This window comes from Columba livia, chromosome 4 (assembly GCF_036013475.1).
Source record: "Columba livia isolate bColLiv1 breed racing homer chromosome 4, bColLiv1.pat.W.v2, whole genome shotgun sequence".
Taxonomy (NCBI): Eukaryota; Metazoa; Chordata; class Aves; order Columbiformes; family Columbidae; genus Columba; species Columba livia.
Window position 1 is genome coordinate 19,700,757 of NC_088605.1, and position 143,035 is coordinate 19,843,791.

Here is a 143,035-nt window from a genome sequence, read left to right on the forward strand (position 1 = left end):
AAATGTGCCTGAGAAACAGCTTTTGGAGAGAACAGATCAGCAGAGACACAGCACGTTCCTCTCGAAATCCCAGTGCAGTGGTGTGTTCCTACTTGGGATGCCTAGAGAGAGGCTAATAACGCACACACCTCTGCTGCTGTTGTTCATTTTGCACAAGATCAACCTCCCCAAGCCAGCAGTAGGTGTGAGATGGGAGCCTAAGGTTTGCAGCCCTTTGAGAACATGTAACAGGAAAGGTAGCACCCAGCTGAAACCACTATATTCTTTCTATTCACATTAGGTTAAAATAAAGCAGTGATAATTTTGCTACAGCTGACTCAGCCTGGATTTGAATCCAGGATCTAAAGGCAAATTAAATTTCGTGATCCATGTTAAGAAAGCAATTCAGCTTCTGAACTGGATCAGCTTTGATGCCACACTAAAGAATTTAGTTGAAATGTGGTATGATGAAAGACGCCTGTTCAGCAGCAGAAATAATTATCACACCAATCTTAATTAGATCATGAACTTGACTTTAGGATCCCCAAAGGAGTATTGAAAGCTTGGTCCAGTTACACTGAGCTTGGTCCAGAACACTGAAGCTTATCCATCAAGATAAATATATTACTAGTTCTTTGATACGACAGATGCTTGATGAGTGACAGAGCAAATGCCTTTTTAACTACAATTTTTAAAAAGAATTATTAAACTGCACTAAAGTGTATGCTGTTATCTTCGAGGGAAAAAATATAATACATGAAAAACAATTATTACAGAGCACATAGAACACAATTTTTCAAGCACTGGTTTCAGAATTAAAAACATTTGAACAAAGGCTCTCTCTGTGGAATCGCTTTGTAACCAATTCAAGCCTTTAAATAGCTATTGTTCAAAAAAACTGTCAGCTACCGAAATTGTTTTTCCTTCAGATTCCAAATCCTGTCAGGCCAGGTTGATTAAAATGTTGCATTAAAAAAAGGCAAAAAAGGCAATCTAATAACCTCTTATAAAAGTGAAAACAGCAACTCAGTTTTTAAAGCATCACAAACAAAAGGCTATACCCATCTATCATTCACATATGGATTCATGTAATGATTCTTCAATTAGAATTATTATCTATACAGCAGCTGAAGACTGAGAACTGCTGATACACTGCAGATGAGAACATTTGCTAGTCTCTGGGCTCTAGCCTTTTTTAAAAAATGATGATCGCACAATATAGATTGCTCAGTTTATATGTGTATTAAGCTGCAATGCCAGCATTTACATTTGCAACATTACAATTTTGCTTTCTTAGGCTCAAGAGAATTTGCTGCATCTGGTAGATTTTATTCGCTTTGTATCTTAGGCAATCGTTATGAACAAAGTGCGAATAGGCCGTATTATTGCTCAAACAGTCCTTCGTTTTGTTCATGATCTCAGATGCTACAAAAGAAGTAAACGAAGAGTAGGCCTGTGAGATGGGTCATTCAGCCTCAGTTTGCTTACACTACATTATCCCAGTGCCGCGTTTATAAGGCTCATCCATCTGCTACTTCATTTGTTCCACCTATACAGATCCAGATAGCATAAGATGCAACATCAGAGGGAAAGAAAAGCATCTCACAGAACAGTTACAGGCACCATAGGGGAGGAAAGTCACTTTGGTGATTCAGACTGTGGCGATTTGAGGGGTCCCTGCCTACTCATGCAACCTGCCCTGTTGCCAAAGGTTACTGTTTTCAGTAAGCAAGCATCTGCTGAATATACGTTCTGCAGAAAGAGAATGGGAAATAGGCAGGCTCTACAGCCACTGCTCCTCATCCTTGCAATGCTCAAACGCCCCAGTTTCAGTATCTGTTAATACCCTGTATGAATTGCAGTAGCTGCCAAGCAGACGGATCACTTTGCTCCCTCCGCTGCAGGGCAGTAACTCGGAGCCGCAGACTAGGCAGCAAGAGCTGTAACCCCTTAAACTGCTCCTTCTGAATCCTCAGCTCTTCTGGAACATTGCAAGTGCTTGCCCACTCCTGTTTCACGGCTGGGAACACGTGCTGTGCCCCAGCAGATGACAGAGACAGGCAGCTGCATGAACAGTAGCTGTGACACTGCCTTACTAAATGGGCATCTCTTCTTGGTGTTTCTGCTAAGGCTTCCTGCTGTATGAACCCAAGTATGTTCTGAAGCCCAGGCAACCTTCCGAGGTCTTCCACCAGCAATGTGGATGCTGGAGACATCAAGGTGGCTCTTGCAGATTTTTGAGATCTGTTAGTGACATGTGCCTACACAGAGGTTAGGAACAGGGTGGCACAGTTAGTTAAGAAGCTTCTTACTTCACCGTACAATCTTACAAAGATCTTCAGAGAAGGCAAATACATATCAATATCTCTGTTTTACTCTGCACAGTTTGACAAACCTATGCCCACACTATTACCATCTTTCACAGTACTACTTTTAGTGGGTCAGACCTGCTGTAGCCATGAAATCTCCCCATATCTGTTACACAAAGGAAATGAAAACTCTGCTCATGGGTGTATGTTCCGACATTATTTTACTACTTTATTACACATATAAGTTAATAGAGAATAAGTGGTTTATACATTTCCTTGAAAAATACTTTTTGACATCTACTGAATCTCCTGTTTCAAATATGCTGTAAATAACCAAGTCTTCTCTAATTACTTAAAAGTATATTACCATTTGAATTACTTAAAATTTAATTATATTTACAGTGACATTATATAATGCTTCTGTCTCTAAAAAGTAAATATTAATTCTGAAGACATTTATAGGGACAAAGCAAGTAAACAAAACTGCGAACTGGTACAACAGCTTACCCAAGTAATGTAACATGAATATTTAGTTTGAGAGTTTATACATCATGGTGGGGCACATTTCTCAAAATATTAAGAATTTCTTGACTTTGGGTGACATCACTAAGATTTGTGAAGAATTTTAATGACAGCCAACATTTCTTTTTAATTAAAGCCATCATCTTAAATTGTTTTTTTTAAATTAAAAAAGTCTTAAAAGGTTGAAATCAAAACAAGCCATTTAATTATTTCCCCGGATACTTGTATATATAATTTTCAGCTTTGATTTTAGAAGGGAAATACTTCAAAGGGGGGAAAAACACCACCTGAGAAAGCAGGTCAGTCTACAGTAGAAATGAGTGAATTATTTGCAGCAGACAATTTATTACGAGAACATAAAAGGCAGAGGTTTCTTCCTCTCAGAGAAGGCAAATGCTGTTTTCTTTATTCAGTTTCAGGATATTATTCATTAAATGCTTATTTCAGTTGCTACCACGCACCTCCCTAAACTCTCATAACAATAGTTCTAACGTTCGCATTCTGTGACTAGTCATCTAAATCAATCATTTATACTCATTCAGGCACAGAACAGCAATATTTTAAAAAACCAAACAAACAGGAAGAAAGATATCACTAAGGCCTTGTGGTTTTTTCACTGCCTGCTCCAATATACTGAAGACTGAGGCAGTGAGCTGCACAGTTTTGGCTCCCAGGCTTGTGGAAATACTTTACTGACAGGAAACACTGAGGTATAGCATGCTCTCAATTAAAAAAAAAGAGAGTGGGGTGAGGCAAAAAAAAAAGAGAGAGAGGGATAAAAAAGAAAATAAAATAAATTTACATCTTCTTGGAGCCACAAGGACTCAGTGGCCAAGTTACATTACATTTCTCCTAGGATGTGTTTGTACAGCAAATAACAACCGTGACTGCAGGCTGGGGAGCCATTCCTACACAAGCTGTAATCCATCTCGCCTCTGACTGGAGCAATAACAACAGAGAAGCAGCAGTTCAATTCAAACTTAAGATACAACAGACCTCACTATGTGAGAACAGCTCCATGATGATTAGCATATTATTAACTCCTGCACATTAACATCACCTCTTGTATCAACGCATTTGAACACGCTGGATAGACAGCAATGCTTTCCAAAGCACCACTGTTTTGATTAAGCAGTTTAAAGGGGGCTCTGAAGGACACGTCTCAGATCCCACCAAAGTGGCTAGAATATTTCCTGACATTTAGAACTCATTACTTGTGGTGTCCCAAGTACTACTGTACCACAGACAAAGAAAATGCCGTTGAACATTAAACTCGCTTTGAACACTAAACGACATAAAAACTACATACCATGTAGTAATTGCATTTAAGAACAACTAAAAGTTTTGCTACTTAGAGCCCTGTCACTCCAGTGATACAGAACCTTTGCTTAAGGAACAGTCTCCAAATCTATTGTTTGCTTAATCAATTCAAATCAGCAACTCCACACAAGCCACAGAAGCAACAGTGAAAATGGCAAGAGACACTTCAGAAATGGAAGTCTATACATTTTAACAACAATGGACTAAAAATGCCAAAATACTCTCAGGTCACACTGGCTCTTGAAACCTCTGCATTAATCCCACAAGGCAATCCTCCTTTCCCGTGTCTGACCTGATCGCCCTATCAAAGAAAAGATGGAATGGAAAACACAAAATAAAAGAGGAAAAAAAAAAAAAAAGAGACGACTGTACCTCTCTGCTCCACAACCATTTGCTTTCATTATCAAAATTCCTCTGGGTTACTGAACTATGCAAATGTTTTAAAGAGCTGAGTACTGAGAGGATATGAGGTATTCTAGGTTTTCCTTTGTCACTGAGGGCTGCTTTGTTCTAGGCAGTTCTTGAGAGGTGAGTATACCTAAAAAACACTACTACTCCAACTGCATCATTTCCTAATGCAGTTTTAACATTGTCTTTAGTAAGGGCTATCCCAACACTTACACAAATCTTCAACAATAGAAGTGGCAAGTATGGTGGTGAGAAACAAGGCAGATTTTGAGAGCAGCAAAACATTTCTTGCTGGATGGTCTATACCTGGGAAGGAATTCAATCACTGCCATAAAAAATCTTATTAATCAAAAACATGTGAATAAGCATTCTGCGATTTGCTGAACACTGATCCAAACAGTCACCCACAGACTGAAAGGCCAGCTCAAGGTCTTTATGAATGTAAAGCTTTACCTTGGCAGATATTAAGAACACTTTTGTGCTGCAAAACTTGTATCTGGCCCTCTGCCTTGGAAAGAATCTCACCTACTTTCTTTAAAGCTGAATTTCACCCAACTTTCTTTTGTCATTGTTTTCAGATCGGGAATAAATTTTCTGCACTGCAGATTCACAATGCTAAACCAATACAAACCTGACATATTTCAAACAAAAGCATATCTTCCTGTGTTGCTAAATCTGTATCTTCTAGTCTTCAAGTTGTTCTGTGCCTGTATTAGAATTACTTATTTCATTTACACTTTTTTCTTTCTTTGCTTCTTTTCCAAAAGTCTTCAAACATTTGTCGAGTCTTTTTAGGAATACATCTACATCTTGCTTTTTGATTCCAATTGCTGAGGCAGCGTTGAGGTAAGCACAGGGATAGTCATTTGCGTGTGACATAAAGCCTTTAAAAGTGTAGTTATTCACTGTCTGTACAGACCCACAGGGAACAACCCTGAAACAAACAAACAAAGTTGTGATTCGGTTAAAGGTGCCTTAGATATTTTATGTGACACTCTGTGACGAACACATTTACACTAGTTCCTACATAGTTTAGCATCTGCTAACTCTAAACAAAGTACCATAAGCAGGCTTAGGACAGGCATTCTCCAAGCTAGTGCCCAAGCATCACTATGAGCGACAGTAACAGCAGATCCTGAATTAGCTCAAGTTTGTTTGCATACATGTATGTCCCTTCCCCTCTTCAGTTAAATGATTAAGGCTTTCACTGCTGGTATTTATGAACTCCCCAGTGTGGACGGAAAAGACATCTGCCACAAACTTCCCTATTCCGTAACAAGCCCTAACTATGTGACCTGCTCGGTCTCTGACCTGGGTCAGCTCACCCCTCCTTAGGCAACCTGGTGACCCCAGTCTCCCCGGGACATTTAGAATCTGTTGAAAGGCTGGGTCAAACAGTGTATATGCTATAAAAGAATGTGAGTAACATAAAAAAAGGAAAAAACTGGAACCTTTCTATCAGGCAAAGAATTGGGCAGTTTTAACTTCAAAAACTTAGCCTCTTAAAACATTTCAGCCAAAGATGGCTGAAATTGCAAGACAAGCCAAGGTTAGGACAGGCAAATTAAAAAGAGCATTTAACTACAGTACATATAGATTTACTGTCATGCATCTGTGCAGGAAGTGGAATAATCCAAGCTAATGAAGCATACCTTCTGATGTGGAAACATTCAGCTCTGCCATGAAAAAAATGACATTAAGTCTATGGCAGAAGTTAGCATGGCAGAAGTAATATTCAGATTAAGGAACCCTGCCAACACAAATTTTGAATCATTCTCTTCTTCTAAAAGGTTTAAACAAAAAACATTTAAAATTATTTGGCTTGCATTTCCATGTAGCAGTGTCTCTAAGAATAAATTCAGCTCAGACTGGCCCAGGTTGTAGATTTGGGGGTTTTTTTTAAATGCAATTAGTTCTGTAAAGCAGGATTTTCTTCCATATGACAAAAAGCTATATAGGGTATTAAAAGCTTATTCCCCTGACATCCAGCACAACCATATTTGTGCTGCAATAAACAAAACAAAGATCTTCCCTAAGTAGCTTACAATGTAACTATAAGATCAGACAACAGCTGGAAACTAAATGAAACCAAGGGGTACTAGGGAATAATGACACTAAATTAAATGGGCATGGATTATCTATTTAGCCTACTGAAGCGGCCTCATTGCGAACTCAGGCAGGTAGACATTATTAGCAGATAGCAGTGATGAAGAAGGGTGTATTGCTCTCTGACTTGTTATTGTCAGACTATAACCCATAATCCTCAGACAACTGGTACGAAACAAATATTACAAGATTTCATAAAATGTATACCCAAATTTTTCAAATTCACAGCATCCTCACCTTGCTCCAGAAACTTGTCTTGTGAAAAGCATAGATCCAAGCTGGGTAACAGCAGCATCATTATTTTCATCTAGATTCTTCAGTGACATGGCTAAAGTAACAAAAGGTCAGGTTAAAACTACTACAAAGCTTCTTTTTCTCCAACAAAGAACCACAGGGGACAAGCTGTTTTCCAACAACAAAAATGTACCCAAGTATCGGTGTTCAGATACAAAGAAAAAAAGAAATACAAATACTACATTTCATAATTTTTAACTTTTCCACAAGATTAATTTCCATAGATTAATTCTGCAGTTAGACAGGCAGACTTTGCACAAACAGGCAATATTACCTTGGTGTTCAGGAGAATTTTTGGTTAGAACAAATATCTTGAATAGGAATTCCATAACCTCTTTTACAGCACTACAAAAGCATGGATAAAAAAATTATACCCTAATTTGTTTTAAAATCTACTTATTCATAAAGTATTAATACATGCTAACATCTTCTGCCTGCCTGGATTACAATGAGTATCGGACAGGAACAATTTTGCAAAAACATAAAAGGCTCAGGTGGCTACTCAATAGTCTCATATCAGCCTAAGAACAATTTAATGGAGTGTAGTGGACAATGTTTAATATATAGAAGCTGTATGCGAAAGTGCACGGTATATAAGATTTTTTTTTTTAATAGATAAAAACCAACAATTACCTAAGGAAATGGGATTATGTGGTGTTTCTAGCAGTCTCTCACTGTGGTTATCTGCCAGCTTCTTCAGCTCACTTGAAAGATAGGAAAACATCTCCTGGAAAAAAAGAGACAATATTTTTGTTATTAGCTATCAAACAGAGAAAATAGTACCTATTTCACAAAATGGTTAAGTCTCCATTATAACCCACAGGTGCCCAGCTGATCCTCTTTTCATGTGTACCAAGTAAGTAGACCAGGCAATTCCCTGAAATCATTCTATAAAGGAACAGCTCCATTTATTGAACACCGTTTTTCCCCCTCAAGCTGGTACAAAGCTCTCTGTCTGGTCTAATAAACGTGCTTGGGATGTCAGTCATTCTCTCTGTGGCCCTGAAACCTAAGGAGAAGAGATCTTGAAGAGATTCCCAGCGCACAGCAGGTCTCACCCACCTCCCCCCATCCAGGCCCCTGAGCCACAGAAAATGAACCATTACCATTGCAGATGGCCACGTTATGTCATATTGCTCCTTACTTTTGTTTTCTCTCTATTCATATAATACATTTCAGACTAAAAGTAGTGTGTTTTGTTACCAGGTATCACACAACTGCAATTACCGCTAGTGCAGACTTCTTTTTCTGCACGAGAATGGCAATGCCGTGGCTTAAGGAGCAGGCTGTGGGTACACATTTAGTTTCACACAGTATCTACTCTCCCGAATCCTCAGCTCTGTTGTGAGGCCAGTCCTCATCCTGGGACTGAGCCCTCCTGTTCAAGCCTACCAAAAGAATGGAGATACCTGAATTTCTGCCATCGCTTGGATTGCACCTTTATTGTAAAAATGTCATAAAACTCGGATTCATAAGTGTTTTGGCTCAGATACAAGTCACACTGCACACAAAAGGTTGCTTCTCTTACTTCATATACATTTTATTCCCTCTCTCTTCCCCAGTAGTAATCTATGATAATTGCTCATGGTCTTCCTCAGTTAAATATCTTCACAGATTGGCTCAAACCACCTATGGACAGAGAATAAACGCTATTCTTTTTATGGTATCCTTTGGCTTCTTCTCCATCCTTCTCAATGCTTAGCCTCTCATAAAAACTAGCAAAAATATACAAATACTGGGTAGTCTTTTTAAAACATACTGAACACCAGATTTTTTTTATTTCTGGCCATAAAGGTTGTGCTGCTCTTCTGCTTCAATGCAACTGCCTGTTTAAGCATCCTCATCAATTTCTGGACCTGACAAGTGATTTTTCGCTCTTTAAATAGAATTGCCTCTTCTGTTTGCAGACCAGTATCCTGTTCTAATCTGCACATTCTGACAGATACAAATTATAACTTGTCATCAAAATTCTGTTTTTAAGCAGAACCTCCCAAAGGTCTTACAAAACCAAACGAGCTTCGTGCCAGCTGAGTTAGAAGAATGTTACAGCGGCTTTTCCTGAGCCACTGCAGGGAACCCAGCTTCACTTCATGAGTGACCAAATGAGCACAGCTCCTGACCTGGTTTTCCTCCTACCATAAAATGAATCCAGACGGAGAGGAAAAAGTATTACTGTTACTGTCTAAATGATTATGCTATTGATCAAGTATCAACAAGAGCATAATGCGACTGTAATTCTCGGAACAACAATAAAAATTTCAAGAGGCATCTATGGTTAATTATCAGAACCTGAAATTTGTGAGAAAACACTCTTATTTTTCAGAGGCATTTGCAAATCAAATTATTTTATGGGTTCAATTTACCAGAGTTTATTTACAGTTCATGCACAGAAGTTGAAAAACATTTATGTTTCAAATGTTCAGACACTTTTGCCTTCCTTCTGGTCCCTCACTGAATATAAACACATTACTCACTTGTTATTTGCTTTCCACAATAAGCATCGCCAATGTGTTAGTCATTTCATTAGTAGTTGTTGGTTTTTTTAAATCCAAATCATAAATTAATTTGTGCTCCCTCTGCTGGCTATTTACTTCTACAACTGAAGCAAAGTATTACAGAAATACACATAAATTGTGTTTACTATGGAGATATTACTGGTTAAATTAGGACTGAGAAAAACCTGTACTGGAACAGGAACATATTCCAAATGAATTCTTTTTTGTGTGTTGTACCTAGGGAATTCTCTATCGCACTTCTTGCAGTATTTATTACTGAAAGGACTGCAAGTTGGTGTAACCAGTTAGCCACTGTATAAATGTTTTACATTAAATCAAGTATTGAGGTTAGTAGATGAGCATTTATGTACATAGGAATTTGTTTAAAAAGGGACAATAGAAAGATGGCAAAAAAAAAAAAAATCTAAGTATGTATTTTCATCAGATTGACTGAAGCTACCTGAACCCAAATTCAAAACTTACTTTTTATGAACAATACTATTTTGCATCTTTTCAAAGGGAGCCCTCCAGATATATTATAGTTTGAGAAGTTCAGCAGTTTGTTGCAAGACAGATTAATGGCCTTTCCAAAGAAAAAAGAAAAAAAAAAGCAATATTTTGTGAGGTCAAATCTATAACCAACCCCTATCACAAAATATTTGTTACGTGGAAAAATTATAAGCAGCCTAAGCAATTATATACAAATGAGCTCTTACATAATCGATTTTCTGTAGCAGGCACTCCAGTGAAGCCATTAGGCTAAAGTTGCATTGAACAACACAAGTAATACTAAATGTCAGTTAAGTTTCATTATTTCATTCACTCTTTCCCCTTAGAAACTTATCACAAAACCTCATCAGGCTAGTGAAATGAATGCCAAACTATGTGAAATTGTCTTGCACTTCTTCTTGTCTTTCTAGCACCTGAAACAATAAAATACTTCAAAAAATACAAAGAACAAGTCAACAATGGAACACGCATCAAATGTGCTAAACGACTCAGTTAGCTGGACAATATGGGGGTACTAAATATGCCATTAGTCCCACAGCAGGTGACAGAGAGACAACTGATTAAGACCAGAAAACTTTTTGTGCATGGCTGAAACTATCGCAGCTGGTTCTAACCAGCCAGCTTGCTCACACTCCCAGCCTGGAACACTCTGCCTTCCTCCCTGTGCCACTCTCATCTGGAGAGATGAGCTGTCCTCAGAGAAGAGCCATACAGCTGTTTATGGTGCTGAAGAACACAGTGCAGAAGAGCAATTCTATAACCTCTCTGCACTAGATACAGACTGCCAGCGCTCATGTGCTGTACCTGAGACTGATCTGGTCCCACCTTTAAAAACAAGAACAAATGTAAGAAAGAAACTGTGCATGTACATGTGTGATACCTACATATGCCATCTACCCTTGTAGATAGCTTCTCCCGCACTGCAAGATCGAGAATGTTGTTCTGAATTTATAATATAATGACAAGTTTTAAAAATATAAAACTAATTATGAAACTTTAAAATCCCCATATCAGGTAAAAGTAATCTAACGTAAAGTGCCCAGTAAGTCTTGCCTATCTGCTATCGTAACACTAATGCTGACAATCACCACACTCACGTATTTTCGAAAGGTCTTTTTTAACAACTCTGATCAACACACGTTCTCTTCAGCGCTTGCAAGACCCGGCGATCGGGCTCCTTGTGGGCCACGCCGCTCCAATACAAGCTTTAAGTACGTACGGCCTCTTTGAAGCTTCCATTCATACCTGGCACTTGTTCAACCACACATCACCATTTAAGATAATAATTTAATTCAGTTAAATTACCTTGCCTCCAGCCACCCTAAAATTTGAATATGGCTCCACATATTTCACACAAGGAAAATCCTGCAATATTACCACATATTTGGCAAACTACAGCGTAGCAAACTGACTAGACAAAAAAAGAGTAACGGAAGTCTGTCTTCTTGTAAGAATACTTGATTTTTTATATGTTTAAATTCCAGCATTAAGTAGCTTTTCTCTTATTCTTAAATGCAATCACAAAAAGAGCAGCAATATAAACTCACACTGAACTGTACAAATAATTTATTCCTATCAGAATAATTACATCAATGGTAAATCATAAAATGTAAACCCAGGATTTTATTGAATTGTGAAAACCAAACAATTTCCTCCCACTTAGTGTGACTTTAAGTATTTTAGATACATACTTTATAAGGACATAAAAATTACTCCAGTTTATCACTCTTAGAAAGTATACAGACAGAGGATACAGATAGAAAAAGCTCCATCATGTCCCAAGTAGCACAAAAATACATTTCAGAAAATCAGAATTATCTTTATTGTTAGATTGTTAAGGAAAGTCTAACAAGAAAATCCATAACTGCTGAAAACAAAATGAAGCCATCTCCTCTTCAGTAATACCTGCATAATAATTAGTTAAATGGATTAAATGCATCACATTAGAAAATAGTTGACAGGTATCAAACCTGATATGTAAGGTCCTGAATGTAAAGCCTGAATGTAAGGTCCTTGCTCTCCATCGCTTCTGAGGTGACAACTGAAGTCTACAGTATATGCTACTGTACTCTGCAATCACTATATTCGCTACACGTGGCCTGGTTCAGACGCACAAATACATACATGAAAGTAGAGTTTTAGACCTTGCAATGCACAATATGGGACACAACATAACGTGTCTAGAGGAAACCAAAGGAGCCACTACTAAAACTTAATCTTTACATAATATTATGAGTTATTTAAAAGCAAAGACTAACAAATTTGACCAAGGGTCAGTTGCCATTATCTGCATTACAAAATAACCCGGAATCCCCTATTGAGATCAGAAAAACACTGTGCTAAACCTTACATAAACACAGAAAACGGAATACTGAACATTTAGAACAAGTGAGCAAGCATTACTGTTGGTGGTCTTCTTCCATCCTTTCTCTGGAAACATCAAGGCTAAATATGACTATTGAAAATGTTCCTTATTGAGCTTGCATATGTGCAAACTTTTATTCAGACATTTGGACAGCAAGTGTGTGTTACTCCCTTGCTCTTCTGTTCTCAGATCCATTGAACCATTTTATTCCTTCATATTATAACATGTAATAACATATAATCTCATGCTCTTGGACAACTGCACACTCCATGACTGCCAGCTCGTCAGAAAATACCATTCTACGTACGTGCTCCTCTCCCTCATATAATCTTTTCCCTTCCTATATTAAACAGCTCATCCGTGTAAAAGAAAAACTGGGCAGATTATTTCTTTCCTTGGTTGCGTGAGATTAATCTCTTCTCAGTAATATTCTGGTCTTTCTGGCTTGAGCTCAAATAACCTGAAGTAACACTCATCTGAATTAGGATAAGGTAAAAAGAAAAAAAACCCACAACTTGGAAGTCTTTTTACAGCTGACTTTTTGTGTGAGTAGGTGTAGCTGCACCGATATAGAAAGGAGTACTCAATGTCAAGCTATAAATAGCTCCTGCTGGGAGCCTAATAGCCTCTGCCTCTGCTTTCACAAAGCACAGGCAATAAACTGTCACTATTACATTTTTACAATTTGGGAACAAACAGATTTAAGTAAAAAAAGGTTTATATTTCTACAGCAAATCCAATAAAAGAAACATATTTATGCCATATAAAAAGCTGTGTTTATAGAGTATACTTCCATTTGAAACAAAAATACCTGAAATTGTAAAAATATAATGCTTTATTCACTTTAGAATTCTACTTCCAAGAAAATTACATGATTCAAAGCATACAGTTACTCATGAAGACTATTTATGAACAAACTATTATTTATGATTCGGAGAATATTTATACTGCCCATTACATTTCTGCTATCTGTGTAAATCTAATATGAAAATCAGCTTTGTAGAAGACATGATAAATTCACTTGAGATTCTTTTGGAGATGAAAGTGAAGGGGGGAAAAAAATGACAATTTGCTATTAGTGAAGACACAAACCATACATGGCAATACATACAACAGTCCAGAATAAAATGTTAGAAAGTGTATTGCAACAGTGGCAGAAGTGGTAACTGCTTTCAGTGTTTCACAAACCATGTTTTCACTTCGGTTGCACACATCACCTCTTAGTCTCTGTAAGGCCACAAAGCTGGCTTGGTTTTCTATAGTCTCGCTATTCCTACAGGATCTCAATTCCAGTACAAAATTTCTGGATGCCTTTACGAGCAGCTAGAAACAAGCCACAGCATTCAGTGCTATTGCCCTGCCAGGTAATCAGGGGCATCAGCAAGCTGTCAGCAGAGAACAATTGAAACACGGTTTCTAAATAAAATAATGAAACAGATCATGCATGATTTAAAATTATTAACAGTACTTAATTCAAAGCATTTCCTTAACTAAAACGCTTTACAAAAAGAACTCTGTGTGTTCATATATACAGATAATCAGGCCTGTAGTATGTCCAGAATTAAGGACAACTCCAGAGGTACAGGTTCCGGCCCTAGACCACTTGAATGTCTGTGCAATGCAGTTATACCCAACCTAAAACACAGCCTGTGAGAAGCAGAGAAGAAACCTAGCTCTCTACCTAGCTGAATACCTTGAATGTCAGTATTTTTCTATTTTTGTTGCCATGCACAGTATTTATAACCTAACCAGAAGCTGTGATTCTCCAGAGAATGTGGTACACAAACACTTAATTAAACACTATCATAATACAAAGGCACCATAGGGCCAAATGAAGAAGAGCAGAAACCCATGGGTTACCTCTGAGCATCTGATCTCATGCTTTGGTCCTGGAAGCAGTGTGATCACAGTAACGCAAAGTGCTTCCCAGATTAGGCTTTTATGGGCAAAATTCTGTTGTGCTAGGCACACTTTGGAATAGATATGAATAAAGTACAAGATAGTACAGGACCTCAGTTCAGCCTTCTGGTTTGGAAAACAACATGGAAATCAAGCTTACTCATGAGCACCCTTTGGCCAAGAAGTAATTATATCATATGGCCTTTCCACAATCAGAGCTGTGAGCTCCGAAGAACTTAAGCAGCTTTCTAGACAGAAACTGGATTTACTACACAAAGCAGTTTTGCAACAAGAACGTTAACAGCTGACTTCAAGAAAGTGCTGCTTGCCAAAAGGCTTACCTTTCTCTCTTTCAGTAACTGTTTGTAGCCGCTGGTACCTAGAGACAGAAGCGTAATGAGGACATCTAAAGAAGGAGACGCAGATGCTCTTCCTGAAAAGCACAATATACAGATTAAATCGGCAAAAATAAATTTTATGTGAAAGAAAGCTGATAATCAAGTTTTCTACAGTTATTTCATATGGATGCAATCAGTCCATGAACTAGTTACCTGGATACATTTTGCTGATCTCCTGAATGAAGGACTCATTGAAGCCAGCAATGATGGCACCACCTACTGGAACCATAAAATTTTTGTCCAAGCTCTGAACAAAAGCATCTATTCTGCCTACTCGAGCACCCTTTATCAAAAAGAAACAAAGAAAAATACACAGCTTATATTAGGAAAAAGGAAACACATGATAGCATCATAATTACACAGCAATGTAACTGAAATAAATTCCTGAAACTCTCTCAAATATTGTATGTGCTAAAAAATTAAAAATCACAGTGTTAGCTCTTCTCAGCATTGCTCACTATTATTACCATTGTCTGCCTAAATAGTACCTTTCAAATTCCTATTTTGCTATGATTTAAAATACTGACTTTAGTTCCTGCAAGTCTAAGTGTAGCTTATTTTCAACAAGCAAAATCAAAAACCCTTGCAATTGAATTGGAATTATACAGTTAAAACTGTACAACCCAAAAGGTTTCACAGATTCTCACAGTAAAGGGCTACAGGTTAATGCTTCATTAGAAAAGAAGCTTTTACTTGATACGTGTGTAAATTTGCATTAAAACAACTGGGCTGTGACAGCACTCCTTCTTACAAGTCTGCCTGCAACAATCAAAATCCAGATAACTTCTTGTACTAGCGTTCCCTACTTCCCAGGAAACCAAATGTCCTCATATTAATAGCTAGCTACTCAGATATTCTTAAAGGATAAAAATGTGGATTCTGCAGTACATCTTCAATTTGAGCTACATGCTACTGTGAACTGTACAATTCAAAAGTATGCAGCATAACAGAACCTGAAAAGTATATTAAAGAATGTACAAATTAAAGTGTATGAAAATACACACGTATTAAAGTACTATACACTAAAACCAAGAAACAGAAATAGAGTAAATAGCTATGTCAAAAAGAGTTTAAAAAGCAGATCCACCTGCAGCTGTTATTTCCATGTTTTAATAGCTTAGTGCATGGGAGATGGGAAGAAGGACTCCAAGTTTGTCAGCTTTTTGATGGAAAGATGAATGTCAGCAGCTATCATTTGATTTAATTGGCAGGAGGCCACCAAAGGAAAAAGCATGACAAATGAAATGGTCTCAAAAGCTCTTTCCTGTGACACTCTTCCAAGTTCTGTTCACACTGTGCTCAGCGTGTACATATTCCTGTGTTCATTAATAACTACTTCCTCACAGACAGTACATTTTCTATCACGGAAAATACATTTCTGTAAATAAATGTAAACCAAAACAGAGCTCAAATGTATACATTTGCATAACCAAATGAAAAAAAAACCACCACACAACAAACAAACCTCAACAACCAAGAAGCCAAGAAAAAGCCACAGAAAGTAACACAGTAACAGTTCTATTTGTAGCTTTGTAGTCTGAAAGATACATTTCATGCAGTAAAATTGAGCAATTCCACAGCCCCCTTCATGTCAGAATTCCACTAAATTTGTGCAAGTTAAATACAATAAACATGTATCACGTACATTACAAATAAAGCATAAGCCATTTTCTATTTCATGTATCACTTCAAGTTTTGTCAAATTCCTTCAGTCTCTCAAGATTTAGAAATGCCAACATGACGTTCCTGCCATGTATCAAGCTGGTCTGTGCCCAGTTAACAACACAGTGACTTCTCAATTAGAAAAAATATATGACCAGCATAATAGCTCAGGATCCCTTGGATCCTGTTAAAAAATATCCCTCTGTTCTTTTGATATGGGCAACAGAGAGAAAAGAGAAATATTGAAGAAACAGTGCATGTACATTGCAATGAGCAAAAATGAAAGAATTTTAAGTTTCATGGCTGATCTTGGATATTAAGCAACCTCCTTTTCAAATTAAACAGGAACAGAAGTTAAACCTTTTCAAACACAACACTGAACCCAGTTTCATCAGCTGTTCTCAATGACAACAATATTTTAATAGTAGCAACATCTACAAAATGTTGCTGTAGAATCTTGTACCTTCAACTGAAAATCTGTAACTCACACTCTGTTGAAGGCTTAATCCCTATTCGAGTATGATCCATTATTTTATTTTTAGTTAATAAGTTTATGAAATATTTTAAAAAAGCTTTTTAAGGACATTTTTCCATCACGAAAAACACTTGAACATAAAGCAAAACCTAAATAAATTTTGTTTGACTAAATAAAAAGCACATAATAGAAGTATTTCCCCCTGCTCCGCTTTCTCAGAAATACATCCAAATATCAGACACGCACAGGATTACTCTCAAAGCTGTGAAACATCCGACAAAATTTCCTATTGCCATCTACAATCAGAGAGTTACTTATACTTGTTAAAAAAATGATTTGAAATACACAGCTCCTACCTGCTGGATAAGATGCATACATTTTGAAGACTGAACTCCATAAGCATTGTTGACAATATGGGGAATGTCATAATTAGCACAAATCACAGCCAGTTCCTCCAGTCTATGAGCATAAAATTGTAATTTAGAGAAGCATTGATAACTGTAACTCATGTTACAAATTAGACCATTAAAAGACTGAAAGGTCCACAAGGAGGCCAGAGTGAGAAAAGAAACGTTTTTTATTAGTACCTCAAGGTGTTACTTGTCACCTTAAGCTATAAAGGTTGAGAAGAAAATTCTGTTAGCTTTTCCATATATGACAAATTGTCGACCTGGGCTGAATTTTTTTATGCTTCTCTGAAAGTTTTGTCAGGAACACAGTAAACAGATCCAAAACCATTCTGCTTCAGATATAAGCATTTCTATACTACTTTAATGATAACTAACAGAGCTTCAGCTATTCACACTCTTGTTTTCTTCTAATATTCAACCTGAAAATGGCCTAATGGAAGTTACAAGATGCACACTGGGAATCAAAAGCATCATGTTCACATGGTTCTGTTCATTTCAAAGAACTAATATTTCATTCAACCCTTTGGCTAAAATCCCATTTGCATATTTCAGATAAACTGATTAAAAAAAAGATATTCTTCAAAGGAATGGAGAGCCCTAAAACGTCTGCACGTGGAAACCAATAAATTAAAACTCTGTTTAACTGTTTACTCAGAAATAAAGACAAATCTTCCCTTGCCTTTAGAAATCCCTGAAATCACAGTGAATTCAGCTTGGATTGATTTCTCAGTCAAACTAGGATTTATGTGGCTGCACAGGTCATTTTGGGTAAGGGCCTTCAACAGTTTAAACACACATGTACTTAGTATCCTCTTTTGAACCACCCTAATAATGCTCTATTTTTCAAAAAAAGCTCTTGTTTTCCCTCAAACATGTGAATATATTTCAGAAATAAAATCTATTTGAACAAACAAGGTAATAAACAATAATGTAAAGTGATAATAAAGGTAATAATATTTTTAAAAATTAGGAAACTCTAAATCTTCAATGCATTTTTACTCTATGTCCTTCTGTACAGCCTCTCACTGTAATTTACTGACATTCACATAAAACATGACAGAGTATGAAAACATTTTCCAAGAGGTGACATTCCATTGCATTCTATTACATTGCCTAGTGTCGGTTTGTAATGCAAAATTCAGTTGCAAACCTCAGATTAAATTTTCTAAGCCTCAGTCCTTTGGAAAACATCATCACTGTATTATCCCTAAAAAAAAATCACAAGTATGTAACGATTAGGAAACACAAATAGTATAATGTACGTATTGATCTCCTAGAGTCAAGATATTCAGCAGGAGCTGCATGTCCAATAATTTTTCACGTTTATCAACATCCTGAATCCCGAACTATGTAACACTAACAGAATACTTCAGGAAATATAACACTACATGTGGCAAAGCTTTTGCCCTCTGATCTGCTGATCTTAATCAGATTCATTCCTCACCTTCCACAGAGACTCAAAGGAAAACAGTTCCCCTCTTACAGTTTTCTTTTTAAGTGCAGGTGGAGAATTTCACCAAACTGGAAACATAAGAGGGTGCACTGTTACATACGTTTGGCTTTCTTGCCTCCTGAGGCTTAAAGGAGCAATAATCTAGCTCCTACAAGGACTGCGAACAGAAAAGTCTCTTTCCCTAAAAATATTCTGTTGAACAATTAGATCCATATTGCAATACAAGATGGGAGTGCTACAGCTTGAAAACAATATGTAATTATGCAAGGGAAGCAAACAATTATGCACAACACATGTCTGCTTCCAAGACTTAGAATGAACCATTAAAAGAGCTGCTGGTCATATTAGGAAAATAAAGCAGTTTGGCTACTACTCAAGTTCTTAAAATTCACAAGTGGAACTTAAAGAAATCTTTTCTAGGTCTTTCTTTTTTTCTTTCTCTCTTGCTTGTGAAAGTTCATAAAAAAGAAAGCTTTGCACTTTCTTGTAACATTAATGACAATAACAAGATACAGAGTTCTGCTAAGTACATAAACTAACTGAAAAAGGCACTTTTTTTTCCTTTAGTTCTCTTAAAGACAGTAGGTTTAGAGACAACTCACAGCCACACATTGTCTGGGAACTGATGTGTCTCTGAAAGACAGTTGTGAATTACTGCCATAAAGTTAAATAGTACTTCAAAGGAAAGCTATAGGTACACAGGCATAACATTCTTACCTGACCTTTTAACAATCCTAAGCCACTTAAAATTTTAAACCACCACCACCACAACTAAACAAAGTCCTATAAATGCAAGACATTTAAAAAGGTACACTCCAGAAATGCTGCATGGGATTTTCCTTCCTGGAGGAAGATGAATGTTACAGCCTTCAATAGCTGACAGTATCCTTTAAATAGAAAGCACGTTCAAATCCTCCTATATCTGTGGTATATCATAACACAGTGCCACTACCTAATAATTCATCTCTTAGTTGCAGAGAACAAAACAATCGCATGTCAAAAAGAGGAGACAGATAAGGAAAAGATTCATTTACCCAAGCTATAAAATTGACTATTCTATTTTGATGACTGTGATTTAAGTTAGCCAATAAATCTGCAAGTCAACTTCAAGCAATGTTCATAGTATTCTGACAGAATTATATTGTTTTAACTTCTGCCTAGCAACTGAGTTAACCCATGATAAATATTGGGATTTTTTTGAAGGTAGGAAAAGAGAGCAAAACACATCTTTACCTGCCATGTTTCAGGGTCAATAATGTTGCTTTCCTACACTTGCAAATACCCAACTAAATTTTCCAGATAAAGTAATTTACAAAAGAGCATGCACTGCAGAGGAACTCTAAACATAAGTCTCTGCAGTTTTGTGATAGATTAAAAACAATTGAAGTGGAACAACTGAGACACTACATTTAAAACAACGTAAAAAAAAGACATCCTACTAATATCTCATAGTTCAGCATACTACATACAAGTCCATAAAAATATACCTGTTCAAATGCAAAATCTAACAAATTTGCTTCTTGATACTTATTTTTGTAAGAAAATAGAGGAGGCAGGTTTTGTGAGCAACAATAGCGCTCATTTGGACAAATAACTCAATATACCAAGTACTGTAGCCACCTCAACTCCAAGATGTCATTTTCAAATTGAGAAGTTTTTCAAATATTTCATAACCAGACTACACGTTGAAATAATGCCTCAGATACTCTATTTCCCATCCAGAACCGTAATGTTCATCTCAGCTTCAGCTAGTGCTTGAATGACATCTTCGTAGCAACTACGGAAGTTATGTATATGGACACATAATATTAGGAAAGAAGGCAGTGTATTTTAAGCTTCTTTTAATGGTGATTTAACAGCTGGAAATTATAAGAAGCAGCATCATGCAATCAGGCAGCAAATGTTCAAACCAAGAGAAGTTACAGCAGTGCAAATCATATGTTATAGTTGTATAGCACATCTGCCCTAGATGGTTACAAGAGTTTCCTTATTTCACTATATCTTAATTAGCCCTATAAACATCAGTATAATACAGGAAACAGTAACTCAAGCAAAGAGTTTAAATTTAGCTGTAGCTTTTTTTTTTAAAACTCCATTAACAGCTTAAGAAAATTCATCATTGGCTAGGGGAGAAGAGGAGAAAGGCAACAGTAATATCAAAATGTCGCATTAGCTATGGAACTACATTTTCTGGACTACGGTTCTATGAAAATCTACTTTTACTACTTCCATGAAATTATAAGAAAGCCACTACCAATACGACATTCATTTCATCACAAGAGATCATAATTAACCTCAGTTATACAACAGAAGGAAAACCTTCTGCATTATTCTCACTTTAAGGTACTTTTCTGAAAGTGGAACATTGTTTCAACCTGCCATTTTCCTTAAGCAAGTGGATCAATGTATCTTTACTAATTGTTGGCACTAATAAAGCAATTTTAGGAAGATGGACATTCAAAACATGGAGGTTTTGTTTGATTTGGTTTGCTGTTTCCCCCACTTTTGGGTTCCGTTTCCACCCCACTGGCTTTTTTAGGGAGAAATAACACACTTCTTACAAAGACGACTTACCTATCAGGTACCCTTGGAGCAAAGCAAGATGTTGTAGAATGCACACAAAGAACACTTTCAGCACCAAGAGCCTTGATTTTAGCCTCTACTGCTTCGATGTCTGTCCGTAGCTCATGGCCTTCTAATACGTTTTCTATCACCACAGGCTCAAAACCTGCCAAAAAAAAAAAGCAAGACCTGAATGTATATCATCAAATCTTTAAATGTGGGTTTTTAGCTCCAGTATAAATCTGAAAAATCTTCTGCTTCCGCTGTTTTTACCAGATTCTTTCAGACTTGGATTAAGAACATAGATACATAAGCTGTTTCTTTGTACAATGCCCATATAGCTAAAAACTACAATAATATTCTTGTTAAATATAGGACTCCAGACAAAAGGTTATCTTACATTCTTTGCATGCAACAGCAATCGGCTTGCAGATTGTTTTAGAAACAGAATAACCTTTGCCCTCCCAATTTAAAAGTCTTTGACTGGCATTCTTGTAAACATCAGCATACTAAAACAGCCTCTCTACAAAGGATGCCATTAGATGTAGCAAAGCAATAATGATATTTATTAATTGGTTTTCATCATAACGTTCTGCCTTATTCAACCTATAAAATTCCAAATTACTTCTTAAAAGATAAAAATGTCCATGTTTGATCTCATTTTGAAACAGAACTTTAACTTGGATTTCATGATATGGCATTTCCCAGTTCTTTTATTTCATTAAGTTTCTAGTTTGAGTTCGCATTTAAGATGTACAGCAACTGAAACTCATACGGTTGTTTCTCAAGGATCCATATAAGAAACATCCAAAAAGAGGAAACAGTCCCCTTCTTGTGAATGCTGGAATGTTTCCAGTTTTGGAATTGGCTGCTCAGGATGGACCAAGAGGGTCCATCAGAGAGCTACCAAGGTGGTTACAGTACAGCAGCACCAAGCCATCTGAAAGGGAATTACAAAGGCAAGGATATAGTAAGAGGCAACAGCAACAAATTTTGGCTTGAGAGGTTCAGAACAAACAGCAAGAAAAATTTATTTTTCATTCAGAGGATAGCACAGCGCTGGAACACAGAGGCTGTGGAATCTCCATCCTCAAAGGTTTTCGAAATCCAGCTAGACAAAGACATGTGTGACTTAATCTAGCACATAAAGAGTTTTCTTTCTTAAAAAAGGAAGCCTGTCATGGTAGCTGCTCAAATTTCTAGCTTATAAATTATTAAATAAATAATTCAGGTTTTGTTTACAGAATAAAACACTGGAAGCCATATATTCCCTTCCCCAAACAGGTGTGGCATGGAAGCACCATCATGTGAGCTGAAACAACCACTACTTTCTTAAAAACCACGTACGTTCAGTTTTACTGAATGAAAGTAAAGGAGGAGGGGGAAAGGGAAAGAGTGACTTTCAAAGCAGTGTAACATGGCAGCAGCAATGTGAATTTTTCCTTCAAGGCTCAACACTGTGCCTTAACACTGACATGTAAGGCTCAAACTCTGCACAAGAACTTGGACTAGAATGATTTATTGACATTGTTAGTCCTAGTCTGGTTTTCAATTAGTGACCCAGAGACTGCACTTACTATATAGTTGATAGATACCAAACACCTGCTTCCCTCTTATTTTCAGCTGATAATTCTTTTAATTAATTATGTGATAGTTATTGTAACTAATAAAAAAAATAACAAATCAATTACATTTCCTCACAACCTTCTCCATGATAAATGTAATTTCCTAGCTTGATGTGCTAAATTGAGCCTAATATTCCGAAAACACTCCCATTTTTCTTATATACGTGTTCTATTTGTTATCTGATTCCTTTTAAACATCTCTGTACCTTACCTGGACAGAATCCAGTCTCTGCTTCCAATTGTTTGGTCATTTTTATCTAATGAGTCTTTTATGCAAAAAATAATTGTGTCCTAGGAACTAGGACCAGAATCTATGCCACCACCTGCAGGTATGTGCACTGAGCTGGAAAATTATGGTCTCCCTTACTTGCCCTTTCCTTGATCCCATGCATCTGCTGCAGGAGGGGACAGCTTCTGTGCAGAGATAGATTTCTATCCTTACCTTACCTACAGTGGGGTAAACAAGGAATTCCATTTGAGAGAAATCAAGGTTTGAACTAAGGCACAAAACTCATTTCCTGAGTGAGCTGGGTGACAGTGTGAGATTAAAAACAAACAGGGCTGCTAACACTTCTCATGTTCTAGAAATAACGTGCAAATCAGACAGCTTGTCACCTTCTGATCACAATTCCTAGGACACATGCTTTTTGCATAAATCTAAGAGAAAGGTCTGAACCATGAGCCTTGATTTTATGTAATTCTCAGGACAGCAAATTAGGAATCTAACTCCAAGAGTGAACCGTAACTTCCTCAGTACTGTGTTCTCTACTTACAACTTTATACACCTCTGTACCTCAGCATGTCCCTACATTTTACAAGACATTAAGACAACAACTCACACATGTTAGAAATCAGGAGTATAGAAATAAAGCACTTAGAGCTACTATGCATTAGGCCTTTTTGGATCTTACTGCAAACATACGAAGTGATCCTGCCAGACGAAGTTTTATATCTTTGGAAGAACACACTGCAGTAAGTCAGCTCCTTCTTACCTGCAGTTATCATTGACTTAAAGCAAGATTTCTGGTCTATACGTGGCCAGATAATGTATTTTGCCTTTGGTCTCTTGTGCCGCAATGTTAAAAAACACAGAGTTAGACTCATGCCAGTTGCCATAGGAACCACAAAGCAATTGGTCACTGTCCGGACACCTGCACATAAAAAGTAAGTCAGAAATTAAGATGAAGAACCCATGACACACCCCAACAAATCGGAGATATTTTTGGATTTACACCTACCAGCCAGCTTTATAATATCCAGAACTACTGAATTAGTAAGTTTGTTCAAAAGGCTGGATCCTGCAGCTTTAGGCTGGACTGCAGAAATGTCACCTGACCTTCCAATTCCATGGATCAACCTAGACAAAAAGGTTGAAAACATACATCTATTTTTTTTCACATCTCAAACCAATAATTCTTGCTAACCGAAGAGAAATCAATTTGATAAACAATTGTGGAAAATGCTGTACCCAATGCAATATCAATTAATGCCATAATGATTTCCATTATAACAAACTACATATATTCATATGAAACTGTCTTCTTTTTTTTTTTTAACAGTAGATTCACAGTGTTCCAGCACCTAAGTAAAAACTTTGAGAAGACCCATAGTAGCAATACCTTTAGCATCTGGCAGGCTTCCTTTTAAACACACCTCAGCACTTCTTAATGCCTGTTGAATCAGCATTATAAATGCTGACAGGTTCTGACACACAATTCCAAGGAAAACAAAACTCAGTTGTCTATAGTGTAGCATATCAAAGGCATAGCGGTATTATACAGATACTTCCCTGACAAATGCTTCATCTCCATAAGGCAAAGAAATAATACATACTGTGACAAAACATCCCAAAAGACAGTAAGGTTAATGTATCACTTTGCCCACCTTCTACATTTTCACTTCATCTACCTCATTCTACTATTCAGTATTATGTATCGTGCAATACCATCTCTCTCTGCATCCAGTTTATAAATTACGTTGATAAACTGTGTTTATAAATGTTGGGTGTTACTTAACACCTTTCACAAGTGGAGGATCCTGAAACTGTTTATAAAATGTAAGCTTACAGAACCAACCTTACCCATGGCTGAAATGCAGCAGCTGCTCAAGTAAACTAGTAACTATAGATATCTATTTATGCCTCTGTTTTTGTTTTACAAATAGAATAAAATGCTGTCTGATGAGTGTATGGAATTCAGAGCTTCTTAGAGCATAATTTTACAGCTTAAACTTTTTTCCCCATTTCAAGACATAGGTTGGAATCAACAGTAGCTTGATAGTTAATATAAACTTGCACATAATCCTTACTCCATCAAAAATATTTTCTTCCCTCATTCCTGCTGCCATGTTCTTAATAGCTTTCTCATACTACTACTTTTTCTTTTCTGCATACTCCCTTCCTAAGGAGCTATCCTCTCTAAGGTTGCACCTAAGAATTTATTAAGCTGAAAGGAAATACAGGTTGAGAACCATATCCTGCTACCTCCATCACTCCCAAAGATACCTGTAAAACTTACTACAGAGATAAGTGGAGCAGAGGATGCCTCTGTACCTTTTCTTGCTGTTTCTAACACTCACAGGTGAAGGTGAGATGCCAGGTAATAGAGCTATATCAACAGCAGCTGAACACCAGCCCGGAAGCTGGGCATGCTTCCTCCAGTGCTGTCAGAAAGCAATACTGCCTCGGAGCCTCTCCCCGCTGTCACCCCCACCTCCCTCACCATACATAATCTAGACTAGAAAACAGCACAGAAAACAAGAAAAGCCAAATGAATGTATTACTGGCTTTCTTCATTAATTTTTCATGGTAGAGTAGGGCTTATGAAAGCCATTAAGCCTAAGTAATTCAACTTCCATATGGTATAGCTCACTAAATTTCTGCTCTCTAATCTTTTGTGCTAATCTTTCAAGGACAAACATTTGAAGAAATTTCACTTTGTTTCATTCCTGATAGATAAAACATCATAGTTAGGTACTCAGCACAGAACTCTACACACACACACACAAAAAAGTATATTAGTAAAGAAACTAATGCAGAACCTCTAAAACGATAGCATCCAACATACCCATCAGGTGTCAGAAGAGCTACAAGCTCTTTTTGTGATTATAAATCTCCTTAATTCATATAAAATCTATGACAGATGGACTAGATTTTCATGTGTGTATCAACTAATCATATTATGAAGATATTAATGAATATAGCAAAATACAAATAGTTGTTCATAAGGAATGTTCAATACTTTACAACTACAATATGCAGTAATTTTTAATAATATACAGATAAAAAACTGGACAGTGTTATATCCCAGGCAAGTAATGTGCGGAATGTTTTAAAACAGGAAGACCTCTGCCTCCCCTGCATGCAGTCAACTCAACATCTTCAGCTTCTATCAGTTCAGCACACAAGACATAACCCTCACAAACCTTTTTGTTTAATTCAAGACTTTCCAATGAGTTATTAATGAAAATTCAACACAGAAACTTGTATCAATACAATATCACACTACATTGTTTTCCTCAAATGTTATCAAGGTCTCAGATAACAAGTCACAACGAAATATGCCATTTGAAAGCATTAATAATAAATCCGAATAATTCAAATCGCCAATAATTTGTACCTGTAATGCCTTCGGGCAACGAGTCCTGATGCCACTCTTCCTTCCCTCTCACCCACACCACAGTTGCCCAGAAAGTTATTGCTGTCCATTATAGCAAGTTCATGAAGAAACAGTTCAATGGTGCTTTCATCCCATCCATGTTCAGGACATTTTCCCTTAACAATAATAATATGAAGGTAACTACCAAACTTGGAAATTAAAAATGAATATAACTTCAAGCAACTGTTTGATTAATGTTACCCTTCCTTCCCACATTGAACAGCAGCTTGTATTTTCATTATGCCATTTTATATTATCTAGTATTATTAACCTGTATTCTAAGAAATGTTAAATAACATTTTTCCATATATTAAGTGCAATTACATTAGCATATCCTGATATTAAAATAGTCAAGGTATTTTTCACTTTCAGGTGTTCTTTAAGGTACACACAAAACCACTGCAGCACATAGATGTTAATTACTCCCTAGAAGACTATAGATTATTTGATGCATTCTCTGAATAAGAATCTACTACTATAGGAATTCAACAGAGATAACCAATGAAAGGGAGATAATTGGGTATTATAGAACAAAAAAATCTTAATTATGAGCAGAAAGAGAAATATAGTTTCATTTGTAACATGTTCCTATCTGTATATTTTCCTTCACAGACATGATCTAATAGGTAAAGAAACCACTTACAGAATATAATGTGTTAAAACCTGCAACCAGAGACATGCTCTTTCTTGTGCTCTTTACTGCGTTAAGAACCGCACTCAGTCTTTGCAAACTGCAGAAAAGCGCCTCAGAGGAAAGGAACCCACAAACCCATGAGCAACACTGCAGCGGCTCAGAAGTCCAGAGGCTTTTTTAACATGTCCAAATAACAGTAAAACAATTGCAGTAAAAAGTAATTCATTTCTGAAGAGTGGTATGAAAGTTATGTTTGAAACAGTGGATGATGTGACTAAGGATGTTCAAGAACTGAAACACTGATAATGATTCCTGTACAGTGGAGACAAATACATTGTTTTGGCAGCACATAAGTACCGTTTTTTACCTCATATAACAATATGTTAGTATCTTATTGCTGTGAAAAACTTCTTTAACTGTTTGCTGGGCCTTTCTCAGCAAACACACCACAATCCCTTTTTGCCCCGACGATGGCCGCTCATTCCGGGGCTCCATAAAGGCTCTGCCAGTACGGCAAAGCCAGCCGGGCTGTTCCGAGCCACCCCACCCGGGCCGTGCCCCTCACCTCGCAGGTGAAGGCGGCCGGAAGACCAGGGCGGGAGCTGCCGGGGCAGCACGGGCGGGGCTCCGCGGGGCCCGCCAGGCCGCGCCAGAGCTGGGCGGAGCGCAGGTGGGGCCGGCTCGCTCGCGGGATCCCAGGCCGGGCCCGCGGGCAGCTCAGCGCCACCTCCCCCGCTGCAGGCCCGGCGGGGCGGCCCCGTTACCTGCTCCAGCAGCGCCCGGAGGCGCAGCTCGTGCGCGCGGCGGCCCTGCGCCCCCTGGCGGACGTAGGCCGCCGTCACCAGCCGCTCGCTGGAACCGAAGTTCTCCGCGTTCATGGCCGAGGAGCGGTAGCACGGGCAGGGGCACCGGCTCCCGGCAGCAGTGGTTCCAGCCGCCGTTCCCCGCTCGGCACCGTGTTGGATGCAGAGCCGCCGAGCGAGCCCCCCGCTACTCGGTCAGTTCGCGCCGGAGACGGACAGGGGGCGCCGCTGCGCATGCGCGAGGGCGTCCGCCCCGCCCGCCGCCGCGCTGGGGGACTGCCCCTGCGGGGCGATCTGCGCCCGGCGCAGCCAACGGGAGACTGCGGTCCCCGGGTGGAGCGCTGGGCCGCCCCCTGTTAGAGGGGCATTGGCTGCCCCGGGCCCATGCCTACCTTTGCCCGGAGCCACCGGTTTCCGCACTCGGGGCCTGCCCTCCGCAGCCAGCATGGGCTCCCGCCGCGGCATTCCCCCGTGAGGGGGGGAAGCCCGCCAGAAACCAGGCTGCTTGTCTGTGAAGAACGCGTTCTTGCGCTGCTTCCTACCCCGTCCGAAGTTTAGCATGAGGCTGCTGAGGACAGCCACGGAACTCCCCGTGAGGTTCTTGTCAGGGCAACAGGCTGTGTCCCTCACAACGTTTCTGTGAGCAAAGGTGTCTGTGTGACTGTCTGCAGCAAATACCGGCAACCTGCTCACTTGGTGCAACTGCAGCCCGGCCTACCTGCCAGCGCTGTGGAGACAATGCACAGTTGCATTACAGGTACAGAGATATGCTACTAGCAGAGATCTAATCTGTTGTCATTTCATGTTATTTGGGAAAATACAGTTACGCCAGTAGGAAATCTGGGACAGGCATTGAAACTTTGCTGAGGCCTGCCAGTGAAACCTCAGCAAGCAGAAACTTACCTGGAGCACAGGAGCAACTTTGGGCACTTGGGCGCCTGCTCCCTCTGTGTCCTTTGTGCTCAGGCAGCCATAGGCGCTGGCAGCGCCATTTGTCTTCCGAAAAGTTGAAAGAAGTGCATTAAGTACACAATGTGTTTGTTCCAATGTTTAGTTTGAACCAGCCTGTACCTGGCCAACTGAATTTGTTTATGAAGTCTTATCTGATTCTTCCGTTTTACTGTTTTAAGCTCAGGTGGCTGATGAACATGTGAAAAGTACATAGTGACCGTCCTGCTTCCGTAGCCCGATTAGGATCTTTCAGGCATTCTGACAGAGTAATCTTACACGCTCATTTGAATTATTGGCTCAGACTCTAATTAACACAGTTGCTTAGTCCTTTGGGACAGAAAATAACTTTGCAAGTAGGATTGTCCTGCTTCTTAGTCCCCGTAGACCTGTTGTATCTGGACTGTTATGATGTGGCATGTTGCATTTTGCTTTAGAAATACTGAGTAGTTATTGATCTCGTTCTTTATTTTGAAGTATCACAAGAGGGCGCTCCCCTAAAGCTGTAAGTGCACGATTGTGCGTGTATTCCCCTTTCTTTCTGTTGTTTTTTTTTTTTTCCCACTCCTTTGTTTCAGCATAGTGCTCAGACATATATTATAAACAGATGACCAAGTATGCTCTATGGATTGGAAGGACAGAGACAAAGGTGCTAGCATGAGTAAAATGACCCAATTTATTTGCATGATTTGTTAGTAATTTTAATCCAGGTGGCTGATTGAGAGTATTAGCTACTCAGAAGTAAAATTAATAGTTTGTTAATAACTATGATGGTGATGTGTATTTTGTTTAATTATGAACTGTCTTAGTGTTTGAACTCTGCACTACCGAAAATTGAGGAAATATAAAGACTTTGTTAGATCGAGAGCTGTAAGCAAGCTACAGAATTCTCACTTCAGTAGAAGGGGAAAACTAACAGTTAACTGCCTTTAGACATACACTAGCATTTGTTGATGAACCCCTAAACCAGAAGAAATAACTAGTTAATTACTTCTTGTTTAGTTTATTCAAAAGAACTTTCAAACTTTTTAGAAACCCATGGATGAACTGCTTGACAGAGCGTTACTGAAACAGCCACAACTCATAACTAATGTAGCTGAAGGAAGATGCAGTCTTCCTTAATGATCTGCTGGGCAAAATGTCAGACTTCTCCTATTTTAGTCTGATCTTTTTGTTTACTTCACACAGGAATTAACATCGGTATAATTTTCTGTGCAGAAAATTGCATCCAGTTGCTGTAACCTTCATATATTTGTTAACTAGGCATAAAATAGTTATTCATCTGGAATTGACTGGATCTGTTCACTTTTAATTGAAAGGAATAGAATCAGAAATGCAAGCGTGAACAAATATCAAATATTGCAGATATTAATAGTTACATAAGTAAATGACACTCAACTTAGTTCCAAAGTCCAGTGCCTGACGGGTAACCCAAGACAAAACAAACATTTCAGTAAGCTCTCATTTTGTTGGTAACCAAGGAAAGTAATTTTCTTTCTGTGATCCAGGTAATGTACAGAATGAGTCCTCATATCATGAATAATTGTGAGAATAATGAATAATAAACATGTGCGATTACTTTTTTAGCTGAGACCCGATTTGCTTTCAGTATAATCCAGAATACCAGTCTATACAAATACTTAAAGCATGTATCTTTCTCTCATATTTCACCAAAATCGCTGAGTGCTGCACTGAGGAAAACCCCTCTTCTGCAGGGAGGTGTGGAAGAAGGTGCCCACGCTGGTAGCTGGTGCAGCGTGTTGGGGCTGTCATTGTATTTTCTTTCTTCCATTTAGTAATGTAACGATGGTTGTGGGGACATGGAAATCATGACAATATATTAATATTGTTTTCACTTATATTGTTTTTAGGCTTCCCTTTGGAAATGAGCATGATGGTGTAGAACAATGTCTTTCAAAGTACGTGGAGGGAGAGCAGCTCGCTAGTGGGAAGTGGTGGTCAGGAGACAAGCCAGTTCCAGACACAGATACAAAGCAGCTTTCAGGGATGTTTTCGTTAAACGACTAGCAGTTAAAATAGCGCAGGTATGGAGGCCTGTAGCTGTGACTTCCCGCAGGAACGCTGAGCCGATCATGCCATTCTTTGGCGGTCTCACACCGCCTGCAGACAGACAGACAGACAGACAGACAGACAGCAGCTGACGGCAGTGGCGGGCGCTGCCCAGCAGCACTCCCCTCCCCCGGCTGACCCACCGCAGCCGCTCCACGGTACCAACTGCAATTCCCCGACTACCGTTTTGCCGTGAGGTATGAGCTCTTTACAAATTGATGTTCCGGCCCCGTGACTGGCCGCTAGCCCGGAGGAGACTCCGGAGACCTGACCGTCCGACGCCGGTTGCCGCCCCCGCGCAGAAGCCGCTTTGAAGTTTGCCCGCCCAGCAGGGGCCGCGGCCCCTTTAAGGCAGGTAGCAAAGGGCGGGGTGCCGGTGCGCGCGTGCGCAGGGCCGTGACAGGGGGCGCGACCGCGGAACTGGCGCTAGCGGCTGGGAGCGCTATGGGCTGCGTCGGAGGGGCCTGAGCTTGCCCGGCCCGGCGGCGCCTCTCCCCGCGCTCAGCCCGCGGCCGCCCATGGCCGAGCCGGGTGCCGAGGAGCCCGATGAGCGGCTGCTGCTCCTCGCGGAGCCGGCGCCACAGGGAGGGCCGCCCTGGCGGGGGCCGCAAGCGGTGAAAGCCGCCCCCGGCGGGGCTGTGAGGCTGTGTGGGGAGCTCGAGGAGGAGGAGGGTGAGGAGGACTCGGGGCCCGAGGGAGATGGAGAGGACGAGCCTCTCCTGCAGGCGTCGGGCCGCGGCCGCCGAGCGGGCGCCGCCTGGGACAAGGAGCCCCGCGCCGCCGCAGGTACGGGCCGGGGCCGCCGCCTCCCGCCGGGCTCGGCCGAGCGCAGATGGAGCTGCAGGCCGTGCGCAGCGCGGCTCGGGGCAGGGCCGCTCGGGTGACTGGGGTGAGAGGGGACCCCTGCCCTGGTCTGCCAGCGGGGCTGTAGCAGTGCCTGTGGGGACTGAATGAGTTACGCGTGATGTGCCGTTCGCGGGGCCGCCTTGAGGTGTCCCTGGCTCGTGGGGAGCTTGTGCTATGGACAGGCGCAGCATCAGCGAGGGCGGAGGTGCGCGGCTCCTGCTCGGCCAGCGGGCTCGCTGACTAATAGTCTTTGAAGGGAAAGTGCTGTGAATGGCTCGAAATTCAAATGTTTTCTCTTTTTGTGCAGAACTGCACGAACTCATTTACATCTTTATGAGTGTCTCCACTGTTAGTCCTTGTTCTCTGTCTTCTGTTTGTTGGGCTTTGCTTTCCTTATTTCTTTATCTTTTTTTGAAACTTTTGACTTCGTATATTTTACAGGCTGTTCTGTGGTGGGACTGGCTGCTGCTGCTTCCTGAACATTTGGTGAACTCTGTCAAGTTTTCTATTTGTCTTGCCTATTCCAGCAGTTTCTTGCTTGTGATCCTTTCCATCCTGTAAAAAAATTTTACTGTGTTTCTTCATCCAATAATCTGTTCGCTTCTTTGTACTATCGCATGTATTAAGACCTTTAGATGTGGTCTCTTCTGTCATTTTTTTTTTGTTTTCTTAAAAATTAATCTGCTTTCCATGTTTTGAAATCCAGTATTGAAGAGAGAAAGAAAATGTGATGTGAAAATTCAGAAATGCAAGAACTAGGTTCTGAATTTGAAAAGAAGTGTAAGCATGGCCATAATATAATTCTAAACATAAGAGCAGGATGATAAACTATGTAATACCTATTGCTTATTTTTTTCTTTAGACTTTCAAACTTTCTGATTCTGTGGAACTTTGTAGATAGATGTATATCTAGGAGAGGTTTGCTGATGGAAATCTGTGGAGTTCCATCACTTAATAGTGTTTGCTGTTGTAATTATAGCATAGGATTTCTTGCCAGAGACTGGTAAAAATTTTTCATTTTGCAACAAAACCCCCATCAATTTGCAAAAAAGTTATGCTAGTAATTTCTTTTAGCAGCCACAGAACTTTTGCTCTTGTACTATGTTTAAGGATAAGCAAAAAAAATCTTATGTTTTAACCAATGATCCTGAGTGTAGACCAGACCTGTAATGAGAACATGCTATTAAAATGTTAGTGTTTTCCTGTCTTGTTCCCACAAGAGTTAAGATGTGTTAATATGACAGTGCTTCTCGCAAAACATAGTAGTTAATGTTTCAGAGTGGAGATTAGAGCTGTGGGTCTTGGACTACTGGGGCAAATAGGGTGGTGAATGCAGAGTTCCTGGGATCTGCTCCAGGAGCGTGTAAGAAAATCTCAGAACTCTGATTGCAGCATCTCATCTCTTGCTCTTTTTTCCTTCTTCTTACCTTTTCTGTATGTCTAACACTTGAAGCTACAGGATTGTTTCACATGTCAGGTAGAACAAACATGTAATAGATGTTATTCGTGCATGTTATTGCAACATGGAGAGTGTTTTCATAATGGATTTAAAGTCAGCATATGAGACTGTATAGAAAACATGGAATCAGTTCAAGGGACTACCTTTAATTATGTTAATGTTAAAATAGTTTAAAGCTAGTTTAGTATTGAAGGAGTTCATACATGTTACTCATGCAAAGTGTGTTTAACTTATATCATATTAACTTGATGGAAGAGTGGGTTGAGGTGTAGAGGTGGATGACAGCATTTGTATCTTCTTTGGTGTGTCCTCATCATTCAAGTATAGCAGCTTCACAGCCTTAGGCCTTGTCCAAATTAATTTGAGAAAAGTTATTGAGCTTGATAGTCGGACTGTATGTCTAAACCGTGGTCTCCTAAGTGGAAGTCTAATAAGAAGAGTATTTTTCAAGAGTGGCTGCAAGAAAAAATCCTCGATTAGTAATACTTGTGAGTTTAGAGATTGTACTGGGAGTAAGTTGTGACCATAACGTGCTTTCACAGTAGAAAACTTGACTAAAATAATTTTTGAAGAAACCAACTTGGAAAACCCTGCCACACTGAGCAAATGCTAGCTTCAATTAAAATGGCTTATTTTCATATGGAGAGTGTTAATAAACGAAAAGGAAACTTCTTAAAACTGCCAGTTTCCTTGTTTTCAGCCTGTATGTTTTTGTGTGGCCACATCACTGTGGTAACAGAAGGCTTTGTAGTAGCACAGTGGCAATAATGGATAAATCATAAGTTTTAAAAAACTCCTTGAGCATACAGCATAATGTGGGGTTTTAAAAATTTTTTTTTTTAATTTGATTTTTAATCAAATATATTTTTCCTGCAGTTATCTGTTATGTTAGAAAGGACATGATAGAAGAATTTCCTCAAGACAGCGAGACTTCTTACATTTTAGATTCTGGAATGAATGCACAGAAGTTAAAAACTGACCACTGAGAAAGTTGTCTTCTGCATAGACAGCTTAAATCCCTATAATAGAAAGTTCATCTGTAGGTCCTTTTCACCTCAAATATTAATGTGCAGAGCAACCTACTACGGATGCTTCATTTTTTTTGCTACCAGTATGGTGCACAACCCTGATTCTGCTTTCACTGACAAAATATCTGGTAGTCGCAACTCAGCTGTATGATGGGATGTTTCTCATGTAGAGATAGTTGAGGCTTGAATATGGAACAAGAAGCACTGATTCAAAGTGATTTTTTTTTTTCCATAAAAATAAGTGTATTGTGAGTTTTTGGTTTAGTTCCCTAACGAGGTATTTTGTGATGGAGAGATCTTAGAACCCTTTCCTTCTCTCTTGGTGGCTGACTTTATGAAATACAATTTATTGATTGTCCTTCATAGTCCCAATAAAAGTCTTAAAATTAAACTGTAGTTTACTGCAGAAGGATTGGCCGAGTAGTCTTACAGATATTGGTTCCATGAGTTGTAGTTGCTGGCCTTTAATAATGAGCTGTTATTAGTTTTAAGGCTTTTCTTCCTGTTGCCAACTTATACTAAGGTTTTCCTATGTTTTATGCTTTTTAGTTGTTCTTGTTTGGAAGCCATTTTATTTGTAAGTGGTTCATGCAAGCAAGTGCTAATATTCTAAAAAACTTTGAAGGATATTCTGTGCCACAAAAAGGTGTTCCAAAACACCAAGAGTGTTTTTTAGTGTTTATTTTTTTTTATTTGCCTGTCCACAAACTATTTAGGAATATCTCTTCTGAATGGATTCTGTGTCAGTTGTAATTCCAGAAGAATATATACATTTTATCTTACGTTTCTTCAGGTGCTGAAATGGGAACAAGGCAACTTTATCTGTGAATGTTTAATTTAGAATAATGTAGCTGTTTCTTAATACAGAAGTGAGCTCTAATGTACCAACCCATTAAAATGCACTCAGTAGGAACGTGGAATAATCCTAGCCTTAAAAGTAAGGTACACAAATCTACAGTTTCAAAACTTGCAAAGAAATAGTTTGAAAAAGTTTAAAGAGTAGTGGAAGTATTGAATTCTTGCAACTTCTTTTCTAGTTATCTGTCTAAAATATTTGCTTTTGTCATAGAGTTTGCATAAAAGTCTGCATAGAGCTGATCTTTTGTTTGGTATGTAAAGAAATTCAGCAAGTAGTGGATAGTGTTTCAATGTTGGAGTGGAGATGACATGCAGTACTGCACTGGGTTTTTGGTGCCACTGGTTGCTGCTGCGTGTAACGGGTTGTGAATGACATGGTTGAGTCTTGGCAGATAATTAACATGTTAGGGAGGCTGTTAAATGAATGGTGCTATACCATTCTAACAGTGGGCAATGGACAGTTTACTTGCAGGTAGATTTCTCTACAAAAGGACACAAATCTTAATAAAAATTATATGTAAAACCTTTAGCATTTTTTTTTTACAGATACAGTTCTGAAGATTTTTTTTCTTATAGACTTCTTTATGTAAATAAAAATAATTTTTAAATCCTTGAAAAGTGCGAACACTTTGCGGTGGTAGTTTCAAATTAGTCATTACAGATCAGGCTCATTTACTTTATACAAAAGGTTGATTTGACATGGTTAAATCAGTGGGAAAACTTGCACTGCTTTAATGGACCAGATTTTTCAGCCTGCTGTTGAATGAGCATTAGCAGGGAAGGCTGTTTAGCTGTTCAGCATGTTTACTTATGTTGTTAATTTGTAGTACAAATCACACTTAGGATTGCTTGTTTTCTTATTTTTCAGGACATACAGGACATACTGCTGATATGAATACATTTTTAGATGATCCAGAATTTGCAGAAATTATTCTGAGAGCAGAACAAGCTATAGAGTGTGGAGTTTTTCCAGAAAGAATCTCTCAAGGATCCAGTGGAAGTTATTTTGCCAAGGATCCAAAAGGGGTGAGCATGTTACTGCAAAGTCAGAGGCACTATCAGCAATGAGTTCAAAGTGGAAATTTAAAAATTCTATTTAAGTGGAAATTCATTTAAATAAGTTGTTTAATATTTAATGGTACGCCAAAATCTGTGTTGGAAAAATCAACACAAGTAATATTTAGGTTTCTAATTGTGTCTTGCAGCATAAGCTAAGCACAAAGTAACTATTATTTCTCTGTTGCAGTTTTAACATGTTTTGAATGATCTGCACCAAAGAAATATGGAGAAAATTAAAGGGCCTCTTTAACATCTGAAAATAATTCAAGAATTCCATTATGCAGGGTCTAACATTTTGTTCTTTGTATGTTTTAATTGATTTTGACGTAACTGAGCTTTTGATTTGGGTACTGTTTAGGTTTCTTTAGCCAAACCTCCTATAGTCTTATCTATTTTCATGTTAGAGAGCCTTTTATTTAGGTCATGTCTCCTGCCTTCTCTGTGGTTGGTAGATGAGCAAGAAAAGTGATATAAACAACTCTGCCTTTTTAGTTGTACTTGTCTGCTGACTCTTAACTTGAAGATTTGGTGTCCTCTCGCTTAGTGTTAAATGGTAACTTGGACAGTGATAATCAAAGAGCTGTCCTAAGGTTACTTTGAGAGAGAAAAGTAACAGTTGCCTGAATATCTTGCTTGAAAAGTAACATTTGGTTAGCATTAGTCAGTAAGAGAAAAATGTTTAAGGTACTTCCACATTGTTTTATTTAAGTCACAAATACGTTGTCTACTCATCGACTTATTCCAAAAAAGAAGACTCCTAACCCCCACACCTATGTTAATTAGTTGTATATCTGATTTTATTTAAGCTCAATTATAAGTCTTCTGCTCTTATGTAGATGTAGGTATTCATTAATCCTGAAGATCCTACTTGTGTTGGATGTGGAAGTTGTAACACTTTAAGTGCCTTGGTTTTCAGATCATACTCAACCCTAAAATGGTTGTTTCCCATTCATTTAGGAAGTTGTGAGGGGTTTTTTAGCTTTATTTGTCATTATTATTGGTCATTGAGGAATATATTTCTGTTTTACCACTTAATTTTCATAGAGGTTTAGTTTGTTTCGATGACATTTTTCTGGTCATAGTTTTTTACACTTGATTAAATGAGTCATTTTTAGAATAGTTACATGACTTACTACAAATAAATATAGGAATTTACAAATTTATTTTTAAGATAGAAAGTGGCAGAACCACTTCTTCGAAATCTTCTAAGAACTGCATATTGTAGGTTATACTCTTGTGTTCCAGGAACATTTGTTAGTATTGACTCCCTTCATTCTGCTGTTAATAGGAAAACCTGTTGAAAGTTTCAGCACACTTTTAAAACTGCGGGTCACTTCCTTACTTCAGTAGTTTACTACTTTGTAGGTTTTCAGCTTGTATGCTTATATATACATATTCCAACTTTATACTGTTTTTAAAGAGGTATTTTAAATTAGGATTGTGTCTTATTTAAAATGCAACAGGGAAAAAAAATCTGAGTAAGTAACCAAATACTGGTTTAAATCAATAATTTTTCCAAAATTCAGTGCATGACATGTCTAAAGAGTTTTCTACAGTGTTATGCTAAAATGCTTTAAAACTGGTTAAGTGGGTTTTTTTTGGTGTTTTTCTTAATGATATACAATTGAGATTTTATTTTTAGAAAGTTAGTTAGTAGAGAAATTACATAATTCATAATACTTGGCGATTTCCATATGTGTAAATCTGATTTGTCTGAAGACTTTCCAGACTGATTTTGCAGTTTTCTGGTTACCAGCAGTTGCCTGAGAGACTTGTTGTGCCGTGAGGCTAATGAGAGAGCACTTACACATAATTTCTGTAACCATAGTATTTTGGACAGAGTACCTTATTTCCTTGTTTCTTATGTGGTGATTTTCTTGCTGGTTTCATTTCTTTTTTTGCTGTGGAGTGTTGTTGTTGGTTTTGTTCCTAGTAGTGACTTGGCCTCATTCTTCATGCAGGTCATTGATTTGAATGTAAGTATTTAGGAGAAACGAAGACTAAAAAAAACACCAATATTTTATTGCAAAATGTGAAAGTATTTGCTAACACGGGACTGTGCAAATACTGGGTTCCTAGCTAACTTTCAGTTTTGCTTTTAGTTTTTGCACTAAATTCAGGGCTTATCTAAATTTGTTATCCATATGAAAGGTCTGATAAAACTTCATTTTGTCAGTAGTGCAACTCCCATTTATGAAATGGATTTCTAATCCTGTTTGACAGAGTGTTGCATCCTTGTGCTTCAGACCAGTTTTGTGACTTGCTTTCTCCTGTTCTTCTTGAGTAACCTCCTCTTATGCTGGGAAAGAGCTTATTAAAGACACGCTGAGCCTTCTTACTGGTCAGCTTCTCAAGTGTTTACCCACACTAATACAAAGTTACAGGTAAAATAATCTGTTTCTGTTAGGTCATCTCATTAGCTGATTTGGGTCTATCAGAAGTATAAGACTAAAATTGCCTGATTGAAATTAACTTTTTGCATTTATTGACATAATTGTATACTGATATGAAGCAGTTCAATACTTAAACAGCACTAACTGCTGAAGTGTTGAATATTTCTATATTGCTCATTGTGTAACCAATAAAATAAAAGACATAATGTCTGTTACAAACTGGTTTGCAACATGTTTTTGACGATTCAGCTATTGGCTAACTGGTAATGCTAATGAAATCAATCTAGAAATTAATTTTGACTTGCAAAATTAAGACTGGCCTTGGTAGGCTGTGTACATATTGAACTTTCTGGTTCTACTCTGGTCCTCAACAGCAGCGGCTCTGTGACATTTAGTAAGGCTCTCACTTCAGTGAAACCTTGGAAACCATATCTAGATTTTATAATATAGCACAATACGGTCCTGGCAAGAAATTGAACGAGCTCTGTTCCTTTTTAAAATGGGCACTTTATAGGAAGTATTATCCAAAGAGCGATTCGGAAAAGAGATAATTAATGGCTTGGTATATGCAGCCAAATACAGCACTGTGTTTCTGGGAAATGAAAAGCTGCTAGCTTTGTTTTGAGCAGGTAGATACCTGTGATTCAACAGGGAAAAAATTGAATAACTTTTTAACAATTCTAACTCTTAACATTAGAATTTTGACTAAACTAGTATACCAAGTAAATTCTGTTTCCAAAGTGTTGTGATTAAAAGAAGTATTCAAAGAACCTTGTGGCCTTTCACGTTTTATAGACTATTTATTGAGAGTGTGGCCTGTTGTGTAGGTCTAAATTGAATTGTCTGTGCAGTTGCATGGAACTTGCTCATGGTTTTGAATGTAACCTTAGAATCACAGATAACAGCATAACAAAAACAAGATAATTTTTGTCAGTTTGTTTCCTGCCCCTGTTGATAAGAAATTTTTTTAATAAGATGAATGCAAGTAATGATATTTTGTAAATTATTTCTCCTGGTGGTTGAGGGGAATGAATCAAAGTAGATGGACAAGACCAGTGGTGCTACTAATGCCTGGTGGCTTGTGTAATCTATTTACAAACTGAATGAAATAAGTTCTCTGTAGTTAGTTTGTCTTGGATAAGGCATGATTGTCATGGACAGTCTTGGACTAGTTAGATTTTCTTGGACAAAGTGGGTGAAAATTCTCTAGAATCTAGAGCAACTAGTCAGGTCCTCTCCCTAATGTGGCTGGATTAGGAGTCACTGCAGCAGAGTGCTGGTCTCTGGTGGCCAGCAAACTTCTTCTGACTGAAGAGTGGGAATCAGCTATGAGTGCTGATGCAGCAACAGGCAGTGTTTAGCTTAGTGAGATATTCACGGTTTTGGATGATATTCAGGAGAGTACTAATATATGAAAACATTCCTTAAACAGTTCTTCAATATTTATTAGATAAGGATTTTATTTGCTTACCATGTGAGCAGGAATGAAGATGCAGCATTTCTGCAGCGTTCAAGTTGAGCTAGAGAAGAGTCATTACATGGACTTTATGCACTGGGCTGAAGTTTATCACAGACAATTAGAAGGTTATATATTTTAGTATGGTAATAAACTTGTGGTTTGAGGTTAACAATTATAGAATCACAGGTAGGAGGCACCTTGAGAAATTACCTGTTGAACGCCTGTGTTGTGGAGCAGGTTTGCAGTTCATTGTGCCCTATTTTCTCTTATACTAAACAATCCTTTTTCATGGAGTCTTTCATTATTCACATTTTTTTGGGTGTTCTCATAGTTTTTTCAGCCTTCTCCAGTTTGACAGATTTCTTGAAGCATAGTGTCCAAAACTGGACACAGTACTCTGGGTAATTTTAAACTTCACTACATGTCTCCAGTGTCAATGGTGGCTGATAGTGTGAACCAGTGTCAGCTCTGAGTTGAGGAATCTACGGCAGTGGTAAACGACACCACACTTTGGAATTGCAAAGCCGAGAACGTTTAGATCCATTCTAACGTAAAGCAGTAAATAAAATACATATAAGAGAGAAAAGGTAACATGTTGATTCTGTGTGTTTGTCACTTTTCTGGAACTATTATGTCTCTGAAATATCTTGTCAATGAGTTATTTGGTGGGCTGAAAATTATTTTTAACTACTTTTAAACCTCCATTTTGTAAAAACTTAGGATATAGGAAAGTGTATATTCTAAAATATGGTCCTTTAATTTTGATAACTAGTAAATGTTTTGATTTTCTCGTATTAAAGGCTTATTTGGAATTTGTACTACTTCTATACAAGCAGTTCATGATGAATTTATTTTGAATACCATTTTGTTAGTTTTATTTCATAATCTAAAAAAAGCAACTGTAAAATGAATTGTACAATATCTAAGCAAAGTGTTCAAATAACTTCTTTTCAAAATAATTTTAACATTTTGCAATTAAAAGCATTCATACTTTAATTTTATGTTATCGTAGAAAATTATCGGAGTGTTCAAACCAAAATCTGAAGAGCCTTATGGACATCTAAATCCAAAATGGACCAAATATTTTCACAAAGTTTGTTGTCCTTGCTGCTTTGGCAGAGGCTGCCTCGTTCCAAATCAGGGATACCTCTCTGAAGCTGGTGCCTATCTCGTGGATGACAAGCTGGGGCTGGGAGTTGTACCTAAAACTAAGGTAAAAGTTAAAATACATAAATTATTAAATGCAAAAAAATATATAATGATAGATTTGTCAGTCTCTGGATTGTAGTTGTGGATACATCCTTCTATATCATGCATTATCCCAAGTAATTTATAAACTACTGCAAGTTGAAAGGCACTGTGGTTTGGTGTAGGAATCCTGACTGTTATTTTTGTTTAAACGAAAAGTTTGTGATCTGAATTGAATCTTTTCTTTGGAAACACTTAAGTTTTTTTGCATTTTCTAACACTTTTCTGCCTTATATTCTGGTGAGATGCATCAACATTGCAAAAAGCAGCATATAAAGATTCCCACTTACAAGTCTATTACCACTTTTTTGTTTGAGATACATAAAATAGCAAATATTCGCCTTTGCATATAAAATTTGCCTGTTGGAAATGTCTGGTGTTTCCTTTTTGCTTTTTTGACAACTAAGCATGAAATTTACTGTGAATTTATAATTGAATTAATAAGGAATTATAAGCTGTGTTTTTAACTTTCATATTTTAAGGTTGTCTGGCTTGTCAGTGAGACTTTTAATTACAGTGCAATAGATCGTGCAAAGTCAAGAGGAAAAAAATACGCTTTAGAGAAAGTGCCAAAAGTTGCTAAAAAATTTAATCGAATTGGACTACCTCCTAAGGTAAGATGAAAAATAAGTAATTTGTGTGCTTCTTGATTGTTAAACAAAAGTTTGAATTAAAAAAAAAAGTAACTTCAACAGTAGAATCTTGTTGCATCTCTGAGTGACTGAAGTTTGATACATATGACTGGTTTTATGCAAAATCTATCCGCTCTGTTACATCATTCCTTCATTTGAACTACTTTAATAATCTTGCCACTTCTTGTATCAGTCTTCAGTGTAGCTTCCTGCTAGAGGAGTAATGTTAAAATGTGGAATGTCTCCTTTTTATTTTCTGCACTGCTCAGTACATTTCCCTTCAGTGTCATGTTTTTATATTTTCTAACTGTTTCTCCCCTGCAATTTATCTAGTTAGCTCATTTTTCTTAAATATTCTTTTCTTCCTTCTCTTGTTGGTATTATTCTTTTATGTATCCTATTGCTGTGTTCATTCTACCTTCCTTTCATCCTGTGTGCAGTCCTCCACTGACTAAAACCTCAAGTGTTTCTTGCCTAATGAGCCTTACTGTATCCCCAAAATATCACCATGGCAATAGGAATGGAAGGGAAACCACTTAGTAATCTTCTAGTGTCTTACTTCCTGTGTTCTGAACTTTAAAAGTATAGAATCAGTATTTCTGCTGTTGTAAAGATTAGTTGTGTGACCTGCCCAAGTGCATTTACCAAATGCAGTTTCTTGCTGTTGCAGGTTGGCTCCTTCCAGCTGTTTGTTGAAGGATATAAGGAAGCTGACTACTGGCTCAGGAAGTTTGAAACTGATCCTTTACCTGAGAACACAAGGAAAGAATTTCAATCACAGTTTGAAAGATTGGTTATCTTGGATTATGTCATCAGAAATACAGGTTCGTGTCTCTTGGTATCTGTCTACTTTTGTGAAGCAGGAATGGTAAGCAATGTTGGTGGAAAGCTGCTGCTAAGGACTTTTAATGCATATTTCAGATGCTTTTCTAACAATTGAAGGCCAGAATATTGCATTTTAAACTTTAAAAAAATCTACTTTGGATTCAAACTTTAAATATTGCAATATGACAAAATCCAAACAACGCTTTTTCAGCTGTTCATATTTTTAGGCAGTGTAAGAATTCAAGAACAAATCCTTTCATTATGCTTTAGTTCTGTCAGTAGGCTATTAACTGTCTGTTTCCCCTGTTTGGGATAAGGGATGGTGAGGCTGCAGGAACTATAAGAAAACCCTTGACTGCTGTTTCTTTTATGTGAGGCTGGAGCCATAACAGCACAGTTTTGCATCAGTGCAAAATAGTTCATATCCACTGTGACTAGGCACTGCAGTACAGCTGTGATGGATATCTCTCAGTTCTCCTGCATTTCTGTTTCTTTCACTCAGAAGCCATGTAAGTGATTTATCTCACTGTGTAAGTGATTTATTTCCTTCAAGAATCCAAAGGCGGTTTTATATTTAAAATATTTCTTTTGCTGCTTTTGTCGGAGTTGGACATCTTTAAGTTTCTTCAGATATACCAGCGCTAGTTCATTTTCCTTTTATTTCACTTATTAGAAAGGAATTAAGCTGAAAATAAGTCACTCTAACCTGTGACTTTTTAGGAGAAAACTAAAAGATGAAAATTTCATACAAATGTAACACTTTCTACCTGCTGCTGTGGTCTGTCAGCCTTGCCAAATAGATCCCAGTGTTTCCAAACAATTAATGTGTCTTGTGACACTCTTAACGTGGTAAGGAAAATGCTCAAAATGTAAAATCTCATTACATGGATGATTTTACCTTCATCTAAGATATGTAATCATGATAGAACATGAAAATCTTCTGATGATTGTTTAACTAAACTTAAGGGAACACCTTAAGATGATAGAAGCACCTACAAATCCATGTAATCTTCCTATATCTGGAAGACCTTGTCCAAACCCTCAGCATCTCCATTTTGTCTGAATGGTGCAGACATTTTCAGCTTCTGATTTTCTCTCCCCTCACCACCTTTGAGGCATCTGTTTTCTTCATGTAATCAAACATCCAACTATCTATAGATTTGGAGGGCCTCTCCTTTTTTCCCATCAGCATTAAAACAAGCTTAAAATTAAGTCATTGTGGCTGCTGCTGCTGTGACAGTCTTTTCCCCAGGAAAAGTACAAGTACAGCTAATTTTTCTGCATAAAATTCATGAAAGTGTTTTCTCTTGGCTTTCTTGATATTTTACTGTATATTCAGCCAGTACATACCTAAAGCAGCACTACATACCTAAGAACACTTTGGTAAATTTTTGATCTTTCCAGTAAATCAGTTGCCTCAAACATTTCAGTAATGCTAAAACGTGTATATTGTGACTGGAAAAGAAAAATTTAACAGTTTCCCCTGACTCCTTTGGCAAATTCTCAATTTACAATATTAGTCATTGCATATCACTTTAGATTATGATTTCTTTTTAAATGACGTGTTGTGACATGCATTTTCCTGTTTAAAGACAGAGGTAATGATAACTGGTTAGTCAGGTATGAAAAACAAGATGATGGACTTGATCTGTCAGATAAGGTAAGAAAACTGCACTCTGAAACTTATGTTCTTTAAATTGTTTAGTTTTACAGCTTGGTCTTGCAGGGGGATTAAGTGCATGGCTTTAATCCTGGTGCATGGTTGCAAGAAATGTGGTAACTGCAAATTATTCTAGGCGAAACGAATGGAAAATCTGTTTGAATTAGACTAGTCTGGATAGGACAGTACTAGAAATTATTGTTGTTCTGCATTTTTTCTGTACTAGCTTGGGCTGTAATAATGATTAAACTGCCCATTGTTGCTCAAGCACATTTCTTCAGCTGTTTAGGTGCTCTGCTGATCTTGTATTTGGGGTAAGAGCTCCTTTTTAATGGTGGCAGAGTAAGAATTCTATGTGCTAGAGTTTATTTGGATACTCCTTTATATTGTTTGATTTTAAGCAGTGAAGTTAAAAGTATGTTATTTAGTGTTTTTAATGTATTTCACTATTTTTTTGTAAGTACATATATATCACTTATTTTTGAAATATTCCTTCTTTAGGATAGCCAGTGGACTATAACTAAAGAATCTACTATTAAAATTGCTGCAATTGACAATGGTTTAGCATTTCCTTTTAAGCATCCTGATGAGTGGAGGGCATGTAAGTATTGCATTCTTCAATCCTCTTCGTTTTGGGAGAGTAGCTTCTAAATAAGTATTTTTTATTTGGGTTGCAGTAAGAAACCATCACTGTAGTTATATATTGAATTTTTAAATAACATACACTTCTTCAGAAAGTTAACAACAAATGCCATTTTTACAGTGGCATATGTGACTTAGGCCTTGTTCATTTTTCTTTTATCCTTATACCTTTAAGCAGTTTTAATACATGCATATTCACAAACATATTACTGTGTGCAAACAGACTGATGGTGGAATTGGAAAAACTCAGCAACATGTTTCTCATGTGTGTTTTCATCAGGACTGTAGTCGAAAATTACTTGAGTGCAAGGATATGCAAGTTGTCTCTAATGGCCAAATTTCTATTTTAAAACAAAGGGTACTGCTGTAGGTGAAGAGGCAGAGAAGTTACATGTTATTTTCACTTGTTCTCAGTTTCTGCAACTGATACTGTTTGGTGTCATTGAACTTACAATATTTCTTGAGAAAGCTGTTTAATAGCAATTATGTGAAAAGTTAAGAATGTTTTTCTCAGCGTTCTTAGAAGGTGGCATTTTAATAAACTAAAAATTTCATTAAAGAATAGTAGCTACTTGTTTTGTTAATTTTGCAGTATTAGTCAAACATGAAAGATTTCTGTTTGATTGTGGGCATTATTTTACTCCAAAGGAAATTGCATTACTAAACTAGGAAAGGCCTCTACTATTGCTTACAGTATTTAATGTGTGTGTATATACATATATATATATATATATATATATATACCTTTTTTACTTATTGCTTCAACTAAATATTTACTACTTAAAATATATTTTCACTGTTTGGAAAAAAAAAAAAAAATCATCTAAATAGCTGTAAAGCTGCTTTTCTAACTGTAGCCAGAAGAGGTACATGAGGTAATAATGTTGTGAAGAATGGTGTGTTTCTGAGAACTTTCAGTAGGCAGCAGAGTGCTGTGTCAGTGGTAAGAACTTGAGAATTTAAATTTGCCTGTTGTTAATCAGTAAATGTTCTGTTTTTCTGCATTAGATCCCTTTCACTGGGCTTGGCTGCCTCAAGCAAAGGTTCCTTTCTCTCAGGAGACCAGAGACTTAGTTCTTCCTCGCGTTTCTGATATGAACTTCGTACAGGATCTTTGTGAAGATCTTTATGAACTATTTAAGGTCAATGAAGGGCTTCTTTGAATTTAGCATTGCTGAAATATTAATAGCTGATAGCCATAATGAAACAGTTAGATTATTTTTCTTTTTATGAATTTAACTTCTGTATATTATTATACTGTGCTATTCTAGCTTTAACAATTAGGTGGTAGAAAGGGTTTGTATAATTAAGAGGAAACTGTGTCAGTAATGTGGCTAATTGATAATAATCAGCTCATCTGAAAACATAACTACATTTTATATCTGTTTCACATAATCAGTTAAAACTAGTTAATTTTTCTAGCACAATTTCATGTAAAAACTCAATTTACCATACCTGCATGGTATGTATCCACTTAAGATAAACTGTAGCAACCTGAAGAAATAATGTATTTAATGTAACTTCAAGTACCTGCATACTTTTCATATACTTGATTTTACATACCTATATCGTGTGAAGTTGGTGATGAAATCTTATTCCTGTTTAAAGTAAGTCAAACTTCTTCTAAAGATACTAAAACTGTGCTACAATAGACATGTGAAGGAGTATCCTAAACATTCAATAAATATTGTCAGATGTTCAAGTAGAATAATCCAAATGATCAGGATGGAAAGAAATGGAGAGTTCAAACTTTTAGTGAAAATGCAGCTGTAATGTCAAAACTAGATGCTGGAACACATCTGCAATAATTGCATCTTTGACTCAGTTGTATTCAAAGTGACTCTGGGTTTTCTCTGAAACCCAGTGGAAGCTGAAGTGTTTAATAACTCTGAAGGAGAAAGTATTCTTTTGCTAGAGTAAAGGTGAGAGGCAGAGTGGTTTAACATCATGTGATGGGATTAATTTTACCTACCACTGCCCTAAAGTGGTATCCACTGGTGTATTTTACTTTTTACTTATCCTTTGTTTTAGCATATGTAACTTGCTGCAATAAGTCAGCCTTTTTGTGGGTTATACTATGACACCAGTGAGGCTGCACCTTGAATCTCGTGTTCAGTTTTTGGCCCCTCACTGCAGGAAAGACATTTTGGTGCTGGAGCAAATTCAGAGAAGGACCATGAAGCTGTTGAGGGATCTGGAGCACAAGTCTGAGGACAGCTGAGGGAACTTGGGGCTGTTTAGCCTGGAGAAAAGGAGGATGAGGGAAGTCCTTATCACTCTCTACAACTACCTGAAAGGAGGTTGTAGCGAGGAGGGTGTTGGTCTCTTCTCCCAAGTAGCAAGTGATAGGACAAGAGGAAATGGTCTCAAGTTGCACCAGGAGAGATTCAGATTGGATATTAGGAAAAATTTCTTCCGGGAAAAGCTTGTCAGGCATTGGCACAGGCTGCCCAGGGCAGTGGTTGAGTCACCATCCCTGGAGGTGTTTAAAAGACACATAGGTGTGGTGCTTGGGGACAAGGTTTAGTGGTGAACTTGGCAGTGCTAGGTTAGTGGTTGGACTTGATGATCTTAAAGGTCTTTTCCAAACAGAATTATTCTATGATTCTATTTGAAGCGTCCAAAAATTATTATAATATATGTAAATATGTGTTATGGAATTGAAGAATTTGTTTACTAAATATATAGCTAAAAATAAATGGGTCATTTCCTATAGTAACTGTTTGTTTTCTTTACTAAAGACTGATAAAGGATTTGACAAGGCTACTTTTGAAAACCAAATGTCTGTAATGAGGGGGCAGGTAAGACTGCTTTTTGATTTTTTTGTTTGTTTGTTTTTAAATATATTTAATTTGTCATCACTTCTCAGCTGCTTTTTTAGAGCTACAAAAGCTGACTCCTGTTGAATTGAAAGACTTGAAGGTATTTTCATCTGAGAAAACTTAAATGTCTTTCTAGAATTTGTTCTTATTTGCATATAGATGAGACAGCAGAAAGTCTGTACTGATTTTTTTAAATTTTTATTTTTATAGAAGAATATTTTATTAAATAATGTAATTGAGTTTTATTGGTTTTGTGGGAGATAGGGCAGGACTTAACTGTATACTCTTAGAAGGTATTTTAAAAACAAAACAACAGAGAAGGGTCATAAATTTGGATGGAAAAATTTGGGTAATTATGTTATTAAAATAAATATGGCTTTATTTTGGGGTGCTAACTTGATTGAAATACCTCTCACAAGAAAGCAATATTAGGTAATAAAATTTCTTCATCCTAGCAAATGTCAGAACCATACTTGGAACCAATCCAGCTGTTGTTGGATTAGAAATTTGATGATAATTAAGTTTTTTGTTTTTGGTTTTTTTTTTTTTGACACTGAAACAAGAGATGAGAAGAGTTTCTACATATTTCTGTTTTAAAATGTAAGACTGGTGTGATACACTGGAAAAGAAGCTTTAGCTAAGAAAAAAAATTAGTTCGTTATAGGCATAGAATAGTGATTTGTGAAAACGCAAGGAAATTGGACTAGATAAATTAATAGTCCTGTTTACCCTGAAATTATTGAAACTGACTTCTGTGTTCATAAATTCAACATGGATTGTTTAAAGCCAGATACTCAAAATTCCTTGAGTGGCTTAACGCAACCTTTCTCTGTAGAGTTTCCTGTATCCAGAATTACCTTGCCCAAGAGTGCAGCTCTGCTTAGTCAAACGTGATCCCAGTTCGCATTAGCGATGTGTGATGGCTACAAGCCAGCAAACCTTACTTATCCAATTGAATTATAGGAGTTATTTCTGAGAAGTTCATGCAGTCAGTGGAAAGCCACTTCTGAAGTATTCATGCATCTCAAACCATGTTAAGTATTGGTTTTTTTTTTGCGATGAGATAGTTGGCTACAGGAAATCTGTTATTTAACAAAAAACTTAAGGGAAAATCCTGATCCGCATAATTGACAGAGATCTAACTAAGATTGTAGAAATTATTTTCCTACCATAAAGGCTGCATCTGGAACCTTTTCACACCCTTTCACTGAGGTGGATTTCAGCAGAGGTTTTTGGTGTGTCTGTTGCGTTGTTTTTAAGGTTTATTAATTCATTATCATTATTATTATTATAATCAACATGTTGTTGTTGTTCTTTAACTGTCTAGCGATACAGGAGTGTGTTTCGCTGCATGAGATGTCAGGCTTTCCAGCATGGAGTTAGAGAAGAAATGCAGATAATGAGTTCTTTATTCTTGGATGTGATTTGAAATATGTCAGCAAATTGTGCCTTTTAGCACTGATTTTAGACTTGCTTTTGGTGTAAAACCAAAGCATGTTACAAGGGCATTATAGGAAAGTTATATAACTAGAACACATGATAATGGATTCATTCAGTTAAGAAGAATTTGCAGGATAGCCAAAATGTCTGTAAATACATCCTTAAAAATGAAGACTTTAAGAATTAGAAAATGAAGAATCGAGTTGAGAAATAGGCTGAAGAGAAATATATCTTGCATGTAAGGAGTGAGATCTTGAAATCTAAGGTACCAAAAGTAGTGAGAAGCACACTTTTGTGAAATGAGGGCAGGCAGGAAATATTGGGAAGGGTTTCAAACCCAAGATAAAAAGTTATTTGAAGAACATAGAGAATAAGCAACCAGGTAACAGAGATCTAAAAGGATTGCCTTAGAAAAGGTGAATGTCAGGTGGAGTTGCCAGAAGGGCCAGGTTGTGGTAAATGATGCAAAAGACTTTATCTGTCAGCGTTCTTCAGCCATGAAAGTGCAGAATGAGCAGGGAATTGGTAAGTCACACAAGGAAGAAAGGCACAAGGGCACTGTGCAGGAGGAAAAAAGGTCTGATATTAAGGATAATGCAAATATGTTACCAGAACAAGGCTGAATACTTGCCTTAGGTCTCAGCAGGATAACATTGAACAAGGAGTGAATTATCAGGGCAGTTAATAAGCAGTGAGGCTTTGGAAGGAAGATAACAGATTCCTGGGAGCTGAAGGTTGAATTGGCTTTGGTGTGGGTTAATAGTAGGGCTTCGTATCTTCTGTTACAAAAATAACTTTTAGCAAAACTCCTGGTAGATCTTATGTTAAATACATGGTGATTGCTTTATTGCGGGTTCTTTCATTAAAGGTGCGATGCTTTCAAGAGATGTGGTAAATTGAAAATGCTCTTAGATTTTTGTCTCTAACACTTTCTGAAAATTTGGAGAGAATTGCATGAAATATTCAAGAAAATAATAAAAGGGTAGTAAGATAGCAGTAGGATATCATAATGATACCAAGTAAGTAAAATATTTCCACTTGCAGTAGAGTACCTTTTAAAGATAATTTACTTGACAGCACAGTCCTCTACAGAATTTATTCAAGTGTGGCATCTAAATTTATAAGCCTGTTAGCCACAGTTTCATTAACTTTCCCTGCTTTTACTGTTTTAGATACTAAACCTTACTCAGGCATTAAAGGATGAAAAAAGTCCCATTCAGCTTGTCCAGATGCCACGTGTGATTGTGGAGCGAAGCAGCACTGGAAGTCAGGGCCGAATTGTTCATCTGAGCAATGCGTTCACTCAGACCTTTCACAGCAGGAAGCCTTTCTTTTCCTCCTGGTAGCAGCAAAAATGAGTGGGAAGAGTAAGTTTTTCTTAACTTGGGAAAGCTGCTTCTGTGTAAGGGCCCTGCAATAACGTACTTCTGCTGTATACCGAGAGCTCTGACTGCCGACACCTCAGAACTCAGAATTCTAAAGACTTAAGAGATGTATTTTGAATGTAATAGAAGTTTACAATTTTTGTGTCAAAATTGTGCATTCTTACGTCAGGGAATGAGAAGAACTTGTCCATATTGTATTTTTATAGCCTAGATTAATGTATTCTGAATAAGGGAAGATGCGCAGTTTGCTGAGAAACTACTTTTGAATACAACAGGAATTTTTTTAATATAAATGTGAGAACCTATACACTATCAATTTCTTTTCATATGGTCTTTAAAAAAAAATGTGCAGAATGTTATCTTTCATTGTGAACATGCTTGTCCTTGGAATTTCTTCCTGATAATTTTAAGCTGTTTATGGACTTTCTTAGGCTAGTTACTTGAAAAGTTATGCACTAAAAAAAAAATCAATTAAACTTAAAAAAAAAAATCAATCTGTCCTTGACAAACAAGAAGGGGAGACAGGATAAAGTGCTCCAAGTAGGTTTGGGTTTTTTTGCACGTGGGGACCAAAAATAGTTAAATAGTTGAATTACAGTAAAATTCAACCTGAATAAGTACACGCAGTTCCTACTGTGACAAAATAAGCTGAGTGTACATCTCAGAGGTTGAAATTTCACCCGTAGCTTTAGAACTTGTGTATTTGAGCACATGTATGAAAAATTGTGATATTTCTTTATAGATCCATCACGGATGAAAGTTGCACCCTGTTGTTACAGGTTTGTTTTGCCATATGTGTAAGTGTGTTCTGCACTACTGACGACAGGAGCACTGATGTGTTCATCACAAAGCCAGTCTGCCTTCTAAATTTCTGTCTCAACACAGCATTATTTTTAGACCAGAAAAAAAAGACGGTAATATGTAGAGCACAGAGACTTGTTAGCGTGCCCTTGGTGGTGTCCTGCTCATCTACCACTCACATTTATGTTTAAGTTACATGGTTTAAGACTTGATGGTTATGTTCCTAGATCTGTGGCTTATGCAACATGGTAACTATTTTTCTTTAGTAATTTTCTGGACAGTTAAGACTGGGAGTGGGAGAAAAATTGCTGCTTTTATGAAACTTTCAGTATTTTGGACATTGCTGTATTTTGTAATTCTAAGCAATACTGTTGAACTCAAAAATAATAAAATGCTTGTATTTTGTATAATTTTGAGTGGATGTAGATGTTAATGTAGCATGTCAGCATTTCACGTGATTAACTGAAATGTTTAAGCCTTAAATGTAAAACTGGTTGTATGATGGGGTTTAAAATAAGATTGAAATCCTTTATAAAATTTCCTTAATTGTTTTTACCCAAACAGTTTCTTAAAAAAATTAAAGATGGCGTTTATGTACCAGACATGCCTACTAAAGAAAATAAATGACATCGTTTAAACTGCACGGGTCTCGTGTGTTCTGCAGTAACGAGACCGCACTTTGGGGTCGTTTCACCCGTGTCGCTGCACCCGCTCCCTCCTCCCGTGGCGGTGGGGCCGCCGCACCGCTGGGGGGCGCCGCCTGCCCCAGTGCTGCCTTACCCTGCAGGCGGCGGCGCTGCCCGGCGGGGAGCGAGGGCTGCCGGGAAGGCGGCGGAAACATGGCGGCCGGGGGCGCGGAGGGCGCGGGCTGGCCGGCCCTGCTCGGCGCGGTGCCCGGGGCTCCCTGCTGCCCGCACGGTGAGCAGGGGCCGCTCGGGCGGGGTGGGATGCGGGTCTGACTGGAGTGGCCGCAGCTCCCGGGAGTGCGGTCGGACACTCCCCTGAGCGTCCCTGCCGCTCGGCCCGGCCGCTGTGCTGCACAGCAGTTGCTGTTGGTGCTTCATCCTGGAAGCCCGACGCTTGCAGCGGGGGCATTAAAGCACGTCTGCTCATGTCCCGTCTGTCGACGTATAATTGCGCTCGTCCTTTAGGTCCCGCTCTCCTGTTCGTAAAGACCAGCCAAGGAAAAGAGGAGGGAAGGAGGTTTTATGCTTGTTCGGCTTGTAGGGATAGAAAAGATTGTAATTTCTTCCAGTGGGAAGATGAGAAGGTAAGAGAGCGCTGCCTAAGACTATGGTAAATACCGGGAATTTCTTTCTCTATTTAACAAAACAAGCGTATATTTTGTTTTGGAAATCTGTGGCAATTACTGTTTTGTAAACTTTGTTTAGCATTTGTATTTAGCAGAGCACTTATTTCTGTCAGGAGAACGTGCTTCAAATGTAACTTTCAAGGAAGGCTGTGTATGTTTTGAGCAAAAGTGGCATTTGTTGCTGTATTGCCAAAACACGTAGGTATTCAAGTTGTTAAGTTTGCCAGTACTATGCAATGTTGAAGAACATAAAATGGTTCTGATTCTTATCTCAAGATGTCATCGTGTTCCGTTATCAAAACAGAAAATCGGGTGGGTATAGGCAAGCAATGAGACATACAAATAGCGAGATGGTGAGGAGCGGCATGATGCTCATGTTGTTACGCAGCATGCTTCTGTGCTGCAGTCATGCCTGTTCTTCTGAAACAATCCAAATAATGGGATAATTTTTCTATGTGGAGTAAAGCATGAGACCTTTGCAGCCTTTTTGTTTAATATTGAGGTTTAGTGTACAATACAGAATGATATCTGTTCATTTTGTAACTTTTTGTATACATAAATTTTACAGGTGTCAGAAACTAGGCTTGCAGCACGTGAAGAATATAATAGAAATCATCAGCCTTCTTTTACACACAGACAGAATGTGGAAAGGTATTGTTATGTATATTTTCTTCTAGTAAAAAATCAAATAATGCAAGTTTAGGTACTCTGAGTGTAGAGAGCGTATTTCAGGATTCTTTAAAACATGAAGACATGCCACATGGATTTGGAAAAATATAAACTGGTTGACTGCGATGGGAAAATAGCATGAAGCGTTTAATGAGAACATAGTGTTTTCAACCTAGAAACTGTATCCTTTTTTTTTTTGCATGTATATATAGTTGTTCTTATGTTAGTGATTATAACGTGCTAACAACTGGTTAGTAGCAGTTTCAGTTCAAAAAAATCATTCCTGACTTAATTGTGTGAAAGTAACAGGCTTAACATTGTGAAAAGAAGCAAAAGCAATACAGTTACAAGTTTTGTATATAAACATACAGGACTCCTGACTGGTAGTTGATGTGGAGTCTTCACGCAGTAATCCAGTTATTTTATGGGGACTCTCAGTATATTTGGCCAGCATATTATGTGCTTGCTTGCAGGGGAGGCTTTTTCAAAGTTTTTTCTGTGTTGTTTGTGTTCAAAGGTACAAGAATTTTGTTCAGTTGCCATTATCAAAGAGGAGGTTTTGCCAGGAATGCCAGCAATTGCTATTGCCAGCAGAATGGGAAAAACACTCAGATCACCAGTTCCTGTGTGATATCTCCACTGCTCAGTTAAAAAGTCCCAGTCAACTTTTGTATCCATTGGAGAATAAAAAAACAAACGCACAGTATTTATTTACAGACAGAAGTTGCCAGTTCCTACTGGATCTTATTATTGATTTAGGATTCAGACGAGTGCTCTCTGTTGGAACACCCAGGTAAATCAGTGAGAATTGTTACTCTTTCAAATCATGTTTCTGTCTTAAGACTGTGTGGCTTACTAATATTTTAAAAATCAAGGATTCTCCCGTAGTAAGAGGTTAACTATGCTTTAATTGGTTGGGATTACCCAGGCATCTACTGAGGTCTTGCTTTGAGCTTGTAAGATACAGACGACTGTAGCTGTACTGCAACTAATACACACACACACATGCACATAGACATTTAGTCTTGCTTTGTTCCTTACAGAAATGACAATGAGTTTCTTTGCTTATGTTTGGGGTCTTGTTTTGTTCATGGAGCCTGGTAGGCTCTACTGACCTTTCATCTTTTAAGACAACCATATTTTTCTAACTTAGAATAATTAGACACATGGAATGATCTAATTTCAAATTACTTCATTTTCTCTATCTGTTTGGTTTTAGGTTTAGTAAAGTACCAGGCATTCTTGTCTTGCAAGATAATTTCTGAAGCCAATGAATTTCTTAAATTTCTTTGCTCCAATTATAATTCAGGCTTCATGAACTGATCCAGTCGTCCGCATCACAAGAAGAAGATTTCAGGGTTAGAAGCCTTCTGCTAGATATTGATTTTAGGTAGGTTTCAATAAATATTTTTCAGTCTGAAGAGTACGTACAAAGATTTGTGTTCTTACTGCTTTAAAAGATAAATTGGTGGATGTTTCTCCTTTCCCATCTCTGCATCTGTTCTTGCACACATAGACAAATGACATCCAGTTTATGAGAGAAGTAATTACACTTAATAATTCCCAGTATTGGTATGTGTTGTCAGTAATCAGAACACAAAGATGTTGTTTTTTCTTAAGGCCTTATTTTCACTGTTAATGCCTCTTAGGGAAGGCAAGAAGTTGCTTATACTTCTCTACCACTTAAAACTTATTTTACAGGTATTCACAGTTTTACACAGAAGATGAATTCTGCCACTACAACATGTTTAATCATTATTTTTTTGGTGGAGAGGTAAGGCCAAGTATTTCTTGAGTGCTTTCTAAAGAAGTACACGTTGTTGATGCAGAATTTTGTGAGAAAGTCATGGCTAGTCTAGTAGAAAACAACTATCCTGAGATTAAAATGGTCAACAGTAGTGGAAATCAAAGAGCAACAGTGCCTCTTCAGTAATTCTTTCCCACTTGATTCAAAGATAAAATTGCCTATTAAATTTGTGCTAACTAATGTTACTTAAACACCTCAAATGTCACTTTTATTAAAATGAAAATTTTATATCAGTTGTCACCTTATATGTGAGTATTTATTAGCCCTATTCTTCAGTTTCTACAACAGATTTGTTTTATTTATTTCCCAGCCTTTACAAGTGCAGTGGATGCCATGGGACGTGTTCACGGGTACTTGAGGTGGGAGGGGAGAGGATGTTTTCTTGCTTGATTCCAGTCAAGCAAGGTCATAAAATGTTGTCATAAAATGAGGTTGAATTAGTGTCATGGTTAAAAAAATGCCGAATTTCTTGTTTCTTTTTAAATGTCACATTAGGAAACCTGCATCTGCAGTAGGACATCTCTCATAGCTTTGTACAGAGAATCACAGTGTAATTCAATCTTAAACATTAGTTTCAAACATTTATCCCAGTAGTATATTCACTCTTCCCCTGCCACTATTAGTAAGTACCTGCTGATTTGCATAAACACGTTTATTGTAATACCTTTCATAGGCTAGAAAAAATCTGAAAATTATTTACATTCTAAAGCCTAATTTTGAATGGGATCTTGAAAATACAAAAGAATTGCTAGAATGAAATAGGAGGCTGGTCTGAAATATTTACTCCTCAATTTTTTGTGTCCATTAGTGTATTCAAGTTTGGTAGTGTTCTTCTCCGGGTGTGAAAAGGTGACACCTCTAGTGGCACTGTATTGCAGTGTACTCAGGGACTGAATTGCAGCACTTTGAATGCATATTAGTGTTAAAAATCTGGGCTTGGAATGCCATAGAATCTAAGTAATAGATGAGAGAACACTGCACGATGGCAACAACTCCATAACTTTTCACATTTCCTTTAATAATACAGTGCGGGTTGAATTGCCAAAATTTAAACATAATCTATTTTTATAACCAGTATGGGTTGAACCAGTTTTCAGTGAACAGAAATTTTTCCCGTTACTTTGATAATGCTTTACAGAATGAAATCAAAGGGCATAAATAAAATGTATTCTGAGCCTTAACTTTGCTTTCTTGGAATGAATAACATATTTTTTCCAAATTAAATTTAGTACCCTTAGGAAGAAGACTATTTTAGGAAGCTCAAACTGCATCTGCCATGAAAACATTGTTTCTGACTGAACAGGGCATTTGTTTTCAGTGCTTCAAATCTACTTACATGCTTTGTTTTGTTTTTAAATGCTGTACAAGACAAAATTCACCTCCACAAGAGGAAAAACTTTCATGTTCAAAGCTAGAACTTCCAAAACAATCATTTTATTACCAAATACAATATGTTTTTTAAACTTCTTGAATGTATATTTCTGGAAATTAACCTCTGTTTCTTACAGGCTGCACATGAAACTTGTAGGAAATTCTTACATCAAGACAATGGTGAAAGACTCATTATGGTAACTGATCCCCCATTTGGAGGTTTAGTGGAAGCACTGGCTTCTAGTTTTAAAAAGCTGATGGCAATGTGGAAGGAGACAGAAAAAGAAGGTGCGTATTACAGCCAGATAGGTGGGTTCAGCCGTAACATCACTGTAAGAAAAAGTACCTATTTAAAAATCTGTGATTCTTGCTACTCAGGTGGATGTGGACACATTCATGTTATAATTTCTAAAGATGAGCTACCATGTATCTAATATACTCTCCTGATACTTTTAGGTTAACTATACTAAATTTTCTACATCTCTCTTAAAAATTATTACAGATTGTTTAAAAATCTGCGTTGCAATTAAAATGATCTTTAAAGGCAGGGAAGAACTATCAAACCAGTACCATTTCTTACCAAGGTAGGCAGGTGACAAGAATTGTTAGTTAAGTGGAGCTTACAGCTCCACATATATGGAATATACCAAGACTTTTTGTCACCTAAAGGAACTAGTTCTTATCCCCAGAATGACATACATATGTATGTTCATATATTTACTGTACATTCTCTCATGCTTCATGTGCCTTATTTTTGTTTAATGTCAATCTGAGTCTTTTAATTACTAGGTCCTAACAACCAAGAGATGCCAGTGTTCTGGATATTTCCATACTTCTTTGAGTCTCGTATCCTGGAATTTTTCCCAAGCTTCAGTATGATGGATTACCAGGTATAACTGGACACAGTGAATCTGCTAAATTTCAGTCATGTGCAACGTGAAGAGGAATACGAATGCAAGCAGATACAGCTTCTGTAGATGGGCCGACTGCACTGAAGGCGCTGCAAACCCTGTGGTGCTCATAATGTGAAGCCCGGATTCTGTATTTGTAGTAGTCATACCTTTGACAACTTTGTCACACTCCTACAGTTTATGTACCTTTAACTCACCTGTCCATTAGCTCATTTCTTCTGCCAGGTTTTCAGTGTGATAAAATTTGTACTGATTTTGACAGGTGCATATTGCAGAGGTGACAGGTAACTCAAAGAAGGGTGTTTCATTTTTCCCAGATGTTGAAATGGCAGTAGCTTAGTGGGTAATGCGCCCAGCTCTGGCCAAAAAAAGAAAAGAAAAAAAGATCTTTCATCTCCAAAACTGCTGGAACCAGAGTAGAATTACAGCAATGGACATTTTTTTGGAATTATGTAGTAAATGAAGTTGTCAGTGATAAAGCACTAATCAGCTTCTCCAATATTGTATCCATTCTGTAAGTTATTTAAGAACATGAGAACACGTTCATCAGTGACTTTTAAGAGACCAATCATGTGTATTCATGATGTTTAAGCTTTATTTTCCCAAAAAACAGTTTTGCATGATGCTTGACATGGATGTTCCAGACAACATATTTGTGTCTTGTAGAATGGAAAGTTGTGGAAGAAAATTGGAAGCTCATGCTAGGCCAGACTCTGCATTGCTGCTGGTGTTCAGACATGAGAATGTGTGTGACACGTCTCTGAGGGCAGTGCCAGAAAAAGCAGTGCTAATTGCATTTGCTATGTTGTGGTTATTCTGAGATAGGTTGAGGTGCATGTGAGCTCTGGTACCACCAGACAGACCAAACAGTATAGTTCTAGTTCTTTAATGGGTTTCTGATACTATGGTTGCACAAATTCAAAAATAAATGAGATAGAATATTTGCTGTTGAATTTGTGATCTAATTTGGGACTAGAGTCTTTTATATGAAAAAGAAAATTTCATAAGGTACATATAAAGATAATAATTACGTCAGTAGTCCTGCCTTTGCTTAGCATTCAGTTTAAGACTCTTTCTATGTTTTTCTAGGTAGACTATGATAATCATGCACTTTATAAACATGGCAAAACAGGTCGTAGACAGTCCCCTGTTCGTATCTTCACGAACATCGCCCCAAGCATGATTGTGCTTCCTGTGGAAGAGGGTTACAGGTAAGATGTGTTAATGCTCAAGCGACTGAAAGAGTGTGATGGTTCTTATTAGAGCATGAAGTCTCTAAAGGACTTTGGGATGGTGCTGTTCAGTATTGTCATGCCTAATGTTTGTATGCAAGGCTCAAGAACACATTTCTCTGTCTCGTTCTAAGGTTGGTGTTCTATAAACAGTGTGTAGGAGAGCTGAACACCTAACAAAAGGTTTATGTTTTTCGGTGTGGAATGATGAGATTCCTCAGCTAGTCCATAGGAAATGTGTATGCATATGAGAGACAGGTTTACAGCTATCCCTGATAATCTGTTTGGTTGAGCCATTAATAAAATAAACACCAAGAAAAGCATCAAGGACAAATAAATGGATTTGATTTACTGCTGACAGCGTAGCTAATTTGAATTCAACCACCTGAATTTTACTATTTGGATGTACTTTGTCTAAATGATGATGAGGCTTGGGGCCTAAGTGGTGATTTTATGCATAAAAACCATTATCTTTTAATATAGCAAAGTGATTTTGCAATCCTTTTATTAATTATTTTGCTTGTATAAGATTCATTTATGTTGCTTCTTGAGCACGTAGTGGACAAATGTATTTATCATTTTTTTCCAGGTTTTGTGCTATTTGTCAGCGGTATGTTAGTTCTGGTAATCAACACTGTGAGATTTGCAATTCATGTACATCAAAAGTAAGTATTTTGACTTCTTTCTGGATAGAAGTTTTAACAGTACTCAAATAATAACTTCTGTAATTCTTGCTCTGGTAAAAAGCTATTCTGATATTAATTTCCTTGGGAAACCTCAGACAGTTCCGTTTTGTCCACTTATTATTAACTTCACAGGACATAATTAATAACCCACTGAGTATTAATTTCTGTTTCCCCAATGCCTTTGTGTTGGAAAGAGGACAGGAAAAGTTTGCTGCTTGCCACTGACACCGTACTGTGTTCAGTGTCTGTTGACACATTTCTTCTTATATGTTGGAAGCTGTAGAACTTGCCAGCTTCAATATACAGCCATTTTCTGTGGTTGTCACAGGTTCTCAGGACTGTTGTTTTTAAGTTACAGTCCTTCCTACAGAGCACCGGTTTCTGTAAGTACAGGGGACTATACATCAGTAGTTCATTTTTAAGATAAAATCAGTGATTTTTTAAAACAATCAAAGAAACAATGCATTTGTTCACCTTTTATAGGACGGCAGACGATGGAAACATTGTGTTCTTTGCAAAAAATGTGTAAAACCCTGTAAGTACTGAAAAACACTTTTCTAAATAAAAGTACACGTGTGGTTTAAGCTGTAGTCCAAAGAAACTGAGATGACAAACCAGAAGAGAAAATATTCTGTAAAAGAAATAAAATGTAATAATTCAGAAGACGTATAGTAAAGGGAAAACCTCAATTTCACATGAGTTGCCATTCGATAACTTAGGTATATTTGCAGTGTGTGGAAGCTGGTAAATTCTTGTCAAGGTGTCCTAAATCCCATTTATATTTGTTACGGGAAAACTTAAATGTTTTGATTTGTCATATAAGTATTTCCTGATTTTGTAAACTTTTTCATTAGAATTTTATAAACAAGTAGGCTATTACTAAAATATTTGTGAGGACATGATCAAATTGTTTCATACACAAATGCATTTGTATTTATAGCTGTTGTTTAAATAGCTGAAGCGCTCATTTTTGCTGCCATTACAGAAATCACGATTTTTAAGTCAATTTTAACATATGGACTATTTTTCATGTTAAAATCACATACAGGACAATAGTTCTAATGTCAGAATAATTCAGCTATATTGAAATAGTTGCACAGTATATCCAATGAAGGACGTGCCTAGCTGCCTCATGAAATGTGGTAAGGGACCAGAAACTGATTACATCCATCTCTGTAAAACTAAAGCAAAATTAAAAGCTTGGTAATATAGCCTTTATTTAAAGCTTAGTTTCAGAATGATCATTTTAAACCTTTTCAAGATTATAAATCATGTTACTTACTTTGCAGCTTGGTTTCACTGTAACGTTTGCAACTGCTGTGCCCTCCAAACCCACACTTGTGAGAAGGCTGACGCGGGCTGTTTCGTCTGTGGCAAGGCTGGTCACAAACGCAGTGCCTGTCCCAGCCTCTCCCGTGCCAGAACAGCTTGCCAGTAAGTGTGATGTTGCACTAATATAATCAAAGATAGCATTCAGGTGAGATTAGATCTTGTGTCACGGAAAAGATTTAGAAAGAGGAGGTTTTGGGCTTTGGGTGCCGATGTCAGCTTTCACTCTTGTCCACGTGCTGGATAGCTGGGCAGTGCACACCAAAGGAGAATCTGATGAACACCAGGCAGGTCACCCCATCTGGCTCGCAGTTCCTTAGCTGTGGATTTTCTTTCAAAACTGATTTATATGGATCCCAGACATGGTGAATGGTGTAACTCTGGGGTAACTCTTTCAAGAAGATTCAAAATTAAAGTAACTAAACATTTTTATCCCCTTTGGATTCCTCATGAAAGGGCAGAGAAAGGAGACACTATACTTTTTATTGTTTCCTGTCTCGTTTGCTTTTTTGTGGCATTATTTTCTTTTTTCCTTCTGATGCTTCAGGTGCTCTCTGTAGTACGTTCCAAATCTCTACCATGTAAGGTCTGTATCCATGAGGGTCACATTAAGTACTTTTATTCCACCATGATTCTGATTCTGTAACATACGCAAGCACATACTTGTGTGTATCAAAAGTAAAAACAGAATGTGTGTGATAGTCTTCAGATGGAACTGAGAAGAGGAATGAGGCTTTGCTAAGAGATGATCCAGCAGCTGGCTCAGTCTTTCCAGTTTGGGGTAGTTGGCCCACACTTCTGTAACTTCCTCTCCAGATTGTGTGGATTAGTTTACAGTTCTTTAATTGAATGGCTGTAGCAGTGGAAACGCAAATCTTCCCTCCCAAAATACGTACCTCTGTTGCATAGCGAGGGTCAGATAGTTCACCTCTTGGGTCAGCATCAAGAGAGTCGCCTGCTGGATGGTGGAGGACTACAGGTGTGGTGTTCCTTCATGTGCTGCTGGGACGTTAATCTGAGTTCTAGTTATGGACTATTGGGTGCTAAAAGGTAGCAGTATTTCATTTTGCATTTATAGTTTTAAAAATTTCCTCCCTTAAATATTTGTTGTGTTTTTTTTTTTTTCCTTTGCTTAAAAATGTCAAAAGGATACTAAAATTAATGAAACCTCATCTGTTTCTTCTGTCAAGTATATTTTGTACTGGAATGGTTCAGTTCTTTCAGACTATCGTTTATTTTGTTAATTTATTGCAGAAGATAACTTAGGGGTTTCTTGTAATAAAAACATCTATATGTTTTATTTTTTAAAATTATTCAATACATCCTTTGTCATAGACAAAACAATCTACTTGCTAGTTATATTTAAGTCCTGTATTATTTGCAGGAGTCTCTGTGATGTTAAAGTTTATGTACTTTCTAAGCCTTTTTTGTTATATATTCATGCAGTATATATTGAGCACAAAAGTCTGTGTGTGCTTTTCATACTTGATGAGTGGCATTTCTTAAGTTTTCTGCATCTGTTTAAAAGTAAATGCTGAATAAGTACATAAATGAAAAATTATGGCAACAGATTTGACAAACAGTTTCAGGAAGATTAAGTGTCCGAACACTGTAAGATGGAATGTTGCTTGTACTTTTTGTGACAGTACTTTTGAGTTTGTCTGCTTACATGGGCAGATTATTTAAAATACCAGTAAATGTAGAAGTATGTTCTCCATTTTGTTGTAATCTGTGTGTTCCTTTTTTTTTTACTTTACAGAGCTGACAAAAAGCAAAGGCAGAAAATTCTAAAGAGGGTGAAGATGGGGATTTGTAAAAGCTCAGCTATGAAGCATGCCATATTCTTCAGGAAGAAAGTGAAGAATAAGAAAAAAAAGACATGATTTTGCTTGCTTGGTACACAGTGAATTTTTTATGGCCAGCCTTTGATTCCATTTTCTAAAAAAAATGTTAAAAATAACATCCAAAATAAAACCTGATTGATTTAAATGTGACCATTCTTTTATTATACATCATTAGTGGCACAGGAAAAAGCTAAGTAAACCACACCCTTACCATGTATTTGTGTGATGTAGCCATCTTTTGTGTTTAGGATTAGCCATTGGGCTAATTTAACGTGAGTCTGAAGTTAAGGCAGGAGTTATGGTAGGTACTGGGGCACTTGCGGTGAGGGAGCGTGGGTGATGGGCAAGCACAGCTTCTCAGGAATCCAGGCTCCGTGAGTTCCAGTTGCAGTATGGGTTTGGGTTTTTTGAATTTTCTCTCCAAATGGAAGAAACCCTAAGAACAGAAAGATGCTTCAGAACCTTAGTAAGAGGAAAAGGGTGAACTTCTAAGTACATTTAAATTTATTTTTAAACTACTTGTTTGAGTTAAACCATCATTAGTTTTATGGTTTTGGACTGGCACTGGTGGCAGAGGTGGGTTACATTGTACAAACGGGAACTGAGCATTGATGCAGCGTATTCTTGGGTGCGAGCCTGAGAAAATGGCAGGTTGGTGTTGCGCAGGAGGGGCTGACCCAGCTGTGTTGTGACACCAGGTCCCCGCAGCACCGCTGCAGGCGGGCCAGCCCGGGCCCGGCCGCCACCTCTCCCAGCGCCGTGCGGGGCGAGGGCAGCGAGCTGACCCCGCCGGGGGGAGCCGTGACCGGCTTAAGAGGCACCGGGCAGGCGGGGCGCTGGCCCGGCCTCCCCGCGCTGCCGCCCCGCTCCCCTCCGGGCCCAATCCGCGCCGCGGCGGGAAGCGCCGCCTCCGGAAGCCGGGAGCGGAGGGCGGGAGGCCGGCAGCCGGCGGCGCGGTGGAGGCCCACGGGGGCGAAGGGGGCTCGGCAGCCGCTGGTAGGAGTGCCGGCGCCCGGCCGGAGCGCCCCGCCGCCATGCCCGCGTTCCGGCAGGTGGGGGAGAAGCAGCTGCCGCAGGAGGTGGTGTTCATGGCCTGGTCCCCCAAGAGGGACCTCATCGCCCTGGCCAACCGGGCGGGGGAGGTGAGTGAGTGCGGGGCGGCGCGGGTGACAGGGCGGGCTCTGAGCGGGAGGCGGGAAAACGCCACCTCTCGTGTGCAGTCGCTGGGGTGCCTTTGCTGTTGTCTGTGGCAGAATGCTTGTAAGCTAAGCCAAGCACTTAGGAATAATAGCAGGTTTTTTTAATCAAGTGTATCAATACGTACTGCCCTTCCCTTTTTGCTTTCTAATTTCCAGACAAACCACTGATGATACTCTCAGTGCCCGCATCTGGGGGATGTTAAAGCACACGAAGTTTCCTGTTTAAATTAATCTATTTTCAGGTATTTTTTGCCTGGAACTGCTGTTTGCGATCATGCGTGTAGACAGACTTGTGCTTGCAGTTTGTCTGCTGGAGAGCTGTGGGTAACCCTGCTGGTTACAGCCTGTGGGCTTATACAAGGCACAGCTTATTTCTGTGTTTCTATATACTAAACAGCATCCTGTCCTCTAAAGTGACATAGAAGTGAGTCACCTACTAGAGGAGCAGGTGATAAATATGTAAGATGCAAGAGTTATTACAAATGGTAAAAAAGTGTATCTTGAACTGCTTTACAAACTGCTGTTGATGGGAGAATGTGGTTTATTTTTCTGTCTTTAACATGTCTGCTTTGTAGGTTTTACTTCATCGGCTTGCAAACTTTCAACGGGTGTGGAGTTTGCCTCCAAACGAAAATACCGGAAAAGAAGTGACTGCTCTTGCTTGGAGACCAGATGGCAAAAGTACTGTCAATTATATAACGGTGCAATAAAAATCCCATTGGAAAACAGTGAAAGTTGTGGTGATAATACTGTGAACGATATATATCTGTGAAAGAAATTTTAAAGTAAGCTGTGTTTGAAGTGAAGGGTAGCTTAATTTTATGTAGGGTTATTCAAAGCAATGGAGTTAGTGACACTGTTGAAAGCAATTGCAAGAAAGGTTTGCAAGGTGACTTTATACCTTCAAAAGCAGTACTTTCAACATAGCAAAAATTCCAGTTCCTAAGTGCAATGTTTTTATTTGAATGACAGAATTTATTGTGGGAGTACAGAGGCTGTCTGATCAGGGTTGGCTGAAGAGCTTAGCTTATTTAGCGTAGGCTGAACTTCAGAGGCTAAAATTGCTCTAATAATATACCAGAGAAGGAAAAAGACCAAAACAACCTTTTTCTTATCAGCAGAAATAATGTTGAAATTAGCAGCTTAATAAGCCTAATGTGGAAATTAGGGGTTTTTTTTGACTCATTAGAGGCTGGAGAATGGTGACAATCTTCTGCCTTGAGATGTGGGTAAAAAATACCTACATATTATGATAGGAAGAGTTTAAGAAACTTCTTTTTAGGCTCATTGCCTGTGATTACAAGGAAGCAAGCATGGGAGCCTTGGCTTGCCATATGCTTTTGTGGTTAATAAAGTTCAGAAGAAGGTGATGGGAAAATTGCTCTGCAAGTCTTAAATTGTATTTTGTTGTAACAAAACCCTAACCTTCCTGGTGTGCACTCTTTCTATGTAATTTTGGCCTCAAAACTGCAAAAACTGAAGTCTCTGCTTTATAAGAGCTGTTGTTGGAAGTGTTAGAAATGTGTTCAGTTCAACGTGTAGATAAATAATTGTGGAATCATGCCTTTGACTTAAATTTATCACCTAAAATATGATAGGAGTTCAAACCGTAATTTTATTGAGGAGGTTTCATATGATACTTTGGAAGGACTATAAATAGACAAAAAGAAAATTCTATGCAGTAGTTGGCTTTGAAGACACATTATTTTCTAATTCAGTATAAAGTAACTGCAAAGTTTTGCATGTTGGCTGTTCATATGTTTTACTCATCTTTCTCTAGTTTTGGCTTTTGGCCTTAATGATACGAAGCGGATTATTCTATGTGATGTAGAAAAACCTGAAAGCTTGCACTCCTTCTCCGTGGACTCCTCTATTACTTACATGCACTGGATGGAAGTAACTGAGGAAAGCAGGTGAGTCTGAAAAACTCTAGAAGTAAATTATGGGTTATGTAGTGCCACCTTACTAATAATTTATACTTAGGTTGTTACAAGCAGTCATATAAAATAATATGATATTACATAGCTATGTCTTTTTTGTTACCACTTGGCTAAAATTTTCCATTTGGTTAGAACAGACACTTTTCATATGCTTGTTGTTAACGTTCATGCCTCAGACTTGTGATTCTTTACATTATACATAAAAATTTCAGTGTGATCTTGAGCACCCACCTCTTAAGAGCTGCTTAATCTAGTGTTATCTTGTACAACCTGGCTACTGATCCAGTTTATTTCAATATCAATTAGTTTATTAAAATCTATTTATAATAATGGTATTATATTTGTCTATTTTGTTGGTCAGAATAAGTATTATATTTAAATCCTTCTTCACCTGTGCTTTCAAGATCTTTAGTTTGGTGCTTATGTCTTTCACGATGTGCCTTTGGTGTTACATCCAGACCCACTGGTAATTTTCTTGCTTCAGGAAGTCAGATTGCCCCTAGTGACCATGAGCCCTGTGGCGTTAGACAATTCTCAGCAGCACTTGTGAGCTGGGGGACATCGTGGTCCCTGTTTCTGTGGTCTTATAAAAAACTCTGTTATGCACCTTATTACAGTGCAAGACAATAATTAAAAAAAGGAGGTGGTGTCAGCCTGACTTGGGGTTTTCATCCCCACCTCCAGGAAACACCAATCTTAAAACAGCAAGAAGATAAGTGCATCTGAAATCCCTCTAGCATTCTGTTCCTGATGCGGATAGACTTATCTCCTCTTATGGGGAATCTGATCCTTCTGGCATGTTAAAGATGTGGTATTAGGTGTTGCACTTTCGTCTTCCTCTAATATCTCTTTATAGTGAAGTTTTTTTGAAGTGTGGGTAGGTTGTACTGCAGGGTTGTACAGGGTTTAAACAGAAAGCCGCAGTCAGTTACTGCATTACAGGTGATGAGGGGTTTGGTGGCAAAGTACTGAGCCAGCAGATACAAACTTTATATTCTCTTTTGGTGGAATTTGAAGACATTGTCAATTTTGTTTTATTAATTTGTTAAATTATTAAAGGTCCCATAAGGGATTATCCTCTGATACTTGTAACTCTTTAATATGTGTGACATATTGACTATATGCTGTAACTTTGAAGTTAAAAAGAGATTCTCCCCCATTTCTACAGCTTGGGTGGTAAAGACAGTCGTTTCTTTTTCAGTGTTCTCACTTCCTTTTACAATGCTGAGGATGAATCAAATCTCCTTTTGCCTAAATTACCGGCACTACCAAAAAAGTAAGCATTATACTAGTAAGCTTTGGGAGGTACAATGTGTCATTGTTTTGGTTATTTGTCTTTAATGTTCTGCAGATGCTCATTGTTGAGAATAATAATTTTGTTTTCAGTTACAGTACCACTGCAAAAATTTTCAGGTAAGAAATGGTCATCTTATGTCTCTCTTTTTATTTTTATTTTGTTTTCTGGTATTGAGACAAGCTACATAAATCTCAATCATGTGTTTTGTATTTCAGTGAAGAAAAGTCAGATGAGATTATGAAACTTCTGGGTGATGTAAGGTAAATTCTGTATGTGGGGTTTTGTGGCTTTTTTTCTTAAGCTATAAAATAATGGATAAGTGGGTTTACTTTTAAGTTATTCATAACCTATTTTTAAGGGTCCTGGAGATAGGATACAGAATGTCTCTTCTTTCCGTGTACAAAGATAAAATTCAAAAAATATATTTTAAAAAAAGTCTCCATCAGTTTGCACCTTTATCAGCAGCTGCTTTTTGTGCCGTATCTTCTTTTCCTTAGAAGATGATTTCTTGGGGTGAATTTGAAGGCTATATGTTATATGTGGTACTTAAGCTTATCCAAGTGAATATATTTTTGCTTTGTTTTTAAATTTCTTGGATCGTAGACAGTAGTACAGTATTTCTTACTGTTCAGTGATTCTTTAGAGGATCTTTAGAAAAAGGATGGAATTCAATTTTAAGAATTATATTTGTATGCATTAGAATTTGTTTCAGTGTGCTCATCAACACATATTCTTTTATTTTTATAGGCTTAATGCTCTTGTCCTTGGTGGCAGCTCAGGATTTATTGAGATTTATGCTTATGGAATGTTCAAGATTGCTACAGTAACCGGGGTACATTCCGTTCCTTTCCATGTTTTTTCTTCATAATATACCAAACTACAGCTGAATTGAATGAAAAATATATATGTATGCTTACACATAAGTGAAACTGGGTTACTGCAGTTTAAAGAGTGGAATAGTTCTTTCACTTCATTGGGTTGTGTGGTTATTGCTGGAGAGACATTCTTGCTCTGGCGATTTTAACATTTTGTTTCAAATGAAACAAAGTTCAACACTAATCCACAGTAAAGAGGTTCTTTTTGTTCCTGAACAACAGCTGAATATTCCACTTCATTTTTACATGTTGTTGAATGCAGCTTTCTTTGTATGTGAATGTGTTAGAGCATTAAATACATCTTAGGGGAAATGCAATATTTAATCAACTTTTAAACTGGAATTTTTCAGGTGGCAGGTTCTTGTCGTGGACTATGTTTGTCTAGTGATTTGAAATCACTATCGGTTATTACAGAGATACGAGACTCTTCAGACAGTGAAGCAGAGATAACATACTTTCAGGTAAGTAAAGTAATTTTAAAATGTTATTTAAAACTGCTTTTTAAATTACTTTCTGGTAGCTTTCTTGCTTTCCCATTATTTGCATAAGGACCACAGTCTGTTTCCAGCCTTTCTGAAATTCACTCCAATTTAACTTCTGGATTTATGACGTTAACATGCAGTTTCACTGATGAGATTGATGATGATGATGATGATCTGAAGCATTCTTTTAAAATATTACTTTAAATATGACATTCATTTATTCAGTTAAAGTTACACTTATTCAGATTTTCTTTATTCTGAACACAACGGCATAGGAGTGATGCTGTTGATTATGCAGTCTGTCCAGAACAGTCATCCTTAAAACTGTTACTGTTACAACTCCCAAATGAGGAAATTTATCAGGCATTTTTATAGATGTATTAAAAACATGTATTGCCCTTATGAATTACATGTATTACCCTCTTAAAATCAACTTTAAGGAAATGAGAAATTACAGTTTTTCTGTGAGTCCTTCTCATCGGTCTTTTCTTCTGTGTAGTCTAAAATTTCTTAAAAGACAAATCATCTGTGAACTGTTGCTTGTTTCATTTGTTACAGCTGGACACTAGTCTATTATCAAGTTACTTACCTGAGGTAACTCGGATGGCCCGGAAGTTTACTCACATTTCAACTCTGTTACAGGTACAGTTGTGTTATGAAGTCTTTTTAATATAGCTTCTATATTCTTAACACAAGTAAAAATCATGTTTTCTAGTAGGAAGCTTAAGTCGGTTTTAAGTCAATGTAGAGCTCTAACTTGGAATTTGATACTGAAGATTTTATAGAAAATTTATGATGTCTCCCCTTTGTATTGTAACATCCAGTTCTTGCATGTGTTTTGAAGGGTGGAAAAAGGGAGTAACATGAAAGTGTGTGTCTGTGTTACAGTATATAAAGTTGTCATTGACGTGCATGTGTGAAGCGTGGGAAGAAATATTGATGCAGATGGACTCACGTCTAACAAAGTTTGTACAGGTACTGCGATCTTAACCATTCTTTTGGAAAAACTTTTTTTGCCGTAGTTCTGTTGTTCACGTTAACATGCTGCATATCTTAATGTTGTTTAAGCATAGTGCCTCCAGATAACAATCTCTAAGTTCAGAGGCAGCCTGGAACCTATTGTGTGTCAAGTGCTCTGACGCTAAAGATATCTGAGCACAATCAAGCACGACTGTATTGTGATACTTCTTTATTTTATTTATTCTAAGTTATTCACAAGTGATCGTTTTCAGCTTGCACAGCTATTGATCGGTGTCTTTCTATTTAAGGTTGTGCTTTTTGTACTTCAGTCGTTGATAATCTGAATACTGCAAATGTTAAGTAACGGCCCCCCAGCACTTACACCTAGTTCAATAGAGCCTATGTAACAGCCATGATAACATACTCTTGGATTTCTTTAAATTTTGGGTTCACTGGCTGTGGCTGGAAGTCAAACTAATAAAATAATTTATTTACTTTTTTAAAATGGATTATTGGTGATGGAAAACTGCTTATAATTTTTACTGGGTAATACAACTGAAAATAACTTAAAATACCAGAAAATTTCCAGTGGCCACTAGTCTGATTTCAACATTCAAGTATATGGGTGGGTTTTCTGATCTATTTTAATTGAAGTGTTCATAAGATTATTTGGTAGCCTGGATTTAATGTCTTATCGATCTATTTCAATCATTTTGACTGACAGGAAAAGAATACAACCACTTCTGTTCAGGATGAGTTTATGCAGCTGTTGTTATGGGGCAAAGCAAGGTAGTTACAGTCGTTTTATCTGAGCATGTATTTGCATTTGATATTGAAATACAAAATTAATGCATATTTGGTTCTCTCCCCCACCCCTCTTCAGTCTGGAACTTCAGGCATTACTAATGAACCAACTGACAGTAAAGGTATATTAATACTTTTTAACATATTAAAATAATGTATTTCAATATATTTTAATCACTGTCCTGTTAAGTTAATGGAACATCATTATATGCTTGTATTTCGTTTGTAACAGGGTTTAAAAAAACTTGGTCAGTCCATAGAATCTTCCTATTCCAGTATACAGAAGTTGGTCATTAGTCATTTGCAGAGGTAGGTCACACAATGTCCAATGAATTATAGATAAAATGGCTAAAAGGCAGAATGCTGTATTGGTGGTTCTTTGTATGTACATGTGCTGGTGCAGAGACTGCAATCGTGGCAAAATGTACTCATTTATTTTTGGGTAATGGAGAACTTTTGAAGCATTTTGAACGATCTCTGTGACACATCACCTGTGTATTATTGTGTGATGTGTTTATAGGATATATGTAAAATATTCACACCAGCTTTGTGTGGTGGTTAAAATCATTAGGACAGTATGTGCTTTTCTGTGAAGTGATAGTCTTATATGCCAGGCCACCTTATAAAGCTCTCCACTTTGCACATTAAATGATAAAAATGGAGCATGCAAGGAAGCAGTGAATATCCAAAGGTTGACTAAACAATTATATTTCTCTGCTCTGCCTTCCTAGTGGCTCTGAGGCACTATTATACCACTTGAGTGAATTGAAAGGAATGGCTTTATGGAAACAAAAGTACGAGTCTCTGGGATTAGATGCATCTGGAATTGAAGGTACAGTAGTGTCTGTGCTACTTAACCACTCTGATTTCACTTTTGAAAACTTAATAATGGTTGGCTCTTTTTGCAGATGCTATTACTGCTGTTGGTTCTTTCATCCTGAAAGCAAATGAGCTGCTTCAGTAAGTATAAAGTCCAGAGGATGTATAAGATGCCTTTTGAGTCTTGTGTCCTAGGGGAAGCATGTGGCTGAGAACTGAGTAGGTTGGGAGAGTGAGGCTGCTCTGCTGGCAGTGAGCTTTACCTTGTCTCACTGCATCTCATAGACTCACACCCCAAGAACAGTCTTACTTGGGAGGTTGCACTGGGCATTTTTTAAAAAATTGATAGTGCTTGCAGGCCTTTCTTTAGTGAAGATGGGACTTAAGCCTGGAGCAGCTTGTGACATTTAGATCTGGTAATTTATTTTCTTTTTTCCTGCTCAGAGTTATCGACAGTAGTATGAAAAACTTCAAAGCATTTTTTCGATGGCTGTATGTTGGTAAGTGTGATAATATAGTAAGCATCTGCTATCTGTTTTGTGTTGTAAGCATTGGAAGTGTCGGCAAGTAATTAAGCCAATATTAGTTATAATAATTTATTTATTTCTGTAATAGAAAATTTCTGGGCATTTAAAAGGTTGCAGTTGATGTTAGAAGAATAATTATAATATTAAACACATAGATCATAAATTTGATAGTTCTCAATTGAACTTTGTGTGTGTACAGGGGGTATTGTGTATACTTATCCTGTAATGTAATGCAAACTGTTGTCTGCTTCATGAGCAATTTCCTCATCTTGACTTGGAGAAATTAAAGCCCTTTCTTTAGTTTACACCAAATTTACTTTTTTTTACGCTGTCACTTGCTTCCCCTGTGGAGACCTGCTTAGCTGTAAGGTCACCCACAGACGTAAACAGTCCCTGAATGCCTGAATGCACTTGTAGCTGGTAGCTGCAATTGTAGCAATTGCAATTGTAGCTGGTAGCTGCAGGTAAAATGTTAGAGGGATGTGCAGAACACTATTTTACCCTACTTGTTTTTATAAAGCGTTTATTAATAGGTTTATAATTTTTAATTGGTCTTTTTAGAATTACAAGTAGTCTTACCAGATACTGTAATAGCACCATAAATCCAGTTTTAGCACTAACTAGCAGGAATATAGTAAATTTAATTCTAAAAATTGGAGAAAGCAAAACTGTCAGAGTTCTCTGTCATAACATGAGAACTTGATTTAAATGTTTGCTGTGTTTACTTGTGTTGAAACTAAACAGAGAACTGCTTATCTAAGCCTCACTGATCTAAAATTACTTCTGTGCAATTCTCTGGGCATGACAGTATTTGTGTATTTTATATACATCCATTTTATTGCTCTTTGTATGTACAAGAATAAATTCTTATGAACTCTTTATAATAACCTTATCTCTGTCTTGTAGAGGGTATGATGCAATATTGGAAAATATTAAAGATAAAAATTCTCCAGGATTTGTATTGTAAGCTAGTGGATGCAAGTGAGGCTTAATTTCAGTCTCAATTCATATTCTTCCTTCCAGACTCTCTTGCTTCTGACAAATTACTTTCCTATTTTATCAACAGTGTCTTATTGCGTAGACATTGAAAATTAAGAATATTAGGAAAACATATTAATATTGATGCAGTAAAAAATATTATTTTTCCCTCAGCCATGTTGAGGATGTCAGAAGATCATGTGCTTCCAGAGCTGAACAAGGTAATAGTAACATTTTCTAATAAATTGTGGTATATTTGGTATTCTGCTTGACTTAGAGGGCAAGATTAAAGGTTTATTTTTGTTCCAAAACTTAAAGGGTAGCGTCTGTGTCATTCCTGTCAGAAAGTTGGTGCCTGCAGATACAGACTAATATGCTGTCTCGCATGAATTACTTTTTCAGTTTCTTTGTCAATACTACTCTTTTTAGCAAACTGTATGTGAATGCCAGACCTCTGTGTATAGCAGCTATTTAGATGCCCTAAATTACTAAGTTAAGAGGAGTGGGTTTTTAACATCTTTGCCACTGCCCCACTAGAGGAGATGATCTCCAGAGATCCCTTCCAACCCCAGCCATTCCGTGATTCTGTGAATACACCTGCATCAGGTTTACTGACACCGTCACGCTGGGTGAACCAGTTCCTGCGGTCCAGTGCAGAGGTATCTTCCAGAGGGCAATAGATTAGCTTGGTGGAATGGACAGACAGGCATCTCCTGAAGTTCAACAAGGATGAATATGAGGTTCGGTCCTGGGCAGAGTAACCCCCTGCAGTGGCCCCACAGGGCCCCAGCTGCCAGGGAGCAGCTCTGTGAGATGGACTTTGTGGTACTGGTGGATGCAGACTGGGCAGGAGCACAACTAGGAGGTCGAGGGAGATAGTTACAAAACAGGTGTTCTATCCTCTTTGAAATGTATTTCTTATCCTTTTCTTTTCTCACTTATTTTCTTTTTTTTTCTTTTAGATGACTCAAAAAGATATCACGTTTGTTGCTGATTTTCTAACTGAACACTTCAATGAGGTAAGTTATATTGGTTTGCCAAATACAGCATCTGACTGTATTTTTGCTGCCAAGAATTTAATCAGAAAAATCCTGCAATAAAATAATTCAATCATCTTTTTCTCATTAACTTTGGGTTTAAATAATGGTTTTGTTTCTGTTATTTTTTCAGGCACCAGAACTTTACAATCGTAAAGGAAAATACTTCAATGTGGAGAGAGTTGGCCAGGTAAAGAACTAGGGAGTAAGTGGGAAAAGAGTAAATGATGAAATCCTCAGATGGAGAAGCTTTTAAAGCTGTGCCCACTTTTCTTCTCTGTCCCTTTTGCTCTGTGTTCCACATTCCAGTAATGGTAGATGACAGTATTTTAATCATTTTACACTATTATTATGAAAAAGAGCGTTTGAAAATATAGTTTTTTCTTACAGATGTTGTATTTTTAAGAAAAGGATGGTACTTCTTCACAGCTAGCAACAGTAATGTAAAACTGAAATGTGTTTGTCTTTATGCCATTAATCACTGGATTTCAAAACATTTATGCACTAAACTTGATATAAAAATCAGTTTATTATGGAAACATCACTATGTGATCTTAGTAGTTGATTTTTCTTATTGTTTCAAGAAGGGGTAGAATATTTAGTTTTAAGAGTAGGGAGTTAAATTAAAAATAAATGTGTAACAGACTCGTACGGGGCAGTATTGGAGGTCAGTTCTAATGTCCCTTATTCTTAAAATGCAGTCTTACAAAGACCTATTTCTTTTCTAGTACTTGAAAGATGAAGATGATGACCTTGTGTCACCACCTAATACAGAGGGAAACCAGTGGTTTAACTTTCTTAAAAATAGTACTCATCTTAAAGGTAACATGTGCTTTAGTAAAAAGTAAAAGTGAACTAGAGATATACATAGACTGTAACAAATGTAGAAGAGTAATCTGTGTTTTTTCCTGCTTATGTGTTATTTTCATAGTGTTAGTCATGGGTCTCCATCTGAGTAGAATAAAATAAATGGGCCTTGTTATTTTTCACAGTTTTATGTAGCTGCTTACCCAATCAACTACCATTTTCTGGGTATTAGGAGTTTCCTATCTTTTAGGTACCAGTCTCAGAAGTGTTGGCTTGGAAGAAATCCCAAGAGACATCTGTTTTAGGAGATATTAATTCCAGTTGGAGGAAGTAATGTTTACACTCAGGTCATACCTGGGGGAAGTGTCCTAACTTGTTCTCTTTGACTGTAGTCTGAGACTATTTTGTTAGTTAGTGGTGAAAAAGAAGAAAGGTATTCTAACAAGGTGATAGTGAAAATGGTTCTTGTTTAACTTTAAGGATCATAGACTGTAAAACTGCCACTGTGTAAGCTGTCTTTAATAGAGTTTGCTATGTAGGCTGCCTTTTTCTGCTTATTTAATACAATAAAAAGGGGGGAAATTGAAACATTTTTGTTTGGCAAAGTCATATTTAGAAAATGTATTTTTAAACATACTTTGAAAATATTTTTGATACTTTATATGTGTAGACTGCTTGACTGGTCATTTCTGTTACTACCCAAGATTTGTGATTGTAGACATGGATTGTAACTGGTTTTGTTAGTATTAATTTGGCAAATATTTAGATGTTTGTCTCACTCTCAGAACTATGAGGTTTATAGGACAAGTGTCATTGACACTTCTGTCATTGACACTTTCTACTCTTTGGTGTTTTATATTACTTTGTTGTTTGGTTGATATCAGTTTTCTGGCTAAACATTGGAAAAGAAACAGGTTATGTACTTAAAATAAGTAGCGAGATTTATCTCAGAGCCTGTATGTCGTCTTGCAAAGTATTTAATAAGAACCAATCAGTCCTATTGAAGCCAAATCATAGCTACTACAAAAAGTACGTAAATTGTTGCAAAGATATTAAACAAGATATTTTATGACACCTGTGTTCGTAGCTCTTGGGTAAATGCAATTCAGTCTTTTTGCAGTTTTGAATGGACTGTGAAGAAAAGCTGAAGAAGGGGCAGGCAGACCTCCATTTCTCATTCATTTATCTCTTTTTGTATTGTAATGCAGTTAGTTGCTTGAATTAGAATTTATAATCAGGGAATAATTTAGTCAGTCACCTAATCCAAGCAAAGCAGGGCTAATTTTGAAGCCAGGCTGGGTTGCTTCAAGGCTTTGTGCAGTTGAGTCCTCTACGCCTGCAAGGGTAGAGACCCTGCAACCCCTCTGGGCACCCTGATGGAGTCACTAACCAGCCCTTTTTTCTTTATATCTGATTGGAATTTCCCTTGCTGGAGCTTGTGACTCTTACATCTTCTCTCTCTGTGTGCGGCTTTGAAAATTATGTTTTCCTTAGGCACATGAAGAGACCAACAGGTTCCTCCTTGTTAGCCCTCGCTTCTCTAGGCTGAATGAACCCAGCCCCCTCAGCTTCTCATAAAGCACATCTTGCCCTGTGATCATCCTACTGACCCTCCACTGGCCCCATTCCAAGTTGTCACTGTCGCAGCAGTGTACTAAACTTTCTTTTAAAGAGATACAAGCATTTTTAAAATTTAACTTTATCTGTTTGCAGAAAGTCCACTTCTGTTTCCCTACTATCCTGAGAAGTCACTACATTTTGTCAAAAGGCAAATGGAAGGGGTCATTGATCAGTGTTTACAAAAGCCAGCGGTAAGTTTCATTATTTAAGTGGTAACTTTCTTTTAGGGGTAGCAGTCAACTGGAAATAGTGGTCATGCTTAGTAAGGCCTGAAGTCTTAATCTTTTGCCTTTGAGTGCCCACAACTTAGGTGGCAGCAGGTAGTGAAGCTTCACCAGTGCCAGGATGTCTCAAGCCTTTGAGCATAATGGGGGATTTTTTGTTTTCTGTCTTCTGTTCCCACATTATTGGGATGTATTCTTAAGATTAATTAGCTGGATGTGCTAGGTACCTGTGTTAGTCAGCAATATGTTAGTGTATACATTAAGGAGAAACATGAAACAAGCGTATCAAGTGGCACTAGTGTTTGCATGAGGGATGTTTATTCCAGCAGAAACATTGGTGGATTTTTCTTTTAGATGTACTCAGGTGTGTTTGTTTGTTTGTTTTTTGTCTTAAAAAGCTGTATAATATTGAATAACTTTCTGCATTTTTTGATTATATTTGTTAGGATGTCATTGGGAAGTCAGTGCATCAAGCAGTCTGCATGTCTCTTTACAAAACTTCTCAAAGGTATTGCTTTACATTATTTCTAAAGCTCAATTGTACAAAATTTCAGTAGCATTTTATAAACTGGCTTGTTTTTTCCTTTTCAGTGAAGATTCCACACCTCAATTATTTAAACTACCATTTCTGTAAGTATGCTGCTGTTTCTTGTTCTGTGTTACTTACCAGTTATTAAAATATGAACTAATTTTTTATTTCCTTCTCCCGCCTTACAGGTGGAATGACAAAACATCCAATATACATTATGTTCTCTTCACCATATTAGAAAATTCTGTTTCTAAAATACACATTCTGAGGAGACATACTGATACTTCCAGGTAAGACAGAAAGAGAGAAGTGGTTTGTGAGCTTCCGCACATGCGTAGAGAGACAATTACAATTTTAATCTTTTTGTAAAAAGAAGGAAGGAGCAGCATGAAAACAAGGTTTTTTGGATACTAGAGAAAATTAGGAGGCATGGCAGGAAAAAACAGCAGGAGTTTGTGTTGATTCAGAAATTGATTCACAGACCCATGATGATTTTAGGCTTAATAAAAAAAAATCAGGCTCCCTTAGTTTTTCTCCTCCCAGAATTAACTTGTTTGTGCAAACTTGTGAAAAATTACAGGGAATCATGCTTTCAGCATTGCTTTGTCTTACTGTAAATATTCATGATTAATCCTTTGCAGCCTGTAACTTAATATTCTAAGGAAAAATGGGAGGTGGATGAAGGTGCAACAAATAGACTACACCTCTTTAGGGTGTAGTTTTTCGTACCTACAGGAGTTTGTGTGTCCAAGATGCAGTTTGTCACTGCCTAGTTGTGCTGATGCAACTGTGTAGGATGCATTCTGTCAGTGGGAGCACTGAAATGTCCTGCGTTTAGTAAACAACAAAAACTCCTCCTCTATGTAAAATACTGATTTTTATAATCTCTGTAAATTAATTTGAGGAGATAAGGAACTGCGATAGGGGTGGAAATTTTTAAAGCAGTTTTACTGCTGAAGAAAACAGATGGTGAATCCATCCTTTGTGTTTCCAGTTGAGAGCTGCTGATGACAAAATTACAGCCTTGTGGTGTATTTTCCATCCTATTTCCTCCCACATTGATAAAACAGTCTAAACTTGTTTTCTGTAGATTTGAGTAGCAAGTAACGTAACGGACCTGAGACTAGGACAATTGAGTTCAGCAAAGAAGAACTGCATCCCACAAGCCAGATCCAGTTTCCCGTTTGATTCCATTAGTCATGTTTTGCTGAGCGACAGAAGAAATCGAAAGGTTCCCATCCATCAGTTACATCACTTTGGGAAGTAGCTGTGTATTGTCTTACACTCAGACAGGCTTACACCATCTCTCACTGCAGTTGCTGTTGGAGATTTTGGATTCTCTGTGAATGGAAAATAAGTTAGTCACTGAGCTAATGAACACTGTTCTTCTAGGTCTGTCAGTAATGGAATTCTTGCAGTAGATTTTGGAAACTTCTTGAACAACAGTATAAGTGAGAGCTCAGACTCCAGGTCAGTATATTTGATTTTTCTTCTAGAATTGCAGATTGCTAAACTGAAGACCATGTTTTCTACTGTTTATTTTACATTAAGCTAACTTCTCAGGTATTATAGTTTGGCTTTTAACCTGCAAGTTATTACTGCAGTCGCTGGACCAGTTTGTAGTCCCTGGGTGAGTCAGGCTGTAAGAAATGGCACAGGTGAATGAAGCTGCAGGACTGTGGGAGTCCTACTTTGCACTTCATCTCAAAGTCAAGTAAATTTAGTTTTCTAGATGAAAACTAGAGCTGTAGAACATGTTCAAGAAATGAAGCTACTTGGAAACAGCTCTTGCTTGTATCTGTAATGTTCTTTAAGATGGAGTGAGACTTGATACACCTGAATGAAGGCATGTTAGAAGGCACGGCAGACTAAGCTCATCCTTTTCATGTAGAAAGGCCAGATGGGGTTGCCCTCATTACCTTCAGTTGTGTTTCTATATTTTCTTTGGTGTTTGTGTGTTTACTGTTTCTTTCATTTCACTTGAAAAGGGGAAAAAAAAAATCCTTTTTTTTTTTTTAATGTGTGTATGGTTTGCTTTTTTTCTTTTGCCCTTAAGAATCATTTTTCCTGCATGATACAGGAGGCTGCTGTGGTTATGGCTGTCTTTCAGTGTCTTAGCTGCATGGTTCACTTTTTTTTTATCATTTACAGTAAAACTCACTGTTAACTACCGAATAGTTTTTAATATGAATGCTATGCAATGTGAAAATATTTTAGTTTTGTATTCATTTTTATTCCTTGATGTTTTCTAAATTCTTTTCTTACAGGTGCTACAGTTGTTTAGATGCACACTTCTATGATGATGAAACCGTAACTGTAGTCCTGAAGGAGAGTGTGGAACAAGAGGGGAAGGAGAGAGTCTTGGCTCAGCTGCCTTTATCTTCAGTGTACACAGATGAAGACCAAGACAGGGAATTTATCTGGGATTCTACTAAAAGGTGCTGAAAAACTTTGAGCAAGTCTGAGAATGCAGAACTGAAAGGCAGATTAAGCAAATGTTCTAATTGTGTACAGTTACTCATGCTTTGTGTGCGTAAATATTTTAAAGACGAAAACTCTTTTTGTGCCAGTAAGAGTGGGGTAAGGAGATGGAAGCTTCCTGAACAGTTTGTTTTGTGTTTTTTTGAGGGCTGGGTCAGGATTGGGTTTGGTTTTTTTGAGACTGAATACTATTTGTGTACATGAAATGAGATGAAATGAAGTGAAATGAAATGGGAGGACCAATTGAAGACATCCTGTAGAATCAGAAATCTTTTCTTCAGAGAATGCTAACTTTGCTGCTCAGAATAGTTGAATTTAGGATGCTTTCAGCATATTTTCTCATATACCTCTGCCTTGTAATAAGGATACGTAGATATTTCTTCATTTTCACCCTGGCAGTCACACTTAGAACTATTGTCAGGTTAGCCTTGAAACATCAGAATTGATGCCTCTCTGTGTTGGCACAGAGAGAGGAGAGCATCGGGGGAAGTGAACACACACACACAAATTGCCAATGTAGTTCAGGCAGTGAATCTAATCTTTTAGTTGTTGTGCCTCACCTGCTTTTTCTTTTTTCTCCCTGTGCCTTTCTAGTGGATTGCTTAAGATACATTTTTACCTCAAAATAAAGAGCCATGCTGAACCGCAAATATTTTTTTTGTGCCACAAAGAGATTGTGTCTTGAAAAATGAACAGTTCAAGTTCAGACTAATCCTGGCCACTGTAATAGGCTGGGAGTTCCTTCGTAGAATCCCTGTGAGTGGGAGTGAACTCAAGTGATACATCTTTGAAAGGTCATGGAGGCCAAACATCTCTGTAAGTGGAGGCATCACCTCCAGAACTTTGTTCAGAAACTCCTCTTGTTGCAGAAGAGAGGTTTGAAGGATGGCCATCCTCATCCTCCTGCTGTAGCTGTTACTTAGGGGAAGATCAGGCTTTACAACCTCCTCCTCACTTGCTGTGATATTTTACCTCAGTTGAAACATGCTGTGTCTCCACATTTGGATCCCCCGCTCCAGAGTATCTGCAGCGATGTTCTGATGGTTTCAAATGCTTGTCTGCTTGTTGCATATCATATAATAAAACGTAGACATAAAAAAACTAGACTGACTGAGGTTTTTCTTAGTACTGGCATTGTTTCTTATGTACTGTCTTTGTGCTTTTCTTCTTACCATTTGCAGGCTGGATGAGCAAAGTGATGAGATACCCACACGTACTGTTTTCTTGGAGAATCAGTGGAGAGTGCTGGAGAATATGAAAGCTCAGTATGTTTCTGTAAATGGCATTAGAAAAGTTTCCTGTGTGGTAAGTACAGTGTCTGTGAACAAGCCTGTAAACTACTAAAGAAAACATGGTATGACTGGTGAGAGTGATAACCCATTTTCGCTAATTTAGTGAGATTTATCAAAACTTTTTTTTTAACAAATATATTATTGTCTCAAAATCTGTTATAAGTGTGTCAGGATACAGTCATACCTCTCTCAAAACACAACATGGAAAAACTTTAACAGAAGTTAATAGATCTTGCTTTACTTTTCAGCCTGCAGAGCAATTAAAAAGTTGCTAATTTCCTTGAGAGCTCCATTTCAAAGATAAAGGCTATTTTCAGAGCTGTTAGCTAACATTTACAATTATATTGGTGCTTTTATTTATTTATTCATTAATAATGTTTCCATATCTCTTACTGTCTCTGTAGCTAAGTTCAAATCTCCGTCATGTGAGGGTGTTTGAGATGGATGTAGAGGATGATGGGGAAGTTGAGGAAGAAGAGGAAGAAGAAACAACTCAGATTGCAGCTGGGGAACCTGATGAGCAAAATCAGTCCGCCGACAACCAGGACAATGTGTGTGGTGCATCTGCTGAAGAACTACTTGATGAAACTGAAGAACAGGAAGCAAGTCTGGATCCTTGACATAGGCTTTTATGCTGGTAAAGGGACAAGACTGTCATCTAACTTCAGGCTGCTGAGATGATGTATACTGTACCTATTCAGGCAGCTGTAGTAGGGTGTTGTGTGTCAGAATTCTGTATTGCTTCTCAGCAAAGACTGTATGTGTTCTAGATCACGTTTATTTGACCCTTTTTTGTCTGACACATGGTTTGGTATGAACTACACTTCCTTGAGAGCTTTTCCATTTGCATTTTTTTATAGGCGAGGAGAAGAAGAAATACCAACTGATGTTTTGTAGCTGACCTGTTCAGTCTTGAATGCTGTTATTAAGAAAAAATGAACTTGTATGTGAAAACAAACTCAGGACTGAATTCTTTTCTTCTCAGATTTCATGTTCTAGTAATGGGTACAAAAGCTTCCTGCAGAGTTGAAATGTCAGTGTATATGACCAACAACAAGCTTGCAGGTCAGCGTAAGACTGGTTAGACAACAAAACTGAGCAGCTGTTACTTGAATACATGCTTTTTAAAAGTCTGACATCTATCCTCAGTAATACATTATTTCCATCTGTGCAGTTCTTTAGTCCCCAGTGCAACATTTGTGTATGTGTTTTGTCAAATGTTTCCATGTCTCAGCCTTCCTAGTTTCTGTGAGATTGTTCCTGAAGGTCTGTCTTCTCCATCTGGTATTTTTGTAATGAAAAGTTACAACAGAGAGTATATTTTTTTATTTTGATGTCATATTGTATGTCGTGCATAGGCTTCAGCATAATCATGTTCTTGCTAACTCATATATTGCTGTAGGAATGGTGTAGTGCTAGAAGCTAGAAAAAGTGTTTTAGAAATGTAAAGTGTTCTTCCTTGCTAGCTTAAAACTCAGCTCTCTGAATGAACAATGCTGCTAATGCATGATCATCTTTCAGAACAGTGAGGGTACCTTGTATCGTGATGAGGATCAGGTCTTATGCATGTGATCCATTCTGTGCTTCAAAGCTAAATACATCTCCTGAAATTGCTATTTGGCATTACAAAAATCAGAAGTTAGGCTTATCCTCTTTCTCTCGTTTTGAGATATGCCATTTTTAAGTAGCAGGTTTTTAAACTGAAGTTTTTGGACTGTTTGGGGATGGTGGTTGTAAACAAGGCTCTACAGCTTTGAGAGAGACTTCTTACTTTTTCCCTTCCTTACCAAGGTCCTTGAAAGCTGCTTGCTGTTCAGCGTTCTCATCTAATGCTCATCTCATTGAACGCTCATGGTTGAAGGCACAATGAAGCTGTAGGACAGGAGGGGCAGAAATACCCATTCAAAAGCATTGTGGATTTTCTATGTAGAGTAAGTTTCTCTTCATGAGAAATTACTGCTGCAGCAGAACCCACTCAGCTTAAGCCTGGCCTTGTGTTCTTCCAGGAAACTTTTGCTTCTGATCTGAATTAAAGAATTGTCACACTAGAGTGATTAGAAACAATTGTTTTGCTGTGCTTTCTGCTAAGTAGTTTTAGTCTGTGGGCATATGGAAATCTGATCTATGCTGTCCATAATTGTTTCTAAATGTGTGCTAAGAGCAGGTGTGCCCTATGCCACAGGGGCAAGGCCTTCAGAAAGCTCCCAGAGGTTTTCTTGGATGTACTTGAGTCAATGGGAGTTTTGCTTCTGGCTTGGATAAGTGCATGTGCACTGTCTACATTTCACAGTGAAATAGTATGAATGCGCAAGTTTAGGTCAGTGCTTCTGAATGCATTGCTGATTTCTCCTATCAAACTTATTTTTATTTTGGTACTAGATTTCTGTAATAATAAATGTGTCAGTAATGTGCTTATGCATCTGTTTTCAAAAGGGTAATAGGAAATACTTGATTTAGAAGTTTTGCAGGATTTTGGTGCTGTGTGGATCTGATGATCTCACTTGCCACTTTGATCTCTTCTTCATCATCCTTTTTTAATGCTAACTGCAAGCTCATTCAGCCTTTTTCTGCTGCGAGTTCTCATTCTTAATAGTTTTGGAGTCAAAAGAACCTTTTATATTCTCAGAAAGTGTGCACACAACCCACTCTTTGTAATACTAATCTTTAGGTCTCTAAGAATCATTTGTTGCTGCAGCTTTTTTAATGTCCACCTGTTTTGTATGTGGCGTTTCTAGTTTTTTAAAGATCTTGGGCAGCTTTGGTTTTATTTCCTGCTGTTTGCCTTGTGTAATCCTTTATCTAGCCCTTTCGTCCATGTGTTTCCTGCCTGATCTTCGTGACTTGAAGACTTGCCATGTGGCTGAGTTTTTACTTCAGTCTCTCTCCAGCTGGTGCTGTTCTGCCTCACAGCCTGGCCGGGCCCTGGGACCGTTTCCTCACACTTACATAGATTTCATTGCACACTCGCACCTGCCTTCACAAATGACCTCTCCAGCTGCTCAAAAAGGCAGGAGATTGATGGAGAGAAATAGTGAACAAAAGCTTGCTTTAGTTAACTGTTTCTTTTTGTAGAGGGGAGAAGGGATGTGTATTTTTGTAACAATACCTACGGTTGGTCCTAATGCTGCTTGGCTTTGGAAAATCCTACTTGAAAAGCTTTAAGGCTACATGTGAACCTTGTGAGAATTCGAAAGCCATCTACATAGGGGCTTAAGTTCTTTAGTAAGTTTCTGTGGCCTGTGTTAATATCTCTTGTAAAAATTGGCTCATGTGTCTTGTTACATACTGCAGTAATATCCGAGAAGGATTCTCTTGCTACCCTAAACTAGCTGTGGCTCTTCGAGATGTGACTCTAATTTCTTGCTTCACAAGCTGGTTTAGCAGAAGAGTTGGCTGATCTTGTGCCATGGGGCAATGGTAGCAATCTAAGAAGGACATTTTGGACAGGGGTAGGAAGACTTCACCATAGATCACTTTATAATAAGCAGTAAGAAGAATGCATATGAATGAGGAGGGAGGATGAAAGGAATTGCCACAGGGTGAGTTTCAAGGACGGAGAAGCAAAATGACATAGTGATCTCTATGGAGAATGTCAATGTGGAAGAACCTGTGTAAGTGGAAGAGAAGAAATGCCACTTGTAGGTGATAAAATGTATTTAACTACACCTCTAGTTTAAGTAATAGAGCTCGTAGCAAATCAGTCTGGAGACCACTGGTGCCAGCAAAGTCCAAGGTTGAAGTTATAACGAGATACAGAAGTAGTGTGTGTGTTGAGACGTTCTTCCCCCAGGGGCTATTACACGGCTACTGCTCCTGGATGGCAGTTTTACAGCTCTGCTGGCAGCTCTGTGCAAATCATGTAGTCACGCCTGCTCCTGTGAATCAGAGGACTTTGAGTGGTTTTATGCTGTTCTCATACTTAACTTAGATGATAAATAAAGAGTCCTATCAAGTTTAGTTCTTACAGTTCTCACCAGGAGTGCTACCTCCTAGAGTGAGCCTCTTCTTACTAAGAGAAAAAAGGAAAGAACCACTTAGGGCCTATATAGGAAATAAATGGATTTCAAATCCATTCTCTTACTGTCATACAGAAGAAATTCTGTCCCATGTCAGTAGAGCTGTTGCTTATTGGATCTGGTGTTGGAGTTCTTTTAGCGTATAATTGGGTCTGTTCTGCTTTGAACACACCAATTCTTTATTTCCTTGACTTAAGAATGTTTGATTCTACAATCTGGAGATAAGGGTACATTCTGGCTGCCTGAGAAAGTCGGGTTCAAGGCCTTCTTCCAAAGTTACTTGGAAAATCCTCTTTTGCTCACCCTAGTGATTCTTTTACAGATTTAGAGCTGCAATCATTTTTCCCTGTACATTTTTTCTTCTTAAATTACTTATTAAAGTCTTTAGAGATTGATTTTGCTTCCTGTAAATCTCAAGAGAATTCACATGTTAATTCTGTAATGAAGATGAACACTTGCCCTCGGGTACACTGGAAATCTTCTCTTCAACAGCCACTACAGATGAGACCTGCAGGGGCAAAGGTAAGGTATTGGTTCATCTGGTCATGTATTTATTTTACTACATTTTCCTGGGGGTGGCACAAAGACCGGTGCTTTCAAATGTTGCAGTAATCTGAAGAACAATAAACTTTCTCTTTCCATATGTTGAATTAACCCTGTTGCCTTCGTAGTGGAATCCTGCTAGACTAGGAGCAAACAGACAATGCTTTTTGCTTTCTCTTCTAGAAAAGTGTGGTGTTTGTGAAGTTCCCCTCTCTCACGGCTAATCTGTACTAGACTTAATGTTCCAGCTACTCTGGTGATGTTCAGAATATTGAAATGGAGAAAGAGGATGGAAGGCATCAGTGGGCACTATGGTTTCCAAATACTGTGTATTAATTTTGAGGTGATGTTACCTTGATAAGTTGCATGAAAAAAAGAACATAATATCCACTCTAATTTCTAGTTGTTTTATTTTTTTAAAGTATTAAGGCAGGAAGATGAGCTAGTGAGTAAAGCAGATCAGTGTTCTGGATTTTTTTGTGGCACCTAGAAATAAACGTCTTCTAAGTTAATTTATTTTCTAGAACTTTTTCAATGTATAGTAATCGCTTGAGAGAGATAACATGGAATGCATATGGTCTTATTAGGAGACTATTAAAGAAACTAATATCAGAAGACAACCTGTTTATAACCTGTGGCCAAATTCTGGTTAGTTTACTTCTTGCCTTACAATACTGTGCAGTTCCGCTGTGCACTGAAACAGTTTCTCTGCTTTGTTTTGCACAGGGTTGTAATTTCTGTAGTTTTTTGCCGTGGTCGGTGATTGCTGAAATTTTGGAGAATTGTAATAGACATGTTAAGACCAGTATGAATGGGGCTGTCTGGGAGTGGAGGTACCAGAAGGAACTGCAGCAGCAGCAGAAGGGCTATAAGAATGGCATGTGCTCAAGTCACTTCAATTAGCAGGTCATTAAAATCCCAGCGTGTGTCTACGTGCAGGTGGTCAGGAGGCAAAGGACCCGGGCAAACGAGCAAATCCTGATGCCTCTTGAGGCAGGACAAGATGGACAGACTGATTATTGGCTATTCCCCAAGGGTACAAAAAGGCCTATCCAAAACCAGCCTAAGAAGAGCCCAAGGTGGTAAGAACTCAGCAGCTGGTGTCCCTTTTTCTCTGCATTGTCACAAGGAGTCCTAGACAGACCTCTTGGATTTGGGAGACTTGGCACCTGAATTTTGCACAAACTACTTGGATACAAACATCCTGGTGCTTGTGAGTAAGTGGGTATGAGGGTGTGAGTGAATAAAATCAGTTTTGTTTTAAAATTAAATCGGCTTCCCTTCTTATACTGCCTGGCTTTATGATTTGCTGCGCATCTGCTGCTGTGGTGTTGATTATGTAAGAAATAATGGCAAAGGGGATGGATGGATGGATGGATGGATGTAGCCAGGTGTTTTTTAAAGACTTAAAGGGTGGATGCAGTCTAAAAAGAGCATGAAATGAAAGCGGAGAGCAAGAGCTGGATGCAAAGCTGTTCAGCAATGTATATGATGAGATACTTTTGGAAGACTCAAAATACTAGTCCAGAGTTTAGGGGTATGTTGATTTCTCTGTGGTATTTATTAATCGTCTTGATGTCTGAATGCAACTTAAAAAGCAAATTGTTCTGGGTCGAATTTCACCTTTGATTATCCCTGTAAAAGGTCACTGGAGGCTCCTGGACACAATTAAAAGTAGGACTTTTTGTTAAATTCCCACTACGTTTATGGCCACGGTTAGATCAGACCTACATCTTTGTCTGGTTTCTCATCAGAACTTATGACAGAAGTTGGTGATCATGCAGGGTCAATGATATCATGACTTGCAATAAATGGCTAAAGAGAGTTCATCCTGCTCAATATCAATGTCCAGACTACAGTAAAAAAAAAAGGTGCAAACCAGCGGAGCTGACTGCTTCATATGAATTTCAACATAAACTGATGTTCCCAAATGGTGCCCTACAAGCAAGAGGTGACCAAGACTTCTGGTTTCCCAGCTACACATTTTGTTTCCATCTATGTTCTAAGTTGAAGATCCCTGCTTAGTAGATAAATTTCAAGGCTGATCTCTGCTTTGCAACAAAAGCAGCCACTAATCTGAAATCAGAGGTGACTATATGACTGGGCTTTCACTTTTCACTTACTTCACACTCAGATGACTTTCTTCCGCACAAATTTTGAGTATTATTGCAACTGCAGGGAGGTCTACAATGCTGGGTGTGCAAATAGAAAATGTGGTTTATACCTGGGAGATTCACACTCAAAGACTTTTGCTGGTGATTGATAAATACATGGCTGATTACAAAGTGTCTTGGTATCCTCAGTTTTCCTACGTATTAAATATTAAAGTACTTTTTTTTTTTAAAACGTGAAGAATTACTGTAGTTGGCAGAATCATTGAAATGATCACATGTCAAATAATGAATGTGACATCCTTTTATAATGATGCAGCGTGTATTTTGGAGAAGTCTGAAGTTACTGAAGGCTGAGAGTAAGTAGAATCTGACTTAAGAGATCTGGTGGCTCTCTAAGGCAGAATGGCACTCTAAGAGTTGGTTTGAGTTGGTTTTCTGGGAGGCGATAGATGGAGATGACTGAAATGTAAGGGATTTTAAACAAATTGCAGGTGGAGGAGAGTGAAGATACAGAGTTTCCCCTTTCCTGTATCCCATGTGTATTTTATCATTGTAGATTACTGGTAATTCCTTGACCTGAAGCTTGATTGCTCAGTACTGAGTGAAGGAACAACCTTATCTGTTATGATCAAGTATATTGACATTTTATTGGCACAATCTCAGGTCTAGCCAAAGTCCTGTGCCAGCCTGTCCTCTGTTTTTTTAAACTCAATCCCCTTTTTGTTAGCCATTACAGTTTCATTTGTGACCTAGGTGCATGGATTTATAGCATGCATGTTTTATCAGGTAGTTTTATTACTTTATTTCAGTATGAAGGTGAATAAGTTCAAAGCTCTAACAATCTAGAAATGGATTTGGGGACATTTTATAGCAAACTGCTATGGTGATTTCAGAAATTAAGTATGACTGGACTGAGGCTGGAGTCAAACAAGAGACTTCTAGGTGCTACACAGAACACCTCTGGTGTTTTCAGGGGATAGTGTTTTTCCCTGAGTCCTCTCTAAAGGCTGGACACGTTTGCCTTGCTAACTGTCTTTCCAAGCTCTCCATTATTGCCCTCTTGTTTGTTACTGCTCTTCTAGGGTGGATTTTGTGACTGTTCCTTAGCTGATCTATTGCAAAGTCAGTGTTGCTTATACCGCTTTCCATCCAGCATAATCTGATCCAAGTGTCTTTGCTCACAAGAACTTTGCTGCTGCCTGTGCTTGAAAAGCAGTAGGAAGCGTGGACAGAAGGTGACCTCTTTGCTCAATTTAGATTCACAAGAGGATACCAGATGTGGCAGTAAAAGAAAGCTTCATCCTGGTATTATGTCAGTAAGGTGTCAGCACTGGGAAATGATATCAGTTGGGACTGTTTCCTGAAGCTCCCTCTCCCAAGAGAGAGTTTTCTTTGAAATTCAGTCTCTTTGCCAAATGCAGTTTGAGTTACTAGTGTTGTGTGTCAGTGCTTCAGCAATACTCTGCCACGTGTCGAGGTTGGGAAGTAGTAGTATTATTTGTTTTGCAGGATGAGAAACAACTATGGCAGGACATGGGTCATGCCATGCGTTACCTTCCTTGTAGTTTGTTCTTCCACCTGCTGCTTTGATGTAGCAGCTTCCACAGTGAAATTCTGTTGCTCAAGCCAACTCTTTTAATGTGAGGTGGGGATTTGCCCACAGCCGGACAGCAGTGGTGGAAATCCTCTACTGGCTTCTGCAGCCAGGGTACTGAGTTGCTGTTTTCTGGCCTAATTTTTGGAGACTGCTTCCTCATTGTCTCTCATAACCTTACTTAACCCTAATGCAAACCTCATAGTTATTGAAAGTAATGTTCCTAAATCCCACACACCATTATTGTTAACGCTTTAGATCATGACCTGTATTTTTGTTTGTTTGTTTTAGAAAAGGAAGACTTTTCAATCATTTAAATTTCACTATTCCTTCAACATATCTAGAAGGCCTCTGGCAATGTGGGGCTGACACAAGATTCTGTAGCTCCGTGACAGCTGGAGGTCTGGTTTGAGATGTGGTGTGTATCAGTTGTAAGCAGCCAGCAAAAATCTCAGGCACTGACTTTGAAAAAATATTCAGCGTTGCAGAAGGCCGTGCAAGCTGCAGAGGTGACACTCTTCTTTCAGCTTTTACTGCTCCTGGAGAAAATAAAGAAAATGTCATATGGCAAAAATAAGTAAACAGTATTTTTGTAATCTAATAGGTTCCTTAGTTAAACTCATGGTAAACTTGGTAAAACTCAGTTCTTTTTCTGCATACTCTATACTCATGTTCTCCAACTTTAACCCACGTAATAGTAAGGATGTGCTTATATAACGGTATCCTTGACAAAACTCTTCATTTAATGCTTAATTTTAAACACTTACAGTTCTGTAATAGGTGATTTTGAAGGAGCTGGTCATTAATGTGAAGGAGATTGCATATGTGTTCTTGAAGGACTTCCTATTCAATCAGAATTGTGCATTATTTTAAGTAAAATTATTTCCAGAATCTTGTTTTCTCAGTTTATGGAAGTATTTTAAATTAAGTGGGAAATATTTGATAGTGCCAGTTAGGCTAAGGCGGGGGGGAGGGGGGAGTTATTTTTCATTCTAGTTGGCTTTCCAAGTGTTATTTTAAAACATTTTTCCAGAGTTGAGAAATTATCTAAAAATAGTTCTGTTTTGTCAAAGCAGGAAATAATTTGGAAGTGTTGAGAAGAATAGATAATTGGGAACATCCATGAGAAATGAAATTGAGTACAAAGTCTCTCTTCCTACACAGACATTATCTACTTTATCGTGAAACAGTTTTTGTTCCAAATGTTTTCTTCCTCCCAATGTCTTTTATTTTTCATTGCAATACCTGATTGTGAGATCACTTTTAGACATTTAGTGAAGTAAATATGTAAGGGAGGCACTATTTCTGTTACTCATTGCTGGAAGTTGCTTCATTGTTTGGATGGAATTTACCTAACATTTGCTCAGTAATGTAAACATTTCGACAAATATTCATAGTTTCAAATAACTCAAAATCATTTAGCTAATACAAGAAAATCTTCTTACCAGAAGTTGTTGAAGAAGTTGATGCTTTCCCAGAAGTTCGCAGCAAGGAGCGTCACAGATCACTGGCACACGGTATTTGAGTTGCGTGCTCTCCGCTGAGCTCTGACATTCCTCGTGTTGCAGAGGCCTCCTGGAGAATGAAATTAGTAAACTAAGTCCTTTTTGTGTGTGTGTTTCCACACTTCGGATAATAAGCTGTTTAATTTCAGGAAGAGCAGTAAGTGTGTGTTCCTCTCACGTTATCTATTCAAATAGATGTTTCTGAAGTTGTCATTATTTCATAAAATATAAAACACAGGCCATTACGAAGACAAGATAAATAGAAAAACTGCTTTTTCCTAATCAGGAAAATTCCATTTGACTTGATATTGAGATAGGGAAGGGAAAGGAGAAAACCCGTATTTATGCGTAAAATGTGTGCCAAATTTTCACTTTTACTGAAAAACTAAACCCAGCTTTGTCACTTTGGGAAAAAGAAAAGCAAAACAAGAAAACTATTTCAGTACTTTCCTTTAGCTAACAAAATATTTATCTATATTGTCGGTATGTTTACCAAATGTACGCCAGACACAAGGCATGGTATGTGTCATTTCAGGTTTCCTACTTATCCCCATAATCTTTAACAGTAAAGGATTTTATAGAACAGGACTTTTCTGGGTGCTCTTGATGGAGGGAAAATATTTGGTAGATACTGGCTGAGGGTTTGTTTCTACTGGCATGGGTGGGATATAAGAAGGTTCAAAGCTGAGAGTGGATGAAGAATCCAAGAGAGTCAGACATCAGTAATTTGGGCAGAGCACAGAGTGGGAGGTGAGGAAATGAGGGAAGGGCAGAGGTGTAAGTGGAGACAATACTGGGCAACGCTGGTGACCCGGGACCTTGTGCCTTGAAAATGGGAACTGGTGAAGGGTTCAAGAGCAACCCCAACTTGACAGATGCAGAAGGACATTGTGTGTCAGAGCAATTTGGTTCCAATATGGCAATACGGAGTGTACCCAGAGAGCTGCTGCTTTTTTTCTGGTTTATTTCCACACATAAAAATGACAACTGGGGGAAAAAAAAAAAAGTAATTATCTTTAGCAGACTTGTATCAAGTAGGAGGTCCAAACACATTGCTGTTCTTATCAATGTTGATGTAATTTTGTCAGCAATTCTGCAGGATTTATTTATCTAATGGAATGTGTCAGCCCTTACCAAGGGCATCATTTGCTATATAGGAGTGGTAGGCTTATTAAAGGAGTATGAAATGGCCCTGCATCTAAAAATAGAAGTTTCTGGCAGAAAGCAAATGGAAATCTGCGTCATACATTTTTATTTGAAGGAAATTAACTGTAAATCAGATCTGGACATAAGAAAGGAGTTGTCTTAAAATTAACACGGTGTTTCTATTTGAAGGAGTGTATCTGTAAATCATGACTGGACATAATTAAAGGTTTATTTTTCAAGTGTTGTAGGCACACGCTGATAATACTAATGCAATGCCAAGTATGTAATGCCTCTTTCTAAAAATCCAACTGAAGCTTCTTACCTATCTGGAAGAATGTGAATTAAAAGATAACACATATACCCAATACCTGCCCAGTACAGTTTCTGTGTGCTAATAAAGCTGTTGTTATTATAGTTTAGCTCTGGTTAACTCAAAAGGTTCACACAAGCAGACAGGACTGTGCTTTAATGTCCTGTGCTGCATGTCTTAATTAAAAAATAAAATCTAGACAGTTTTCCCTGTTGCAGTATATGCGGTGACTCAGTCTTGCTTTGTGCCAATCTGTTAAATGCCTAATAGCCAAGTTAAACGCCCAAGTGACTTTAAAAATCTGGACCAGTGCATGTGGATCCACAAACACAATACATTATAGTGGTGGAAGTGTTTGTTTTTATATATACAAATATATATATATATACAGCTATCTGTCTTGGCCTGTGCACCCCTTGTAGGGTTGGTCTGTATGTGCAAAGTGGCCATTTAGCAAGGCTTCCCAGATACTTGCCCCGTTTCTAGATGCTAGCCCCACTGGAGGAGCAGTTACCTGACATCCAGAAAACACAAAAAATACCTAAATGGGACGAAGAGGGTCTGTGTGGGAAGAAACGCTCAGAGGTTGGGTGGTACTGCTTGCTGACTGCTGGATAATTTGAATATTTTAATACATAAAGAACTACAATTATTTTAAAGGTCCAGCTGTTTGGTACATTCATTGCTTTCTCAAAGCTGATCTATAACTTTGTACCAGGAGAAAGGCTTTTGAATTTGTCCTTTTTCCTTTAGGTCCTTTCTATTTCAGTTGAAGACCATGTTTGTGACATAAAATTTCATATAAAACCTGTAGTTTCCCTTTTCTGACTATTTGTGATGTGATGCCGAAGGAATGTCGCCATGTCTTCTTGGCTGGTCCTTCAGTTGTGAGACCCAGCCAGGAATAGGCCTGGGATGGCTACAAGTGTGAGAGCCCAACTGGAGAAGACAGAAGCATTTTTTGCTTTGACTAGATTAAGCTAAGAAGCAGCGATGAGATCCACCCTGTTGTATGAAACTGGAGGGGAAAAAAAAGGAGAAATTATGTTGTGAAGTTTGATTTTGGAAAACTTCTTTGGGTTTACTGTGCTACTGGGGAGACCAGGAGCAGGGGGAGCATGTGGCTCGGGTGAACATGGGTCTTAAGAAGCCAGTTCTACCCATTGCTTTTATTTCTTAAGTATTTTGCCTACACAGGTGTGTCAGTTGCACATCCTCCTGAGATCCAGAGCCTTCAATAGGGCAGTTGATGGCTCCTTAGCACCTTTTGTGCCCCATTGTTCCTGTCCCCAAGTACACATCCAGGGCGGTACAAAGGTGCTGACAGCCACATCCTCCCCTACCCCGGGGCAGGGTGACTTCACCTCCACCAGCTGGGGGGGCAGGAGGGGTGGAACCCTCAGTCGATTGACAGGGTCCTCAACAAAGGAGGTGCCCAGGGAAGCTGAAAAGCTCCTGGACCATGTTGTAATGGCCACAGCCAGATCCGACCAGGCTGTAAAACTGGGTCCCTCTTGAAGCCCCACTTGGAGTGGTCGTCTCGGAGCAGCGGGTCTGTGAACTGGAGCTCTCGCCTTAGGCTGGGACACAGTCTCAGGAGACTTCCCGGGACTGAGAGCGCCTCACCTCCTCGTTTGGGTGAGTGGTTATTTTTCTTTACTGGATATATCCTTGAGTGAGCCCTCACCTAACCCGGGAAAGCGATCATTTCTTGTGGGTACCCCGGAGTGAGAGGCCTGTGGTTCTGTTTCTTGTGAGTGAATGCTTGCACGTTCTGGATCCTCATTACGTGGTCACACCCCAATAATCTCCTCAACTGGTATCTGAATCTGTGGTTTATGTTGTTGTAGTGCCAAATAATTTGTATAAACCCTGTTTCTAGTAGGTTTATTTGCTATACTTTTCAGGCGAGAATAAAATCTGTTTTGGAACTTGTTGTCTTCCTAAAATTGACTTTTGGGGTGCCTCTGTGACAACAGAATTGCTTTTCCTTCCCCCACCCCCCCGCCTCCACTCGTTCAGTCTATGCTTGTCCAGTCTGCCTTCGGTGTGTATATTTAGCATTGTAAGTTCAAAATGGTACCTCTAGTAATTGCTTAAGAGTTTGTTTCTCAAAATAGAGCAAATGAAGAGCTGAACCTAGAGCAAACGCAGAAAATGAGAACACAGATTAGGTGGATTTGTTTTGAAATAAATGAGTGGAAAATATTTACAGGATTCATTGTTCTCTAACTGTAAAAGTTGCTACTGAATTCCTGTTTGTCTTCATCCTAAATAAGCGTGTATTACTGGCAGCCTTCAAGCAATGTTTTTTTTAATATCAGGTGCCCACTTCAGATGCCAATGTCTGCTGCTTAATGACCTGCCGGAGGCCTCCATGCGCTTCCTCGGTTGACCTAATCCCTGTGTCTGGGAATCCTGATAGGAAGGTGTGTAGGTCAGCCAGAGTCAGTCATCCTGTCCCGTGCTTTGACCGCTTGGAGTTCATCCTAATAGTGTCTTGAGGAAATGTATTTTGCTTGCTAATAACTTCATTTGCCTGTTTAAATCTGAATTGTCTTCATTTGTGCGGTCTGAAATGCTGTGACTGCATTATTGGCGCTTCAGAAATACAGGTTTAATCCTCCTTTACGGTTTGTTGTAAAATTACTCCTTAGATTACAAACCTGTCACATTAGTTGTTGTAGTGGTAGTTTTGGTATATCTGTGATGTTTTGAAAGGCCATATTTATAGGGAGAAACTAATATATTTTATCAGACCAGCAAATGTAGCTGGAAAAAGTAGAGTTGCTTTAAAGGAGAGAAGTGCTGCTTCAGCCTCTGCAACTTTGTCTTGCAGTGAATGATTGGTTGAAAAACAGGTCCAAAATATTGCTTCTGTCTAAAAACTTGTTTGGCCTGCCTTTTGGAAAAACTGAATGACCATCTTCTGAGGTTATTGTAATCTGCTCCTGTAACTGCAAGTGGGGTTCGTCTGAGCTCACCAGATCAAGAGGGGTGAATGATTTTACCACTATATGGGTTTGGATGAAATGGCAGAAGTTGCTGTGAATGTTTCATTATCCTCATGTTCCCTAAATTTGTGTCCAATTCAGTTGTTTGTTTGCTGTCTCAAGATGCTTTTCAGAAGGTGCCTGAAAGAACTCGATGAAGAGCAGTGAACTACATGCCAGCACAGACAAACTAGAGCTGGTGGCTGTGGGAGAGCAGAGGCCCTGCTCCTCCTCTCCGTCCTTCCGCTTGCACAGGGCTTTGCCTTCTAAGCCACGGCATGAGCTCTGCTCTTTTTTGGGGGGCAGTAGCTCTGTTTCCATAGTCTGTGTGAGCAGCCCTACCTGGGAGTCATGGAGCATGGGTCAGGTGCAAAGAGAGACAAGCCAGTTCTGTTGCTCATTCCTTCTCCTCATCTCATTCACCTCGTGTTGCTGGTGTAGCTGGAAGAACAAAGCACCCTTCAGCTGTGTCTTTCTGCTGCCTCAAAAAAAGAAAGATTGGAAAAATTATTCTTGACTCGTTCTGCCATCCCTTCCTGTCAGGATGACTGGGCAGTGTGTACCGAGAGATAATTTGGACCAAAGCAAATGGGAAACTGGTAGCTAAACATTGTTTAGACAGCTGACCCATCACCTGGTACCAGAATACCACTGAATTTTGGACTTAAGGTATAAACTCATCCAGTACAAATCTCTGCAGTGAAATGTGATGTCTGAGGTGGATTAATGATTCCCTTTGTTAGAGATTCCTAAATTGAATACTTGAGCAGCATTTCCATAATCAGGAAATCCAGGCTAATTGCCAGAACTGTTTCAAGGAAATGATTTGATTTTCCATCATTCTAGTAGCTTTAGGTGTTTTAAATAATTTAGAAATCTCTCTTAATTGCTTTCTAAGCTTTTTAGGTTACTATATTTATTCATTTAATCATCTTCTGTAGAAATATATTTAAAAATAAGAGGATTAAAGAAGCTTTTTCTTCCTTTTCTGATAGAAACAACAGGGGACCTCAGCCTCCTTGTAAGGCTTGTTTTGAAAACTTCTAATAATTATAGGATGAATGAGTGATTTGTATTGCTTATTTATCATGCCTCATCTGGATTTCCCCTTGCCTGTGAAACTCCATTTGGACCTAAATTAATTAGATGACTCTAATTAAAGGGAGACCTCTGATTTGAGAGCAGGAAAGCATGTTCACGTGGAGGCTACACCCTCTTCTTTATCTGGCAGCACCTTGAATGTTACCCGCATGTAATAATTAGGCGTGTCAAGTTATGAGTTGATTCATCTTGAAGTGGTCCCAGAGGAAGAGGTGGGGGATGACTGTTCTCCAGAGGAGGCTGCACACAGTAAGATGCAAAATGTTTATTGAGTGAGTATCCTCAATTCCTGATACTTCCTTAGAATATGTAGCTGCTGATATTTAAGATCCTGAGCTCTGCAACATCCCTCAAGAGCAGACAGGAAGGAAGTGAATGCTGCTAAAGTAAAAGGTGAGCAGAAACACAGCATGCGCATGGAAGTAATGTAGCTGTGTTGGAGAAGCAGATCAAAATTAATTCACCTATAGTGTAAAACCAAAATCTTCAGCACACCAGTCAGCACAGCACTTGCATCCCTTCTGTCTGTTTTGTGTAGTTTACTGTGTGTGTTTAGCAAGTGTAAATGCTTAGATCCTCCAGTAACCAGTGTCCTTTTGGTGAATATGGAGCCCCAAACACCACAAACTTGATAAATTTTTTGTTCTAGGAGTGATTTTAAAGAGTTGCTGAGCTGTTAATCCAGTGTTGAATTAATGACTGAAGCTAACAAAGTTCTTTAGCTCTGATTCTGGGTTGTAATCCACCTACATGTGGGGACAAGTGCATCCTGAGAAGAAGTTGCTATTAATTATAAAGCAGACTCAAAATACAGAGTCATGTCCTTAGCTCCCTATATTCTGTAGTAGCATTTAATGCTCTGTAATAGCATGATTCTGTGATTCTATGATCTAGAAGTGGCTAACCTGTCTTAGGATGTTTTAGCAACTTTCTGGTACATGTCAAAAGGACAGCCCAAGCACAAAACTTTGTTCAAATTCCTGTGTCTGGACCAATGCTCCATGGTCTGCTCCTTACATTTGATTTACTTCAGCAGCTCCGGTACCAGACGAAGAGTAGGGTCTTCAAGTGTGTGGGAAGGATGATGGCAAAGTCCTGCCTCCAAGGTGGAAGAGCTGTGTTTCTGAAGAATGTGGCACTGCAAATAGGAGGAGAATTAATAAATTAGAGTGTTTTTTCTGGCTCTGTTACCCATACTTCAAAGTCTCAGTCTGAAGGAACTTGACAGGAATGAGGGCTCTTGCAGGAAGGAAACTGAATTGGGAGCTTGTACTGCTAATTTTTATTTGTTTTATTCGCTGTCACAAGGCATCTGCTGCTAGATGTACATGTCTTAGCCCAGGTGTTTCCCTTGAAGGAAGATTATTTTTTTAATGGTTTATTATGAAAAGTTTCACAATATTGCTGTAATTTAATAAATAGGTAATAGCTTGAAAACATCACTGAAAGAAGATAGTTAAACATAGAAAAAAATCAAAGATAATTTTGCTGGTGTTTTGAACCTGTTAACTGCTGTGAGATGAGCAAATGATAGTATGATGAAACCATGTATCTATGATACCAGAATTTTTGCCATTGAGAAGGTCAGACCTCAGAACAGAAGGTCAGTCAAATAATATCTTCTACATGAGGTGAGGGTTCAGTCTTCAGATAATTTAGTGTGATGATAAGTTAACAGTCATAAAGTAGAGACTGGGTGTCATCTAGGCAGTTTCTTCCTGTTCACAAAGCAAAACTAGCAAATTGTTTATCTCATTTTTAAGATCTTAGCTCTAAACACAGTAAGGGAACACTGAAAGCTGACACAGAATTTGTTGTCAAGAAGCTTTATCAACATTAAGGCCGCTTATACTGAGGAGAAGTTCCTACATGAAAATTACAATTGTAACACTAACTGTGAAATTGATGGAGGGCGTGTAAGATGGGATCCAACCTTGTTTCTTCCTCTAACTTGGCCTTAGAAAGTTTCAGAAGTAGGCCCACACCTGGCTGACACCATGGTGCCCTAACACTTGTGTTCTCAGCTCCAGCTCATGGGATACGTCTGGGAACCCCCAGGCAAGGGAGTCCAAAGCTTCTTGGAAGGTATCCAGCTAAATATCAGCCGGGTTGTGTTCTACACTTGTGATACTTTTGTTTTCAGTCTTCTAGTCTCACCTGAAATCTTCCTAAATAAGCTTTTGTTTTGTCTTCAAGATCATTTGGCACATTAAGGGATAAGGACTCTCAGGGTGAACGAACAAACTTTGGAGGCTGCTGATCTGGGAAAAACTGAAACCAATCCAAAAAAAACCCAAAAAACCAAACCAAACAAGGAAGATGTACTCAGACACCCCTGTGAGATGGCCATGGTCAGATGAATGTAGGGAATGCAAGACCTGAAGCGGTTTTAGATTGTAGTACAAAGGCCAACAGCATGGTAGACAAAAACGAATGCCTCTCCTGCGAGGGACAGACAGGAGAGTGACTCCCCATTGCTCCGGGGGAAATCTTAAACCACCGCCTTCAGGGGCTTTGCACAAGGAAAGGCATTCTAAATATTGGGGTAAGTAGGGGAGGGATGGGAAAGTCCATGAAGATAAGGTAGGAAATACACCTTGCAATGTTACAGGCCATCCTGAAATAATGAGTATGTTCTCTGAGGGGAGTGCGTGATCCTCCTCTGGTTTTGACATAAACATATCAGAGCAGGTTAGTGAGTAAAGACTTTTTTATGGTTGTTGTAGGCTCAGTTTGGTTTTGTCCTTCCTGAAAGATAACAATCTGGATGTGCAGCTCTCAAGCTGTCTTTCACAAACGATACTTGCAAATGTATATGTAAGGGAATGCATAGCGAAAAGAGTTTGCTTCACATCTAAAAACTTAAATCACTTTGTTGTCAACACTCTTATCTACCTGCCAGACCTGAGTTATATATCCCAAGAATAACAGGAAAACTGGGTCCTCAAATTGTCATTGTGCAGTCTTAAAAGCTATTTTTTTTTTCTAAATGGAAGCGAAATGGTTTCTTCTACAAGTGAAACAGTTTTATGTAATACACACTCTCTCAAGCACAAATAAGAGTTTCTGGAGTACAGGTCTGCAGTCGGTAGATCTATTCAAAGGGGTCAGTCTTCATTGCTGATGTAAACTGATCTGAGAATAGGTTGTCACCAAGGTGCAGCCCCGTCCTCCTCCCGCTGCCGGTACCGGCTCGGTGGTCTCACCCTGTAGCTGCTGGTGGTCGGGCCAGAAAGACAATCAACAAATTCACCAGGCTGATGTCCAAGTGTCCGGTTTTAGATGATCTCTTCTGAGCTCAGCTTTGTGTGTTTTGATGAACAGTGGTTTAGGAGTACTTTCCTACTCTGATAACTCTATTTAATTCGTTGCCACACTAATGAAATTAGTAAACAGAGTTGATTAATTATACTTTTATGTAGTTGTAATATTTTTCTAAGATTAAATAATGAGGAAAAAATGTTCTGTGTAAAAGTCAACTGTCTGGCTTTATCTCTCATGACAAACCAACTCCCACAATACACTTAATGAGTTATTTAGCTTCCTTAACCAGGCTAGATGAATCATTAGATAGCGTTGATGGTTCTTGTTTACATTTTTTAAAGTTCTGTGTTCTCACTGTAATAAGTGTTAGTATAGTAAACAGCATTATACTTAGGTTAATAACCACCACTCGATTTCGAAGATCAGAAAGTGATGCAGCAAAACCCTCAGGTTTCTTGTAACAGATCTGTAACTGCTTCTGGCCTAGGTGGTGGTTAATAAGATTATGAACTAATTTCTGCAGGCAGTCCTGTTCAAAGCAAATGTGCTGCTGTTTCGGGTAGAAAGTAGCACTGTAGCTTGAACATGTGGAAAGGCTGAAGAGGCTTCGAAGCACTAGATTGCATCCCAGGGGTTGAAGAAAAATGTGTACTTGGTGGCACAGACTCAGTTGTACCTTCCTCTGCCCATGCTGTTCACACCTCTCCCCGCCTCTCCAGTCTGAGCCCTGTCCCTTGTGCACCCTGACTGCTTTGTCATCCCACTTTCTCTTTACCAGTCTCCTTCTCCAGCCAGTCCCGGATGTCCCCCGAGCTCACTATGGAAATCACTACCCAGCTCTTTGACCTTCCTACCTGCAAACCTCTCCCAGACACCACTCTCCTTTCTGGGGTGCCATTGTCCTGTCCCCCGTCAGTGTCCCCATATATTTTTCCTATTTTGCTTGTTTAGCTGGTTACTGTTGCACCTAACTACCCTTTGTTCTAATCTTTCCCTCCTACTCAAGAAAAATTTGTTTCCTCAGCCACCTCCTCATTCCAAGCTTTCCTGTTTCCCATGTCTCTCTCACACTCTTTACCAGTCTTACCAGTACCTCAGATCTGTCTCCCTCCTTGCTCATCCTAGACAATTCACTAATTTCTAAACCCTAATCTCCTTGTCTAACCAAGCCCAATGACCAGCTATGACTGCAGCTCCTCCCTTTTAGATAATCAATTCTTGCCAGACTCTGATCTCTTTCCTCTCCCACCCTGTTGTTTCTGCACACCTTTGTTCTGGGGATATGGCACTCCCTGCCCCAGTGGTGGGCAGTGTCACACAGGCCACCGTGGGTGTAGGAGACCAGGCTTCCCTGGTCCCAGCTCCAATGCTGGTTCCACCTGGTTCCACCAGCTTTGGGCTGATGTGTGCTTTGTAATGCTGGAGCACACAAGGTCCAGAGTTGTGCTCAGATGGAGCCAGCTCTGATGACCTTAAGTATAAAACCTGTTACTTCTTTTTATTGTTGGTATTTTTAAGGGTTTTTGCGTTCTGCTGTCTTTGGAGGTGCTTATAGTTACTGTAAGCATAGCAATACTCTGATCTAGTGCAGGCTGTATGTATATGTTACCAAGCTTCAAAAACAGGCTACGCTGGTTTTACACACGATGATGAAAGACCATCTGGAGTTGTCAATGGAGATTTTGACACCTGTTTCAGAAGGACCAAGATTTGTCACACAACGGTCATAGCTTTTTATTCCCATGCTCATGACACTCAAAGCATAACACACTGCAGTCATCCCAGGAGGTAACCCGAGGGTGTGCTTCTCAAGGAGTTACCTCAAAACATAGCCTGTAACAAGTACTCAGAAGTCAAAGCAGATCCATGTAAGCAAATTTATGCTGCTTCTTGTTTATTTGTAAGTCTTTATTATATAGCACACCATTTCTCAAACAATACGCTATCAGGTCAAGTTTTTTTCCTCAGTTTTTTGGGGAGTTGGACTTCGTATTCCTTATGGGTCCTTTTCAATTCAGGATATTCTATGATCCTGTGAAATTGTAGTGCATATTGTAAGACTGAATGTGAATGAATCCAACTCTGTAATAGCTCTGGCTTGATTAGTTTTTTACATCGTATGTAAAGCTATAGGTAAGTTACATGTAAAACCAGTCACCAAAACATTAGGGAAGCTCTCTAACCCAAGATGCTATTTTAATTTTGTGAATGAGTCTAACTTTGAAAAAAATCGTAGGACCTTCTCTACCCTTAGCACTTCAGAGGTATGGAAATGGTAGCTATAATTTGTTTGCACCTGAGATTATAGGAGAAACTTTTGAAGGTGAAGAGAAAGAAAATAAGGTCAAAGACCTGTAGGACGCTAATAGAAAGTGGAGGAGAGTGGCAGAGGACTCAGAAAGCCAAACACCTATTCTCAAAACTGTAAGAGAAGAAAAAGCAAAGGCTGGCAGAGAAGCAGAAGGAAAACAACCTCCTATGCAGCAGAGTATGAGTGCCTGTGTCAGAGGAAGGTGAGGATGCAGCACCTAGGCTGAGGTCATTGCAAACTTTGGCAAGACAGGTTTTGTGAAATTAAATATTGCATTACATCTGGATGTTACCTAGCACGAGAGAGGGTGTGGCACAATACTTTTTGTTTGGTGAGTATAGATATAACAGCAGCAGCTGTGAGAAGTCCTGCTTCCGGAGCAGCCAGCTTCTCACCAACCCAGGGCTGCAGCTCTGGCTGGGTGGGACCCCTCTGCAAATCCTTTCTCTGCTCGCCCGTCACAGCGGTTAAAGCGGCTGGCTGCTCTGCTCTGTGTGCTGGGGATTTTTTGGTCTCTTCCACTGCAACATCTGGAGGTGCATGGTCCTTGTAGGGGAGCCCGGGTACCCTCCTCAGGCTGTGCTGGTGGGTGCAGAACTGCAGCACCCATGGGTCTCCAGCCACAACACCCTCCTGCGTAGGGCAAGGGAGGGACCTGTCCCACCCTTTGTCTCTTCTAGGCCATCTGCACACAGCCCCCCACTCATTACTAATCTCCTCTTTGTTTTTATATCTGTAAATACTTTATGTAGAGAACAAAGATAATTTAAAAAACTAAAAATAGTAATAAAAAACCCACTTGCCTGTCATTCATGGATTTACAGAAACCTGTTCTTAGGCAAAGGGACTGCACTAGCTCCATGGCCATGATACCCATCTACTGTCCCTGCAAGTAACCACTACTGTAGGTGAGGGATCTAGTGGTCTTTCAGTGCATCTCTGGTGACATTATAACCCAGGGATGATGAGCATGTGAACAAGGTTTGTGTGATTCGGGTGTTTCTTCTTTGGGAAATGAGTCTGACCAACAGGCAGCCCAGCTGGTGTCAGTCGGTCCCAGGTGATGGAGTTTCAAATGTAAATATGTGGTTGAGATTAATTAAAATTTTACCAGCTATGGAAGAAGTATGTCAGTACACATACCAATTTTCAGCCACTGCTGTCATAGTTTTCAATGTAAATACATGACCAAGATTAATTAAAATTGTACTTGATGTGGAAAAGGTCTGGTAGTAGAAACGTACAAGGTAAATAATGGAGAAGAAACCATAGAACAAAACAAATAGACATAGCAATTATTCTTTAATTTTTGCAATGATTTTTTTTCTTCCGCATGATAGCAAAATTTATATTTCTTATCTGTGAATGTCTACTTGCAATTTCAAGTCGATTCAAATTTATCTTCTAATTATAAACATGCTAGGATGAATACAGAAAATGAAAAATGGACTTGTGCATGGATTTTACTACACTGTTCAGTTCTGAAGTAAAAAATGTCTTGGAAAAACTACTTGCTCTGCCCATGAAATATTTTTTTCTGAACTCCTATGTGAATCTTTCAGTTTGACAGGTCAGCAGATACAATTTTAAGTAAGCTCAAGGTAGAACTTGAATAGTACCAGATATTTAATTTAATTGCATCAAGAACAATATTCAAGATCTTAAGGATGTAGAGAATCTGGGAATGCAGTTCACGTTTTTAACTGTGAGAATCATTTACCCTGGAAATGGTTAATTCAGGGACACATTAGCTTTCTTATCATCTGGACTTTTTAAACCACAGCTAAGTATTTTCTGTAAGCAAAATGCTTCAACTTAATCTAAAATGGTGGGTTTTATGCACAATCATCGTGTCAAATTCAGAAAGTGCAGTTGTGCAAATCAGAGAGGATAATAAATAATATTTTCCTCTAATACTTATGCAAAATTTTTCCTCAGTTATTGCAGTTGTTACCAAACTCTACACTATCTCCAGTGTATTTCAATGAAATAGCACATGTTCTTAGATACCGAAACAACTACAATTATCATCAAAATTTAGCAGCAAGGCATGGCAGCTGCAGTCTCTGTTTTGGAGGAGACTCCAATCTGTTAATGAACTAATGCCAGCACCATTGCTTCTTTCTTTACAAGGGGCAAATCACCTAAATATGCTTTGCTTGTTCTTCCTCTCTGAGTTATTAGGGGAGTCTGTCCTCTTGTCTTTCTGGAGCAGGTCTAGGACTGTAAGTAGAAAAGAGATCCATTAGATTCTGATATTTATGTTGAGAAAGCTTTTCTGTAGGCCAGGTGATTTAAACAGGACTCCTATAGTGAGAAAGGTGTTGCTGACTGTGGGTGAGGACACGACAACGCAGCCCTTTACTTGCCCTTCTTACCTGCAATGTGTGTTAGGCAAACCAGCGCTCACTGGTTTGTACTCTCTCAGCTTTCTCAGTTTTCCAAAATAAGCCCTGTTCTTCAGACATCCCAAGCATGAACGCTAAATTGGTCAGCACTGCAGATACCTGCAGTTCTCTGTGTTACGCAACTTTAAACTCTGCGTTCATTTGTTATTTTTCCCTAAATAATTCCTAGCAAAGGGTGTTTGATCCAAAGACACCTCTCTGGATATTGTCTTTTTGGTTGCAAAGACTGAAGCTCCAGCTCTTCCCTGAGGAGACAAGGGGTGGTGAGGCTGCACTGCTGAGGGTGACACTCACCTTCTGGTCACTGGCACGGGAATCGAGGTAGTTGGGTCCTATCCAGCGCCAGCTTGTGCCTGCGCTTGTCTGGCCAAGGCACAGTCCTTGCAAACTTCACAGGGGCTGTTATTGATTGACTTGGATTTACTCTTTCCATAGTGTACAGTCTCCTAGAACGAGGCTGGGGTGCTCTATTGTCTGTTTGACTTCCCTTTCATTTTAGGAATGTGACTCTGCTTGTTAGCTGGGGCTAAAAATAGTAATCATGACTACAAAGCCAAAGAAAACGAAGAGAGAATCTGGGAACCCTGAGTATGTAGGTCTTCAGGTTTGGCTGGTGTTTGTTAGGCCTTTTTGTTTGGATTTTTTATTCGTAATCAAATGAAACTTTGATAGATGGGTTTGCAGCTAAGCTGACTTTATCTGAAAGGCTAACAAGCTTTTCAAACAAAACATTTTTTTTCAAAATTGAATCATAAAGCTGTCTTCTGTGATACTGCACAGCAATGAAGCAAGGTTAAATGTTCAGGGGATGATTAGCTTGCAGAATTTGACATTTTCAGAGGCCAGAAAAAATCTAGGCTTCTCAGCTTCTTTTTCTATCTTTATCTGAGGTTCATTGCCACCCCAGCTGGACACATTTGGTCATTCAGGTACTGCAAAATAGAAGTAAAGTAGGACGGATGTAAAAAAAATACATTCTTGCAGTCCTTCTCCCATTCTGTGAAATGGGGAATCTGTTAATATCACTTTTCTACTGATTTATTTGCATCTGTATTTCAGCTCCATCTGCTTTGTTGGCTACAAGGCTACCAGAACGGAGGTTACAAGAGCTCAACGAATAGCTCTTAGCAAAACCCTCTGAACATCAGTGTTATAAATAATGGAGACAATTTATTACCCGCATTTGGTGAAAAGCTTAACAATTAAATGGCAGCGCTATATGGCCACAGAAAAGAAGGATGTTTCTACAGAGTTTTTGTGCCGAAGTGCAAGCAAATGCACATAGCCTAGGTTTTAGTATTTAACACCACCAGTGCCTCAAAGGTTAAGCCTCTTGTCAGCTAATTGTGAGCACCCTCTGTGTTGCTCTGGGAGCTGCAAGGTGCGAGGCTGGAGTCCTCCAGAGGTGTGGAGATGCTGTACCTCTCAGCCTGACGTCCCATCCAGGCCTCTCCTCTCACAAGGCTAGCTACTATTTTTATTATTTTTAAAGAAATTGAACTATTTTTATTATGCTATATGTATATTTTTATGATGATACTGTTTTATTATATATTTTTAATTATACTCAGAGACATGAAGACTGTTGGTGATCAACCACATGAAAGCTATGAGAATAACAGACACTGAAGAAATACCCTGAAACATGGAATGCTGTGGTTCCTCATGTATGCCTGTAACTTGACTGTTTTGGCCAGAAGAGGGGTGTTTGTCACAGTAAAATGAAGCCCTTGATAATGTCAAAAACATTACCTCAGCCTCATTAAGATGTCTGTGGAATTTGGGCTTCTAATTCCCAGAGGACAGGTCAGCACCAGCCACTGGAAGATGGCACAAGAAATACTTGAAGTAGTGCCAACCCAAGCTCCTCTGCTCCTAATCGCTGCCTTTGCACAGAACTGTGTGCTTGGATCCAGAGTCAAGGTAGGTGCACTGGAGAGATGCTGCACCCTGTCACGTACCACCCGCTAGTTCAGACACTGCTTAGCACCGACGTGGTGGCACCACTTAAACCCTATGAGTTCTGCTCCCTCAGAGGCACCTGTGCTCTATTTTAGCAGGTCATGGAGATTGACGTGAGCAAGCAAGGAGCTTGAGATGCACACCATTGTTCAAAAATACGTGCTCCATAGCACTTTCGTTGCAATCTCACACAGCAATTTTTCTTACAGTCCTGCTTGCTTTAGATATAAGACCAGTTCTGTGGAATTCAGGGAGTCTGTTAGAAAAGTCTGAGCAGGATGAAGCTTTTAGTGAGTAAACTTGGATGAAAAAAAAAGAAGAGGTCTGGCATTGAATATTATTAACGCGGGAAAACACAGATATATAACCCTTGCCCATTTTCTTCCTGCTTTTGTGGGTGAAAACAAGTCTAATGTTTGTACTGAATTTTCTGAAGTTTCCATCAAATATTAGCCAGCACTTGCTCATCCAGAAGTTGTTAACACCCCATCCCATCGATGCCAATAGAAAGAGTTGAACAGTCTGTTCCTGATTTTGGCAGTTGGGTACAGTATAAATTCAGTGTAGATATGAATGTAGCACAAGTCTAACTGAAATCAATAATCAGATTTTTGAATGTGCATAAATATGCTGAAGACATATATTTGGGGTTAGCTGTCATATATTGCATGACCGTACATTTTCATAGACTTATAGGTGGAGCCACAAATTCTTGTATTTAGACCTACATAGATTAGTATTTCTTAATCAGCACTACAGTGTACAAAGTCATAAAAGCAGCTATTTAAAGTATTAATGTTACTTATTGAATAACTGAAACTGCTTTAGAATACATGTTGAATATTAACAGTAGTTAAAATAAATGTTACAGAAGGTTGCAGCATACATATGGATCCAGAGCAATAGGCAAAGCTACTTAGAGCACAAAGCCAATGCAACTTCCTTCAAGTTCTTTTAGGAAAACCAGAATTACACTACAGAAAATCCAAACTACAAACTTGATCTGATGGGAATGGTGGAGCTGGACTACTCTTTATATTGAACAGGAGGCTGTTATGCTATTAGGCTGTTAGGTTTGGGGTTTTTTTTAACCTAAAAGTTCTACTACTGCAGAAAGTTGAAAACAGTAGAGATAGACGAGACACAAGGGTCCCTTTGTTTTGAACACAGTTGTCCTCTCACTCACTGGAAGCTAAGCAACGTTGCTTAGGTTTGGCTTGGTTAGGGATCTTAAATGTACAGAGGTGTAATCCCCTGACTGCTTAAAAGGGAAATAAGAATTACCTAAGCACTTCTGCTGCACCACGTATTTTATGCAGTTAGCCATTTTTCTGAGAATGATGTCTCTTCATTTATAGGAAACATATAATTTATATATTCTTTCTCTTTTTTGGCTTGCAATCATAGAGCTTTGGCTTGCAATCTCCTCATACTTTGCATGCTGTTTGACACCAGATGAGGTTTCTGTAGCATGTACAATCAACAGCTGAGCAACAGGCAATTTTTCTTTTTTCATGATTTGCATGACACTAGGTTTGGGGAACTGTTACTTGCTTCTTTGTAAGTTGAATATAAATTAATTTCTGAGGATTTAGTATGTTTAAATATTCCTTGACATTTCTTTCCTGAACCGTGTTCACATGTCACCACCCAATCTTTCTTCACCCCTGTGATAGCTGCTGGTGTTTGCACCACCGATGTGGCTGCAGCACGAGGGCATCTGACAAGTCTTGCAGCTGGACGATGGCACCATCTCCAGACTGATTATGGTGTCCTCTCTGCAGGACTTCTTAGGTGATGCTGTTACACTATTTCAGTTCTGGAGCTGGTTTGGCAGTAGGTCAACAAATCTAAATACTGACTCAATTTGACATGTAAATGTATCTCAGACCTTTGTAAAGGTCATTGGTAAAGAACAAGATCAGACTGTGGTCCAGCCTACATCATAACTGGAAACATGGTGGGGTTGTTTTAGCCCCTTTTTCTTCTTCTTGAGTATTCATAGTGTTTTGCTTCTCCTGTGTTTTGGCCTTACTCCACTGCCTTCGCTCAGGATGCCCCTTCATTCCAAGCAGAAGACTCCCCACTGCTGTGTCTAAAGTCATCAAGTCCTTCAGCCTACTCCCGTGGACAGGACAGTTGTTTATCACTGCCTCTGGGAGCTCAAGTTATCAAGATTATTCCCCTGACATAACCCATCAGTCAGAAGAGGTCACAGTGTACTGATTTAGTTCAGAAAATTAGTTTAGGGAAAGAATTCAAAGGAGTAAATGTCTGTAGGCTGCCTCTTCAACCAGCAGAGGAAAAAAAGCTGGTGTTGCAGGGATACTGTGGTTTGTTGCTACCTTCTGAACACCTTCTTGAAGATAAGGTCTCTCTCCATTGATAGTGACTGAGTAGCAACTAGCAAGAGTAAGTTTGTGAAAGCTAAAGTTATCTCATCGCCTCTCTCTGTTACCTGTTCTCAGGTTTTTTACATCATTTGTCTAATAATAATTTTAACACAAGCTGACTAGATGACAAATGTGCTTACCGTGCCTATCTGCTGCATCTTCCAGGTTACCCCCAAGACCTGCAGTGAAGGGATATGTTGTCAGAACAAACCCTATGTGACAAGAAAGCTCTGATTGTTTTCGCCTGAGCACATTCAACGTAAAGCTATGTAAAGAACTGGCATAATACCAGTGCCTGAAGGCAGACTGGCCCAGTTTGATGCCAGACTGGTGCAGATGGACTGCTTCCAGCACCTTTGCGTATTGCTTAGTATTTCTATATCTTTCTTATCCTTAGGTTGAAAAGGTGAGTCCTTGTGTGGAGGTAAATGAAATACAGATGTCAGGAATTTGTAAGGGTTTGGTGGTCTTTTTTGGTGGTGTGTTTTGTTTGTTTGTTTTTGTTTTGTTTTGTCCTTTTTTTTGGCTATGACAAGACAGTGACTATTATGCTAGTATTCATTTCACTGAGCTTAGCCCTTGAAGAGACTAGTGGTGGTCCAGGCTGCCTACAGTTAACAGAAAGCACATCGATCTATTTTAAGTAAAGTTTTTATGTAGGGGAATGAAACATCTTTTGGAAGTATCCATGTTTTTCCAGTGACTGGAAAGGAACCTCAGTATTTCTGTCACCAGTTGCCAGCTGATCTTCACACTTGGGAGGATGAGGGGAAGGATGAGAATAAGGAAGTAGCCCAGGAGAAGTCCAAAGATGTAACTTACCACCTCTGTAGTTAGGACCTCTTCACATAAGGACTGCAAGCTGTGAAATAATGGAAAGTAGTTACCAGTAGCTATATCTTACAGTTAAAATCCTAGTGTTAAAGTGGATATGCAACATGTGTTTCCATGTAAAATCAGCAGTGTCCTTTATTTCTGTTCTATGGAGTGAAAGCTACTAGAGGGCATTTTCCCATGTTGAATGGACTGACTGAAAGCTTGCCCTCCTTCTGCCTTCAGCTCAACATGTTTCAGATTTTCAAGAACTGATTTTACTTTGTCTCATTGCCTAGCATTGGGTGAGTACTGGCTTTAGAAAGATATTTTTCTTCTGCTACAGGGGATTTGCAGAGATGCTGCATTTTTCTAAACAGAGGAAGTTAACATCAGCACTAGAAAGGTCATGTACTTTCTTGTTAGTCTATATCACTAGAAATGCAAGCTTGTAATAATGTCATTAAACTTCACAGATCTCTGCATTCTTTGATGATACTCATCACATCCAGAAGTCCTTTTTACGTATTCTTGGCAATTGCTTGGTGTTCTTATGAATAGTCACTGATGGATCTAATCAGATTTAAACATCTGAATCAAATGAACATAAAAAGAGCCGTGTTGACAAAAGGGAATTTTAATGTGGATTAAAGCTCAAAGAAAGGTGAAATTATAGTTTGCCCGTGTATCTGGAATATATGGCATGAGGGGGTTATTTCCATGGGACCATGTCCTTAAAGGTGTTGTCCTCAAATTATTCCTATGAGTCAGCAGAAGAAGCACGTTTCGGGAAATGGAAACTCTGTTTTGTACATCTGTGGGGTTTTTTTGTTTGTTTGTTTTGCATTTTTTACTCATGTTGTATTACAATTTTGGTGCAGCTTTGTATTTAATTACATTCTTCACACGGTACTGTAATTTTTGTCTATACCCATTCTCTTTTTTCTCTCCTCCTTCCCTTCTTTGAATTTCTGACTTTTAATTTATTATGAAGTTTATGTTTTGTTTGCTTATAAATGATTATTTTTAAATTTCCTGTGCTTTGCTGTGATTTGCCATTGGTAGGATGCAAATTACTTCCAGACATGGGCCCTGAATTCTTTTTGCATTCAGCAGTGATATGTATCTGACACGGGCAACAACAAAAAGCTTATTGTTTTCTCTCTTTCTGACCACTAGGTGAATGTAAGAGGTACATTTGTAATCTTATCATGTTTGCTTTGTAGTCTTACTCACTAGATAATTGGTGTTAAAGATAGAAAATTTGATATGCTGATTGACATTGAAAATCTTGGTGGGTTCTCTTAGTATGAAGGGCAGCTTCATTAGCTAAATGAGGTGCATCTTCAGGCCCCTCTTCTGCTCCAAAGCTAGCTCTGCTGCTGAGTTGCTCAGGTTATCAACTCCTAATCTTTTCAAGTGAAAATGAGCTCAAGTAGCTCTTGACCCCAGCAATTGCTATTGAAATGGCCCTGTTCACAGGTGTTTGGGTGGTTGTGGTTGGAAGACAATGTACAGTCAAGCTTTACTGGGAATTACTCATGAACTAAGCTTTCTGGGCTCACATCCCACCAACTCTTGCTTGAACAACAGTCCAGTTCCCAGTCCAAGAAACCATTCTTTCAGCAGTTTCATTGTTAAAAAATGTATGAATCACAAATAGTTTTGACAAATCAGAATTGCCAAGAAGTGGAAGGTCCCAACCACCTCTAAGTCTGATCGCCTTTCATGACTCCTTGAGCTTTTAGGCAATGCTTCACAAAGGCAGCTTGAGTGATCTGCTCCATGTATCTTGAGGTACTCAAATGACAAAACCCTGAATATATGGACAGTGAGACACACAAGTATTCTGTTGTTCCATGAAGCTGTAATGGGTGGTTAGACTTATCTAATTTCAGTTCCAAGTTCCTGATCATCCTTATGTAAACTATGGTTGAATGAAGGCCATGTTTACTGTGCTGGCCTTTTACAAAACATAAGTAATAAATTATACAAATTGTTTTGGATCAAATGTAAGAAAACAAAAATTAATTGAAAAGGCTTAAAGGTGGGGAGTGGTAGAGTGGCCTCCTTCTCCAGGGTCCCTGAGAGCTGTCAGGCTCCTTCCCCGACCCAGTGGTTTCTGTGCTGGGACAAGATCACATTGCACCAGACAGCCTGACCAAGTTCTCAGGAAAGGTGGGGGCACTTTCCTGGGAGCTTTTCCCACTTCTGGTTTTGTACTTGTGTTGGTTTGGCTGAAAATGAGTTAATTTTCTTCATGCAGTTAGAAACTTTTGTTTTTCATAGCTAGCACGGTCATTATTTGAACTTAGTTTGAGAACAAGAGAGAACACCCTGGAACAGAGTTAATGTTTTTAATTGCTCTGGTCTGAGAGATAAGGATGTTCTGATCTCTGCCCACAGGTGTGAGGCATCAAGGAAGGGGGTGGCAGAGTTAGGGCAGAGGTTGACTGACATCCAGACTGATCAATGAGAGTATTCCGTCCCATTAGCGTCATGCTTCTAATTTAAGGAAAGTCTAAATATTTCGTTTTCTCTCTCGTTCTCTTTGCTCTTTTAGTCAGAGCCAGGGGAGTTCTGTTCAGGATGTTAAGTTCGGCCTTTTGCCATTTTGCAGAGGCCTTTGGGCCCTTCTGTCTTTTTTCCTCTTTTCTCTCTTCGGGATCTGCTGTTCGGGATCAGGTGCTGCTTCCTGGGACTGGCTGCTCGCTCTGGGTGGAGTTCGTGAGGAATTGCCTTGAGTATCTTATTTTATAATCTATTATATTTCTATTTTTTATATATATGAATTTACTAGTAGTGTATTAGTTTTTTGTTATTTTATTAAACTGTTTTTATCTCAATCCAAGTTTCTCCCTTCCCTTTAAATTCTCTCCCCGATTTGGGGGGGGTTGGGGAAGGGTTGAGTGAGCGGCTATTGTGGTTTCATTGCTAGCTCAAGTTAAACCACGGCAGCACTCAAGGGCCATGGAGTGCTTACCTTTCAGAGGCACCAGCTGCGTCACTTGGCACCAGATGAAGGCTGTACCAGGTGAAGGTCATGCCAGCTGCTCTGCATGACATATTACATAAAATTTCTCTGCTGTCATTTATGAAAGTATTTACTGTAATGACTGTAAGCGTCCCCCATTTTTTTTCTCAGGCATTTTTGACACAAAATGTTTGTATGCAACTGCATTTGGTGAATAAGGGTTTCCAGTGAGTTCTAATGCTACACATGCACTCCTAGACACAGTGTGCTCTTATATGTTATTATTTGATGTAAGAGCAGCTGAGGTGATGATACACTCTGTAAGGCAGTTCTCACCTCCAAGATCTACCTAAAAAAGAGGATTTTAAAAAGTGATATTGCATTCAAAATCCTAGAGCCTCTGAAGGTTCATGTGTGTAAAACAAATCCTCCAAAATGTAGCTATGTGGCTGTGTCTCATGTTAATCACCAAGTCAACAGTGCATCTCAGAAGGGAAAACATAAAAGCCCTGCTTTTCCTGGGGGAAAACATAGGGCAGCTATTAGGTTCAGAGCTGTGGGAATACATGGACCACGTCTGAAAAGGCAGCAGGAGCTGAGTGTGCTGGGGAGGCTGGTTACTTGTCAGAGGAAATTCTGAAGTAATGGGCAGAGGGAATTGTGGGTCAGATGGCTTGAATGTCTGCTGGTCCAAGAGGGAGACAACAGGACTGGAAATAGCAAGTGTAGCACATTAGCCATGTGAGAAGGGAAAAAAGTGGTGACCAAATCAATCCAGGTTTGTTGTAGCATACAAGATTTCAAAACACTGTTCAAGGCAAGAATTATTAACATACGCAGGCTCATAAAACAGAAAGTCAAGTACAGGAAGGTTGTGCTAACCCATACATTTTTTAATAAAAGCATTTATTTTCTAGGCCTGCTGAATTCCTTATCTGTGTTCCTGTGAAACTGTTAGTATATTCTTAGAAAGGAAGTAATATGTAGATCTGGAAGAGAAATATTAGTGTGAGAAGTGTGATATTGGTTCAAGTAGAGAATGTTCTCAGAAATGGTTTTTCAAAATGGGCACCTCCCTGTCTTTCCCTTCAAAGAACAATTTTAAGCTCAGGACCACCCAAAATCTGGAAAGTTTAAAACAAAGATTGCAGAACAGAGACATGTTGGTATTTCATGTATGGTATGGTATCTATCCCACGCAACATTAACTCCTCCTTCACCAGGAATTGCTCTTAACCATTCATATATCTCTTAATCGTACATCTTCAACACGCTGTAACAGATTAATTCCCTTTTATGTGAAATGTGCTATACAAACATCAGATGTTATTATTGTACTGTTATCAGGCATAGTTAGCCTTATGTATTTTGTTTACAGAATACACCAAAGGTCTTGGAAACTGTTCTATATGCCTCCTGAACAGATTGTGTTGGCTTTGCATTGTTATTTGCTTGAATCTTCAGCATGAAAGACCAGTAGCTGAATCTGCTGCGTAGTAATACTACACCTTTCATAAAGTGGAGGGACTAAGAACAAGAAGTGACTTTCCAGAGGTGATATCGGTAAGCCAGTAAAAGAGACGCAATAACATGCTTGATATTAAAAAATCAAATGGGTTGTATGACCTGTTTCTCCTTCCTTGTGCTACCTTTTGCTGTGATGGTTTGCTGTCTTCATCTCTGTAATATCCTGCTGCATAAGAGTGGTTCGTCTTTGCAGGCAAGTGCATGACATATGACAGACATGAAAGACAAACTGCAACTGGTAATAACATTTATGTGGACTACTTCTGTGAGCAAAGGGTGAGCGAGTTGGATTGAGTCTCATGCACTTGTGTGATGTGTGCAATCACACTCTAAACTCCATTGGAAGCCTTGACAGTTCACTGTGTTTCCTTTTTTCCATTTTCCACAGCTTGTACTTCCTCACACTACTTATTCATTCATGAGGAATAACTCTGTGTCTCCCAATGCACCACATCTAGAAAGTGATGCTTTATTGTCCCCAGGCAAACCGTGGGTCCCTGCTGGCTGTGGTTCCCTGCCGGTGCCTTAGACAGGCTTTCATCCCAGGCACAGTGTGCCCTGCTGCTCTTAATGCACCTGCGCTGAAAAAGATCCTGGTCGTTACTCCTGATGCTAAGTTTCAGTGGAAAGAATAACCTCAAGCATGGGACAATTAAATCTGACGAAGGGCTTCAGTCTGTGTAAAAGTAATATATAATAATTATTCTGAAATGTCTGTTTTGGATATATCTGAATATCACAAACTCTGTATTTAATCCTCTTTTATTTTATTGAATAATATTTTCCAAATAAAGAAGCTCTACAGATTTTTCAAACTCGCATAATAATGGAACAAAGTGATCTGTGGTATATGGCATGTGAAAACCCTTGCTGTGATTAACGGGGAGAAGGCTAATACATCAATTCTTATTTCCTGTAACCAGTAACAGTTTGTGCGGCCTGTGGAGACCAAGCCGATAAATAAATAGCAGACCAATCCGAGCATTGTGTGGGATCAAGGACAGCACATAATATATTTGTAAACGGGCTATACATAATTAATTGAAATTAGCATAAAGTTACAGTTTTACAAGTCTACAAGTCTTGAGTTACACATCACCTGTAACAGAGACACCTCTTTAAATCTTAATATATGCAAAATGACACTTGTTACCTTCAGGTTTTTTAAAAAAAGAGTCCTTCCAGTACAATTAAGAAGCAATTCTTGTCTTCTTGCTGTGCTAATTTATGCTTTTAATTTAAACAAAGAAACAATTTTAAAGTGACGGAAGTCTTAGGTTGGTGGTATTATAATGTTCATTGATACTGTAACAGTTTTAATGAAAGTACATAAACTGATTGTTAAGATTACGTTCCCACAGAGTGATAAAGATGCTCAGCAAGACTCAAAAGCAACAACTTAATTAGGTCACGTTATGCCAGGAAATTTATGTTTATCACTACACATATATATTTGGGCTTAAATTTGAAGAGGGTTTAGAAAGCAGCCAAACTCTATACCCAGAGTTCTATCAAACTTTCTTTAGAGAGGTAAAATTATACTTTCCTATGCAGAGGAATTGTTCATAATCATTTTAATAGTTAACAACATCCACCTTTTAGAGCAAGAAGATGGTCTCTGCTGTAGTTTTGCCTCTTTGGACTTGTGATCAGCCAAAGTTTGGATCTGTTTGCTTTGGGAAAACAAACAAAAAATCAAAAAAAAACCCAAGAAAAAGTTAGAGTCAGGTATCCTTGAAGCATCCCACTGTATTTCTAAGAAATGTTCAGATTACTGTTCCATTAATTCAGTTTAAGACCAGGACAGAGCATATTTTGTTGTGATTTGATTTTTAAATCCCTGGGTTACTTTTGCCTGACCTGCTGCTTGAAGCATCTTTCTGCCAGCACTGAGCCCGAAGGTTCAGAGATTTATTCAATACCTTTGTGTTCTGCTTTTTGTGCCCCATATGAGAGGCTGTTATAGATTTTCCTCACAAAGAGACTCAACTGCAATAAAAACACTTGACTCTTTTTCTGTTTTTTAATAGAATCAAGCAGGAAACCCCTGCAGATGGACTAAGGCTGAGGGCTGTGAGGAAAATGCCTCCTGTCTTGGATTCCTCTTTAGGTTCATGTTGTGTCTATTACAGTCTTGCTTTGGAAAAACAAATATTGGTCTCATTACTCCCTTAATTACCCCTTATAAAGCCAAAAATACTTGTGTAAAAGGATGAACCGTAAACAATTAAAAAAGCAGCTACTACCTGCATGCCTTGGTCCATATGATGTCTTACATACATACATGTAAGTTCTTCTAAGTCAATAAGATCTGTAATTATGTATCTGCGGTAGATTTTAATTTTCAATAGTTTACAAGAACATATGCTGTTAACAGGTGGAGACTGTTGTCTTAATCTAGTGAAGTCATGCATTAGATGCATCTTAAAGACAGACATATGAAGTCTATAGAAAGGCCATGGGAATAGAATTATGTTAAAGAAAAAAAGCATTCAATTTCTTCATGTGTAACTTAAGGCTGAGGACCAACATCCAATTTATGCTGCAAGCAGAGTGGGGGTGGTTCCTGTACCATGTACAGTGACATATTTCCAAGAATGAAGTCCTCCAAAACCATCCACAGTTTTTATAGGTGACAGCAGGGTTGGATCAAAACAGTTTAAGTGACACAGGCGTCACTGGGGAAAGTCTCTATGACAGAGGAGAAAATGTTTCTGATGTGTGGCACAGAGAGGTTTCCTAATTGCAAGATCTCACAAATACGCAACAAAACTAGTTTGCCTAATGCAGTAAGAAAATTACTGTCGTGCTCACTCTGGAGAGGGCTGTCCTCACACCCAACTTGACTTCAGATCCTTTAGTGATTTTTCTGACAGAATAGACTAAACTAGAAAAGACTATTTCAGATGGAAGTGACCTACAGTGGTCACCTAGTCCAACTGCCTCACCAACTCAGGCTTGACAAAAAGTTAAAACACGTTGTTAAGATCATTATCCAAATGCCTCTTAAACACTGACAGGTTTGGAGCATTGACCACCTCTCTAGGAAGCATGTTCCAGTGTTTGACCAACTTTTTGGCAAAGAAATGCTTCCTAATGTCCAGTCTGAACCTCACCTGGTGCAGCTTTGAACCATTCGCAAGTGTCCTATCCCTGGATCCCAGGGAGAAGAGCTCAGTACCTCCCTCTCCATATCCCCTCCTTAGGAAGCTGTACAAGGCAATGAGGTCACCCTTCAGACTCCTTTTCTCCAAACCAATCTTCAGCTGCTCCTCACAAGACGTACCTTCCAGCCCTTCACCAGCTTTGTTGCCCTCCTCTGGGCACATTCAAGGACCTTCATCTTAGATTATAATCATGGGTAATTGCTCATGAACTGTATATTAAGAAAAGTTACTGTATTTACTGAGATTTATTAAATAATGGATGGTTTTATTTTGCTGTTAATTTTACAGATCTAGTTTAAAGGTCTGTAGAGGATTAGTGTGTTTGAAAATTAGTTGTATGGAAAGTAAGTTCAAAGAAAAGAGGTTTATTCTCTCACCTTATGGCAACAGATTGCCTTTAGGTATCTCACCTGGAGTTGTCCAAAATGTATTTCAGGGATGAAAGCTCAGAAAGGAGATACTGCCAAGCATTTCACAACAATAAGTAACAAAGCATGTCCTTGATGAGATAATTTGTAATTTTTAAACTAGAGTTTGAGGTGTTTAATGCTTTATTTGGAATGTACAATTCTATACAGAATTAGTGCATATATGGCTTTTGAAAGAGTAGTGGTTTTGTGTGAGACTGTTTATTTTGGCAAAAAATCCTATTTTAAATCACTCTCAAATCTGTTTTTCAGGCAGAAATCATTTGGGTAGCAGACCAATAAGAGTGGCTTCTGTACTGGAGTGGCAGCTCTGCAGGCAGCATGTGGAGGCCAGTGGCTTCTACAACACCGGGGCAGAAGAAGTAGATGGGTTGGAAATGTGAGATGAATCTTCACTGCAAACACACTCAGCTGGCTGCTGGTAATTATACTTGCTCATCCTGCTGCGGACTACACCATGTCCAGTGTTAGCCGAGGGTTAACAAATTGTGTAGGGGAAAAAACAATGGATTTCTTAAAAAAAAGAAAAAAAATCTTTGAACTGTCTGTGAATAATAAAATAAGTCAACAATGCCTACTTTCCCAAACCACTTTGAGATCTGTAAATTAAGGTTTACGTAAGAGTGTAAATATTATTATTTATTTAAAGGCTCTCACATTTCCCTTCACTTATTCTCTTCTTCCTCTTCCTCATTACTTGTTTGTTGGGAAGATGTTGTTTGCATTCATGAATATGTGTCCAAAGTGGGAGACCAGGAGGATGTGGAATATAGGATTGATTGTGAGAATGAACAGGAGCAGGGAGGAGAGGGGGTGTGGGATGGGGGCAAGGTAAGGGGAGAGACTGTAAAAAGAGTAAGGAAAGGTTAGCAGGAGGGGAATAATATTGGGTTTCTTTTGTGATTAAAAATGTCTTACCCTAAAGCATCAGAACATCTATGTTTTGGGGTTGCTTTATTTCAGTGGACACTTCTTAAACCTTTTAGTTAAACATTAATGACAAACAATAAAAGTTTAGAGCAGCTATGATAAGAAAAGTTTTAAAAATTATCTTGACTTTAGTTGTCAAAGCATGTGATATGATTTATGTTTTTAGTATTCTAGCTGATCAAACTCAGGCTAGTGCTGGTCCATCCTTTCCGCACATGTGGTGTTTTAGTCTCTGCGTTTTTGCCTGTGTCGTGCCCCCCCCCAGGACAGGGGAGGAAGCTCTTGGGTCTCTGCAGGGCTGGGCAGAGCTCCCACCGCTCCAAACCCACTGTCCACCCGTGCCTGTGCTGTGGGCTCTGGATGAGCAGCCTCTGACATCTTGGTAGATGCTGAGAATGGGTACTGATATATGTTAGTAGCAAAACATCCACTAAATGGGAAGTTAAAATACTCCAGGAAGAATAAAAACTATCATAATGTATAACTTTAATGGAAAACATAGCCATTACAGAGGATGTGAACAAAATAACCCCCCTACTTTGTAGCCCAAGGATGCAGTTGTACTGACAAAAACATTAGAGGCACAATTGCAATGAGAATAAACTGGTTCTGTGGTGAAGGGGCTGCTCAGTTATTATAAGACCAAAACAGAGTCCCTTTTTCCTTTCAGACACGACTATCTGCCTAAAATTGTTGGCCATATTAGTCCTTCATAAAAACTGTCCTTCCTGTATTGAAATATTTATTTTCCTTTTTCATCTGTTCCCGTAGTTTTTCTCTTCGTGACTCTCTCACTTCATGTTTTACTTCCCCCTCATTCCTGGCATTTGCTCTGTTGAATGCCGCCTCTTCATGACTTTATGCATTGCTCAGCTCCAGAGATATGCTAACTACCATAACTTCATTGATTTTTTGCATCTCACTTATGTGAGATGAAATGCACAGTGCTGTAATAAAAAACCTTGTCATAAGCTCCTGGTTCTTTACACATTAGATTAGGTATTTTTTTTATATCTGTGAAAGTAGTCTTAGTAGGAGTTCTTTACTATTTCCAACTATTGTAGAAATATTGGGAAAAAAAAATGCTCTGAGAGTGCATTACAACCCTACCCACCTGCAGCAGAGTACAGGATAGCTAAAAGCAGACAATTTCCTGATAGGCCTCAAATGTTCAAAGACAAATTTACACTTCTTAATGGAAAATAAATGGATTAATCAACTACAAAGTTGTAGCATTTGCATTCTGTTCCAAAATCAAAGCATTCTATGTAATGTCAGGATCAGAGTCTGCTACAAATATTGATTCCTAGTAAATAACGAGCTGTATATCAATGTGGAATTTAATATGCACAAACACATCTGACAGGGTGTTTTCATAATAAATTGCATTGTTAAAATGTTTACATGTAGAATATTTTTCAAACAATAGGAAAAGCCAGGGCTTAAATTCTTCCAGGTAGTTGCAAAAAGAGGGAAGGTGTTCTTCAGCTGAGTAGGGGTAAGTCCTCAAACAAATAACTGTTCTGGCTGTAATTCATATTGAAATCAGCACTCGTCTCTCTCTTTAATGATCAATGCTTTGTGTTTCACATATCCAGAAGAGGAAAGGCTTATTTACAGTAATGCATTTTCCACATGTAGAAAACTAGATTTGTTCAAGGTTTCTGAGCAAGTTAAAAGGGACAACGTTGTTTCCAAATGATGGGAACAATATCAATTATCTTCAGTAAAGAACCATATAGCTGTTTTCTAGAGTCTAAGCATCTTGAATGCACTGGAAGTGTTTAACTGTGCATTCTTTGGATTTGTGGAAAATTAAGTTAAACTGTAAGAGAGAGATTATTTCTCCTGATGGTAGCTGAGAGTCTTGCTCATGCTGGCTGTCTTTTGAAGCTGTGTCTGCTGAAAAAGCAAATCTCATGTGAATAGTATTGTCAGTGATGGATGGCAATTTCTTTTACTTCCCTTTAATGATTTTGATTTTAGTTCTGACTTAGGTACACATGGTTTACTGTACTAGGGCCTGGGTCTTAGAGCTGAGTGGGGTTGACACTTGCACAGTGAGTCTCTCATGTGTGTGGGAGAACTGTGAGGGAGCTTGTAGCACAGGTCACTGCTATGGAGACACATTTCTTGCCTGTGCTATAACTTCTTGCAACATACAAGAGTGACTGGACAGAGTTCACCGCTCACAGAATTTGCACATGCCAGGGATTTTTTCTCGTTCTGTGTTTGAGACATTTTCTGTGGTTGCACCTCCTGCTGAGTTCTAGACTATCACAGGTACTATTTCAAGTAACTGCGGAGTAATGCAGCACTTTTATTGTAGGAAATAAGGACCCTTGAAACTTGCTTGCTTACTTTGATTTATTAGATATTCCCTATCCAATAATATTTTTTGAAATCAGGTCAGTTGCTTCAAAGTAAGCTCTAAAAAGGGGTGGAAGAGCATTGGGTTATTCTTCCTTAGCAGCAGCATCTTTGGAATCTGTGCCAGATGTATGAAAACTGCTCTGATGTGCTGTCCTGGGAAGAATTTCAGCCTCTTCTGCTCTGATCCTGTATGAGGGAAAGGCTTCTGGGACAAATAACACCCACCTTCATCCCTTGTGGCTGGGAAAAGAGTTTCAGACTCCTTAGGGAGTCTCCTCTGGACTGGCTCTGCAGAAGGTCCACCTTGGACTTCCAAAGGCAGACTGCAGATCTGCCTTTGCATGAGCAACTGTTTTTTTCTTTCCTGGGATTTTTTTGGGGATTGTTCCCTTCCTAAAACATTAATGTGGTCAGCACATAGGATTGTGCTTAGTAAATGGAATGAGCAGCGTCGGAATAAAAATGCTGTAGAAGACATCACCACGCTGTGGTTGAGTCCACGCTGGGTACCTGGAACGTGCCCATCTCATACCTGCTCACTGTCAGAGCTGGGTTTCATGAACAGTGACTCAGAAGAGAAGGAGCCACAGCTCAGAGAAACACAAGTATTCCCAGTTAAGAGCTTTTTCTGATTGCCTACGTGTAGGACATCAATGAATTCTAGATGCAACATTAAAGTACACTTCTGTTAAGAAAAATGAGCCTGTGAACCACCAAGGTGGACCTTGAGTGTGTTTCCTGTCACTTCTTTCCACTTCAAACTGTTCTCTGCTTTGCAAGGAAGAAAAATCAGTTTCCTTTCAGCAGGCTGCTCTGTGCAAACTACCGCTGGACGGTGAGGCAGGGCCGGTGCTTTCATCCTTGGGCTCCAACATCAGCTGTGCCCAGGGAAACGGGCAGTGGGGACTGGCAGAGCCACCGTGGCCAGGGGAGGTGCTCGGCGGTTTGGCTGCCATGATGTGATGCTGCGTAGGGGGCTGCAGAGGCTTTTACGATCCCCACTTATTAAACATTTCTGATGCTGTCACAGGAGAAGACTAAGATCTGACTCACAGCTCCAAGGGCTCCGTGTCTCTGTGGGACTAAAAGGTGCAAAAAGCAAGAGTTTTATTTTTCTAAGTTACTAAGTCACTAAGCTGCTGGCAGATATGACTGTGTACACGCAGACAAAGCAGATTGGCTCATTAGGCTGCTGGCTTACAGCTTATTTTCTTAGTATAAGTTTCCTGTTGAAACAGTAAAAAAAATTCAAATATACTAAAGCTACAGTACCCAATGCAGACACCCCCCCAGCTCTCCACTGAAGTTAGCAGTAGAACATACAGCAATGTTGGTGACTGCTTTGTCTCATCTGTAATACCTTACTCTATTTATTGAATAACATATCTATGTATCATATAGTCTTCTTCCTTGCTGGCACTCTGAATGCAATTAGCAAAGGTGTCCTTACATCTTTAAATCTTATTTAGAACAAGAGCCACAGCCAAAATGCTAATGAGCTCACCTTAATTGTAAACACTGGGCACTGATAAGAATGAAACTCCATCCTCTGTTCTCAGAGAAGTTCTTAAGTGTTTCCTACTTACATTGCTTTTTATCTGATTCTCCTTCACTTCTGTTCTTAGGCAGATTAATAGGCACCTGAACAGACAAATACCAGTACTACATCACTTTCACACCCTTTTGACAGACTTTTGAGATTGCAAAATATTTTTGGAAAATTATTATTGGAAAAAAGATTACTGAATGATCAGGTGGATGGCAGTTTTTCAGGCTGGAACAAACCGTTCCCCAGCATTCACATGAACACATTAGTAACTCATGCTTAAATGCTGATGGGACGTTTTTTAGAATGTGATAAGTGTGAAATAGCCGGTAGTTTTATCAGTCTTGGTTACTGCCCACTCCTGCTAAAAAAAGGTTGATTGTGATCATTAAGTTGCAGGTAGGCAGTGCCTCTGGACTGTAAAATAGGAATGTTAGTGTGCAGTGATGAAAGCAAACTTTGCTCAACACCTGTCTATATATATTGCAGGTTTCAGTGGCTGCCCAGTTGATCTGTTCACTCTGTTGTCTGGGAAGAAAGAAGCGGTAAGTAAGAATAACCAAGACAAAGTTTTCTTTTCTTCCTTTTTTGTACTTGTTTAGATTATAATTCCAAAGCTCTGCTTTCACAGCTCAAGGAATAGCAACAGCACTGATGTGGGGAACTGGAGTGGACATGTGAAATGTCATCTGATTGTTAGCATTTTCACCTTGTGTTCTTTCAACTGCATTTATATTTTAAGGAAGTGATAAAAAATTATAGTTCTAGACACAAACTGGGCTACTTTTTGTCTGCAAGTAACTACATTTATTTTTATGAAATACAATAAATGAAAAAAAGCATAGTATTAGTAGCTGTCAGAAATAAAACAAAACAAACTGCCTATACTATAAGAAAGTATTGTTTCAACTACTATTTGGATTTAAAATAATCGAGATTTTAAGCCAAAGTTATCAGTGGTATTGGATACTGGAAAATGTCTAGGATATGATTAATGAAACATTGGAAGGAAATACTGTCTATGTGTTAGCATAGATAGTGTGTAAAGCCTGTGTGCTATGCTATGGCTGTGTCAGGCTATTCTTGATGGAAACATTTTCTTATGCTAATTTGGTTTGATACATGGAGGTAAAAGGAATACATTAGTCTAATGCAGTTAGCTCAACTAATGTAGCAGTAGGCAGAAATCAGCTGGTTTCTCAGTAACTTTTATTAGCAGCTCTTCCATTAGATCAGTAAGTCTTTTAAATTTCATTACTTTTTCCTCTCTTGATTCTTTACTATGTATTTTGTGTTTGGGATGGGGTAGATCTGTTGTATTTCGTTACTGATGGAATTGTTTCGTTGTTGTTTTATTCTAAAAAAGTAATTGTTTTATTAAAATACCTAGCAGGTATTTAAAGCAGTTCAGCGATGTTTCTCTGCTCTGGCTCCTCAGTGTCCAGTGCTTTGCTTGGATGTGAATGCAAAAACTGATGTTTGGGATTTGTTTTCTCTCTGCACTGGCTTAGAAATTAGTTCTCTTTACTGGTTTGTTTTATATATATATACACATATATATATATATATTTTTAATTAAGTTTTGCTGTGTGTTAGATTCAAACTTGGGAGCAGTAAGTCTCAGGCATACATAGAAATAAACAGTGAGCACAATGCTAATTTTTTCTTAGCTTTCACATATCTAGTTTACCACCACATTAGTTGAAAGGTTACATCCTGGCTAAGCCTGATAACTTAGTCAGAGGAAAAACCCCAAGGAAGCGGCTGGTGCCAGAGCAAATACGAGACTTGCTTCTAACAAGGCTGAATCATTGCTGGTGTTTATTGAAGTCTTTGCCTGTTCTCTTGCACCTGGGGCTTTCTGGATGCCATGGAACAGGTTCTGTGGCAAAATTATCTACTGATGAAAAGCTACTGAATTAATTTGTGCTGGCTGAGGATACATAATGTGCTTCTGTATCCAAAATGATACATTTTGAGGGAGGGAAAAACCCAATATTTCTTCAAACTGTGTATAAGAAGGATTGCAATGTAGTTTGGTATTTACTCCTATGAAGTATGTGTGGTAAATATTTGTATTTACTAAGTCATATATCGGTTTAGCTGATAAATCCCTTTTTAACACAAAAAGCATAGCACAGTGGTGAATGACAAGAAAGTGATGTGTGTTTGTAGAAAAGCTGAGAGGGAGAGAGAGCAAAGTCTGGCTGAACCCAAAACCTGATTTGCAGCTGCTTAAGCAACCTGTAGGCACATGTATAGTCACATTGGCATCTGTAGTTGGTTTTGAAAATGCTGTTGTTTTCTCCAGAGCTTTTATCTCATCTTGTTCTAGCTGGGTCTGCTCACCTAGAGGTTAGATTTCTTTAAGGGTTACTGCTTTGTAGTTCTTATTTCAGGCACAACGTGGCCTTTCAGTGAGCTGTCACGGGTGGAGAGGTACAAACAATACCATCCAGGCATGTGCACTGGTAGTTCATGCTCTCCGTGTTAAGTGCAGCAAAAAAACAGATTTACAACTGTTTCTAATTTAAAACTGAAAAGCACCGAAACTGAAAAGCACTGAGAGTCTAGCCCTGCAACCGAGGCAATGCTGTTGCAGTCCAATGATTCACCCAGGAATGCAATATAGGGCACCTGCGTGACACCTGGTGTTGCTCAGGTAATTCCCCAGAGACTTTAGCTCTTTGAAATGCTGCAGAGAGTGAGTGAATATGGCTGTAGATATACCACAGGAGCCCACTTTGGTTTCGACTTTCTGTCACATTTTATTTCGTAATTTGAATGCCATCATTTCCATGTATCTCCTTCTTAGGAGCTGGAGGTTTCAGTTTCTTTTGGAGTTAGAAAGGATGTCACATGTAGTTAGCATTTTCCGAAGGCGAGGAAAGACTATACTGACACCGAAAGGAGCACACACGGTGGTGTGAGAGGATTTGCTGCGAGGTTCACTGAAACGGACTGGATTACAGTTTGCGCAGGCATTAGTTTTCAGACCTTTGCAATATGCATAGCTTATTTTGACCTGCCACTTTCAGGAGGAAATGAGCTCCCATTTCAGCACAGCTCCTAACAGGTGGATATCCAGAGCAACCGTGCTTATCCGGACGCAAGCTCCACAAATCCGCCCTGGGTGCAGGTATTCTGGGTGTAGGCATACCGGGTACAGGCATCCCAGGTGCAGGCATTCTGGCTGAGGTCCTGCCAGCTGAGGCAGGAATGATACGCGTAGCGCTGAGACACCTGGGCTGGCATGGGGATTGGCAGAGCTCATCACTCCGGGCACCTCATCCAGCAATTGTGGCTCTCCTGCCTTTGGACCTGGACTGGTGCGTCCAGCTGAACCCAGCTCCTTGTTGTGGTGTGCATTGGTCATTGGCCCATCCTTTGCCTGTACTCTTAACGTGTTCCATTGCGGTATAGTTATGTCTTTGTTGTTCAAAATTAAGCCTCACTTAGGGTTCTCATTGTCATTTATATCTTGCATCAAATGATGTTGGTCTTTTATGCCACACTCCACGTCAGCCTTTCCAAAGGCAGAGCTAATATGGGCTGCCAGGGAATGATGCAGTTGCCCCACTGCTCCAGCCCTCCACAGCATCCAGATTTTCTTCTGAGCATTTTCTCAAGATGTTAATGTCTGTATTTGGGCCAAGGAAGAATTATTTGAAAGGAAAACTGTAGAATGTAGATCATCCTGTAGCACAGCGATTAATTAACAGTAAGTAGTTGTGGCCAGGACTCCAGTAAACAGAGTATCAGGTGGCTGTAAACTATCTTCTCAGCTGTTCCTCTTAACAAGAATTGGGATCTGGAGAAAGCTGACAGCTCTGATAGCACTGAAAGGGTCTAAATGGTTCTGCTTTCATCAGTCCTTGATACTAATCACACGGAATGGGCTGTTCTAGTAATACCTCTGCAAACCCAAATGCAGGAGGCAAATGCTGTAAGGACCTCCATTATTCAAGTTTACCTTCCCAAATCAGAGGTTAGATAGGACTCATATGAATAATTGTTCATACATATGTATAAAAAAGCTTCCTCCACAGAGGCGGTCCACTCTCATATTATGGTATTTAATCACATAAAGCAAAGCCAGTAAGAACACATGACATACCTGTGGGATCCCAAGCACCTCAGGAACATGGGAGATGTTAGGAAGAAACACCCTGCTTGAATGGGCAGAGTTTATTTAGGAGACAGAGGCTGAATGTCTGCTGAAGTTTTCAAGCTCCAGTTTCTCCAGTGGATGCAACAGCTCAGTTTCCATAAAGTAATCATCCAGGCTGAGTCCTTCCTTTCCATAATGAGCGTAACAGAAGATCTGTAAAAGTACTGATGGCATCTCTAAAGCTGGTAGTGTCCAGTGTATTCTGGATCTCTCCATGGAGGGGACATGTTGTCAGTGCAACTTCACATCTGAATTTTCAACCCATTCTCATGGATGCATTTCACTTAAACAGCACTTGTGCTGAGTAGTTATTTTTCTTAGAGCTCTTTCAGTGCTGAACATGTATAAATGAAACTTGTTTAACAAGACGGAGGTGTTCTGGCATGGGTGGGGCTTGGAGGTTGATCTGGCATGGGTGAAAATATGAGAATTTGCTGCAAGCAAATGGAAACCCTTGTTGAAACAAGCAAGAATTATTTTTTTCTGTCTGTTCTGAGATCTTTCGCTGTGTATCTTGGGAGCTGATCTGGATCTTTGACCACAGATAGAGAATGTGTAAAAGCATATCTTTTGCTAATGGGATTGTAGAACAATTTTTCCTGCTAATGTGGAAGGGAAGATGCTCTTTTCTTTGTGGAATGCCAGAAAACAATACCGTCCTCAGTTACAGTAAGACATGAGTGATTTTGTGACCTTTCCTTCCCAGCTAAAGGAGGAGGATGTGTGACTTATTGATGTGGACAGAGGCAAAACATTTTCACCATCAGCTACATAAAGGATGATGATTAAATGAACGATTAATTATATTGTCTTAGGGTGGCTGCTAAATGCAAGTGAACTTTGTTTGCAGGAGCATGATACCAACTCTGACACTGATTTTGGACGCTGGGCGCAGGTGCCCTTTATACAAGGAGCATTGCAAGCAAATTAGCTCATGGGTGTTTCAGCGGCGTGGGTGTCAGACGTGGTGGCCACAGGGCAGATTTGCCCGTGGCACTGACCGACTCGCGTGGCAGAGAGGGTAGAAGAGACAGACCAAGGGTGAGGCTTTTCTGGGTGGGGTTCACTTGTCCCATCCTTTCCATTGAGGTTTTGGCCACACTGGCTGAACTAGCCAACTGCCTTACAAGCCTGGAAGTATAGAAGTATTGTCTTATATTGCTGTGGCTCCCCATGGTCACCTTCTCCCTCTTTCCTGTTTCTCCCTCTGGCTTCTGATATTGGTGAAGTAAATAAGTAGGACCCTTCCAGGTTTTGGTTCAAGGAACAGCTGTCTCTTCCTCTTGTGCCTGGTCTGTCACATGTGCTTGTACCTGTGGTGGCAGGATTTGGCCATGTGATGTCTTACTTTTAAAGTTATTATTTATTAATATTACAATACATATCAAATGTGCTCAAAGGAGTCAGGAAGGAAGAGGTTCAGACAAGAGAGCCTACGTGAGATGGGTGAGCCTGACCTTGCTGCCACTAACTCAGCTGCACTTGAAGCATCAGCTGTGAGTTGCAGGCAAATAAGAGTCGTTCAGCAAGCACCAATCTGGGGCTCGAAACTCAGGGTTCTTCCTCCACCTTGCCCAGGGTCACATTCACCTCCATGCTTCCATGGGAATGAACCAGTAAAAGCAACAAGATTGTGTTTGGCATAAGCGTCCAAAGCTAGACTGTGCTTTAGGGAACAACTTTCTGTGCTGAGGTCTGTATATTGAATTACCAACTTGATAAAGGCAGTCAGTTAAATCCAGAAGGTAGAAGAAAGTAAAACAGTCTTCTGATGTTTTGCTGAAAGGAAATAAAAGGAATTAAAGAAAATAAATGCCTAAGATTTGGAAAGCAGAGTAAACTTTGCTTTCATGACTTTTAAAAGTGAACAAAAATACAGGCATATGATGGACTTTTTTTAATTGGCTAAACTGCACAAATAAATCAACTGTGTGATTTAAAAAAAATAATTGAGAAAACAATATTGCAAATGAAGGAATAATTCATAAAGATTAGTCAAAAGCTATGTTCAAGGACAAATTGCTTCCACTGTGTCCATCTCTTTTGCTCTTAATCATGTTTCTCACATGCTCTGTTGTAAGCTGAATATTTTGACTGTATGCACATTTTAATCAGCACTACATTGTTAGTCACAGATCATGGCTCCCTGGCCTGAGGTGGAAAAGCCTGAAACCAATAACTATATTGGGGACTCTTCGAAACAAAACCAGAACATGGCTGGGAAAGATGGAGAAAATCACAAAGGTAATGTGTGCTCAGCTGTGACTTAAAGAGATATATGTTTTGGGGCTCTTTGGAGAAGATGGAAGGTAATTAAACAATTTTTTAAATGTTCTATTTCATCAGGCAATGTGGCTTCACTTGGAAATAAAGGGGAAATTCAACCTGCATTTTCCACAATAGCGTTGATAGATGAGACGAGGCCAGAAGAAGATGACCCATGGGCTCTGCCGGAACTGCAGGACACTGGGGTCAAGTGGTCAGGTAACCATTTCTCAGTAAATAAGTTACCTGCATTTATTTTTTCCATCATTTGTGCTCTCTTTGTCTCGGTTGTTTTTCTGAAATAATATTTGCCGAAAAATTGTATTTAAGATTTGAGGAGTTTTCAGATGTAGGCTTACACTCTGTCTCACCTTCCCCAACAGAGAATGGGGAAATTATATTTATTCAATTAAGAAGAATCTGGAAATTATGCTGCTTACCCTCCTTAAAACACAGGGAGATATATGGAAAACAGTCAAAAAATAATATGATTTTATGTCCAGGCTCCTATTGGCCTTTCTTTACTCAATAGTATGACTTTGTAAAATTGAGGGTAAATCTCAGGCTTCATAAGGCTTTTGTCATATATCAAAAGCTTTTACATGGTAAAACTGGGCATAGAATCATAGAATAGTTTTGATTGGAAGGGACTTCAAACATCATCTGATTTCAACCCCTCTGCCATGGACAGGGACACCTTCCACTAGACCAGGTTGCTCAAAGCTCCATCCAGCCTGGCCTTGAACATTTCCAGGGATAGGGCATCCACAGCTTCTCTGAGCAGCCTGTTCTAGGGCCTCACCTCCCTCATGGTCAAGAATTCCTTCCTTATATCTAATTTAAGTCTTCCCTCTTTCATCCATTACCCCTTCTCCTGTCACTACATGCCCTTGTAAAAAGTCCCTCTCCAGTAAATGAACTACCTGCTTCTGCAGTTAAAATTTTATTAAGAAGAACATTCTTTCGGGTTTAATCACACAGGGGGGTCACAATGTTGTCTTTGTAGTCTCTGCTTGTGCAATAGACTGTTCCAGAGAGAACACCAGATACATCAAGCAAGTCTTTTATGCATAATGTATTTGTTTTGCAGAACTGGATAGAAAAGGAAAAATAATTCGTGTACTCTACGGGATAGGGAAGTTTATTATGCTACTTGGATTACTCTACTTGTTCGTGTGTTCTCTGGATGTACTGAGCTCTGCTTTTCAACTAGTAGGAGGTATGAAATTGTCTAAAATATGAGGGATAAACTATGAATGAAGCAGTAAATTTCATCTGAGTGACTAAATTACCAGTATCACTCTTCAAGAACATTATCCATAGATTTATGTCTTGAAATATAGATTCAGAGGGAAGTAGCCCTGATTGAAGACTGACCCTCATCTGTTTTAAAAGGCCTTTATGGCTCAAATTCCAAAGAGCTGTTGATGTAGGGATTATTTGCCCCAATGTGTTAGTATGTTCCTGTTACTTTAGTGACCATTTACATGAATACATCTGTGTGTAAATCTGTCCCATGTGAAAGATGTTTCAACAAGGTGAAATATGAAAATTATGCTCTTGATCAAAGCACTGAAATGTCCCCAAAATTCTTCAAAGATGAAAACTGTTGATGTGCATTTTTTACATTTACCTGTTTCCAAGGGTTGAATTCTGCTGATGGATTCAGAAATGGTTATCTGAGAAATATGTGAGCTTCTGTGGAAGTATTTTTGATTTTTGGCAACAACAAATAAAAGAAAGCTAGAAGAACAGAATTACTGAGGATTATTAAAACATTTTTCCTTGCTGCTATAACCAAAAACATCCAGGCAGTAATAACATTTAGATCTATGTATGTGTGGGATTTTTGTCCTACAAGTCTTTCCTCAGCTGTGGTTTTATATAGTTCTCTGTAGAGTTCTGTAGAGCTTGTTTAATCACTGAAGTTAGAGAATATAAAGTATTCTTTGATAACTGAGAAGCTGAGAGTTCAGGATCTGAATTTGGATCCCGGGGTTACATCATCCTGTATGTTTTTTGTTTGTCAAGCATATGGCTATATACATGTCAATTAAATGGTTGAATGATCTTTAATTTAATGCTCTGATAATTTCTGTGGACTTTACCTTGCACTTCCCTCACTCTGAGAATGTGTTTTTTGTAGGTAAAGCTGCAGGGGACATTTTTCAGGATGATTCAGTGCTGTCTAATCCTGTTGCGGGATTGGTGATTGGAGTTCTGGTGACTGTTATGGTCCAAAGCTCCAGCACTTCTTCATCCATTGTGGTCAGCATGGTGTCCTCCACATGTAAGTCTGCTTACAGTATCTTCTCAGAGATCACTCATATGTCTTGGTCTGGGGCGCAAACGTGCCCACCTGTGTTGGAGTTGTAAAAGCTTTGAGTGTAAGAGTAGAGACTGCAGATAAAGATTTTCACAGCTGTTGCCATGATATAAAAATAAAATTTAAAAGTAACAACAACAATAGTAATAGTAGTAGTAAGTCTGTAACTGCAATGAAAATCGTCTGAAGCCTTGGCATTGAATACATTAATTTTGGAAGTATCTTCACAGTTTTCTCATGTTAGCCAGTTGCTGAACTTCATTTATTTCTGTGGCATCAGTTCAAAATTCTGCAGTAAGTAGAAAAACACCTGGGAAGGAAGAGACTTTATATTACTCCGGCCCTCTAACATGTGGTGAAAAGGGACAGCCATAGGCTGTCGTTTCGGTGGGGATCACAGGACTGTGGGAGCACCAGGTCCCCAAGGGGCTTGATTAAAGCAAACGTATCTGGATTGGAGCGCCAAATCCCAGTGACATCAAGGGAAGCCAGGGTTTTAGTGACATTAACCGATGTTAATTTTCATTGGAGCAAAGAGCTTGCTGATGATCAGATTTTTTTCATTCAGTGCTTCCTTTTCTGCTTTTTAGTGCTGACTGTTCAATCAGCTATTCCTATCATAATGGGGGCAAACATTGGCACCTCAGTTACAAACACGATTGTGGCACTCATGCAAGCTGGGGACAGGAATGAATTTAGAAGGTATTGTACTTAAACACTAGATCTGAAAAGTTGCTTTTCTTCCTTCGTTGTAGGTTTTCTTCTGTATTCCCTATCACTACTACAGCCATTCAATCTTTCTCTTGACTAAAATTTCAATGTCTAGTTAGGAAAGTCACAAGCATAGCCATGGCCAAGGTATAATGCTGTCTAGATATATGGCTTTGTATACTTGAGGAAAACCATACTGGGTTCCTTTAAAAGTTTTGCGTTTCTTGTAAGAACCCACCGTTTTTAACTGGATCTTGCACAAGGATAAATTTTCAACTGCTCTCTCTATACCGCTCACATTTGATGATCTCTTTATTAAAAGGGGCTGTACAAGAAGTAAATATTACAGTATCTTGGTCTATTCTCCTTAAAAGAGACGTTGAAGGTTGTTTAAGTCTAGAGAAAGAAGGAGCTGGTAACTGTAGGGAAATGAAGTGTCCTGGCTCTCAAATATACAGTGACAACTTTTAGACTGCTACTTGACATATTTGCTGGGAGAACTCATGGCTTACTGGAGATGGGCAGTAAACTTGTGAGGAATAAGAGACTTTGGTACCTTGTCATTTGTGGCATACCAGACATATGAAATACACTTAGCCCAAGTATTTTTCTCCAAGATTTCCTGTCCTGAATCTTTGGTTGTGCTATTCTCTGTCACTTAAATTCCAGTGCCAAAGTAGCATATTAGTATCTGTTCAGGAAAAGAATTTAAATAATAACAAGAAAGAAGCTGATTTTTAACATTCATTAACACCATTAACAACCACTGCAATCTGTAAATTGAAGGTGGTAGCACTATCCATTTTGTTGGCCTACTTTGCGTGTTCCCTGTGATTTACCCTCAAGCAGTTTTTCAGTGAGAACTTAAATTACAGGATTAGCATTTTGAGGAGTTTTTCCTCCACATTTTCTTCCTTCATAACAATTTAAGGAGCTATATTTTAAAACAAATACAGGCAGATTGCAGAGAATTAAGAGGACCACAAACAGCTACTAGGAAGGTGGGAAAAAGTGCCTCTGAGGGAAGAGCTGTGGTTCCTCAGGCTCTGGAGGAGAAGCTAGAAGGGAACTGTACACCAACAACTTGCAAGAACATGTGAGAGGGCTGCAAAGAGCCATCTTCCGCCATGAGTCAGGGAGAACAGGTGCCAGAGGCAACTCCTGGCTGAGGATTAAAAATGTACCAGAAATGCATGAGAAGCAAAAGCAAAGGTAGGCTGTACAGCCACTTCTTTCTTCAGACAAGTACTCTTAGCAGCCTTCTGTTGAGGATCACTTTTGCCTTTTCTAGTTTGTCTAATTTCACTCACTTGGCTGGCTCTCTCGCTGGGTCAATGGTGTGGAGATGACTTAGTGCTCTATAGCAAAGCAACCATCTCCTGTGACCCCAGAAATGAAATGACTCCCATCTTGAAATGGGCTTCATCCCCACCTGTATGATTTCATATTTAATTGATGTTGTGCACATGTTGTTTAATTAAAAGCAGCTCTGTTGTTTAATTTATTCTTGCAGGGCCTTTGCTGGGGCAACAATCCATGATTTCTTTAACTGGCTCGCTGTGTTTGTGCTGTTGCCCATTGAAGTAATTTCTGGCTATCTTTACCATCTCACCAATGTTATAGTTGAGTCCTTTCATCTTGAAAGTGGTGAGGATGCCCCTGAGCTACTAAAAGTTATCACAGACCCCTTTACAAAGCTCATAATTGAGGTAAGTTCTTTCTCTCTTCAGGGAAGGTGCTTACTTGGTTTATACACAGCTCATCAGAGTATGAGGGAGGGGCTTCCACTCACTTCCCTCTGTCCTAGGGGTAAAGCTCATTAGCAGAAGGATTCTTCTTTTTATTGACATTTCGTAACACCTCAGCTCCATGTTTTCTGTTTCCCCCACATTTCAGCTCCTCCTAGCTAGGAGGACTGGGAAGGCAGGTGAGGATAACTACAGACACACGGGATGGTTGGGATGGCAGCCTGTTGCCTAGACATTGGCAGATAGTACTAGCTGAGAGAACCTAGCACATCTAGAAGATCTGCATAAGACTTGAAGACACTACACTGAAATTATGGGAAACTCGAGCACATCTAGAGGGACAGCTGGAGGCCAAAGGGGATGCACACATCTCCTAAAGTGACAGTAAATGCATTTAGGCCATTGTGTCATTGTAGTTATTTAAACAGAAAGGGTGAGATGAGGTGGTGGGTGATTTGGGGAAAATGAGACATGGTGTTTGTGCCTGTAGAGTTTGTGCCTTTTTCTGGGAGTAAACCCACTCCTACCTGTCGGGCAACAGCTCCAGTTTGAGAGATGATCACGTATGCTTTATGTGGTTGAGCTTCCAAAGAGACTTATTTGAGAAGAGCTGAACAGTGTGATGCAAGTTGGAATAATTTTTATTTTTTTTTTTTTTTTAAAGCTTGATAAATCGGTCATAAATGCAATTGCTACAAATGATGAATCAGCAAAAAACAAAAGCCTGGTAAAGATTTGGTGCGTAACTGAAACCAATGTGGTGAGTATTATGATAAATTAATTGTCAGGCTTCTCAGGAATTGTATTACTGATCTGTAGCTGATAATCCTTATCATAGAACTGTGAAATTAGATTTTAAAATAAATTTTCAGCAGAAAAAGAATGAAAACAATTTAATGTAGTTTTTCTCTACTTAAAGTGAGGATGTCATACCAGTGGTGGGCTTGACCTGGTTGCTTTTGGTACCATGCAGGCTCTTGCTTATCGGAAATGGTGGTTTGGAGCCATGCCTTTCACATCCAAATGCCTTTAAATTTTGATACTCCTTCTGACTCCCTGGAAGTGGAAAAAATCTGCAATATAGGCCAAAGAATATATATTTTTGGCTACCATTTATCTATTGATCTAGCCAGTTTAATCTTCCGTTCATTAGTATGATGTGGTGGCAGCTGGTCACTTCCAGCTTTCCTGGAAAACTGCCCTCAGAGAAAGCCTCTGTGGGGGCCAAATCCTGTTCTTCACCCCAGCAACACTGCAGCTGGAAGGAATCTGCTGACCAGATTGACACCAATGACTGTTTTGGTGGAGTGTGGAGCTGAGTGTTTGGTTTGTGTTGTTCAGCTAACTAACAATTAGAGCATTAAATATCCCTTGGATCTCTAATGAGACTATTCTACTTGTTAGTATGTGTATACGGTAATTCCCGAAGTCCTGAGGCAGAAGATACTTAAGGACATATAGCGGAGGTTAAAATTAAGTGCTTGGGTTTTTAAAGGAGCCCAGCTCCTGTTGAATGGTGGTCTGGATGGCTAGTGAAACACTAGCTAGGTAGACAGTGCTGGGAGCAGAGCTGTGCTAATGTGAAACTGCTCAGGTTACGCTGTGGAGGAGCTGGGTATTTCATCTCAGGGGAGACATAATGCTCCCAGACCCCAGCCAACACTTGGCTACCCCTTCCCTGCCTGGGTAGCAAGGTCAGATCCCTGAGTCCTACAGTCCTCCCACTCTTAGAAGACAAGCACCTACCTGGAAAGCGTAGGCTGAGTGTTACATTTCCATATACACAATTCTTTCTGTGCTTGTCTATATTTTGGCTGTGTAACTACTACCCAAGCATATAGTCAAATTACAAAAACACATGAAATCCCTACAAGCTTGACTTGAACTTGGCAGGGGGAAGAGGAAGATTGTTTAAATGATTTACATTCCTAGTGGGTTAAAGTAATTCCTGGCAAAAAATTATTAAACAGACTGATGGCAGGGATAAATACATGTAGACCCCATATGTTTAAAGCAAGACATAAGGGTAAACATTCTGATCTGATGCAGCTGCTTTGAAGCTCAGATGGCTCAAAAATTTCAGGAAGGCAAGAAAAAACATTGCATTGTGTTTGTAAAGGCAGATGTGTCGAGGCAGGCTGGAGACCAGGCACTCCCTGGAGATGTTGGCACATTGGATCCAACCCCAGCTTCGCCCATCAGCTGGAGCAAGAGTGCAAATGTGGGTGTCTGCAGGCAGTGTCCAGCAAGAAAATATGATTTCTCCATCTCCATTTCAGCAAAAGACTATCACTTGAACACGTCCTTAAGATACCTCCTGTTCAGCAGTGTGGTTCAGAGTCCATTTGGCCATTAGCTGCTCTTGTAGGGAAGTACAGTTCGGTCAGCAAACTGTTCCTCAATCCGCATAAACAACTTTTGGACCTGGCATCAGAATGCAATACATCTGGGCTAGGAGCTCTTAGAAGCAAGGTTTTATTGCAGTATAAACAGAAATTCAGGTTCAGCTCAGTAATACCAATGATAATCATAGTGATAGTAATTATTTCTTAGGTAGCATTTGACCTGTAGAAAGGGAAGTAGTAGCAGCACTTCACATTCTACAGATAGGAAATGAGGCACAAAAGGCCAGTGTGAGCAGCTTGTGCTCATCCAGCAACAGAATCTGCACTAGTACTGTAGCATTCTGAATCACAGTCCCATGTAATACTTACCAGACCATTAGTTGCAGCTAAGATGACAGTAAAGGGGTCTTTCTTTGACCTGAGGAAGCTGTGTCACTGGCTGGAGAAGGAATGCCACTGCTGCTGCTGGGCATCGGCCTCTTTCTACAGAGTCTGACATCATTAGTTAAGGTTCTTAGCTACTGATGACTTGGTGCTATGGTTGTTACAATGAAAAAGGTTTCAAGGGCATTTTAATTTTTAAATGCTGTATTGATTGACTTAAGTAACAGCACAACCATTTATTTTAAGAATGTAAAAAATTTTGTCTTGTCATCTTTGTAGTGCCAGCTTACAAATCCACCTTTAGTTGATGAATGCTTGGTTTCAGTAAAAACCTAGAACTTTGCATGAGCTCTTATTGAACTGTTGTAAGTGACTGAAGTATCTGCTTTGGTAATCTTTAGACACTGCAGAATGTCACAATTCCACCTTCAGAAAACTGCACATCTCCTGACCTTTGCTGGTCTGAAGGAAATTCAACGTGGACCATGAAGAATGTAACTGAAACAGAAAATATCAGTAAATGTAAGTAGCAGAACTATTTCTCCTTCAGTAATATCTTTACAAATGTATGGTGATAACAGACCCTTTCAGAGGTACATCAAGAGGCACTCACCTGTATATGAACACAAGGGGCAACCAGAGCAGCCCCTGCTCTGTTATAGCTTCACAGCTGGAGTTGCCAGCATCACTGTGATATCTGGCTGCAGATGGGTCTCTTTCCATGCTCCCTGATACCAGTAATTGAGGTCTTCAGTATCATGTCACCTTCACTGTTCAGGTGACTTGGAGGTACAGTTACTTTGCTGTAATGGTTGCTTGGATATTTCCATCCTTGTGCATGCCCTGCGGGACTTGGAACAGCCCTTCTCAGGCACACAGCCACCTCTGGGAAGAGCTGACCCACCATCTGGCTCAGCACAGCAAAATTTTCTCACACCATTGTATTGCCCTCTCTTGCACATGGTCACCCAGCTCCCGCCAGCCCTGCAGGGGTGCCTAATGTGTATTTTATAAGTGTGTCCATACAAGACCCCCTCTTGCCCCACTCAGATATGGCTTCTGTGGAGTGAAGGAGGTGGCATTTTTGGTCTTTGCATCAGCTGCTCAAGCTGTGAGTGCTTTGGTCCCATTTTCTTAGAGGCATGTATGAAAACCAGAGCTGGGCTTGGGATCAGAAGCAAAAATGTAGCTGGCCCAATTAATTTTCCTTTTCTTTTTTCAGGCAAGCATCTGTTTGCAGACTCAGACCTGCCTGATCTTGCCATCGGTCTCATCCTTCTGGCTTTGTCTCTGCTTGTTCTGTGCTCCTGTTTGGTGATGATTGTTAAGCTATTAAACTCTGTGCTTAAAGGACAAGTGGCGAGCGTTATCAAGAAGACAATAAACACTGGTAATTATCTGCTTTTCCTGAAGATTGTTTTCAGGAATGACAAGGACATTGAGCACATTTATTGATATCTCCTGTTCTGGCAGATATTATAGAATAGTTTAAGGAAAACAGTATTAAACTAAAATCACACCTGCCCCAACATTTTTTCTCCTCAGCATGTTATTTTCTTTATTTAAAAAAATCTATTAGTGAACAGCTTGCTTGTGAACTGCAGCAGATTAACAGCAACCAAGACCAAAGTCCAGGCTCTGTTTCTTGATGTATAATCATTAGCTGTTAGAAGTGTAACATTCTGAGCCTCAAAGATAGCACCAAAGTGGTGAGATCCTGATTGCCTGCTCTGGCACAGAGTCTGCATGTTTTTTCTAAAGTAAGTTGAAAGAAGTTTGTAGTGATTAATAATCTAATACCTTTTGTTTGCCCTATTCCACTCCTTAACCCTCTCTTCAGTAGGATAAGACAGCCCTGAATAGCGGTACTTGCTGTCTTTCCCTGTGTTCTCCAGCTGCTTTTTCATCCTGGATCCATTGAGTGCAAATGTTGTTGTGGTGGTGGTTTTTTTGTTGTTGTTGGTTGGGGTTTTCCTTTGTTTGTTTTGTAGTTTTGGTTTGGTTTTGTTTGTTTGCCTGGTGTTTTGTTTGTTTGTGGGTTTTTGTTTGTTTTTCTTCACTTGACTGATTTTTCTTCATCCTCCTTTGAATGGAGGGAGGGGAGTCCTGGTACATCTCTGGTTATGGTTGCAGAGACGGTTCACAGAAATGGAGAAGGCAACAAAGTGGTCGCCATACTGTCTTCTCTTTTCCTGGGCAAAGTAGACTGCCTGAATCAAAAACAAGGGTTAGAAAGTAATCAGCTGCCAGTTACTGTTCATTTGGGACCTAGTCTGTCTTCCTCTGTGTCTTCCCAACTGAGTAATTCCTGACTTATCATCTCACTCATAAATGTGCAGAATACAGGGGACTATTGTGCCTAGTTTATCTAATCAGTGTGATTAGCTTTTCTTTGCAAAAGTTAACAAGTGCATTGTTAGGAGGTGATCAGCTTGGAAATAGTTAAAACAACTTTACTTTCTCAGGATGGTCTTCTGAAGATTCATCCATGTAGTAGGTGCTTGGTTGCCAAAACCAAGACACTCTGGACACTTAGAAGGTGTTGTGTTGAGCTCTGTGGAAACATTTCTGGTACTTGATTGTATTACAACATGAATGCCACCTTGGGTCAGCACAAATGTCTCCCTAGCCTAGTATCCACCTCAAAGTGTGTTTGGTGGTTGAAAGCTAGAGATGGAGTACTGGTAAAGTAGAGTAGCAGAACCGACTCTGAGGCAAAATCGTCATGTAAGAGTATTGGAACAGGAGGCTCTTCAGGAGGGACAGGGAGGGGAGATGAGGAGGAGGTGTCACCCTCTATGTCAATGACCAGCTGGAGTGCATGGAGCTCCACCTGGGGATGGATGAGAAGCTGGTTGAGAGTTCATGGGTCAGGATTAAAGGGAAAGTAGGGACAGATGACGTTATAGTGGGGATCTACTACAGGCACCTGACCAGGAAGACCAAGTGGATGAGGCCTTCTGTAGACAGATAGGAGCAGCCTCATGTTCACAAGCCCTGGTCTTCATGCCATCCAGAGGGACCTTGACAAGCTTGACAGGTGGGCCCATGTGAACCTCATAAAGTTCAGCAAGGCCACGTGCAAGTTCCTGCACATGGTTGGGGCAATGTCCATTATCAATACAGGCTGGGGGATGAAGGGATTGAGAGCAGCCCAGAGGAGAAGGACTTGGAGGTGTTGGTTGACGAGAAGCTCAACATAACCTGGCAATGTGCGCTTGCAACCCAGAAGGCCAGCTGTATCCTGGGCTGCATCAAAAGAAGTGTGACCAGCAGGTTGAGGGAAGTGAAGACTTTTTACAAGGGCATGTAGTGATAGTACAAGGAGTAATGGCTTTAAACTGAAAAAAGATTTAGATTCGATAGAAGAAATTCTTCACCATGAGGGTGATGAAAGACTGGAACTGGCTGCCCAGATATGTTGTGGATCCTCCATCCCTGGAAGTGTTCAAGGCCAGGTTAGTTGGGGCTTTGGGCAACCTGGTCTAGTGGAAGGTGTCCCTGCCCATAGCAGGGGGCTTGGAATCTTGGGATCTTTAAGGCCCCTTCCAGTCCAGACCATTCTATGCATCTATAAAGAGACGATAAGTAAGCAGTATATTTACATCTGAAATACTTAATAGTCTTTTCACCGTTATGGTACTATGTGATCCTAAAGACAATGTTCTCCCTCTTATTTTTTAGATTTCCCATTTCCTTTCACTTGGCTAGCTGGATACCTGGCTATGCTTGCAGGGGCTGGCATGACCTTCGTTGTCCAAAGCAGTTCTGTTTTCACATCTGCAATTACACCCCTTGTTGGTGAGTTGGCAGTACTGTGTTCTTTATCCCACGTTTTATCTTGTCCACCATTCTGAAACCACTCAATACTATTTACTTTCTCCTAGGCATTGGCGTTATAAGCATTGAGCGTTGTTATCCCCTTACCTTGGGAGCTAACATTGGCACAACCACAACAGCTATACTTGCAGCTTTAGCAAGTCCAGGGAGTACATTAAAGTATTCACTGCAGGTCAGTATAAACCAATGCTTCCTTGACTTCATTTAGAAGTTGCAACTTTTTTGAAGAAAAAACTGACAAAATTTGCTGTGATGCAAATATGCCATGGATATCATGCTTGATTTTGATCTATTAACGGCAGCTCATTAATTATATAGTTATATAGTAAAATATATTAATTGTATAGTTATATAGTAAAAATAATTATATAGTTATATAGTAAAATCTTGCTTTCATAAATTAGTTTTGATCTGATTGAATTAATTCAGAGTTGAGACAGGGTTGGCCCCTTGTCCCCTTGAGCTTGGAATTCAGTGCAGTCATCTCTGACAGCCCTCTGAAGTAGTTCCCTATGAGGGTTACTAATTTCTGTAAGTTCCCTTCTCAGGACCCTAACTCTGTTCATGCATATGGACGTAGGGACTTCTGTAACCTAAGTGGAGGCTGTACAACCCATAGGACGGCAAGCTGTCTTCTTACTTGGGGTTGCAGCGAGCATCGTGGCACCCATTTTGTTATTGTAAATCTAATCTGAGTGGGTTTTATTTAATTCTTTGTTACCTCTGACTATTTGAAAAAGTAGGAAGCCTGGCTGTCGAGGGTTTAGATTGCGGGGTGACAATAAAACCCTGGCAGATGTATTGTTAACCGCCTCCCCCCACTATACACTTCCCCCTTTTGCCCCTTCTTGTCCCCCTTCCCACTAAGGACAGGCGATCGGGAGGAAAAGAAGGACAGAGAGAAGAGAGTTGGAAAAATCAAAGATGTTTTACTAATGCTACTAATAAGAATAGAGAAAATAATACAAAATATACAAAACCAATCTTGAAAGTCTCAGCAACTGCAGAGCCGGCACCTGAAGTCCTGGATTGGACTCTGCAGCCAACCGGAGCTGGATTCAGTCTGTCACTAGGCCTCAGTTCGCAGGGACGACTAGCAAGGTCCTCTTCTAATGTCAGCCATGAGGAAAAGAGGGAAAAAGGGACGAGATCCTCGTGCTCTCCCACTTTTATATGATGGATTCACGTGAATGGAATGTTATACACAGTTGGTCAGTTTCTTGGTCACTTGTTTCTCGTCGCCCCTCTCGCGAGATGTCTATCCATGCTTATCAATAAGTTTGCATTCCATTGCTATGTTTACCAAAACATGTGTCTGGTTCTCCAGGAAAATGCAATTAATATGAAGGCTTTAGCTGACAGGCAAATTCACTAAAAGAGAAACTTGTTTTTAACAAAACCAGGACACTGGCTTTGGGCTTCCATTTAACACCTGGTAAAGAACATTCCAGGCAGCAGATAGCATTTGAATGAACCCTCTACATCAAAGAATGAAAAGATAATAAAGTTTCCTTTGTGCATAGGATGAATGTTTTTTACTTGCCACAATAAATCAATAAAATTACAGAAGTTATTTTATTGTCCTGAGGCATGATAGAATAGATGTAATCATGAGAAGATACTATCTTGACCAAGCTCAGATTTCATGATAAGTTGCTGTTTTTATAACACGCTTTAAAAATAAACCCCTGGGCTTTCGTGTTTATTATAGTCTGATAACAGTTACAGAATGAAAATAAGGTGAGCAGGGAGTGTACTGTTTTATTTGGTGTATGCTCATTCTCTCTAAGCAACTTCTGAAAGCTTTATCAAGTAGATGTCTCTTGATGCTTATTTTTGGAATAAAAAGCAAACAAAACAGTTTTGAAGCATGTGAGTCAAACAATTTTCAAAGACCCAGACAAAGTCCCATTCCAAGAATCTCCTCAGTGTCCTATAAACTTTTAACTAATTTTTGGAAAATCTGGGTTTGTACCAATTTCTCAGTAGCCTGTATGCAATAAATAATTTACACTTCCCATATTTACATTGGAAACTGATGGATGCAGAACCCAATAATGAATAGTTTTTGTGGAGTTCTCATTACTTACTAACAACAGGACTCTTTTGTGATAGCTGTTTGCTTTGTCAGCCTTATTTCTTATGTACTTCATTTCTTGCAATTTTTTAGGCTGAATTTTAAGACTTGCCCATCTGTGGGGAGACACATGGTCTCCTCTAGGCTTGTCTTGTTTCCAGGTCCTGTCCCCTGTTTGCAGGCTGTGATCTTTATGTTTGAGGTATTACCAAGTCCTTGCTTGGTGCTAGGAGAGGCCCTGCAGTGAAATAGCATGAAAGACAAGAAAAAACAGTGGAAATCGAGGGAAGGGAAATGACGGAGTCTTAGTGCCATCGGAAATGGTCGTGCAAGCAGGAGCATTTAACGTCATTTTACTCAATGAACTTCTCAAATGTTTTTGCTTTCAGATTGCCTTGTGCCACTTTTTCTTCAATGTCTCTGGGATTATTCTGTTTTACCCACTACCTTATACCCGGCTGCCAATCCGCATGGCCAAGACTTTGGGAAACACAACAGCCAAGTACAGATGGTTTGCTATATTTTATCTTCTCATCTGCTTCTTTCTTTTGCCTTTGTTTGTATTTGGTCTGTCACTGGCAGGCTGGCCAGTCCTTTTAGGTGTTTGCCTTCCCCTTCTTGCTCTTTTTATTGCTGTGGTTGTAATTAATGTTATGCAGTCAAGGAAACCACACTCACTGCCGGAGAAGCTCCAAAACTGGGATTTCCTACCCATCTGGATGCACTCCCTAGAGCCCTGGGACAATATAATTATGTCTATGCTCGCCTTTTGTGGGAAACACTGCTGTGGCTTCTGCAAGTGCTGCAAAGTCAATGCAGAGCAGGAGGGTGCCAAAGACAACCAGCTAAAAACTATGGAGGTTTATGAAAACACCATTGCAATGGCTGATGAAGAAAGAGGTGGAAGAAGAGCACCAGCTGCAGCTTGTGTTGACAAAACAGGCACAAACAACACAGCCTTATAGTAGTGGATCGACCCATATTAGCAGAGATACAGCATAGGACCATCAGGCTCTTGAAAACCACCTTGGACAATGCACTGAGAAGAGAACGAATACTTTGTCAGGTTCCTGCAGCCAGTGATATGTCACTTATTCACTTATCAAGAAGTGGAGTCAAACAAGCTTGACAGAGCCCCTAGAAAATCTATGGTCTGTTGAAAGGCCTTGCTTACAGAGGATCTACTATGTGGTACCTTCATCCGATGCTATCAGTAGCAAACAAAAGAAATCCTGATGTAGTCCCATGAAGAGAGGGA

At 39.0% G+C, this 143,035-nt stretch overlaps 5 protein-coding genes and 1 long non-coding RNA gene across 11 annotated transcripts in view; 4 read left to right on the plus strand and 2 right to left on the minus strand.

The window, feature by feature from the left end:
* Positions 1-2,492: 2,492 nt before the first annotated feature.
* On the minus strand, positions 2,493-28,064 carry SEPSECS (Sep (O-phosphoserine) tRNA:Sec (selenocysteine) tRNA synthase). The gene is made up of 11 exons (XM_065060667.1): positions 27,847-28,064; positions 26,410-26,564; positions 24,031-24,149; positions 23,785-23,943; positions 21,180-21,333; positions 17,099-17,201; positions 14,759-14,888; positions 14,549-14,640; positions 7,572-7,665; positions 6,882-6,972; positions 2,493-5,472 (listed from the first exon to the last, which is right to left on the minus strand). The coding sequence occupies exons 1-11, from the start codon at positions 27,958-27,960 to the stop codon at positions 5,223-5,225; spliced, it is 1,461 nt and encodes a 486-aa protein (XP_064916739.1). The 5' UTR covers positions 27,961-28,064; the 3' UTR covers positions 2,493-5,222.
* Positions 27,943-52,103, plus strand: PI4K2B (phosphatidylinositol 4-kinase type 2 beta). 3 transcript variants are annotated; one of them, XM_065060669.1, is made up of 10 exons: positions 27,943-28,079; positions 35,963-36,120; positions 41,018-41,218; positions 41,736-41,867; positions 42,556-42,709; positions 44,303-44,370; positions 44,872-44,971; positions 46,021-46,154; positions 47,754-47,813; positions 50,447-52,103. In XM_065060669.1, exons 1-10 carry the CDS (start codon positions 28,046-28,048, stop codon positions 50,618-50,620), a joined length of 1,215 nt encoding a protein of 404 aa, XP_064916741.1. In that variant the 5' UTR covers positions 27,943-28,045; the 3' UTR covers positions 50,621-52,103. The 3 variants fall into 3 exon arrangements, with proteins under 3 accessions (XP_064916741.1, XP_005501339.3, XP_064916740.1); XM_005501282.3 differs by lacking the exon at positions 27,943-28,079 and adding an exon at positions 28,173-28,642; XM_065060668.1 differs by lacking the exon at positions 27,943-28,079 and adding an exon at positions 31,294-31,689.
* Positions 52,104-52,230: 127 nt separating this feature from the next.
* Positions 52,231-62,766, plus strand: ZCCHC4 (zinc finger CCHC-type containing 4). Its single transcript, XM_065060665.1, has 13 exons — positions 52,231-52,378; positions 52,612-52,730; positions 53,341-53,423; positions 53,959-54,234; positions 54,751-54,831; positions 55,143-55,215; positions 56,757-56,907; positions 57,409-57,509; positions 58,620-58,741; positions 59,352-59,427; positions 59,932-59,983; positions 60,738-60,882; positions 62,537-62,766. Exons 1-13 carry the CDS (start codon positions 52,300-52,302, stop codon positions 62,658-62,660), a joined length of 1,482 nt encoding a protein of 493 aa, XP_064916737.1. The 5' UTR covers positions 52,231-52,299; the 3' UTR covers positions 62,661-62,766.
* A 751-nt stretch (positions 62,767-63,517) lies between these two features.
* Positions 63,518-85,158, plus strand: ANAPC4 (anaphase promoting complex subunit 4). 3 transcript variants are annotated; one of them, XM_013372261.3, is made up of 28 exons: positions 63,518-63,763; positions 64,396-64,501; positions 65,601-65,733; positions 66,962-67,036; positions 67,147-67,173; positions 67,273-67,317; positions 67,805-67,889; positions 68,283-68,393; positions 68,973-69,056; positions 69,303-69,389; positions 70,099-70,163; positions 70,258-70,300; positions 70,411-70,487; positions 70,910-71,010; positions 71,087-71,138; positions 71,442-71,497; positions 72,677-72,723; positions 73,465-73,521; positions 73,673-73,729; positions 74,268-74,361; positions 76,060-76,157; positions 76,637-76,698; positions 76,782-76,820; positions 76,908-77,009; positions 78,112-78,189; positions 78,987-79,157; positions 80,382-80,505; positions 80,897-85,158. In XM_013372261.3, exons 1-28 carry the CDS (start codon positions 63,656-63,658, stop codon positions 81,110-81,112), a joined length of 2,400 nt encoding a protein of 799 aa, XP_013227715.2. In that variant the 5' UTR covers positions 63,518-63,655; the 3' UTR covers positions 81,113-85,158. The 3 variants fall into 3 exon arrangements, with proteins under 3 accessions (XP_013227715.2, XP_064916736.1, XP_064916735.1); XM_065060663.1 differs by lacking the exon at positions 63,518-63,763 and adding an exon at positions 63,861-64,062; XM_065060664.1 differs by lacking the exons at positions 78,112-78,189; positions 78,987-79,157; positions 80,382-80,505; positions 80,897-85,158 and adding an exon at positions 77,810-77,953.
* A 3,950-nt stretch (positions 85,159-89,108) lies between these two features.
* LOC110357945 (uncharacterized) lies at positions 89,109-93,484 on the minus strand. Its single transcript, XR_002411955.2, has 3 exons — positions 93,408-93,484; positions 90,205-90,334; positions 89,109-89,298 (listed from the first exon to the last, which is right to left on the minus strand). It is a non-coding gene; the product is annotated as an uncharacterized LOC110357945 (long non-coding RNA).
* Positions 93,485-113,392: 19,908 nt separating this feature from the next.
* Positions 113,393-143,035, plus strand: part of SLC34A2 (solute carrier family 34 member 2) — a 29,794-nt gene continuing 151 nt past the window's right edge. The window contains exons 1-15 of one of the 2 annotated variants that reach the window (XM_021286084.2): positions 113,393-113,502; positions 117,314-117,482; positions 122,400-122,455; positions 128,211-128,325; positions 128,428-128,565; positions 129,437-129,565; positions 130,493-130,636; positions 131,263-131,374; positions 132,897-133,092; positions 133,796-133,891; positions 136,262-136,382; positions 137,083-137,250; positions 139,545-139,661; positions 139,748-139,872; positions 142,167-142,965. In XM_021286084.2, the coding sequence (XP_021141759.2) occupies positions 117,428-117,482; positions 122,400-122,455; positions 128,211-128,325; positions 128,428-128,565; positions 129,437-129,565; positions 130,493-130,636; positions 131,263-131,374; positions 132,897-133,092; positions 133,796-133,891; positions 136,262-136,382; positions 137,083-137,250; positions 139,545-139,661; positions 139,748-139,872; positions 142,167-142,742 (2,148 nt within the window). In that variant the 5' untranslated portion in view covers positions 113,393-113,502; positions 117,314-117,427 and the 3' untranslated portion in view covers positions 142,743-142,965. Of the gene's footprint in view, positions 113,503-117,313; positions 117,483-121,922; positions 122,310-122,399; positions 122,456-128,210; positions 128,326-128,427; positions 128,566-129,436; positions 129,566-130,492; positions 130,637-131,262; positions 131,375-132,896; positions 133,093-133,795; positions 133,892-136,261; positions 136,383-137,082; positions 137,251-139,544; positions 139,662-139,747; positions 139,873-142,166 lie in introns of those variants that run through there. The other variant, XM_005501280.4, reaches the window with a different exon arrangement.

Coding starts and splice junctions, on each gene's coding strand:
- SEPSECS (XM_065060667.1), bottom strand. CDS start 27,960: ATGAACGCGGAGAACTTCGGTTCCAGCGAGCGGCTGGTGACGGCGGCC. Junction 24,150..26,409: donor GTTGCCCGAAGGCATTACAG/GTACAAATTATT, acceptor CTTTTTGTCTAG/GTTGATCCATGGAATTGGAA. Junction 21,334..23,784: donor TAAGTCAATGATAACTGCAG/GTAAGAAGGAGC, acceptor TTTTTTTGGCAG/GTTTTGAGCCTGTGGTGATA.
- ZCCHC4 (XM_065060665.1), top strand. CDS start 52,300: ATGGCGGCCGGGGGCGCGGAGGGCGCGGGCTGGCCGGCCCTGCTCGGC. Junction 52,379..52,611: donor GGCTCCCTGCTGCCCGCACG/GTGAGCAGGGGC, acceptor CTCGTCCTTTAG/GTCCCGCTCTCCTGTTCGTA. Junction 54,235..54,750: donor CTCTCTGTTGGAACACCCAG/GTAAATCAGTGA, acceptor ATTATAATTCAG/GCTTCATGAACTGATCCAGT.
- PI4K2B (XM_065060668.1), top strand. CDS start 31,422: ATGGCCGAGCCGGGTGCCGAGGAGCCCGATGAGCGGCTGCTGCTCCTC. Junction 36,121..41,017: donor TTGCCAAGGATCCAAAAGGG/GTGAGCATGTTA, acceptor ATGTTATCGTAG/AAAATTATCGGAGTGTTCAA. Junction 46,155..47,753: donor ATCTTTATGAACTATTTAAG/GTCAATGAAGGG, acceptor TCTTTACTAAAG/ACTGATAAAGGATTTGACAA.
- ANAPC4 (XM_013372261.3), top strand. CDS start 63,656: ATGCCCGCGTTCCGGCAGGTGGGGGAGAAGCAGCTGCCGCAGGAGGTG. Junction 70,301..70,410: donor TGAACCAACTGACAGTAAAG/GTATATTAATAC, acceptor CGTTTGTAACAG/GGTTTAAAAAAACTTGGTCA. Junction 76,158..76,636: donor AGTGTTTACAAAAGCCAGCG/GTAAGTTTCATT, acceptor TATATTTGTTAG/GATGTCATTGGGAAGTCAGT.